General features: G+C 47.1%; 3 protein-coding genes and 1 non-coding gene across 5 annotated transcripts; 2 read left to right on the top strand and 2 right to left on the bottom strand.

The window, feature by feature from the left end:
- The first annotated feature begins 8,811 nt into the window (after positions 1–8,811).
- On the top strand, positions 8,812–32,373 carry Ppp2ca (protein phosphatase 2 catalytic subunit alpha). Its single transcript, XM_041665890.1, has 7 exons — positions 8,812–9,181; positions 22,169–22,378; positions 26,814–26,987; positions 27,482–27,571; positions 27,989–28,150; positions 29,507–29,625; positions 30,915–32,373. The coding sequence occupies exons 1-7, from the start codon at positions 9,080–9,082 to the stop codon at positions 30,985–30,987; spliced, it is 930 nt and encodes a 309-aa protein (XP_041521824.1). The 5' UTR covers positions 8,812–9,079; the 3' UTR covers positions 30,988–32,373.
- An 11,427-nt stretch (positions 32,374–43,800) lies between these two features.
- On the bottom strand, positions 43,801–43,907 carry LOC121457233. The gene has a single exon (XR_005975725.1). It is a non-coding gene; the product is annotated as a U6 spliceosomal RNA (small nuclear RNA).
- A 4,830-nt stretch (positions 43,908–48,737) lies between these two features.
- Positions 48,738–62,226, top strand: Skp1 (S-phase kinase associated protein 1). Its single transcript, XM_041664274.1, has 6 exons — positions 48,738–48,888; positions 52,624–52,720; positions 56,774–56,847; positions 58,706–58,849; positions 60,150–60,290; positions 61,493–62,226. Exons 2-6 carry the CDS (start codon positions 52,624–52,626, stop codon positions 61,526–61,528), a joined length of 492 nt encoding a protein of 163 aa, XP_041520208.1. The 5' UTR covers positions 48,738–48,888; the 3' UTR covers positions 61,529–62,226.
- On the bottom strand, positions 60,348–97,107 carry Tcf7 (transcription factor 7). Of its 2 annotated transcripts, none has more exons than XM_041664272.1 (10): positions 96,676–97,107; positions 96,460–96,526; positions 95,888–96,012; positions 76,643–76,754; positions 75,678–75,768; positions 72,860–72,979; positions 72,067–72,229; positions 71,851–71,958; positions 71,311–71,359; positions 60,348–60,513 (listed from the first exon to the last, which is right to left on the bottom strand). In XM_041664272.1, exons 1-10 carry the CDS (start codon positions 96,925–96,927, stop codon positions 60,371–60,373), a joined length of 1,230 nt encoding a protein of 409 aa, XP_041520206.1. In that variant the 5' UTR covers positions 96,928–97,107; the 3' UTR covers positions 60,348–60,370. The 2 variants fall into 2 exon arrangements, with proteins under 2 accessions (XP_041520206.1, XP_041520207.1); XM_041664273.1 differs by lacking the exon at positions 60,348–60,513 and adding an exon at positions 66,876–69,068 and having other exon boundaries at positions 96,676–97,105.
- Positions 97,108–129,753: the final 32,646 nt, after the last annotated feature.

Below are 129,753 nucleotides of genomic sequence, written 5' to 3'. Positions count from 1 at the left end.
GACACTAACTGGGTACCAAGTGTTCAAATCCATGAGCCTATGTGGGACATTTCTCATTTAGGCCACCCCAGTGGTGAGCTGGGAAGCAGAGAAGGTTGGAAGAAGAGTCTGGGTTAGCATCTTCAAAGGCCTATCTCTAGAAAGTTACTTCTACCAGTGGGACCCACCTCTTAAAGGTTCCACCACCTGCCAAAACAACACCCCAGCCAGAAAAGAAGTACTTAAAACAAGAGCCTGTGAGGGGCATTTTGAATTCAAGCCATGAATTATGAATTATGACTTTGAATTTTCCTCCCTTTCCCTCTATCTTCCTGTCACCTTTTACTCATTGTATCCCTACGCCTATCATGGTGACACACACCTGCAGTCCCAGAATTCAGGAGGCTGACAGAATCACAAGTTTTGAGTCTAACCTAGGCTACAGAGCAAGTCAGAGGCTACTTTGGGCAATATAGTCAGGCATTGTCTCGGAATGAAATTGGCCGATTATTGGAACTGAGAGCTATAGAGGTTTTGGAATCTTAGTCTTCTAGAATCTCTGGAGCTAGGAACCAAATCCCTTTTTGGAAAGCAGGTACTTGAGAGAATCATAATTGTAAAGGATAAGGTCCTTTTTACAGAAAGAAAGAAAAGTAGATCAAAAAGAAAATGCCAGCTTGTAGAACACTATAAGCAGACTAACCCAGAAATGTGTATCTAAGACTGGGGAAATGTGAGTCACACATGCTGGTTGAGTCAGTGACAGTAGCCAGGTTGTAGCATTGTATTATAACACTGCAAGATGCCGGTGCTGGGCAACGGTAATCTCTCCAGATTATATTTTACAGCTGCATATAAATCTAAAATTTCTCAGGCTGGAGAGATAACTCAGCAGTTAAGAGCACTGGCTGCTCTTCCAGAGGACCCTGGTCCAGTTCCCAAACATACATAGCAGCTCACAACTGTCAGTAACTCCAGTTCCAAGGGATCTGACACCCTCACACAGACATACATGCAGGCAAAACACCAATGAACATAAATCATTAAAATTTATCAATAGCTGGGTGGCGGTAGTGCATGCCTTTAATCCCAGCACTCGGGAGGCCGATGCAGGTGGATCTCTGTGAGTTTGAGCCTGGTCTAAAAGAGTTAGTTCAAGGATTGGCTCCAAAACTACTTAGAAACCCTGTCTCAAAAAACAAAAAAAATTATTAATAAAAAATGTCTATTAAACAACAACAAGCCAGGCAGTGGTGGGGCACTCCTTTAATCCCAGCACTTGGGAGGAAGGGGCAAGTGGATCTCTGTGAGTTCAAGGCCAACCTGGTATACAGAGCTTGTTTCAGGACATCCAGAGATACACAGAAACCCTGTCTCAAACAAACAACAAAATTCTCAGTCCTTAATTCGTGGATAAATGTAGAGATACTGTTTGTTTGAGACAAGGTTTCTCTGTGTAGCCCTTGCTGTCCTGGAACTAGCTCTGTAGACCAGGCTGACCTCAAACTCACAGAGATTCACCTGCCTCTGCTTCCCAAATGCTGGGATTAAAAGTGTGTGACACCACCACCCCACAGGACTGAGAATTTAAATGTATATAGTCTCCACATTGTTAGACAGAGAAACTGGCTTGAAAGGATGAGAGTGAAGTCAGTTAGATTGATGGGAACAGACAGGAGATGATCCCAATTATCTTTTCCCTATAGAAGAGCTGGCTCTCCTGAGAAAGGGAGTGCTGTCTGTGACACGCTGTTTTGGTGTAGGAGGTCCTTCTGTCTATGTGTTGCTTTTATTGGTTGATGAATAAAGAACTGGCTTGGCCTATAGCATGGGAGAAGGAAGGCAGGGTTAGAGAGAAGCCATGGAGCCGTGGGAGATAGAAGCTAGGAACATTACCCAGTAAGCCACTGCCACATGGCAATACTCAGATTAATAGAAATGGGTTAAATTAATATGTAAGAGTTAGCCAATAAGAAACTAAAGCTAATGGGCCAAGCAGTGATTTAATTAATACAGTATCTGTGTGGGTTATTTTGGGGCTGAGCAGCCAGGAATGAAACTAGTGGCTTCTTCCAACATTGTTTTTTGTTATTTGTTGGTGTTTTTTTGTTGTTGTTTTTGTTTTTTTGTTTTGTTTTTTGTTTTTCCAAGACAGGGTTTTTCTGTGTAGCTTTGGTGCCTGTCTTGGAACTTGCTCTGTAGACCAGGCTGGCTTCAAACTCAGTTGTTAACTTGTTTAAAGGCAAGACAATTAAACACTTCAGAGTAATTTCCCTACCCTGGGAAACAGCAGTATCAAGCAAAGACAATTCATTTTATTTTATTTCGTTTTTGACAATTCATTTTAAAAGTTAACTAATTTTTCTCTTCTCATTCCTTCCTGGGCTGCTGGTATTCAGGGATGGTCTCATTTGCAAGCAAGGTGACTTAGAAGTTTTAGCCCAGAGATGAGCAGCAGTGATTAACAAATGCTGGCTCTTTGCTAGACATGGTGGTGCACATGATTAATTCTAGCACTTGGGAGGCAGAAGCAGGTGAGTCTCTGAGTTTGAGGCCAGCTTGATCTACAGAACAAGTTCCAGGGAAGCCAGGACTACACAGAGAAACCAAGCTTCACAAAAACAAATAAACGGCTGGGTGGTGGTGGCCTGTTATCACAGTACTTGGGAGGCAGGCAGGTCTCAGTGAGTTCAAGGTCAGCCTGGTCCACAGAGTGAGTTCCAGAACAGTCAGAACTGTTACACAGAGAAACCCTGTCTCAAAAAACAAACAAACAAAAACTAAATAAAAACAGAAAACAGCTGGGCGGTGGTGGAGCACGCCTTTAATCCCAGCACTTGGGAGGCAGAGGCAGGCGCATCTCTGTGAGTTCGAGACCAGCCTGGTCTACAAGAGCTAGTTCCAGGACAGGCTCCAAAACCACAGAGAAACCCTGTCTCGAAAAACCAAAAAAAAAAAAAAAAAAAAAAAAAAAAAAACAAACAAACAAAAAAAAACAGAAAACAAATGCTGTCTCTTCTTGGTGTTAGTGATTGACGGAGGCACATAATCTTTTGTCTGTTATCCCCCAAAGATGAGGCAAGTGATCAGCTTGCTTCCTCTGAGAAATGACCTTCAGCTTAGAGACACCAAGTCACTTTCTTCTGCATTCATTATCTGTTCCTTCTTTTGTTTGGGGACTCAACTCCATTGTCATCCCCCAGAATCAGAATTTAGCGGTGAACACAAAAAGACTAGGGAGGTGATTCAATGGGCACTTGGCCATTGAGCCTGATGTCCCCAATTGCACCACAGGGATTCCCACAGTGGAACGAGAGAACCAACTCCTGCAAGTGGCCCTCTCACTCACACGCAAACAATTTAAATTTTAAAAATGAATGCATAGCTCGGGAGGCAGAGGCAGGCGGATCTCTGTGAGTTCGAGACCAGCCTGGTCTACAGAGCTAGTTCCAGGACAGGCTCCAAAGCCACAGAGAAACCCTGTCTCGAAAAACAAAAAAAAAAAGTCAAAAATGAATGCATAGTAATAAAAGTAATAAAACCATCTTGCTTGCTGGTTCCTCTGTCACCTTAGAGAGCAAACATTCCCAAGAAGAGAGACAGGAGAGCTCTGTGGACCTATGAATCATAGAGCATTTGCCTGGCATGGGAGAGGCACTGGGTTTGATGTCCAGCGCGACAGAAGGGAAGAAAAAAGCAAGAGGGGGAGTGGAGGGGAGGAAAGAAATGAGGAGAAAAGAAAACACAAAAGATGAGGAAGAGAGACCTAAAGTCATCAGAGAGTTTCATCCAGACACAGGGAGCATCCTAAAGCAAAGGCTAAGAGTAGGAACGCATGGGAAAGAACAGCTTGGGCTCAGGGGCAGAGGGGAGGGATGATAAGAAGCCCAAGATGTGAGGACAGAGCCTGCGAGAGGAAAGGCAGGAGAAAAGGCAAGTTGGAATCCTCTCTCTCTGGTTTTTCAAGACAGTGTTTTTCTGTGTAGCCCTGGCTGTCCTGAAACTTGCATTTTAGAATAGGCTGTCCTCAAACTCATATAGATCTGCCTGCCTCTGGCTCCTGAGTGCTGGGACTAAAGGCATAGGCCACCACTGTGGGCAACAAGTTGGAATCTTGGGATGCCTGGTGAGGAGGCAAATGAGAAGGCCACAACAGATCTGGTGTTCCTTCCCATAAAGAAGGGGGTACGTGCTGGGCGGTGGTGGCGCATGCCTTTAATCCCAGCACTCAGGAGGCAGAGGCAGGCGGATCTCTGGGAGTTCGAGGCCAGCCTGGTCTACAAGAGCTAGTTCTGGGACGGGCACCAAAGCTACAGAGAAACCCTGTCTCGAAAAACAAAACAAAAAACAAAAAAAGAAGAAGAAGAAGAAGAAGGGGGTACATGACATCCTCAGGTGCAGTGGAATCTTTAGCTGGCCTCCTGGCTATGAAGTTTTATTTCTTCCTCTGCATTTTACTTTTCGTCTGTTATATTTGCACATCCTCAGCACACATGAGCTCAGAGGACAACCTTCAGGAAGTCAGTGCTCTTCTTTCACCGTGTGGTTCCCAGGATCAAGGTCAGGTCTTCAGACTGGTGGCAAGTGCCTTAGCCACTGAGCCATCTCTGGGGCCCCTAGCTGTGAGTTCTTCCAACCTATGACTCTCCGAGGATATGCTCTGTCTACTCGGATGTCCTGGATGTTTTCTTTTCATGGTCACAGAGGTAATATATACAGAAGAATCAAGTAAGCACAGGCTTATAAAGAAGAGAAAGTCCCACTCCACTACTACCACCTCCTGTGTAGTTTGCTGAAGTTTCTCAGAAGCATGTATTTGTAACAGATTATTCATGAAGCTGTGCCATACAAATGACTGTTGTTTCTGTTTGCTTGCTTAGAGTCAGGGTCTCACTGTGCAGCCCAGGTTGGCCTCAAGCACACAATCCCACTGCCTTGGCTTCCTTCGTGCTTTGTGTCCAGGTGTGCCCCACCACACCCAGAGAAACCTACTGGTTTACAAGGTACTTTTACACTGTAACAGTCAGCTGTGTCAACAGACATACGACAGTACCCCTGGGAACTGCAGGGCTGGGGCAGTGTTTGTGAGGCTTGTCCTGCTTTCTGCATGGTGAACTTTGCCTTTCTTTCTCCGTGCTGTTTCCCACTGTAACTGAGAACTGCCTGGACGTCATGGGCATCAGGCAGGGATGTGATCCTGTCTTTAGTCAAGTGACAGGAGTTGGGAGGAAGGTCATTAGTGTGTCTGTGACAAAGTTCCTGGCCACCAAACTTTGACCACATCTATAAAACTCCATCTAGGTGAAATGGCATCTTTTTTTTTTTTCTGAAGACTACAAAAAGGAAGAGATAGACATCACCGGTTGCCTTGGTTGTGTGGGATGCAGAAAGCTGGTGGGTAGGCAGGCCCAGTCAGCCAGAGCATCGTAGGCCTTCTTCCCTGAGCAGGGCCAGGAAGATGTTGGCTGGGGCTCCTGCGGCACCGGAGACGTAGGTGCTAAGAGCATATTCTCCTTTTTAGGTCAGGTGCTCTTTTTAGACGCACAATTTGGAGCTAAGAGGAACATGAGCCTGACAAAATATTAATTCTTGGATTTATTTCTAAGTAACTGTCTCTATCCAGCAGGTCTGATGACGAGGGAAGGGAGGGGGTGCTCTTTTGTTCTATTCCTACCTTCTTGCGTGAATATCCTCTCCCATCTCCACTTGCTGCTATGATTTGATTATATGTGGTGTTTTTTATATACCTGAGGGACTCTAATGGGCAATGGGCATTTTTTAAATTGGACCTATAATAAAAATTATATAAAACATTATTGGCTATGCATTCCATGCTGCTCAGTGGTATACCTTTATAATCTCATTTAATGACACTGGTTGTGGAGGCAGAGGCAGGCAGAGCTCTGTGAGTTCGAGGCCATCCTGGTCTACACAGTTAGATCCTGTTGAAAGCAAACAAGAAAAAGAGAAAAGACTGAAGGAAGGGAGGGAGGAAAAAGAGAGGGAGGGTCTGCAAAACAGGGATTTGAACCCAGTCCCATTGACCCTAGAGCTGTTCCTTACATGTTCCTTAGAGCTTTCTGTGTCAGATGTGTTAAGTCGGGGAAGGACCACCAACAAAATAAACTTTAGTTGGAGAGAATGCTGGTGAAGTACATCTCATTCCTTCTTCATGTTTAATGTCAGCTTAATATCTTCACAAAGAGTGCCTATTATAAAACTATTTGCTCAAGGTTATCCGCCTCCTGCCCCGCCCCCATCATCAGATGATTGTTATTTATAGCTGTGTTTAAACATCCTGGGCAACACAGAGTCACTGCACACTGGATTCATCAGCTAAGCCACGATTCTCAAAGATTAATGATTTGTTTTTGTTTTGTCCAGAAGGTAAAAGGATAATTCTTTTTCCTTTTAAATTATCTTTTGGCTTTAAGACAGGGTCTTACGCTGCAATCCCACTTGCCTTGGACTCATTGTGTAACCCAGGCAAGGTCCTTGAGATGGAGGAAATCCTCCTGCCTCATCCTCCTTAGTGCCGATATTATAGGCAGGTGATATCACTCCAGGCTGTTTTAAAAATTCATCAGTTCTCAGATTGAGTCATTTGGGTCACATTAGTTGAAACCAGATTAATCAAACCTAACTTTCAGACCCTTTGATTACTTTGAGGCTCTACAGAGTACGAAAGCATTCTTCATTTCTGCTGAGAGAATGGCAGCCTGGTTAGCATAGTTCTGTATTGTTTATGATCTGGTCTACCTTATCCCACTGCCTGAATGCTAATGAGAGCTTCCTAGAAGTCATTCCTCAAAAAGTTAAGTCACAGCATCTAATTATTTGGCTGGCAAGATGTTCTAAGTACATATAATTATATCTTCCCTCCATTTTGTGAGGGTGGTGAGCCAAGTAACCTGCATCAAGAGAAAATAAACAACATATTAATGCTACTAGCAAGGAGTGCCTAGCTAGAACCCTCATTATATAACCTTAGCATATATAGTGGGCATTTAGTACATCTCAGTCTGCCAAACTAACATCATCACGGTCTTTGCAGGTGAAAAAACTGTAGGATAAGGGATGCATGCTGGTCCTCTTGTGTACATCAGGAGCTGTATGAATCTGGCTAAGACCTTGTCAGTATGACGTTCTCAAGCCTGACCACTGACCTTGGAGAAATCCCTTCCATTTCCATTTTGTGTCCCTGCTTGCTTCCTACTTTTTGAGACAGGACCAGCTCTCACCTGGGTCCAAGACGATGGCAAAGAATAAGAGAAGGCAGCACCAGTGACTGTGGCTTTCTAACCACAGGCACTGGACAGTCATTCCTCTATTATACCACAGTCTTAACTCTTAGACTTGTCTATAAATTGGGGTTCTTCACTGCAAAGCAAACCAGAATCAGAATTAAGTTGGCATGACCTTTTCCCACTCTGGAAGAACAGTGTGTAAGAAGGCTTCTGGAAGAGTAGATCTCAGATACTTTTTTCTTGCACACTAGAGGGAGGTACCCAGGGAATGCAGAATTGGTTAAGCCAGTCCTCCTGGCCAAGCAGGTTGTCCTTGATACAGGAGGATTTTCAGCCCTGCCATTTGTAGATGGGGCCACTGAGGCCCTCTCTTAACTCGTAGGTCAGGGGGATGCCCTAGGAGCTGCGTCTTGCCTGCCAAGTGTCAGGCTTGACTGCTCCCCACAATAGAGCTTAGAAGATCAACCCTTGCCTTGTCCTTCATGGTTAACCATCCTTTGGCTTCTATACCTCTCAAACTCTGGGGAGAGCAATGTATAACTTCAGCCCATTCCATCCATTTCCTGCGGTATTGTTGGGGAAATTCAAGCTCCAGTAGGGCAGCAGCCGCCCTTGTTTGTCCACATGACCCCTCTGTCCTCTAGGCCTGGGATCTGGTAAATAGTTGGCGCTCTGTGGAGCCAAGTATCCTTGTAAATGCAGGGACAGTGCAATGTGAAAAAGTTTCGCAAACCCCAAAGAGATTCAATAACCAGGTCAAGGGCCGAGTATCAGCTTCCTTTACTGTAGCTACTTTTACTGGCGCCAGACCCAGCCAGGACCCATATGTTCACGTTCTACCGGCTTGTCCTCTAGAAAGGAGGTCAGGATCATTTCCAGTGGGCACAGGACTTGGAGAAAAGTGCACACCGGAGCTGTGGAAGGCCACAGGAGAGGAAGCTAGCTAGGCTCGGGACAAGGCTAGAATCGAAGGCCTGACCTCGGGCCCGCCCGCCGTCGCGCTGTGACAGGTGTCTGCTGGGGGTGTCAGGTGAGCGAGTGACACACCCCAAGCAGGTACATCTTCCTCCGCCTACGAATGACCTAATTACAGCAGCCTGCAACGCCCGGAGGTGGGGGAAGGTCACTCCAGGCAGTCTGCCTCTAGGAGCTAGTTCTTGTCCTCAAAGACGTGGGACTCCCGTGCGGTTCCCAGAGCTTCTGGCGTACGCGCCTTAGGGTTGTGACTGTTTCAGTGATCAGGCTGCCAGGGCCAAGACCTTATCTGAGCGGTGTTACCCGACGGCCTTCCCCCAAGACCAGGGCACAGACACAGCCCTCGCCTTCCCGGACTGCTCAAGCGCCGAGTACGCGCAGGCGTCTTTCGGAGCCTGGGACTCCCGGATTAACCGGGTTCGCCGCTTCGAGCACTGCGCTTGCTCCAACCCCGTTCCCCCCCCCCCCCCCCCCCCCCCCGCCGCCCTCCCCGCGAGGACCACGCCCCGAAATCGAAGGCACTTCCTCCGGCATCCAGCTCCGCTGCGCCTGCGCCGGGCCCCACGGTACGCCGCTTTAGGTCCGGGCCCCGCTCCGACGCCCTCCCCGCGGCCCCCGACGCCGGCGTGACGTCACCACGCCGGGCGGCCGCCATTACAGAAAGCCTGGTCCCGAGCTAGGGCGAGCGGAGGAGGAGGCACCGCGGCCGGCGGCCCAGTACTGCGGAGCGAAGCTAGCGGGCCGACGCCAGCGCCTAGCAGCCGCCAGGGGCCGCAGGAAGCACCCCGGGGAGCGGCGGCGGCGTGTGCGTGTGGCCCGGGTGCGGGCGGCGGCGCGGGAGCAGCGCGGAGCGGCAGCCGGTTCGGGCGGGCGTCATCATGGACGAGAAGTTGTTCACCAAGGAGCTGGACCAGTGGATCGAGCAGCTGAACGAGTGCAAGCAGCTCTCCGAGTCCCAGGTCAAGAGCCTCTGCGAGAAGGTGAGCGGGGGTAGGCCCCAGGTGCGGCTCCAGGAGGCCGCGGGGACGGTGCAACATGGCGGCACGGAGGCCAGGCCCCCCGAACCTCGCACACCGGCGCCCGGCGCTGCCCGCGGGGACTCGCGAGCGACCCGGCGCCCCCCGCCTCCCGCGCGCTGATTGGATGGCGCCGCCGCCGCGGCCTAAGATGGCGCCGTGCGCCGGGCTCCGGGCTTCCAAGCCTCCCGGCCCTGCCCGACGCCGAAGAACAGGGCGGCCGGGACCCTGCGTGGTCCGGCCAGGGACTGGCTCTGCTTTGGGCCTGGGAGCGGGACCTGGAGCTGCGGCGAGGTGGAGAAGAGGCTTTGCGCTTGCAGCCGGGCTTGCTTTGCTTCTTGGAGCTGGCGATGCCCACTGGGTCCCCCACAGGCGGGCTCTGAGGCCAGTCAGTGCCCAGCGCCTGTGTGGAAAGGTCATCGCGTTCTGGTCGGCTTCCTCTACGCCCTGTTTAAAGTGCGTTTAACGATTCCCAAACAAAAATAAAAGCCGCTAGCCCGATTTCTACGAAGGTCATAGTGGTAGTTACAAGGGAGGAGTATAAAGTTTTCATAGTTGGAAGAAATGGAGGATTTGGTGAGTCATACTATACGGAGAGCTTCGGGATTGGAAATCCAGTGGCATTTTAACTTATGATGTATATGCTGACTCAAATTGGATAGTGTGAGATCCTCTGTTTAACGTACTTGGCATGGTGCCATTTGTGTTTAGCATGAGCAACACAGACTGGAAGAGAACCAAATGTTGTGTCCTCTCTTGGTTGAAAGTTTCTTTCTTGTGTTTTGTGGCTACAAGTAGTGGTAGTGATCCCCGAGTTGACCGCCTGTGTTTCAGGCAGGGTGCTGAGTCGACACAGTCAAGTGGTGACTACGCATTGTATCTCAGGTTAGCTCGTTCCATTGGTTTTCCCCAAGAGTTGGGAGAGCAGGCTGCTAAGCTTTCGGTCGTGTGGTATTTTTCAAGTCTTATTAATGCAGTTTTCTAGTATAAAATGTTCATCTCCACTCTATTTTGTGTTCGCTTTTCACGGTTACTTTAACATTTAATTTTAGTGCAAAAATAAGGATTATGTTAGTAATTTGTGTCAGGAAGAATTTTTGGAGCACTGTATGCTCCTTTGTGGTTTGATGTAAAAAGGAGGTTTTTGCGTTTGATGAATATTTTCTGACTACACAGTTTTTCAGAAACTGCTGAGAATAATTGGGGCTTAAGACAGACGTGGGTTTATTTACCTCGGCTCTGTACAAAGAACGCTTCCTTCCCTCCCAGGTAACCCTGGCTGCCCTGGTACTGGTTATGTAGCCAGGGTAGCTTTGAACTTGTGGCAGTCCTTGTGTCTCAGCTTCCCAAGTGCTGGGAATGTTTTCTTTTCTTTTTTTTTTTTTTTTTTTTGAGACAGGGTATCTCCGTTGCTTTTGGTTCCTGTCCTGGAACTAACTCTGTAGACCAGGCTGGTCTTGAACTCACAGAGATCCGCCTACCTCTGCCTCCCGAGTGCTGGGATTAAAGGCGTGCGCCACCACCGCCCGGCTGCAAGTGCTGGGATTGGTTACATGTGTGTGCTACACCAATCCAATATTTTGATTTTTGTTTCTCTCAAATCAAACGAGGTGGTATTTTTAAGGTTTTGAAAATAAGTTTGTTTTTCGAGACAGGGTTTATTTGTGTACCCCTTAGCTGTCCTGGAACTCTAGATCAGGCTGGTCTTGAACGCACAGAGATCCACCTGCCTCGGCACCACCACTTCCGGGCTAGAAATAAACCTTTTAAAATTTACTTGTTGTACTCAAAAAATAAAACAAACAAACAAATCTAATATATTGCCAGGTCCTGGTTTCTGGTTGCTGACTCTGAACATTTTGAGTCAGTTAAATGGCAGTCATTTGTATAGAAAGAAAGACCACTCATTAGGCTGGAACACCACTACTTCTTGTTTCCCAACTAAATGGTTGTAACTGGTTTTCAGAAGTCCAGTTACTATAAAATAGTTAAAACATGTTCTGAGGTCACTTCTGATCTGATGGGATTGTGTCCTAAACTAGCACTTGTGTTTCTGAGTATCCAAGATTGCATGCTATTAGGAAGAGAATCGGAAGACAATGAGGAATAAATTATACATATCCTCAAGAAACTTTAATTTAGTTGGAAAGACTAGGATGGTAATATCAACTTGACAGTGGATCTCAACCTTCTTAATGCTACAACCCTTAAATGGAATTGTTCCTCATGTGTGACCCCCAACCATAAAATCATTTTTGTTGCTACTTCATAATTGTAATTTTGCTAGTTATGAATCGTATTTTGTAAATGTCCGCTATGCAGGACCCCTGTGAAAGGATCCTCAGCTCACAGGTCGAGAACCGCTGCTCTAGAGTCTGGGGAATTGTCTAGATCAGGTTGGCCTATGAACATGGTTTAGGAGACCTTCATTATGTTAGATGAGAAGACACACCGACTGTAGGTGGCACCATTCCCAGGTTGGGGGAGGGGAGGGGTCCTCAATTGTATAAGCATAGAGGAAGCTCCCTATGGGAGAGGTCTCCAGTGATCTAGGTTTGACCCCTTAGGACCTACATGGTAAAACACCTTACTCTTCTGACCTGTACAAACAAATAAATGTAATATTAAAAGTGTGAGGATGTATTCATTGCTCCTTTTCTTTTTATGTGATGTGAGTACCTCCCCTCAAGCTCCTGCCACTGTGACATCCCTGCTGTGATGGACTGGAATTGAACCAAAATAACCTGTTTTCAAGCCAGGCATGGTGGTGTGTCCCTTTAATCCCAGCACTCAGGAGGATCCCCGGTCTACAGAGTGAGTTCAAGGACAGCAAGGGCTACACAGAGAAACCCTGTCTTAGGAAGGAAAAACAAAACTTTCTCCCCAAAGTTGTGTTTCTCGGGGTGTCTTTTTAGCAGCAACAAGAAACTAAAGAAAGTATGGACTGAGTGGGTTTGCTTTGGAGAGCCTGTTAAAGATAGTAGGTAGAGAGGTGGGGTGGGTGAGGGCTGCAGCTTAATGGATCCAGTGTGTTTTTCACATCTTCGTGAAGCTCAGATGTGAGGCTAGCTGGCTTAGATTTTTTTCTCAACATGTGCAGATTTTAGGGTTTTAATGTATGTGTGTCTTACGTATGCAAATGTGTGTGGAGGTGCCCACGGAGGCTAGAGAGGTGTTGGATCCCTGGAGTCTGGTTATTTGATCCACTGGACTTGGGTGCTGGGAGCCCAGCTTCAGTCCCCTACAAGAGCAGCATGGACTCTTTTTTTTTTTAATATTTATTTATTTATTATGTATACAATGTTCTGTCTGTGTGTATGTCTGCAGGCCAGAAGAGGGCACCAGACCTCATTACAGATGGCTGTGAGCCATCATGTGGTTCCTGGGAACTGAACTCAGGACCTTTGGAAGAGCAGGCAATGCTCTTAACCACTGAGCCATCTCTCCAGCCCCCGCAGCATGGACTCTTAACTCTTAACCATTGAGTTCTCTCAGTAGTCTAAAGTTTTAATTTTAGAGCCACATAAAAATAATTATTGCCAGGTAGTGGTAGTAGCGTGCCTTTAATCCCAGCACTCAGGAGCAGAGGCAAGCCTCCTACAGAGCCAGTTCCAGGACAACTAGGGCTACACAAAGAAACCCTGTCTCGAAACACCTAAAATTAATAATAATACTTGAGTGAAGTGGTGGTGGCACGTGCTTTTAAAATCCCAGTACTCAGGAGGCAGAAGCAAGTTGATCTCTTTGCCTTTGAGGCCATCTTGGCCTACAGAGCTAGCTCCAAGAAAGCCAATGACTATACACAGAGAAACCCTGTCTTGACAAACCAACAGCAAAAAAAAAAAAAAAAAAAAAAAAACAAACTTGATTGGTGGTGCATACCTTTAATCCCAGCACTGGGGAAGCAGAGGCCAGCCAGAATTACAGGGTGGAACCTTATCTCCAAAAAGGTGGGGGTGGAGGGGCTAAAATGAAAATGATAGTTCTTGAACCTATTTCAAAGTTTCCTTGAAGCTGAGCGGTGGTGGCGCTCGCCTTTAATCCTAGCACTGGGGAGGCAGAGGCAGGTGGATCTCTGGGAGTTCAAGGCCAGCCTGGTCTGCAAGAGCTAGTTCCAGGACAGGCACCAAAGCTACAGAGAAACCCTGTCTCGAAAAACAAAAAAAAAAAAAAAAGTTTCCTTGAAATAGATACTTTTGATGAATGTTGTTGCCTAACTTGCTTGATTTGGATTGTATTTCAACTTTTGTAATGATGTAAATCTCCTAAACAATACTATGATGTTTTAGACTGGGAGATGCATGTCATGGTATACCTTGTACAAGTCCTAGTAAAACAGAACAGGTAATGTTTTATTGCCGATTCTATCTCTATGTGAAAACTACGTTTGCTTTTGTTGTGTTTGCCTTCTAAATATTACTTGTTCATTTATTTTGTTTCATTTGCAAGACAACTGTTCCTGTGCCTAGACCAACCTCAGACTCAACATCTTCTCGCTTTGGTCTCCCAAATGTTAGGATTGCAGATGTGTAGTGTAGATACAAGTGCCACCATATCCAGCTTTAACAGCAAATTTGAAAATAAGCTACATTTTCTGTCAGTTTAGTCATGCTTGTTAAAGAACTACACCCATCAAAAACAGCTATTGATGATCTCATAAGAAGGAATGATAGCCTCAAAGTCCTTCCCCCTTTTGTGAAGGTAAAGCTAAACCCCAGTGGTCACTCCAATTAACCAGTTTGAGAACTCTCTTCTGTTACCTTGTCACAATAGCAGTGTTGCTTCAAAGCAGAAAGGATCCAGATGTGTATCATAACAGTGGGGAGCATGATTTTTTTAAATATTTATTTATTATGTATACAATATTATGTCTGTGTGTATGCCTGCAGGCCAGAAGAGGGCACCAGACCCCACCACAGATGGTTGTGAGCCACCATGTGGTTGCTGGGAATTGAATTCAGGACCTTTGGAAGAGCTGGCAATGCTCTTAATCTCTGAGCCATCTTTCCAGCCCCCGGGAGCATGATTGTTATGTTGCTGACTCATTAAAAAGAAAGATGGGCTTCACGTTCCTACCCAAGCTAAGCATACTGTGTGTTGAAGTACATATATGTACCTTGCTGTTTGAAGGAGTTTGGTATTTGGGGTGAGCATATACAGTTTCATTTTAGGCAAAGTTCCATCAACAGATTAAAAAAAGTAAATACTATCTACTTGTTGTGTGTGGTCATGCATGCCTGTAATCCTAGCACTCTGAAAGCTGATGCAGGAGGATGGCCAAGAGCCAGAGGCAGGTAGACTTAGGTGAGTTTGAGGACAACCTAGACTACATAGTGCGCTCTAGGTCAGCCAGGACTGTACAGTGAGGCCCTGCCGCAAAGATGAATAAGCCCAGCACTTGGGAAACAGGCAAGCGGATCTCTGAGTTTGAGGCTAGCCAGAGCTATATTAGAAAGATTCTGTCCCAAATAAATAAGTAAATAAAGTATCAGTTTGCTTTTGGACTAACTACAATAAAAATGGCCTTTTATTATATGATTTAAGCAGTGTCTTGGGGTCGGATGCCAGTTTTGGCTTTGTGCTTTCAAGACTTCCAAATACGTAAAGAATTGGTGTTTTTAGTTTCTTCCCCCAAAGGAGTTCTTGACCTAGGCATGCGGTTGTCTATTTCTTTGCAAGTATTATAGATGTAATAGTCTTATGGTGTCATTTAGTTTAACATTTGCTGCATGGGTGTGGAAAAGGGAAACTGCTTCTTACTAATTTATTTGCTAAGCTGAACTTTTTTAAACCTATATTACCGTTTTTTTCTTTAAGATTTATGTGTGTCAGTGCTTTGCCTGTTTATATGTATGTGCACCGTGTGCGTGCCTGGTGCTCTTGGAGGTCCGAATTATGGGTAGTTGTAAGCCATCAAGTGGGTTCTGGGAATGAAACCAGGTCCTTTGCAAGAGCAGCAGGTGTTCTAAACTGCTGAGCCATCTCCCCGGTCCCCCAAGATTAAATTCCTTGATGAAGTACTATATTTCTAGGTTTTATTTAAAAGGCTGTTTGGCTGTCTCCATAGCAGTAGTATTAAGTAGTAGTATTAAGAAGGAACAGGTGGGAGAGGCTTGTTGGAATGTTTTTCTTTCACTTTGGTGTGGTCACTGTTGTTGTAGATAGAAAGCAGAGGCTCTATCTGGAAGGTTGAGAGGCTGGTGAGGGTAGCTGGGGTAGGTTGTCTGGGTTGCGACTTCTAATGCCAGGATTCCTATCTTGCTTCCAGACCCTTGTTGAGGTGTTAATAATGAAGGTGCATGTAAATTGGGCCATCCTGAATTGTGGACTCAGTGATTCCATAAATTGAAGGCATTGTGTTCTTTCTGCTGCAGAGCTCCATTCCTCAGATAGTGTTGTCCCACCTCTCTTCGAAACAGCAATTCTTCCATTTGCTTGTGGCTAACTTCATTTGTCCCTCAGATAAGATTGGTAAGATGAAAACAAAGGGTCATTACTTTGTCAAGTAGTATAAATCTCTCGAGGAGAGACTTAAGTTGTAAAATGTTCTATAAAGGTAGATGGCCTCTGTGGCAGTTGGCACTCAGAATGCTCTTCTTTTCATCTGCAAAGCCTCGGCACACCTGTGAGCGTTGTTCCATGTGCTCCCTGCACAGCTTGGGTTAACCGAATGAGAAGGTGTAGTTATACTCACATGCTGATTCCTCAGTCCTCCCTGTCCTCTGCCGAAGGCCCAGAATCTGTGTTCAAATACCAATTATAAAGGTGAATCTCACGTAGTATCAACAGTGATGGGCCCTGGAAACCAGGCCTGGTAGTGGAGAGAGTCCCAGATATTCAGAGGTTGAGGCAGGAGGATTTTTTTTTTAATATTTATTTATTTATTATGTATACAATATTCTGTCTGTGTGTATGTCTGCTGGCCAGAATAGGGCACCAGATCTCATTACAGATGGTTGTGAGCCACCATGTGGTTGCTGGGAATTGAACTCAGGACCTTTGGAAGAGCAGGCAATGCTCTTAACCGCTGAGCCATCTCTCCAGCCCCGAGGCAGGAGGATTTTATGCTCAAAAACAACCACTTAGTTTTGAGACCCTGTCTGAAAGTAAATGAAGAGAAAGCTTGAGATGTAGCTGAGCCACACAGCATCTGTCTGGCAAGCGCAAAGCCCATCCACAGAAAGAGGCTTTTATTCCCACCCTGTAGGAATAACTGGGACAGATTTCGTTGTAACCAGTATTTTCCCTTTTTCATTGTAAGTCAAGTTTGTCATAGTTAACTAACTGAAGTATCGTTTTTTAGTGTGGAGAAAATAAACACTGAATTTTGAGTTGTCTTTTTTTCTTTTTCTTTTTTTTTTTTTTTTAATTTTCGAGACAGGGTTTCTCCGTTGCTTTTGGTTCCTGTCCTGGAACTAGCTCTTGTAGACCAGGCTGGCCTCCAGCTCACAGAGATCCGCCTGCCTCTGCCTCCCGAGTGCTGGGATTAAAGGCGTGTGCCACCACTGCCCGACTTTGAGTTGTCTTCTAAGGGTGCTAAAGGGACCAGCACTTTGCTTCTACTGTGGCTATTTCCAATTTTTTTCTTTAAATGTTAAAAAAAAAATCATCTTTGAAAAAGCCCTTTCATTCCTGAGCTATATCTGAGCTGACCTGGGTTTAGGAGAGGGGAATATTTTATTGGTGGTGTCATTGTTCTAAATAGCTTTCTTTCTTCATAGGAGTAGGGTTGGCTTAAGAGGGAGAACTCTCTAATTGCCAGTTTAAGGGTGAGAGGTGACTGTTGAACATTCTGGGATTAGCTGCTTCATTTTTTTCACAGTACAGTGGCTTTACCTATTTATAAATTGGGGTTGCATATTGAGTGGATGAACACAGCAGAGGGCATGTTTCTGAGTCTTCTTTATTTGTGACTGCATGACCAGCTAGTTGCTTGCTCCTCCATTCTCTCTCCCTCCTGCTTCAGTCTTAAGTGTAAATAATATTTCTGAGTACATATTTTTGTTTTCAGGTTACTGTTTATCTCACAGATGATAATTCTTGTATTGCGGCTGAGCAAAAGGCTGCAAACTTTGGTTGTAGGGGTAAGGGCAAGTGTGGAGTTGAGTTCCCAACGACTGCACACTTGGCTGTGTTGTTGATAGGCTTGTGCTTCTGCCTTGCATTCTGTTGACCAGTCCTTATTAGGCCTTCACTGCTCAACTTTGTCTTGATGGTGTATCTCTGCACAGATTTAGTTTGATTTTTTTTTTCTTCTCTAATAGCAAAATTTTAGCTGGGCAGTGGTGGTGCATGCCTTCGAGGCCAGCCTGGTCTACGGAATAAATAAGATGGTTGATGGTTAGTGTCTCCTTCCAGAGACTACTCAGAGCAGAATTTGTGAAATATGGGATTGTTTCTATAGTAAAGCATCATTATCATCCAGTGGACTGCATCACATTTCCCTCATTAAAGACCTTAAGATTCTACTTTTGCTGGACAGTGGTGGCGCGCACCTTTAATCCCAGCACTTGGTAGGCAGAGGCAGGTGGATCTTTATATGAGTTTGAGGCCAGCCTATAGAGTGAGTTCCAGGACAGCCAGGAATACACCAAGATCCCCTGTCTCAAAAAACAACAACAAAAAAATTCTACTCTTGACCTATTTACAGGAATTGCTTGGAGTACTTTCTTGTTTAATTTTTTTTATTTCTTGTATGGGGGCATTAGAAGGTGGTCTTACTGTATGGTCCAGCCTGTGCTAGAATTCAAGATCTTGCTGCTTGTGCCTCCTGAATGCTAGATTTACAGACATATTTCCCCCACATCCTCCCAAGAGTATATTATTGTTTTGAAGGAAAACACTATAAACATGCACCTTTAAGAAAACAGCTCTAGGAGCTGAAAAGATGATGGCTCAGTGGTTAAGACCATTGACTGCTCTTCCAGAGGACCCTGGTTCAATTCCCAGCATCCACATGGCAGCTCACAGCTGTCTGTACTTCAGTTCTTGGGGCGCTGGCACCCTCACACAGGTGCATGAAGGCAAAACATAAAATGCACATTAATTTTTTTTAAAAAAAAAAAAAGAAATCTTAAAAACCTTTTTCTAAAAAGTGCCTCTGATTCTAACATAGTAAGCTAAGGGCTCAGGATCTCTAAGTTAGAGGCCCTCCCCAGCTAAGTGATATATAAATACTTAGTCTCAAGAAAAGGAGCAGAGGCCAACCTAAGCCATAAAATGAAGTCAAGGCCTGCATGCAGTGTTAGGGAAGCCCAGTGTCAAGTGGTGGCGCTGTAGATAAGTGGCAGAGACCTTGGCTAAGAAGGAAAGAGGCTTCTACTTTCATCATGATTTATATTAAATAGAACAAAATGAGCAGTAGATGACTGAGCCAGTTTTGGAAACAAGGAGTTTGTTTTGTTTTGGCACCCATGAAGTATCATAATTCTTGTTGTGTGATTCAGTGGTTGTTTTTTGTTTGTTTGTTTTTGAAACAGGGTTACTCTGTATAGTCAGTCCTGGCTATCCTGGAACTCAGATCCACCTGCGTCTTCCTGCTAGGATTAAAGGCCTGCGCCCTCAGCCTGGTTTGAGACCATCTTAGTATGTTGTCTAGGCCTTGAACTTTCTGGAACAGTGTCACGAATTTAAGTAAACTAGTAGCCAAGGACAACCTTTTAACTCCCCATCCTCCTGCCTCTACTTCCGAAATGCCAGGCATTTGCAACCACTTACAGCTTCTACCTTTTTTTTTTTTTAAATGGTGGGGAAAACAATGTTTAAACTTGGCCAGCTGAACTCCACAGAGATCATAGTCTACCCACCTGGGCATCAGCGCATGATCAGGAGGCAACTGAACCTAACCTTCCCCCAGTGGGACCATGTGGGGTTTTGCCTCCTTGGGGTCTTTTGAGTTTGGTGCTTATTTGGGCCTTGACATCTCCAGTGAGTACAAGTATGTTGTCTGTCTTCTGGTGTTTTTGGTTGATTCTGTGCTTAAAAGGAGTTTGGTGATTGTCTACTGGACAAGCCTGCTTCTATGGGGGCATTCTGAGGGTTTGACAACCTGTAAAACTGGCTTCTTGGTCTGCTGGAAGTTAGGGGAAGGTGAGTGACAGACATGGTCATGGACGTCTCAGCACTGCCTTTTTGGTTTTCAAAGCCATGGATTTGACTTTAGATATGGCAGGAATAACTTCTGTGATTTCTGTGTCATTTTGATGAGTAGCTTGATACATAAGTGGATAAAAGGATTTTTGACATGGTTGGGGTCTTATGCTTCTAAGTCAGTGGTTCTCAGCCTATGAGTTGAAATTCCTTTGTGGGGGAGGGTCTCATATCAGTTATCCTGCATATCAAATACATTGCAGTTGATAACAGTAGCAAAATTATAGTTATAAAGTAGCAATGAAATGATTTTATGGTTGGGGGTTATAGCATGAAGAATTGTGTTAGAGGGTTACGGCATTAGTAGTTGAGAGCCCCTGTTCTACTAAAGTGTTTAACTTAAATGGATGGGTGACTTTTTCTACAGTGTAAGTTAACTGACATGACAATACTATGTATCTCTAAGGAAGTGATGAGTAAATAATTGAGACCTTTCTTCCTTCCTAACTTCTTTTGTGTGTAGTTTTTTGAGACAGGGTTTCTGTGTTAACAGCTCTGGCTGTCATGGAACTTGCTTTGTAGACCCTTGATCCCAAATTTACAAAGACCCAGCTGCCACCGCCACTGCCTAACTGGAATTTTCTTACTGTCTTCCTTGAACAATTCTGCCATGGATGAGTTAAAAAACCTAGTTCACATAATCCTGCTTTCATTTCATCTTATTTGATATGTTGGTTGGAATAGCCCATATTTAAACATGGTGACACATGCCTCTAATCTAATCCCAGCACTCAGGGGGCAGAGACAGGTGGATCTCTGTGGGTTCCAGGACAGCCAAGGCTATAGGGTGAAGCCCTGTCTAGGGACAGGTGGGGTGGAGAAGAAAGAGTCTGTCTGTAGGTCTCTTACATCAGGCTAGGGATGAAATTGTGAGATGCCCGAGTCCAAACATACTGAGTGTTGGTAGTGTGCTAATGACCCCCCAAAGATTGCATTCTTCCCCGAATTTCCACATTGTTTAGATTGCATTTTAACTTCCACATTTCCTGATCATAAGATCTTGTTTAATAGAAGAGCCCCATTTCTTTTTTAAACTGAAAATATTCTTCTAAACTTGGTGAGTGTCTGGAAATAGGCTCCCCAAGCCTTTGGAGAATAGAAAATAGTGATTCTTGAACATGGTTCGTTGTACTTGGGACAGCATTGGTAGGTGTGGGAAGGAAAATAAATGTTACTGACTTGGATTCTATTTTCCAAAGATTGCAACCAAATTTGGGGAAGAAAGAAGAGATCCATGTTTCAAATGTGTAGCCTTAAATTGTGGTAATGTTGGTTGTCACCAGTTGGTTCATTAGCAACATTGTTCTCTATTTGTGTGTTGGGGGAGGATTCTTTTGAGAGAGAGGATAGACACTTGTAATTGTCTAGACTGACATTGAACTAGTGGCAAGCCTCCTGCGTTGGCCCTGAATGCTGGGATTGCTGGGTAGCAAAATTTCAGTATGGGCATTTGATCATGTGTCTTAATTTAAAGTGGTCTCCCCTTCCTCGTGATACTTGGGATAGTCTACTTTGTTCATTTAGTGTTTTCTTTTCCCCCTTGCTTGCTTACAGCCTTTCTCTTCTCCTTTGCCATGGAAATGACCTATTTCGTACACCTATGTCCAGTGCCTAGGACAAGGCAGAGTCATTCAGATGGTTTAGCAGATAATTGTCTTCCGGTATACACATTTTTAGCATATGTGGATATCTGGCTGAATGATGGCTTCTTTTTTAAACTTTATTTATTTATTATGTATACAATATTCTAAGTCTGTATGTCTGCAGGCCAGAAGAGGGCACCAGACCTCGTTACAGATGGTTGTGAGCCACCATGTGGTTGCCAGGAATTGAACTCAGGACCTTTGGAAGAGCAGGCAATGCTCTTAACCACTGAGCCATCTCTCCAGCCCTGATGATGGCTTCTAAAAGCAGCCTAAAAAGCATGTATGCTATATTGAGTGTTCTAACTGTAAAACAAGAACTTTATTGTTATAAAAAAAATAGAATGAAATGAAAGAAAAATTTAAATCTCTTAAGACCAAGAAATCTCAGCCTGAGGAGACAACATTAAGTGCTCTTTTTTCTTCTTCTTCCAAATTTACATATTTGCCTGCATGTATGTCTGTCCCACTTCCATACAGGGCCCTCAGAGGCCAGAAGAGGTTTGGATTACCTGGAACTGGAGTTACAAATAGGTACAAGCTACAATTGAACTTGAATCCTCTGAAAGAGCAGCCAGTGCTCTTAACTGCTGAGTCATCTCTCCAGCCCACCTTCTGGTCGTTTTCATCTTGTGTGGGTGCTACTAATGTCTTCAGTCTCTAATGAGATGGAAATTTGGTAGCCTTTACAAATTGAGAGTGATGATTGAATATCAACTTGGTACATATTCTCTAAACATCTCCCACAAGGTAGCCAAAGGAAAAACTAACCATATCTTGTCTTTTAAATATAGCCAATGGGCTAGTAAGGTGACTTAAGTCTCTCCAGTAAACCTGAGGACATTGATTTAATAACTAGGACACACATGGGTGAAATGAGAACTTGGACATAAAATAGATTTGGGGGTGAGAGGTCAAGACAGGGTTTCTCTATATAACAGTCTTTGCTGACCTACTGAGTGCTGGGATTTAAGGTGTGCGCCTCCACCAACCGGTACAAAAAATGCAAATTTTTAAATTAACAATTTTAATGTCTATCTTGGGTTGCAAATGCCTGTGGTTTCATATTTGCCAGGTTCGCCCTTTACGTTAATATAAACAAAGCATCTTTTTTGATGTCATTTAATGCTGAATGTATTGCTTTACTTTTTCTTTGTAGGCTAAAGAAATCCTGACAAAGGAATCCAACGTGCAAGAGGTTCGATGTCCAGTCACTGTGTGTGGAGATGTACACGGGCAATTTCATGACCTCATGGAACTTTTTAGAATTGGTGGTAAATCACCAGATACAAATTACTTGTTTATGGGAGACTATGTGGACAGAGGATATTACTCAGTTGAAACAGTTACACTGCTTGTAGCTCTTAAGGTAATTTTACTTTTTCTGTTTGGACCTTTTGAACTGGGTGAAAGCCCTCTGGAATGTTCTTTTCCTACCATGATTTGTTCTCTTCATCTGAATGTTAAATTTTAGAACAAACTTCCATGCCTAATTAGGAATGCAAAGAATGTGAGTGTCAAACTTAATCATCCTGTCTGCATTAGGGCCAGAAGGTGGTTCAGAACACGGTGCCATGGGATACCTTGGGGTCTTTTGTTTGTTTGTTTGTTTTTAGACAGAATCTCACTATACAGCTCTAACTGTTATGGAACTCACTATGTAGACCAGGCTGGCCTCAAACCCAAAGAGTTTGTAGCCTGCCCGTCTCCAAGTGCTGTGACTGGCAAACTAATCAAGTACAAGTTTTAGTTTAGTACATTGACAATGGAAATAATATGACTGCATTAAGTATTCGGAGAGTTTGAACATCTATGTTGGATTATTTACATCATTTGACAGTCCTGTGAAAATGTGAAGGAAGAATTGAGAGAAAAAGATCAGGTTATTAAGTGAAGATTTTTTTGTCTTTAATATTAGAGCGGGCTGAAGAGACGGCTCAGAGGTTAAGAGCATTGCCTGTTCTTCCAAAGGTCCTGAGTTCAATTCCCAGCAACCACATGGTGGCTCACAACCATCTATAATGAGGTCTGGTGCCCTCTTCTGGCCTGCAGGCATACACACAGACAGAATATTGTATACATAATAAAAATAATAAATATTAAAAAAAATTAGAAAAGAGATTTGATCTTAGTGTACAAGACTGAGCAAATACCTAAACAATAGTTTATTCCCCTGTCTCGAAAATCAAAAAAAAGTTTATTCCCTTGGAGTAATAACAATTAAACATGAGAAATGAAGGCAGTAATGTCAGCTCTGGTGAGGCTCAGGTAAAAGCCTTAAGAGTTGAGGTTAGCCTGGTTTGTATAATAAGACCTTTTCTTTTTTTAAAAAAAAAAAGAAATAATAATAATTAAAAGAAGCAAATTGGGCTGGGAGAGATGGCTTAGAGGGTAAGAGTACTGACTGCTCTTCCAGAAGTTCCAAGTTTAGTTCCCAGCAACCACATGGTAGCTCACAACCATCTGTAATGAGACCTGGTGCCTTCCTTGCCAGCAGTCCATTGTATGCTTAATAAATAAATAAATCTTTTAAAAAAATATAAGAAGAGAAGCAAATTTTAGAGTCCTTGTCATTTGTAGCTCTGAAATGTAGAGGTGAAGAATCAACGCTGAAACACATTGGCATTGATTTAGAGTCGAATGCTGCCTCTGCCTTAGGAAGCTGTTTGATTTTACCTTACAGGGGGAAAGTTTACCGCTCTTCCTAGGCAACAGACTCACTTTTTTATTGCAGAATATTCTGAACAAGAAATTTGCTGTCATCAATTTTTCTAACGTAGAGAAGTGGTCAGAGTTAGAGCTGATGATGAGCATTTACAGTGCTGAGAATACTGAGCGTTTAGAGTAGACGGTGGGCACTTTGTACAGTGACTATAGATAAGAAGCTGGTAGCCCAGGTTCATGTGAAAGGGCTGGGCTGCTTTTAAGAATCCATGTACCACTGGGCCTGATTGACACTACTTTAATCCCAGTACTACTATGGAGGCCAAGGCAAACTGAACTCTGAGTTCAAGGGTAGCCTTGTCTAACACATAAAGTGCCCACCAGCAAAGGTTCCATCCCTGTCTCAAAAAACAACAGCAAGAAAATTTATATACTAAAGACTAGACTGCATTGTGTATTCCTAAATGTCATAGGCACAAATCTTAATTCCCTGAACCTCAGAGTGTGGCTGCACTTGGTGCTAGCCCTTTACATGAATAGTTAAATAAAACGAGATTATATGGGTAGTTCTATAAAAGGAGATTAGGAGGCTAAGGAGATAGCGCAGTTGGAAGACCTGAGTTCAATTCCCAAAGCCCATTTTTTAAAGTGCCAAGCATGGAGACATTCCAACCCTGAAGAAGTAGAGACAAAAGAGTCCCTGAGGCTCACTGGCCAGCTAGCCTAACTGAGCTCCCGGACAATGAGATGCTGTCTCCAAGGGGGCAGATGACCATTTGTAAGGATAACGCGTGAGCTTGTCCTCTGCCTCCAGGTGTATATGAACAAAGGGAAGAAGATGAGAAAACTGCTGTCTAAATCAAGAGACGACTTTAAGAGACCCCAGCTCTACTGACACCTTGAGGAAGGGTACCTCTGTAGTGTATGGACTCACTGTTAAACTCACGACACTATGGGGAAAGCGGCCCTTTTTCAAATGCATCAGAACAGATTGTTGGCCTAAATGAATAGCAGAGGCTATAAATTTAAGAAGAAAAAAAAGTCTGCTCTTGATTAGGCTCTGATTTCTCAGCTGTGTTCATAGAACGATAATCCAGGGCTGGGGATGCAGCCAAGTTTCTCGAGTGCTTGGTTAGCATGCAGAAAGCCCTGCATTTGACCCCCAGCACAGTATTATAAGTGTGATAATATATGCGTGTAATTCTAGCAATTAGGAAATGGAGGCAGGAGGAGCAGTTCAAAGATGCTGCAAATAAGAAGCATTTGTTCAAATTATTACTTTCTTGGTGCTTCTGGTTGAACTCAGCCTCCCGCATGCTAGCACAGGTTCACCCCTGAGCTATAGCCTCGCTTCAAATTTAAAACATTTTTACAGTTATTTGTTAATTTTATTTAACTGTGTGACGTACATACATGCCATCAAGCAAGTATGGAAGTCAGTTCTTTCACCTTATGGGTCCTAGAAAGCAAATTGATAGGTAAGAGATGAAATGTAGCCATGACTTGTTTTGTGGCATAACTAATCAGGGCCAGTGAGATGGCTGAGTAAAGACAGTTTCCACGGAACCTAATGTCTTGAATTTGATAATTAGAACCCACATGGGCAGAATAAAATGACATATACACATGCACTTACAAAAATGAATGTAATTTTAAAATTAGGCTTGATGGCAGACTCCTTTACTCTCAGCCATTGCACCAGCCCACACTAGGCCTATTAATAATAAGAAGGGGTTTGTGGGGGTTGTTTGGGTTTTTATTTTACAGGTGACAGGGTATCCAACCAAGACTGCCCTGCAGGCATCTTAGTGTTGGGATTATAAACTTATACGGCCATGTCAAGACAGATTTCTTTCTTTCTGTTAGTTTTGTTGTTTTATTTTTGTTTTTTGAAGCAGAGTTTCTCCGTACCCGTCTGGCTGTCTTGGAACTTGCTTTGTAGCTCAGGCTGACAAAGTCACAGATCCACCTGCCTCCTGAGGGTCTGGATTACAGATGTGCGTCAACATCACCCAGCTAAGACAGATTTCTTGAGACAGGATCATACTATAGCATGATCCTGTCTCAAGAAATCTGTCTGCATGGATGCCTAACCTTAGATAGATAATCTAATTTTAAATGGGCAAAGTACCTGAACAGCTACTTCAGCCTAGAAGATAGATGGTCAGTAAGGACATGGATAGTTAACATTGTAAGTAATTAGGAAAATCTACACTGAAGTCACATATACCAACTAATTCGTGTCTTTTACTAATACAGTGACTACAGTAAATATCATAGATGAATATGTCAGGAAATTAGACACCTCGTCCATTCCTGTCAAGAATGTAAAATGATCCGGCCACTTTGAAGAATTCTGATGAAGTTGGATATAAAGCAGTAATACACTACACTGTAGGAATATGTTCAAGAAATAGAAAGCATGCGAGCAAATGAGCTCAGTAGCTAATAGATGGGAAGACCCGAGCAAGTGCGGAAACCATGGCACATGGCCACCCTGTGAAGATGTGCGTCCCCATCCACGCTGCAGCTTGGTGACTCCAGGGTGGTTCTCCAAGGCATATGCATCACAAGAGGCTGCATTCCGTCGTTTTTTCACTTAATTTAAATGTCTAGAAAAGGCATTCTCAAAAGACGGAAGTACATCAGTGGTTGTCAGGAGCTGGGGAAGGATTGCAGATAGGCATGAGATCTTTGTAAGGAATGCAAAGCTCTAAAATTTGGTGTTGTGATTGTTGCCTAACTGTAAATTTAGTAAAGGTCATAGAAAAACCTTTCACACAAGATGGTATAGGGAGTGTGGTTTTAATTGAAGTGATTTTGATATACTTTTTTTTTTTTAATGTTTATGATCACCAAATGTGGTGGTGCACACTTTTAATCCCAGCACTTGGGAGACAGAGGCAGGCTGATCTCTGAGTTTGAGGCCAACCTGGTCTACAGAGTGAGTTCCAGAGAAGCCCTGTCTCAAAACAAACAAACAAAAAGTTTATAATGTATGGTTTCAGTTCATTGAAATGTAGAAATTTTTTTTTCCTTCAAAATTGGAACTGTGGATTTCCCTATAGAAAATTTTATGAAATGTCAGTTGGTTTGTTTTGTTTTGGGAAAGAGCTAGCTGTCTGTCTGTTTCACTGTAGGTTCGTTACCGTGAGCGTATCACCATACTCCGAGGGAATCATGAGAGCAGACAGATCACACAGGTTTATGGTTTCTACGATGAGTGTTTAAGGAAATATGGAAATGCAAACGTTTGGAAATACTTCACAGACCTTTTTGACTACCTTCCTCTCACTGCCTTGGTGGATGGGCAGGTGCGTGTGCCTTAAACTCGCTGCTGCTTCCCTTTTTTCCAGTTACTGCTTTCTTAGTGTTGAAGTTTTTCCTTGGTATCAGGTACTGAACTGTACAAAATGGGACTGTGGGGGTGGAAAGTATAACCCATTCAGCTTTGGGTGCTGTTTGTAGAGGAGTCTAGGAGACATAAAAGAGGTGTTTGCTAGTAGATGTGTACTTACAAACTTGGGCGAAACTTCTGAGTGTGAAGGTAACTACCAGTAGGGTAAGGTTAGAGAGACTCCTTGTTGAAGGAGCCTCAGCCATGACAATTGGTAAAGAAGAAGACTGGATACTCAGTGCTTGGGGCTTGGGCAGAACAATGGCCAACTCTTGAGAGTCAAGCCTCATTGAAATGGAGAGGGCCTAAAAACTGATGTGACCAAATGGTGGAAGTTCCTGCCTGAACTGTGCCCCCAAATAGTTTAATTTCTCTCTAGGTATAGTTACCATTTGTAATCCATCTTTTTAGATCTTCTGTCTACATGGTGGTCTGTCACCGTCCATAGACACACTGGATCACATCCGAGCACTTGATCGCCTACAAGAAGTTCCTCATGAGGTATGACTTCTCTTTGATAAATCTCAGAAACCATAGGAAAGGGGAAAATGGTTTAACTGTAGCTTAATTCATTGTGTGTCAACTCAGATTGTAAGTGAAGTGACACATGAGCCTTCTTAGTATTTCTCAGAAGAAATGTAGAAGCCTCTGGTGTTGCTCTTAGCCCATGCTGCCTAACAGTGAAAGTGCACTGGTGTACCTATAGGATGATCTACTGATGGAGCGCACCTGTTGCTCTGCACTGGGCCTTGTTAGAAGCGCTTCTCATTTCAGAGAGAGCTTAACTGCAAAGGTCATGCCTCGCTAGCAGACACCACTCAAAAGTGATTTGCACTTGGAGTGTGGCTTCTGTTGAATTATCAAATCAAGAATTTCCACTTTGTAAGAGTCAACTTATAACTTGTACCTGCTTTTTAGGGTCCAATGTGTGACTTACTGTGGTCAGATCCAGACGACCGTGGTGGCTGGGGGATATCTCCTCGAGGAGCTGGTTATACCTTTGGCCAAGATATTTCTGAGACATTTAATCATGCCAATGGCCTCACGTTGGTGTCCAGAGCTCACCAGCTGGTAATGGAGGTATGTTCTTTTCTTTGAAAAAGTTAGTTTGTCAGACTAACTTTTTAATGACAGTCCTTTATTCCCATAGAGTCTACCACTGGAGCTGAATCCTTTTCCCTAGGTGTGCAGTCAAATGAAAGTCAGGTTTATGATGATAGTGGTGTATATATTTAATGGATCGTCAGGTTTTGTTCGTTTGTTTCTAGTTTGGTTTTTTTTAAAGGCAGGGTTTCTCTGTAGCTTTGGAGCCTGTCCTGGTACTTGATCTGCTTGCTCTGTGTAGCCCAGGCTGGCCTCGAACTCAAAGAGATCCATCTGCCTCCCGAATACTGGGACTAAAGGTGTGCACCACCACTACCTGGCGGATCTTCAGATTCTTAATTACTTGGAGGGACTTGGGATCTAATGGTGAGAGGATTCAGATGTAGAGATAGAGAAGGGTATAATAAAGTGCAATTGTGTTTGTTTATACATATTCAGTATGTCTGTGTGTAGGAAAGGGAAGGAACTTCAAAGCATTGATATAGTCCTTTGGGTGCCTGGACTGTAGGTGATGGGAAAGAAGTCTCCTAGTGGGTTCTTTTTTTTTTTTTTAATATCTATTTATTTATTATGTATACAATATTCTTCTGCAGGCCAGAAGAGGGCACAAGACCTCATTACAGATGGTTGTGAGCCACTATGTGGTTGCTGGGAATTGAACTCAGGACCTTTGGAAGAGCAGGCAATGCTCTTAACCGCTGAGCCATCTCTCCAGCCCCTCTAGGGTTCTTAAAACATGGGCTACCACAATTTCTTCACTAAAGTGTTGTCAGGACTAATCCTGAGACAAGTATGGCTGCACACGCCTGCACCCTTGTTAGTTAGACTGAAGCAGGATTGCCTTGTGATCCAGACCAGCCTGGGCTGCACAGTGAGGCCCTGTCTCAAATAAGTTCATTTTAAAATTATGTTTAAGGTCATATAAATGAAAGATTTATAGAAACGTACTATATAAGAAGCAGATTAATATTTGGTGATGGATATTATTTTAAATGGCTTTGTTTGCTTGTTTAATTTATTTATTTGGTTTCTTGGAATATGATCTCTCTGATACATAGTTGTAGCTGTCCTAGAACTCACTATGTTGATCAGGCTGGCCTCAAATTCACAGATCCACCGGCCTCTGCCTCCTGGGATTAAAAGTATATGCCACCATGTTTGGCTGGCTTTAAATGCTAAAAACAAACTATATTTTCATTTTAGCCATAACAAATATATTCGTGTACATTTTACAGGTTTTTTAATAATACAAAAAATTAACCATTTTTGAGAGGAACTGTCATTTTTCTGTCTTATAGTTTTTTGTTTTTTTTTTCCCTGCCTCTTTTACAGGGATATAACTGGTGCCATGACCGGAATGTAGTAACAATTTTCAGTGCTCCAAACTATTGCTATCGTTGCGGTAACCAAGCTGCAATCATGGAACTTGATGACACTCTTAAGTATTCTTTGTAAGTATCTGCCTGAGCTAGAGCTGCTTGTTCTCCAGCTCTTGTTAAACCATATTACAGGTTGATTTTACGTTTTCATGGGAATGAACCTACACGTAACAGAAATTAGTTTCTCTTATTTGGAACCCAGACTGAATTGATTTATTAGGTCTTCAATTTCTTGTTGTTGTTGTTGTTAACAGGGTCTTACTATATAGCTCTGTTTTCACTGGAACTCACACTGTATAGACCAGACTAGCCTTGAGCTCATAGGGAACCACCTGCCTCTGGCTCCCGAGTGCTGGTCCTAAAGGCCGTTGCCATTAAGTTTAGTGGTCTTCAATTTCTAAACCCATGTTTTTATTATGGATCAGATCAGTGTGTTAGACACTTAAATGATCTTATTAGAAGGGGCCCCATTATATGAAAATGTAGTGTCTAGGACTGGAGTACAGTTAGAACATAGGTTCAAAGCTCTAATCTTAGTACTTGAGAGACTGAGGCAGGAGGTTTAGGAGGTTAAGGACATCCTTGACTACTTTTTCTGTTGCTCTAACCAAAACCAATTTGGGATTAGGGGGAACAGTTGTTCAGGCTACAGTTCTAAGTTCTAGTCCACCATTGAAGGGAAGTTGAAGGCAAGAACACAACACAGCTACTCAAATAACATTCACGGTCAAGAGCATAGAGCTAGGTGTAGTGCCATATACCTTAATTCCAACAGAGGCAGGAGAATCTCTGTGGATTTGAGGCCAACCTAGTTTATATAGAGTTTCAGAGCCAGCACTGTATTAAGAAACCTTGACTCAAACAAAACAAAAAAGTAGAGATAAATGTGTGGGTCCTTACTTGGGCTCAGTTAGCTCTGTCTAGAGAATGGTAATGGCCACAGTGGGCTTGGTGTTCCTACATCTGTCATCAAGACAGTCTTCCACAAACATGCCCACAGCCCAACCTAATTCAGACAAGTCCTCAGTTAAACTGTCCCCAGGTGATGACTCTTGTGTTAGGTTGACAGCTAAAACTGACTATGCACACTCCCCTACCCCCTAAAAATAAACTAACAACTTGAACTGGGGTCCAAAGTTGGGTTCATTTTTTTTATGTTTATAACCCAAGCTGGTCTAGAACTGTGATTCCCTTGCCTCAGTTTCCCAAGTGCTGGTGTTACAGCGGTGCCCAACTTTGAACCCGTTAAAATGTGCTGAAATTGGTTAAGAAATAAACCTTAACATTTGAAAAATGGACGGTTTAATAAATACATGGTGTATTCTTAGAATAGAAACAGTGAACCTTATTTTGTTTTTCAGCTTGCAGTTTGATCCAGCACCTCGTAGAGGCGAGCCACATGTCACTCGTCGTACCCCAGACTACTTCCTGTAATGGAAATTTAAACTTGTACAGTATTGCCATGAACCGTATATTGACCTAATGGAAATGGGAAGAGCAACAGTAACTTCAAAGTGTCAGAAAATAGTTAACATTCAAAAAACTTGTTTTCACACGGACCAAAAGATGTGCCATATAAAAATACAAAGCCTCTTGTCATCAACAGCCGTGACCACTTTAGAATGAACCAGTTCATTGCATGCTGACGCGACATTGTTGGTCAAGAATCCAGTTTCTGGCATAGCGCTATTTGTAGTTACTTTTGCTTTCTTGAGAGACTGCAGAAATAGGATGTAAACATTAACACCCGTGAGTCCAGTTGACTTCCACTTAGCTGTAGCTTACTCCGCATGACTGTAGATGAGGATAGCAAACAATCATTGGAGCTTAATGAACATTTTTAAATAAGTACCAAGGCCTCCCCTCTTGTTTCTTTTCAGGGATACCATTTAATTTAATTGTATGATTTGTCTGCACTCGGTTTATTCCCTTCTCCAATCTCAGCCCCACGTTGTTCTTTGTTATTGTCAGAAACCCTGGTGAGTTGTTTTGGATAGAACTGTTTCCCCTCCTGTAAGATGACGTCACTGCACAGTCACCGCAGTGTTTTCATAATAAACTTGAGAACGGAGAAAGTCAGCTTTGGATTGTATCAGTGGGCACGACTGGTGCTGTTTATTACACAAGATAAATCAATTGATTTCGGAATTTGTAGAATTCCAGGTAAAGAAAAATAAAGATCAAGGCCACTGTGTAACCTCTCTGGCAACTCCTTGGCGTTCTTCAGAAGAACTTGGGGACTTGTTTGTCTGACATTGCAGTTTGTCTTGTTGCTGGCCTGCGCTTGTGAAAGGAATCTGCTGCTTCAGTAGGACTTGATTGTTAACCATAGAACTCAAGAGTTTGTTTTTAGGATTTTACTTAAAATGGCATGTTTTCAGGTAGAACTTAACAAACTAAATGATGTGTCTAATAGTGTAGTTTCTGGTTATAAATATATTGCTATGTATATTTCATGACTCTTTAAAATGATTGACAGAATGGTAAGTTCTTAACAAACATTTGTACATTTCTTGTCAAGTCGTGATCTTAGAGTTAAATTTGTCTCAGATAAGCTGTTAGAGCCTTAGCCTGTGTTAAGTTCCTTAAGCGGTAAATCAGTGAAGCCAAGTAGGAGCCAACTTTTGGGTTAGGGTTTGTGTTTTGTCCCAGACCTGAGAGTGGTACCTGAGTGCTGTGATCAGCAGGTTTTCCCTTATATTCTTTGACTTGGCATAGAAAACGAAGAGTTCTTCTGCGGGGACTGAATATTTGGGCAGACATCAGGATGCGTAATCATTGCTGTGTGAGTGTGGTAAATAAATGCTTCCTTGCTTTGTACTGTGTTGAATTTGGAACCAACAGTGAAGTTACAACACTGCCCTGCATAAACAAATCGGTTTATGAGTTAATTGTCCAAATCAAAAGGCCCTTGGTTTTTCTAGGTTATCTTTTCTGAGAAAAAACACATTCTCCAGCTTGTTATTTTTGCTAGTTTGTCTTTTCTTCCTGGCCAAACAAATAACATCTATGTACAGTACTTTATTAAAAAAGAAAGAAAGAAGACGAGGTTGGGGTGTGGGGCAAGCAGGGGGACAGGGTCTTACGGTGTGACCATGAGTGACTTGTAACTTGTTGTATAGACCAAGCTGTCCTGGAACTCATGGGTGATCCTGCCTCCACATGTCACGATGCCCAACTTACGTACTTCTGATCTGACAATAAAGTGGCATGAACACCAAGTGGCTTCTGAGGAACCTGACAGTGATAGATGGGCTCTAATGGAGTCGGGGTCCTGTTGTTGACAAGTGTCGGCTACATATAAATTCTCAGAATGGGGCTTGTGGCAAAGATGGGTTGATTTCCAAATCATTGTGAGTTGGAGCAAATTACTAGGCTTCCCATCTAAACTTTAAAGATGTTAATACTTTAATCTGACTGTAAAATTAATAAAATGTGTGAGCTTCATCATTTTTTCTAAAAATCTAATTAGAGTTGGATGGAAATTAAGAGAATTTCTTAATGGGTACTATAATGAAATTGCCATAATTTTTTAAGCTTCTCGATTAAGAGCAAAAAAATTGTCAAAATGAGAGTTAGAAAGGAGTTTGGAGAGCTGCTTAGCGGTTAATCAATTCTCCACTGTCTGTAACTTTATTTTTTTTTAAGGTTTATTTAATTATGTGTGCAATATCCTGCTTACAGGCCAGAAGAGGGCACCAGATCTCATTACAGGCGGTTGTGAGCCACCATGTGGTTGCTGGGAATTGAACTCAGGACCTCTGGAAGAACAGTCAATGCTCTTAACCGCTGAGCCATCTCTCCAGCCCCCCTGTCTGTAACTTTAGCTTCAGGATCTCGTTTCTCCCTTATGGCCTCCACATCAGGCACACACATGGTGTACATACCTGCAGGCAAAACGCTTAACGTACATAAAATAAAACAAGTTTTTTTTTTTTAAGAAGTATTATGGCTACAGCTATAGTGTGTTGGTAATGCGGTTGCCTAGCATGTACTGTGTCCTGGGTTCCGGCTCCAAAAGTCATGTATGATGGCACACATCTGACCCCTTTTGGAGGCAGATGATGAATCTCTACTTAAGAATCTGAGTACTCCGGACAGAAGTTTGTTTACCTCAGTGCTGGTGAGACAATAAAGGCATGCACTTAACACCAAACCTGAAGGCTGAAACTCCACTCTGTGGCACCCACATGGTGGAAGGAAAGAACCTACTCCTGCAAGTTGTCCTCTGACCTCTGTACACAAAAAGCAGTGATGTGTATACCCACATACACAGATGTTTAAAAAAAAATGGGTGCTAGAGAGACGGATCCATGGTTAAGAGCTAGCCGGTGCTGTTCTTGAAGAGGACCCATACCCCCATCTGAAGCTTCATGGTTGCCCCTAACTCCAGCTCTAGGGGATCCAGTGCCTCTAATCACTGTGGACATCAGCATTCATATGCACATACATACATACACACACATAATTTTTAAGGTAAATGCATTTTTTTAAAATATTTATTTATTATGTATACAATATTCTGTTTGCGTGTATGTCTCCAGGCCAGAAGAGGGCACCAGACCTCATTACAGATGGTTGTGAGCCACCATGTGGTTGCTGGGAATTGAACTCAGGACCTTTGGAAGAGCAGGCAATGCTCTTAACCACTGAGCCATCTCTCCAGCCCCGGTAAATGCATTTTTTAATTAAAAAGTTTGAAATTGAATTTATAAATCTCATTGTTGGGTTTGAATATTTTAAGAAATATGCATATTTTTATTTAAAACATAAAAACTATCCTATTAAAAGGGTACCAGGTTAAGTATGCCTCAAGCAGGTTTTGTTTTGTTTTTTTTTTTTTTGGTCCTAGCTGTTACAATGCATTGTAGAGTGGATAGTGATGTGGTTGTCACCCTGTGTAGTAGGGCCTCAGAGCCTCTTGATACCATTTAAACATTGGGAGACATTTTATTTCTCTTCTGACCCATGCAAAAGGCCTTCCCTTTTCTTGGCTGACATTTGTTTCCATTTATCAGTGTGATGCCCACAGACACCAGAAGATGGCACCAGATCCCCTAGGGCTTCAGAGATTTGACCTCTGGAGCAGCGGCAAGTGCTCTTAGCCTCTGAGCCATCTTTTCATCCCCTCCTGGCTACATAGTAAATACTTGTTGTTGTAGTCGATTCTGCTCTTTTTCAGAATGACCTGGCTTCATTGGAAACAATAGTTATTTCTGTGGATTTCAATCTTGATGTCCATAGAGATTTTAAATTATTTGGAGGAGAGCTTGGGCATAAGTGTGTCTAGGGTTAAGAACCTTGACTCGGCCTGGCGTGGTACACATAATATCAGCAATTGGAAGGCAGAGACAGGTGAATCACTGAGTTCCAGGCCAACCAGGGCTACATAGTGAAACAATCTTGTTTTGTTTTGATATTTCTGTTTTGATTTTTTGTTTTAGAGACAAACGGTGTAGCTCTTGCTGTCTTGAAACTATAGACCAGGCTGGCCTTGAATTTACAGAGATCCACTTGCTTCTGCTTTCCAAGTGCTGGAATTAAAGGTGTATATTACCATGCCTAACATGAACCTGTCTTAAAAATAAAGAGCGTTGCTTGTTTCTGAACTACACCTGGGTTTTGTGGTGGTGGTATCTTTTGGGGTAGCAATGACTTTACTAATGTGTTCCTAGAAACAGCCAATAGTTTGATAATAGGCTTAGTTTTGAAATGGATTCTGTCCTTTTGACTTAAACCTGTTTTTTATTAACCTTAATCTCATTAGTTCTTTGACTATTTTTAGCTTTTATAAACTAATATTTGGGTTTTTTTTCCACAGTTGTGCCTATGTTAAAAATAATCTCGTCAACCAGGCATGGTAACGCACGCCTTTAATCTCCGCACTCGGGAGGCAGAGGCAGGCGGATCTCTGATTTCAATTCCAGCCTGGTCTACAAGACAAGTTCTAGGACAGCCAGGGCTGTTAAAAGAGAAGCCTTGTGTTGAAAAATACTAAAATAACCATTGTCAAGGTTATACATGTATTTGGGCATGACTAGTGATGGCCATGCCTCTTGTCAGACTGTTAGAACTGTAAGGATATTGTTTGATTGTGACATTTTAATACATGTGTGGACTTTGATGGCCCTCCATTCTCATTTCCATTCTTTACCTTGATCGTGTAGATTCCTTCCAGTAATATGACTTGTTATTTTTGTTTGTTTTTGTTTTGAGACAGGGTCTTACATAACCCTGGCTAACTTGGGACTCATCCACCTGCCTCTGCTTCCTCGGATACTGGGATTAAACACGTGGACCGTCACACTTGGCCTGATACGGCCATTTTAACAATAGTCTTCTGATAGTGTCTTATGTTGTGTATTGCATGGTTATGTTATAGAATCTTCCTCCTTGGTTAGGTTTGTTGCTAGGTTTTTTTTTTTAGATTTGTGAATGAGATTTAATAGGTTATTACTATATAAAAATACTGTTTTTTTTTTAATAAAAAGATTTTATCACTAACGTGTAAGATATATTTTTGAGTATGGGCATGCCATAGTGTGCATGTGTTGGTCAGAGGACTGATTAAGTCAGTCAGTTCGTGTGATCTGAGGTGGATCTCAGGCTTACCTGTCTTGCTGGTCCCATGCTACTGGTTTTTAGATGTTAGTTTTGTAATTCTGCTACTTGACTGAATTTATTAGGTCTAAAAGTTCCTAGAGACTTCAGGGTCTTTTTAAATATAGGACCATATGCTCTATAAATAGGAAAAATACATATGCATATATGTTTAAATGGTCTCACTGTCCAATCCTGCTGACCTGCCCGACTTGGAATTTGCTGTGAAAATGAGGCTGTCTCTGCCTGCCTAGTGCTGGGATGATATAAGGTGCGCTTTCCCATGCTGGGGTCTGATTGCAGATGACCTTGAACCTGACCTGACCTTGTCTTGGGCTCCCAGGTGCTACTAGAATTACAAGTCTTTGGTTTCTGTATTACTTTTACTGATTTAAAACAAATCATAATGAGCCCTCTTTGCATTCCTGGGATTAAACCATCTTGATGCTTAATTACCTTTTTAATATTGTTAAATTGAGTCTGCAAGTATTTTGAGAATTTTTATGTTGAAGATATTGGTCTATAGTTTTCTTTTTTTGGTCATGTCCTTTGGTGAGTTTAGAACCAACCAGCGTGATTCTCATAGAATAGTGTTGCAGACAAGTCTCAGTATATTGTGGGATAGTTTGAAGAAGTTACCCTCCAGTGTCTGTTACTTCATGCTCAGCACTTCTATGCATGTTCTGCCATTGTGTGTGCAAATGCACCATATGCATGCCTGGTGCCCACAGAGGCTGGAAAGAAACATGGGGTCTTCTGAGAACTGAACTTACTGTGAGTAGCCATTTGGGTGGTGTGAATTCACTCAGTAGACTAGACTGGCCTTGAACTCAGATACCAGCCTGTCTGCACCACCTCTGCCTGGGATTTGTTCTTTGTTTTATGTGTCTGAGATCTAGCATGATCTCTTTGTCGTCCTCTCTTTTCTTACTGTCTGTAAGCTTTCTCACCAACCTTACCTTCAAACCTCAAAGTCTGGCTACCTGATCTAGTCTAGTCAGCTTCCTCTCTGTTTAATTCTGCTTTATTTTTGAGACACGTCTCAGTGTAGCCCAGGTTGGCCCCTGTATTCGTTCTAACACTGCCTCTCAAGTGCCTCAATGTTTTTTGATACACTTCTCCAGGATTCCTTATCCTGAATTTCATCTAACTAAATGTCTGGAGTAGAGCCCTTCACTCCTGGGTGATTGTTGTGTGCTGCAGTGGTGCTTCTCTGTAGAGACCCCAGGTTGATACTGGTAGAATAGGCAGAGAGGTTTAGACAGTGATGTCTGTGGGCTTGCTCTTGAGATTCCCTCTGATCTTTTAAGAACATTCGGTGTGAGGGGGTATGGAGGCAGATAGGTGGAGCCTAGTCTAAATGTTCTCCCTGCTGTTGCTGTAGGATCTTGAGCCCCACCCCTTTCCCACTTCCTAGATATTCTCACTTGAATCCAGTTGTTGGTTTGGGGTTTTATGTCCCTTGGTCTTTAAAATAAAATACTTGGCGTCAGAGTGGAGAAGTGCCTTTGTTTTATGTAATCGTGAACAAATAAATACCCAAGGAGAGAGTTATTCTGACCCAGTCTCAGGGATACAGTCTGCCATGGTGGGAAAGGAAAGTGGTTAGGACTACCTTATTGGTGGCAGCAGGAGTAAGAGATGTCATACGGCAGCAGACAGGAAGCAGAGATGCCTCAGAGGCCTGCCCCTGTGACTCAGTCTGCCAGGCAGGTCTCACAACCTCCCAGGACACCACCAGTTGGGACCAGCTATTGAGACTCGGGCTAGCGGGGAACAGAGATCTGTCCCTCTTGGGTGAATAGTATGTGAAGGTGAGTGGCGGAGCTGCTACCTAGCCTACCAAAAGTGCATGGACACAGATGACGACCAAAGCGAGCAGACAGTGAAAAACGCCCACCATGATAATCACCGACCACACAGAAATGAGCAGAAATAGGTTGGCCAAAGAGCTGCAGATGAAGGTAGGAAATGCAAAGCAAAAAACAGAATATTGAAGAGTGGAGTGGAAACTAAGTTCAAACAGGCAGGAAAGGGGGTGTGACCACAATGGATTATGGAAGTAATTCTCAGAAGAACAAAAATACTCTAGGCTCTGTGTTCAGGTGGCACTCTATGGTGCCTGGCCAGATACCCTTCTGTGCTGTACTCAATAAACTTATAAACATACATACACCACCTCCTGATACTCTGTGTGTCATTGCCCCTACTGTGGTGGGCAAAGAAAGATGACCACTCCTGCCAATCTTCTCTTGACAATCCTTGTCTTCTGGCCGCTGGGGAATATTACCCCATTATTGTCATTATTTGATCAGTGTGAGTGGTGGGACCAGGGCTGGCTGGAATACTTTATGGTATCCCTTTATGAAGTTCCCTCGGTTGGAATCCAATGATCCTCAGTTGCCCTCAAACGCCTGGAAGAGGGGGATAAAGGACCTAGGGTGCCAGGTAAGGCCTTGTGCTTTCCACCACCCACCACTGTAGATGGGTTTTAAATAACCTGTTTGGGTGGATAGGTTTGTGCACAGGAGTGCAGTGACCACAGAGGCCAGAAATGGGTATTGTATCTGCTGCAGCTGGAATTAAAGTGGATCGTGAGCAACCATGTGAGTGGTCCTCTGCAAGAGCAGCAAGCGCTCTTAACCACCAAGCCACTTCTCCAGCCTCACCTCCAGTTTTCTGTGCCTGAATGGACTGCAGGGTGGCTCCTCTACCCTTTTGCAGCAAGCTTGAATGAACCTCACAATCCTCAGCACACCGCGCTTCGGCACCAAGGAACAACCATCTCCGCGGCACAGCTCCACCTTAGCCGCAGACTGCTGATGCTGGCCGCATCTGTGCTCCTTTCCCCCACTCTCCCTCTCCCTGGCTCGGGGGCTCTGTGGGCTCTGCACTGGTGCTTTTCTTGCCCTTCCCGAAGACAGCCAGAGTCTCTGGGAGTCTCTTCTCCAGCACAGTCGTGAATGCGTGTTTCTCCGTCACCAACCTCAGTAAGTAGCTGTTCTCAGTCTCCACTCTGAGCTGCCAGAGCTGGGAGGTGACTGTGAAGCCTCATCTGTATTCTCCCCAGCCGTCTTCAGACTCACTATGGGCCAGAGGGAGGCTTTGAACTCCCAATCCTTCCTCCGTCTCCAACAAATGGGGATCATGGTGCACACCACTAAAACTGGCCTCTCTTACATGTATATTGATATGTAGATAGATAACGTTTGTAGTGTGTGTGTTACCAGTTTCACTATGTAGCCCTGGCTGGCCTGGAGACTGGTATGTAGTACGAGCTTGCCTTCAACTTAGAGATCTGCTCCTGCCTCCCACTCCCAGTTGCTGGAATTAAAAGCATGCACCACCACAACAGGCCTTTTTCTTCTCTCTCTCTCTCTCTCTCTCTCTCTTCTTTTTTCTTTTTGGCAGGGACTGATGTGTTCCTGAATGCTAGAAGACAGCGTTGGGTCCCCTTGGAGCTGAAGGTGCAGGTTGTGAGCCTCCAGGTACTGGTTCTGAGAAATGAACTCCAGAGGGACTAAGCAAGAGCAGTCATCACTCTTAACCACTGAGCTAACTCCAGCCCCTCTCATAAGTTTCCCTAAAATAGAATCTTAAGGATTGTCTCGTAGGTCTCTTGAGTTTCCAAGTTCATCTGGGGTCATGGGGGCAGGAAGTGCGCAGAGCACTAGGCTAGAAATCAGAAGCCAGCCCTTAAAAGACAGGGCTGGGGGCGTGTGAATTTTCCAAAATGAGGTTATTTGCTTAAGCCACCTGGGAACACTGGGACATTTCTGTCTTCAGGCCGAGCGCCAGATGGCCCTGCACCATTTGCTGCTTCAGAAGCGAAGCCTAAGTGACTTGCAGCTTCTGCCAATGTGTCAGTTTGATGCTGCGGTCCTGAAGGCACAGCTCACGTCAGGACTCCATGCCGGAGGAGGAAGAGTCCCCGAAGCGGGCTGAGTAGGAAGAGCGGTGCCACATGTTTAGTCCGGAAATGGCAGCTAAGAGTGAAGACTGCACAGCTCTGAGCTTCCCGTGTGCCAGACATTTTGTGCGGCATGCTTCAGTTGAGGTGTCTCCGCTGAGTTGAGAACAGAGGGGCCCGCTGCTAGGGAAGCCTGGATTCCCTGGAGACACCTGCTAAGGGTTCTGGAAACTGATCTTAGGTCCTCTACAAGAGCAGCCAGTGCTCATAACCGCTGAGCCATCTCTCCAGCCCCTATCTTAGTTTTAATTTGTGTATTTTGCGTGCATACACATAATGCATGTGTATACTGCATGGGTGCAGGTGCCTGAGGAATCCAGAAAAGGCGTCAGATTCCCTGTTACCGGAGTTGCTGACACTTGTGAGTTACCATGTGGGCACAGGGAATCGAATCTGCGTCCTCTGGAATAACAGCCAGGACTTTTAACCACTGAGCCATCACTGCTGTTACCCAAGGCTCTGCAATCCTGTCTGAAGAGAAGGCTGAAAAGCATCCCAGGTTGTAGCCTCAGGCGAGCTTCTCTCTGAGCTCCCGAGCTAGAGACCAACCGTCCACTCGATGTGCCTCATCTGGCTAGCGTCTCAAAATGAGTTCCTGGGGCTGGTGCGCTGGTTCACTGGATAAAGGTGCTTGCTGCCATGCCTGATAACTTGAGTTCGATCCCCCAAATCTATGACGTAGAAAGCAAGAACTGATCCCTACCAGTCTGACCTTCGCCCCTCCTCAAATAAGTAAGTAAACAAATAAATAGAGTTCCTTACCTCCTACCCAAACCTTTGGCATTTCCTTTTCCTTTACACGGCTTCCCTTGACATTGTCTTACTCCTCCACAGCAGTCCAGTGGCAGGACTTTTTTGTTTGTTTTGTTTTTCGAGACAAAGTTTCTCTGTAGCTTTGGAGCCTGCCTTCGAACTCGCTCTGTAGGCCAGGCTGGCCTCGAACTCAAAGACATCCACCTGCCTCTGCCTCGTAGTGCTGGGATTAAAGGTGTGCACCACCACCACCCCCCAGCATCAGCAGGACTTCTAAAGCCATTTTATCCTCATCATTCACCAGCCCTAGCTCAAGCCTCCTAAAAAAGCCCACCTGCTCCTGCTGCCCCGTCTATTGCTAACTTGTTTGGGGACACTGGCCCCTGTACTGGAGGACAGAACCACGCTGGTTATTTGGCCCCTGCCGGTCAGACAGGGCTCCTGGACAAGACTTCTGGGTTCTAGATAGGGGGTGAAGGGGGCTCTTCTGGGACAGCCAAGTGGCCTTCTGGCACCACCTGCTGGGCAGACCAGTGAGTGCTGGTGGTTCTAGGGCATTAGCTAGGATAAGGTTCAGCCTTCTGTGAGCACTTGGAGACACCCAACGGTACCAGAAAATTCTTTGCTCTGGGGCAGGGTGGAGCAGGCTAAAGGCCATTCTCTTCAGAGAAGCTCTGGGCTGCCTGTGGTGAGACAGCCACACCCAGGTTCACTTTCTCTTCACTTTACTGATTCTTTATTGATTTTCTTTATTGATGGGTTTCACATCATGCATCCAGACCATATCTCATCTCCCCGTCCGTTCCTATCTGCCCTCTGCCATTGCAGCCTTCCCCCAAAAACAAAACAAAATTCAAAAGACAAACAAAACAACCAAACTAACACACACGCGTCTTGGCGTGAAAGCTGGAGTGGGACAGTCACACAGTGTCACCTTTAGTCCAGACGTCTCGTTAGTGTTCATTGAAATGAGTTTTCTGGTTTGCCATCTCTGCCTTCTGCTACACCCTCGATCCTGGGACTCCTCTTGGCTAGCCTGTTGTTGTCCTGTGTCTTGGAGGTTTGGTCCTATAGGTCCAGGCCCTTCACGTGCTCCTGCAGTTCATAGATGAGGTCGATATTGGGGTAGGCCAACTCATAGCCCTGGTTCTGCGGCTGGATGGTAGATGGGTTGGTCAGTCTGCCAGCTTCCCTCAACACCAACAGGGCAAGTTCTCCAGCATTGCCCTGGCTAGCTCACCCACTGCAGCAGACCGTAAGGAGCAGGTCAGTTCTGTTCTCACACCCTTGGGACTGGCTCGCCAGCACCCACACCGCCAGGACCAGCTCTACTTCTTTGCTCGGGCGAGGTGCGGGCCAGCTCTCCTGCCACCACATGGCAGATGACAAGAACAGGATCAGCTCTCTTGCTCTCATACCCTTGGGGTCGCCCACCTGCAGCCCCAAAAACAGGGTCTATTCTCCCGTGTGCCGCAGCTGGTGCGGGGCAGGACCAGCTTTCCCACTCTCGCAATCTCAGGGTCATCTTGCCCTCTTGCTGCTGGTGGCAAGTCAGGGGATGGGGCAGGGCTCTCTCCCTTACCCACGCCACCATATGGCAGATAAGACGTGGGGCCAGATCTCTCATATACCTGCGCCCCCATCAACAGGGTCAGCTTTATTGTGTTGCCCAGGTAAGGTGCAGGGTCACTCTCCTGAGTGCTACAACTCAAGAGGGCTCTCCCACTTTTGTGACCATGGGACCAGTTTTCCCGCCCACAACCTGGTCTACAAGAGCTAGTTTGCTAGTTCCAGGTCAGGATCCAAAACTACAGAGAAACCCTGTCTCGGAAAACTAAAAGAAAGAAAAGAAGAAGAAGAAGAAGAAGAAGAAGAAGAAGAAGAAGAAGAAGAAGAAGAAGAAAACAACAACAACGTGGGTCATCAGGAGCGTCCCTCCAAGAAGGAATGTTTTGTCTTTGAGAAAATTGGTGCACAACAACTGCTTAGCTTAGGTGCTGTTCTAGAACACACCAAGCCTCTACATACAGTCTGCCTTATGAGTAGATGCCTAAGAAAGGGAACATGACCTGAGTTATGAGCTGTATCATTTGGTTGATTTATTGGTTGGTTGACTGATCTAAGACAGAGTCTCAATTCATCTCAGGGCGGCCTCCAACTTGCTGAGAGTGGCCTTGAACTTCTGGTCCTTCTGCCTTTCCCTCGCAAGTGCTGGGAAGGATATGCACCACCGTTTCTAGCTTGTATAGTGTGAGAGAATGAGCTCCAGGGCTCGGTGTCTGTGGACAAACCCTCTACCAGCTGAGCTGCATCCCTAACCCCAAAGTCCCAGTGTGGCTTTTGTTGTAGTGCTTGTTGTTCTAAGTATTTGTGTGGGTGCGTGTGTGTGTCTTAGTTAGGATTACTATTGCTGTGATGAAACACCATGACCAAAAGCAACTTGGGAAGGAAAGGGTTTATTTTGCTTACAATTTCAAATAGCACTTCATTATTAAAAGCAGTGAGGGCAGGAACCAGAGGCAGGAGCACGCAGAGGCCATGGAGGAGTGCTGTTTATGTGTTTGCTCATAGATGCCGACCTCTACACACACCAGCAGGTTCAGTGCTGAGTTTTCCCCTTCCAGCCCCCAACCACAGCCTTCCCGGTTACAGCTGAGCCCTTTGCTGACATTCATCTCTGGTTGCTTCCCATAGCTAAAAATGTGACCGGACAACCCAGGGTTGGTCCTCCCGTGCTAGCACTGCACACGCTGTGTGGTGCATTTGATTTGGGGGCTCTGGGTCCCCCGGATTTTCCTTTCTTCTTTTCTTTTCGACCACTCGTAAGTGGTCCCCACTGTAAGAGATCAGAGTGGCTCCTAGCCTCTCTGGCTTCTGAGTCACCTGGACTGGAGACAGTCAGGTTTTTTTTTTTTTTTTTTTTTTTAAATATGGAACGCTTCACGAATTTGCGTGTCATCCTTGCGCAAGGGCCATGCTAATCTTCTCTGTATCGTTCCAATTTTAGTATATGTGCTGCCGAAGCGAGCACGACAGTCAGGTTTTAACACCCCACCCGTAGAGAGAGGACACTCTTCTATAGGCCCTGTGGTGTTTTTTGTGGGTTTTGACGTTTTCAGCTATGGTATTAACCCTCAAACTATGCTCCACTGGTGTCCCACCGGCTCCGCTTTTCCTCAAACTGTTTATGACACTGCTGCCAACAAGATTGGTTGGATCCATGAGGCAGCTGTTTTCAATTCCAGCCTTTGTTCCTGCCATGGCTTATGGTGAGGTAGCTCCGCAAGAGTGGATCATCATTCTGTTTAAAACCCCCGCAGTTAAAAAATTATGGCTTTACCATACAACATGTGACCACTGCCATTTTAACGGAGGTCAGGTGACTTCACTGCCATCTTAACTGAGAGCCAGATCAGGTGACCAAGTTCCACCATCTTTACTGAGGTATTTCCTGCCTGTTCCCCAGTGCTGACTCTGTTACATGTGTGTTTTGTGCAGTGGCATGCCTTTTTTTAAAAACTTACCTTTGTCCTCTGTTTTGCCAATACCTAAAGCAGGTGTAAGAGACACCAGACTGGACTGGAGAGATGTGTCAGAGGTTAAAAGCACTGACTGCTCTTCCAGCGGTCCTGAGTTCAATTCCCAGCAACCACATGGTGACTCACAGCCATCTGCAATGAGATCTGGTGTCCTCTTCTGGCCTGCAGCATACATGCAGGTAAAATACTGTATAAATAATTAATAAATAAATCTTTAAAAAAAGAGAGAGATATCAGACATTTCCATACGACAAACACCAGACAAACAAAGAGACCAGCTATGCCAGGATGTGACCAGCACCCAGCTTCTTCAGATTCCTCCCCCAAGACGATACTCACAAATAAGCAGGAAGCAATCTTGAGAATTGCCATTCCAATTCCTTTAACCTGTTGTGCCTAACCTCCCACCTTTTTATTATAAAAAAGAGATGGGAATGTAATCTGTCCTATTCCTTTAAGAGACAAGCCCTGCCCACTCCCTCCCTGCCCCATCCATTGCAGAGGCAGGCAGATCTTCCTTCTGCTTCCAGTCTGAGCTCTGTCCTTTCTGTCTCTCTCCCAAAGAGGTAGCTGCTGCCGTGGCTCCTCTCCTCCCTGCCCCATCTCTGGTTCTCCTTCTCTCTCTCTCTGCCTCTGCTTTTCTACCTTCTTCCCTTTTCCCCTTTTCTTTCCATAACCCACTAAATAAATATCCAACCTCACTCTGCATGGCATGTCTATCTTTCTTGGTCTCTCACCAGCAACACAGCCGGGACCTGTAGCATTTCACTTTTATCATGACTGCTGCAAAAGCAGCAATCTCTCTCTCTCTCTCTCTCTCTCTCTCTCTCTCTCTCTCTCTGTGTGTGTGTGTGTGTGTGTGTGTGTGGTTTTTTCGAGAAAGGTTTTCTCTATGTAACAGTTCTGTCCTGGCATATGCTTTGTAGACCAGGCTGGCCTTGAACTCACATAGATCTGTCTGCCTCAGCCTCCCGAGTGCTGGGATTGCAGGTGTGTGCCACCACCACCCAGCACAGCAATGGTGCTTTTAAGTGCTGGCGTCTCTTCAGCTCCCAAATCCCTTTTTAACCCCACTGAGAAGGCTGGTCCTCGCAGGAATCTTTCTGTGGACACTTGACAGCAGTGGGGACTCACTAAAGCAGATCCTCTCCAGAAAAAATGTACCCAAAACAACTGCATTTTCCCACGTGCCCTACCTGACTCCCAGGTTCTTATTTTGCCTAGAGGCTGCATCTAGGTATATGTCAAGACTCGTTTGTAGCCCTGGAGGGGTGGGGCTGAGTTCTGTGCTGCACGTTGGAGCCACAGCTCTGCTTTTCAGTTTGCTACGGAGAAAGTACCTCCTCTTTGGTTTGGTTTCCTTCCTCTCTAACGAAAGGTTTCTTGTTATTTTCAAGGCAGAGTCTTCGTTGTTCTAAAACGCATTATGTAATCCAGACTTGGCCCCAAACTCCCGCTTCTCCTGCCTCTCCTCCTGAGTGCTAGGGTCCATGTGTGCATCATCAGGCCTGGCCAACAAGGGGTTTTGGTTACATGTATACTGAGAGGATGAAGGATGACACTGCAACTTCCTCAAGGCCAGCTTTGGAACACACACGCGTGTGCCTGTGGGGACACACACACACACACACACAAACCGCATGTGTGCACACATACACACACAGGGACTCTGTGGAGCCAGTCCTTTCTGATCTAAACTGACAATAACTAATAAATTGGGTGAAGATGCATCCTTTGAGCCTATACCCTGCAACCCTGCAGCCATCTGGCTCGAGTGGAGGTTTCCAGGGAAGCTAGGGTTGATTCAAAAAGTGTGGCACTGATTCAATCTTTTCTAATAAATACTGCTGGCTCCTTCCTGGCAATGTCTTATCACTGAGGCCCTACCACAGAAGTTTATCCACTTACCCTCAGCTTCTGAAGCACCGTGGATAAGTTTAAAAGGCAGATAAGCCTGCTCCCAGGTTAGATTACTTACACTGAAAACAGACCCGGCTGCCTCTCCTTACACTGGGCCAATTAATTATTTTCTTATTCACTTAAAAACATTTTTCCGGGGTTGGGGATTTAGCTCAGTGGTAGAGCGCTTGCCTAGCAAGCACAAGGTCCTGGGTTCGGTCCTCAGCTTCATAAAAAAAAAAAAAGTAAAAAACATTTTTCCTATTCAGGTTCTTGTTATGTGGCCCTGGCTGTCCTAAAATTATGTAGACTCTCACTAAGTGTAGGGGACAACCTTGAACTTTTGATCCTCCTGCCTCCAGTCCTGAGTGCTGGGATTACAGGAATGTGCCATCATGCCCAGTTTATGGGAGTGTGGGGAATGAAACCCAGGGCTTTGTGCATTCCGGGCAAGCACATCATCCACTGAACTACGTCCCTGGACCCAGAAGACAGATTTTTCAGTAGACCCAATAGTGGGAGAGCTGAAGAGCTGTGTCTAATTCATGAGAGAGGAAAATTAATATGTGATACATTCCTGTGAATCCATAGCCAAATAGTAGAAAAATATAAAAATCACCCAACTTTTGCCCTAGCTGCTTAGTTCCATTTCTTTCAGGCAAACTATTTCTTGTGTGTATTTTGTGAATTAATTTGCATCTTTAATAGTCTAGGTACGGCAAGGATTGAACCCAGTGCCTGGGAATGGTAAGCTTCAGCACCAAAATCTCCATTTTCTTCTCTAAGCATTTCTTGGTAATTCTAATATCAGAGGCTCTCATCCACCCAGAAAAACAAATACCTATTTGGTGCCAAGCCCTGTACTGAGTTCTTAGGCTAACTTTATGACCTGGCAATGCCTAGTACTGCTGAAGATGCCCACTGTGTGGAGGAAAGGCTCTCCAGTGGGCCTTGCCCCGGAGGCCCAAAGATAGGAGCTGTGAAGGGCAGGCAGTTGTGCAGAGGAAAAGCCTGAGAACTGTGGCCGTCATCTTCTGTCATCAGCTGTGGCACCTGGCAGACACTGGATACCATAGCCCGCAGACAAAGACCTGGTAATTCAAGCCATTGCTTGGCCTCTCTGCCGAGTCTTGTTCTAGAGAGAACTGTAGTCTCTGGTTTCTTTAGAAGGCCCTGTGTGGAAGCGTCTTTTGTCTTTGTGGTGTCTGGAATACCATCACGTGCTCGCTGGCTAGGTGAGCCAGGCGCCTTGGTGGGGACAGCGAGGCTCCCTAGACACGGCAGGGCAGGGCAGGGCAGGCAATTGCACAGTTCCTGACTGGGGTGAGGCCAGATGGGTGCTTTCAGGCCTCTGCCTTTACTTCAAAGCTGTTTCATCCTAGCGACCTTATCACAGCCATCTCTGAGCGGCCCGTACAGCACAGTCCGTTCAAGCAGGGCTTGGCTGTCCTGGTTCTCTGCTGGATCCCCAGCGCTGGCCTCCTCCCAGCCCCCGCCATCGCAGGGCCGAGTGCTTGGTTACCCAAAGGATGTGCCCTCACTGCTATGTCGATGTTTTCTTGGAGCTTCACTGTAACAATGGCTATTTGGGGTCCGGAAGCCTCTTCAGGGGTCGAGGGTAGGGAATAAAGGTTAAAAATACCCAACAAGGTCACTCAGGAGGCTGGCAGATTTCTTTGAGTTCAAATCCAGCCTGGTCTACATAGTGAGACCGATTTCAAAACAAAACAGAATGAGTTATCAGGTCTGTGATCCCAGAGCAGGAGGTGGAGGAGAGCTGAGTTTTAGACCAATCTGGTCTACATAGACAACTTGTGGCAACTCTGTGCTACAAGGGACCCTGTCTCAAAGGATAAAAAAAACAAAGAAAATAAAACTTTTAAAGTCAAACAAACAGGGTGTACTAAGTCAGGAGGATCCCAAGATCTTAGGCCTGAAGTGACACCTTGTCTCAACACGCCATAAGATTTCTTTAAAAATTCAACATCAGTGGAGTAAAGTTCAAGTCCCGAATCCCCTGGGCAAACACAAGCTCGTTTCTTTGTGTTATTAGGAGGGAAACGACGGTCTGGCTCAGGTGAACCCTCTAAGTGGAACACACACCACCACCCCCACAACCGGTTTTGCGGTTTGTTGTTTCCAGGCTTTTCAGGACTGGGGTCTTTCACGCAGTTTAAGACAGCCCCTGCCTGAAAGACCCTTCGGGTCGCGTTGGTTCCCCAGCCGGTGCCGGCGTCCGCAGTGAAGGAGAGCAGGGCGCTCTTGAGGGCAGAGGAGTAAGGTGAAAGCGCTCTCCCGCCTAGCCGCCCCTCCGTCCGGTGCCCCTCAGCATCCCTTCCGTAGACCTCGTCGGCGCTCAGGGTCTGCCGCGCCGCACACCGCCTGCCGCCAGGCGATCTCCACGGCCAGCCCGGCCGGCTGTGTGACGTCACGAGCCCGGGGTCCTCGGCGCCCGCTTCCCGCTCCTATAAAGGCTGACGCCGCGCGGCGTTGCTGGAGTGGCCTTGTCCTCCTCGTATCTTCTCTGTTATCGGTGACCGGCGCCTCGGGCCCGCGGTCTTGAGACCGAGCACCGTGAGTAGCCGCCCGCGAGCCGGGCCGGGACGTGGTCCCTGAAGGGCGGGCGTGGTTGGAGCCCCGAGGTGGCTGTGGCCTGCACGAGGCGGCGGCGGCGCCTCGGCCTGGCGTAGCCTGAGGCGCCGTGGGGCCCGTTGCGGACCCTGGACCGCCGAGAGCGCGAGTCGACCGGGGCAGGGCCGCGCGGCCTCTCGGCGCTCGCCCGAGGAGTCGTAGCCGAGCCCTGTGAAGAGCCTGCTCCTCTGAGGGCGGCGCCGGTCGGACCCGAACGTGGCTGCAAGGCCCAGGCTTCGGCCCGGGCCTGCCTCAGCGACAGGCTTGCTGCCCCGCGCTCCAGGGCGGGTGGCGGCGGGGCTGGGGGGGGGGGGGGGTCCCTGGCCGCCCCATGTGGTGGGGGTCGTTGCTAGTCGGCTCGATTTGGGGCTCCCTCTCTTCCTCTCGTATCTGGCGCTCCTAGCTCCCTATGGGTCTTGCCTGTTGTACCGCCGAAGCTGCAGGTCCAGACGGGCTAGTTCTTTGCCTTGCTTTGTCGCGTCCTGCCGTCTCTGAACTCACTACTGTCCTAGCCGACCCCGTCGTCTGAGGTGTGTGACTTTAGGAGCCCTTGACCCTAAAACAGGAGGCGCCTGGGTTTTTTAAGGGCTAGCCTGACACCTGCCCCTTGGTTCACTTTTAATGGAGTCCGCTGGTTCGGGTTGGGGACTGGTCGTTTTTCTTCAAAATGTCACAGTAGAATGTGTCTGTGCCATAGAACAGTGCAGTCCCTTCCATCCTGCAGACTAGTAAGGTGTCAGAATTTCGAGTCACTTAAAACAGGTGTTTGTTTTTGTTTAAAGTTTAGGTTTAGTAGAATTTTCTAGGTGGTTTAATTTCCAAATCCAGGAGCTCAAAGTACTGAAGGGTTGTTTTTTTTTTTTGAAAGCATGTCAAATCGAAATCTCATACATTATTACTTAAAAATTTTGCACTTAATTCCAACACAGCACCGAAAGTTAATTCTAGGATTACAGAGTGCATTGAATTACAGATTAACCGATTGCTTCCCTGTCATTTAATAAGATCCTGGCTCCCGTACAAGCAACCTAATACCTGAATTCGACTATGACTAAGCACATCTTTATTTATTGTGGATTATTTCAAGGAAATATGAAATGATGTTACTTTTAAAGTAATTCTGTCAACTACGTAGACTTGTTCTGGAGTGTGCATTCCAGTGCTGGGTACTAGGAAAGAACATGTTTTGCTATTAAAAACTAGCCTCCCTTTATTGTTAACTTTACTGTTGCCTTATCATAGGGGAGGTGTGCTGCTCTGGGCTTCTCTGTTCTGCATTATTGGCAAGCACTAAGTACCATGGAGCCATTAGAAAAAATATAACTTCATACATAAAAAAATTAAGCAAACTAAAACTAACATAAAACTAACATGAATTGAATTTGAGGGAAAGTCAAAAGCAAACAAAACTAAAACTAAAAGCTCTAAGCCTGTAATTGTAATTTCTTATCTTCAGATCTCTCCCTCATTCTTCCAAAAGAGGAGGATGTTCCTGAGTTGAAAAGTGAAATCTGAGTTTCTCCAAGCAGGGATGAGTGAGAGCTGGGTATCTCAGTGAATGATTGGAGAATGGGATTTAGCGCCCCCACCCCATCCCCCGCTTGTTTGCTTGAGGGATGGGGACAAGTGTTGTGAAAGCTGAATGAATATTTTAAGAGATTGGAGTCTTAAGTGTTTGACTCTGAAAGGGGTGCAATAATTACTTTATATGCCAAACCCTATATTTTGTGAAAATTCACATTGTTTCTTAATACAGCCCAGATCAGAAAGCTTCAGCGGTAACTTGAGTTAATAGATAGTAATAACACTGAAGAATTGTGTTTACCTCACAATCACAGACCTTAAAGAGTTGCCTGTGAGTTAGGTGTGGTGCATACCTTTAGTCTCTGTAGTGGAGGCAGAAACAGGTGGGAGTTTAGGACAGAAGAACCCTGTCTCAAAAAACAACCAAAAAAAAAAAAAAGCTGCCTGTGAGTTTAAAGAGGTCTTGAATTAATCCTCCTCTTTTGGAAGAATGAGGGAGAGATCTGAAGATAAGAAATTACAATTACAGGCTTAGAGCTTTTAGTTTTAGTTTTGTTTGCTTTTGACTTTCCCTCAAATTCAATTCATGTTAGTTTTATGTTAGTTTTAGTTTGCTTAATTTTTTTATGTATGAAGTTATATTTTTTCTAATGGCTCATATTTTATCTGAATTGAGTTTTTGGCTGTTGAGTTCAGTTTTTGAGACAGGGTCTCATGAAACCCACGCCAGCCTCATACTTCTTTCTATGTGATCCTCCTCCTTGCCTAAAGGCCGGGATTATGATATGTGCTTATATGCACTGGCTCATCTTTTGGCCAGGTGGAGAGGACAGTGTTAGGTGGTGGTTACACTACTGAGCTGTAACCTCTGCCTCTTTGGTATTTTATTTTGAGTTCCCACAGCCTGGCTTGAACTTTGTTTGTAATCCGGGCAGCCCTTGAATTTATGATCCCCCTGGCCTCAGCCTTCCAAAACTTGGGTATTATGGGACTGATTTCTCTAATCCTGGCTGTTGTGGAACTCACTCTTATAGATCAGGCTGGCCTTGAACTCAGAGACCCTCCTGTCTCTTCCTCCCTAGTGCTGAGATTAAAGACACTTTTAATTTTTTGAGACAGGTTCTCATCTAGCCCAGACTGGACTTGAACTTGACTCTGTACCTTGCTTCTCAAGTACTGAGTTTATAGGCATATGCTCCCATGACTTAAATGCATTTTCTTGTTTTTGCTTTGTTCTTTTGAGACAAAGTCTCTCTGTGTAGCTCTGGCTACATTTAGACCTGACTGGCTTTGTACTCACAGAAAGTACAAAGACCTGTCTGCCTCTGCCTCTTGACTTAGAAAGGCATGTGCCACCATACTTGACTTAAAATACATTTTTGAAACAGATTTTTTTATTGTAGGGATTTAGTCAGAGTATCTCAAACTTGGACACCTGAACAGTAAGTAGGTAATGAAAAATTAAAAAGGACTCTTCTAAATTTAAGCTCCTTGTGGGCTTTAGAGATCGTATTGACATCTGCTTATATATGTCTTTTATTTTCATGTGTGTACTCTTCTGTTTGTTTATCTAAGTGTGCATACTCTATTCTACTCTTTGGAGTAGTTGTTTTTCACTAGTAGGGTTTCACTGTAAGAAATTTACTTTTATTTGATAGCTTTGTTTATTTTGGACTGACGTCACTCGATCCAAAGGTGGTTGCTGTGGCAGTTAATTTTTCATATTGAATGATTACTCAGTGGGGAGCATACAGGAGGAACGTGGAAAGCATATATCTTAAAAATTGTGAGGGGTTAGCAAATGGCTCAGCTGCCAAGCCTGATGACCTCAGCTTGATCCCTGGAATCCACATAGGGGAAAGAGCGAACTACCTCCTGCAAGTTCTGACCTCCACATGTGTGCTGAGATATATGCACACCCACACATATTCTAAAGTAAATGGCAAATAGAGATAGCTCTTAATACCAGTTGTAAATTCAGAACTGCCTTTAAGTGGACCTGTAAGGCTGTTTAAAAGAGCTGTACTTGGGAGATTTTTGTTTTGTTTGTGAAGAACTTAGAACTGTACAATAGCTCTTAAGTTACTGCTTCCTGACAGACTAGTTGATGAAACATCTTATAGAATTAATAATTATTCAATGTACTTTCTTTAGATGCCTTCGATAAAGTTGCAGAGTTCTGATGGAGAGATATTTGAAGTTGATGTAGAAATTGCCAAACAATCTGTGACTATCAAGACCATGCTGGAAGGTAACTTTATGAAATCTTGATGGCGGGGGGGGGGGGGGGGGGGGGACATGTAACTTAGGATGGTGGCATGTAACCTCCAAGTATTAGGTTTACTTGAGCCAGCCTGTTACAAGCTTGAGAGTGAGAAGGGTGGTTTCCTTTCTGCATTGTATGAATAATGAAACCATAAACTATTAAAGTGGTTTTTTTTGGGATTTTATCCCCTTTTTTAAGATTGCTAGGCATGGTGGCTCACACCTTTAATTCCAGCACTTAGCAGAGGCAGGGGGATATATGAGTTTCAGGCCAGCTAAGACTATATAGTGTGACCCACAAACACACAAAAAAATTATTGTGTGTGTAGGCATGCCATGTTATGCCAGATAATGTATTTCAGGAGTCAGTTTTCTTTCAGCTCCGCTACTCCACCTTGTTGGGGTTTGTTGTGTTTTTGCTTTTTGTCTGAAGAGAGGGTCTGTATAACCCTGACTGTCCTAGAACTCCCTGTAGACCAGGTTGGCCTTGAATTCAGGGATATCTACCTGTCTTTGCTTCCCATGTGCTGAAATTAAAGGTGTACACTATTCTACCTGGCTATATTGTTTTTTAAGGTTTTATTGTGAATTATGTGTGTGTTTAGATATATGCACGTGCTTGCAAGTGCCAGAGGCATTGGATTTGTCTGGAGCTGGAGTATATGGGTGCTTGTGAGCTGCCCAGTATGGTGCCAGGAACTGAAGTGGGTCTGCTGCAGTACATACTCTTGACCACTAGGCCATCTTTCCAGTCCCTACCTCCCACTCTATTTTGAGGCTGGGTCTCTCATTTCTGCCTCTGCAGTACACAAAGAATGTTGAGATTACATATATAAACAAGCCTTCACATCCAGTCGTCGTCCGTTTGTCCATGTCCTCTCCCCCCCTCCCCCCAAAGACAGGGCTTCTCTGTGTAACAGTTCTGGCTGTCCTGGAACTACTTTGTAGACCAGGCTGGCCTCGAACTACCTGTAACTGCTATACCAGGCCATCTAGCACCCTCTCTGACCGTTAGACACCAGATATGCAAGTGGTGCACATGCAGACAAACACCCATCCACATAAAACAACAACAACAAAAAAATCCAGTTTTTTGTTTGTTTCTGTTTTTTGAGACAGGGTTTTTCTATGTAACATCTCTGGCTATCCTGGAACTTGCTTTGTAGACTAGACTGGCCTCAAACTCACAGATCTCTGCCTGACTCTGTCTCCCAAGTGCTGAGATTAAAGGTGTGAGCTACCACTACCCAGCCAAATTACAGTTTTTAGTAGCTGTTTGTCTAGGTGGGATAGGATTGTAATACCATAACTGGTGAAGATGTAAATGAATTTGAGAGGATTAGAGATAAAAATGACTTTGAACTAGAATTGTTTTGGGAGATTCCTTCAAGGGAAGATGGAACATTTCTAGGTGACTGGAATGCTTGCTGGGTTGTATAACTAATAGAGGTAGGTGTTTTTCTTCTCCTTACAGTACAGGGGCCTGAACCCAAGGCTTTGTGCACAATTAGACAAGTTCACCTGAGGTAGAGAACTCGTAATACTGATTGCACGGAGAATGTCTTCTTTGTGAGTGACTTTTTAAAATAAAAACTGAACATATTCTCTTTGGTAGTTGGTACATGTCATGTGGCACCTGAAGAACAATATTCTGGTAACAAACATTGTAGGTCCTTTCTTTTTTGTTTTTTTCAAAACAGGGTTTCTCTGTTTAAAAGTCCTAGCTGTCCTGGAACTTGCTCTGTAGACCATGCTGGCCTCGAACTCACTGAGATCCACCTGCTTCTGCCTCCTAAGTACTGGGATTAAAGGCGTGCACTGCCACCACCACCACCGGGCATGATCCTTTCTATTAAGTGTGTAAACCCCTTGATATGTCCTGTAGTCATGGTTTATCAAGTTACCTGCTGATTGAGGGAGTATGGAATGGTCCCAATACAGAGAAAGTGATTCAGGTGTCTTACAAAGGTAGGTGAATAACCGACAGCAAACTTGCTTCCTGAATACTTGTTTTGGCAATGGAAGCATTCACTTCATCTTAGCGGTTGTTTGATGTGCTCATCTGTCCTATCCTGCTTCAGAGAAGCATTTGCCAATTTTAAGAGCTTTAGTTGTCTAGAAACTTGTACAGACAGCTTTGCTCTCAGAAGTAAGTAGACTGATAGATAGCAGTAGTTAAAGGAGTCTTTTCCTCTGTATTTGTGGGCTCAAAGCAGCATGGTTTCATAGGAAGTACCTGCAGCTTATAGGATTCTAGCCTCCTGAGGTCTGGAGTTCTTTGGATTTGGCTTCTTACTGATTTTGTTTTGTATATACAGTGTTTCTGGTTGGTTCCATGTGACTTAAGAACAAAATGAAACTCTTAAACTCAGGGTAATTAGAAGTGAAAATCTTGATAGGTATACGTTTGGATTGACTTATTTGTCTAAGATAATGGTATCACATACCATTATCTGACAGGTACCGACCAGAAGTCCCTGAAACTAAATAGCTTAAAGGAATGTATTTTGCTACTTTCATATAAAGTCTTAAAAACACTGCTAAATACTAGAGAAGCATTATTAGTACTTAAGCCTTCTTCTAAATATCTTTGTATTTAAATAAAGGTAATATTTTATGTTGTCTGCATTATCAGTATATGTTACATAAAAAAAGATTTTACCGTGTAGATTCTCTTAACAGTGTTGGGGGGTTATATATGAACTTGAGGCTTTTTGTTTTGTTTATGTCTTTATTTTCTCTAAGGCAGGAAGGGGTGAAAGACAAGTATTGGAGTTACTGGGAGAGAGATGACCTGCTCTTTACCACTCCATTGAAACTTGTTATAAAGGACCTTAGTGAGTGCCTTGTGCTCAAGTGCAGTGTCTGTTTTGGTTCTCATCTAGATTTGCAGTACCTACGGGTTGACCTAAGTGTTTTGCCTGCATGTATTTATATACACCCTGTGCATGCAGTCCCTCCAGAGGCCAGGAGAAAACATCAGATTCTTCTTGAACTGGAGTTACAGACTGTTGTGTAAATTGATGGAGAGAGGAAACCCTGTAACGTTTATTGCAGTTGTGTAGTGGCTGAGGACTTGGCAAAGACTCTTAGGCCAAGGATATCCCCCAAAAGGATATCCCCCAAAAGTACTTCAAATATAAGAAACAAGCAAATAAAAAAAAAATTGGGTCATATTTAAAAAAAAGAGAGAGAATGGGATTCAGCTTTTCAAGATGTTCCTTAGTTATTCATACTTCATTAAATCACTGACAGGTGTGTGCCCCATGCCCATCCATACTAGATAGTTTTAGGTCTACTTGGCACAAGCTGCAGTAAAATTGAGGAAATGCTTCCACCAGATTGACCTGTGAGTGTGTGTATGGGGGTGGGGGGAGTGTTTCTGATTAATGATTGTTGTGGGTGGGACCCATTGTGGATTTGTCTCACCCCTAGGTGGTGGTCCTGAGTTGTAAAAAAAAGCTGGCTGAACCAGCACTTGGGAGGCAGAGGCAGGTGGATTTCTGTTGAGTTCGAGCCAGCCTGGTCTATAGAACAAGTTCCAGGACACACAGGGAAACTCCATCTTGAAAAAAAATAAAAAAGGAAAGAAAAAAAAGCAAAACAAAACAAAAGCTGGGGCTGGGGAGATGGCTCAGTGGTTAAGAGCACTGGTTGCTCTTCCAGAGGACCCGGGTTCAATTCCCAGTACCCACATGGCAGCTCACAACTGTCTCTAACAGTCTCTGACACCCTCACACAGACATAAATGTAGGCAAAACACCAATATACATGAGAATAAATAAATTATTTTTTAAAAAAAAAGATAAAAAAAAAAACAAAAGCTGGCTGAGCAAGGCAGAGGAGCAAGCCAGTGGCTTCTGCTTCAGTTCCTGCCTCCAGATTCCTGCCTACTTTTTGACGGGCTGTTACCTAGAAGTATAAGATGAAATAAATTCTCTCCAACTTGCTTTTGGTGTTTTATCACACTAGAAGTCCTGACTAAGTATGTTGTTATGGAGTTGGGAAATAATGGCTTCTCTCTTGCTGGTTTTCTTAGATTTGGGAATGGATGATGAGGGAGATGATGATCCTGTTCCTTTACCAAATGTTAATGCAGCAATTCTAAAAAAGGTAAGTAGTTATTTTTTGTTTTTGTTTTTCTTGTTTTGGTGTTGGGTATTGAATTTAGGGTCTCAAACATGTTCTGATACTGAGCTACACACCCAGCGCAGGTAAGTTTTGTTTTGCTTTGTTTTTCAAAACAGGGTTTCTCAGTAGCTATGAAGCCAGTCCTGGAACTAGCTCTGTAGACCAGGCTGGCTTCGAACTCACAGAGATCTGTCTGCCTCTGCCTCCCAAGTGCTGGAATTAAAGGCATGCGCCACCACTGCCCGGCTTGGTTTGATTTTTTAAGATGGGGTCTTGGTTGATAGCTCAGGCTGGCCTTCAACTTGGAAGCAATCCTGCTGTCTTGTGGGTGCTAGAATTGCAGGCATGTGCCACCATACCTTTAATGAACTTAACTTTTAGTCTTTCCATTGTTTCTTTGTGTAAATGAATAAATTTGTTTTTGTTTGTGTATGGTATGTGTACACATGTGTTTTGAATGTCTACCTGAAGCCAGAGGAGCACATCAGATTTCCTGATATATGACTCTTATCTCCTGAATCTAGAGCTAGAGTGGTAACAAACAAGCTTCCCTCCCCATCCCACATACCACAAGCTCTAGGGATTGCAAGTGCATGTTGTCTCAACTTTTTTATATAGATGCTAAGGATTCAAAATTGGGTCCTTAATGCTTGTTCAGCAAACACTCAAGACAGGGTTTCTCTGTAGCTTTGGAGCCTGTCCCAGAACTAGCTTTTATAGACCAGGTTGGCCTCAAACTCACAGAGCTCCACTTGTCTCTGCCTCCCGAGTGCTGGGATTAAATGCGTGTGCTCAGCTTCAGCAAGCACTCTAGGGCTGAACTGTCTCCCCAGCCCTGCATTTTATTTTATATATGTATATGTATATAGGTGTCATGCCTTCCTTTGTGTGCCTGGTGCCTGAGGAGGCCAGAAGAGGGTATCAAACCTCCTGGAACTAGAGTTACAGGTGGTTGGGTTATCATGTGAGTGCTGGGAATTGAGCCCATGTCCTGTGGAATAGCAGCAAGATGCTCTTAACTACTGAGTACTCTCTCCAGCCTCTCTGATTTTTATTTATATATGCGTACAAGTGTTTTGTTAAGTGTGCCGTCTGCATTCAGTTGTCTGCAGAGGCTAGAAGCCAGAAAATACAGGCAGTTGTGAGCTTCCCATTGAGTGCTGGGTACTGAACTTAGGTCTTCTGTAAGAATAGCAAATGCTCTTAATCTCGGAGTCATCTCTCCAGCCTCTTGGTTTGTGGGGAGTTTATTGTTTTATGTTTTTGAGACAAGCCTTGCTATCTCAGGCTGGCCTGGAACTCAGACTCCTACTTTTTTTTTTCCAACTGTTTATTAGGTTATAAGTATGCCTCAAAACACATGGCCCCTCTACCATTTTTTTGTTTGTTTTTAACAGAATCAGGTGTAATGGTATGAATGATTTGGTTACATCTAATAAGATCTTTCATCCTTAAAAGTTAAAAAGATTATTTAAGCTTCATTTTTTTCTTTCGAGCTTGACTGTCAGAGGATGTGGGGTGGGTAGTGGGAGGATCAGGAGTACAAGGTAATTGGCGCAACTAACAAGTTTAGGGCCAGCAAGATAACTTAATGGGTAATGCCTCTTCCTGCCAAGCTTGACGGTCTGAGTTTGGTCTGTGAATCCACATGGTGGAAGTAAAGGCTCAGTTGTCCAACCTTGTGTGTGTGTTTGCAATAAGCAAACTTTGTTTTTAAAAGTTGACTCTAACTTTTTGTTAGATCACCCTTTAGCTAGTTCTTATCCCAGTGTAGGATTGATGCTCCCAGCATTAAACTGAAAGTCTTGTAACAGATTGTCAGAAGAATTTGTTGTTGTAGGTCATTCAGTGGTGCACCCATCACAAGGATGACCCTCCTCCTCCTGAGGATGATGAGAACAAAGAAAAGCGGACAGATGATATTCCTGTTTGGGACCAAGAATTCCTGAAAGTTGACCAAGGAACACTTTTCGAACTTATTCTGGTATGTTACTGGTATATAATAAGGTAGTTCTGTTGCAGAGCCTTTACCCCTTAAGGGTTAAATTTGCTAGGTGCATTGATCCTCAACTGTGGATAGTCTCTGGATTCACGCAATGTTACATATTAGTAGTTACATTAAATTTAAACGGTCCAAGCACTTTTGAGAGGTAGAAATTTCAGGTCAGATAAGTAAAACTCTTGCTGTGTCAAACTCACTTTAAGTAAACAGGCACAATTAGAATTAAAGATGAAAAAGAGTATGCTAACACAATTCAAAAGAAAGCTAGAATGGTTATATTTTGGAGCTAAAGAGGGCTGTTTCATAATGATAAGGGGATTGATTCGTTAAGAGTATATAGTTATAAACACCTACCTAGAAGCAGATCTTCAAAAAGTGGAAAAAGTAAAACACAAAGGTCAAGACACAGTTGTTCAGTCATAGAAATTTCGTTACTATTTCTCAGTAATTATGATAAGTGGACAGAAAACCAGTTCAGAAACACTGTTGAACAACTTGTCTTAATTGGCATGTAGGCTCTTACATTTAATAACAGCCATATAAATTCTGGTCAAGATAGACCAAGTTGTGGACCATAAAAAGCTCAGATTTAAAAGTATTCAAGTAATACAAAGTATCTTATCTGACCTCAGTGATAGAAACATAAAAAATGTCTAAAGCTGGGTATGGTGGTGCATACCTTTAATCCCAGACAGAATACAGAAGGTAGAGGCAGATTGAGCTCTGAGTTTGAGGTCAGCCTGGTCTACATAGCAAGTTTTAGGACATTTAGGGATATATAGTGAGACCTTGTCTCAAAATAAAATCTGGAAAAAAAATTACAAATATTTGAAAATTCAGAATTTCCTAGTTATTTATAAGCTAAAGAATAATTTTTTTAAAGATTTATTTATTTATTAAGCATACAATGCTGGCAAGGAAGGCACCAGGTCTCATTACAGATGGTTGTGAGCCACCGTGTGGTCGCTGGGAATTGAACTCGGGACCTCCAGAAGAACAGCCAGTGCTCTTACCCTCTGAGCCATCTCTCCAGCCCCTAAAGAATAATTTTTAATTAGTATTCTTAACTGAATTGAGATAAAACAATTAAAATCTGGGATAAATGTAAAGCAGTATATAAGAGGAAAATTAGTGAAAGATGAAGTTAATTAAAAGTAATTAGTATTAAAGGGCAGAGAATTTCATAGAGTTCATTAAAAGATGTATCATTTTAAACTCAATGTAGATTGTTAATCACGCAAATGTTCAGTACACATGACTAAAAACCATCTGTCATTTACAGGCTGCAAACTACTTAGACATCAAAGGTTTGCTTGATGTCACATGCAAGACTGTGGCCAATATGATTAAGGGGAAAACTCCTGAGGAGATTCGTAAAACCTTCAATATCAAAAATGACTTTACTGAAGAGGAAGAGGCCCAGGTATTTTTGATAACATTTTAAAAGGACACTGAACCTCAGTAACATGAAAGAAAAAAGGATGCCTATCATGAAGTCTTGGGCTAGGGATAGGGCTGGGGCTTATTGGTGCACTTACCTAGGATGCCTTTTAAATGCCTTGATAGCAACCAGGTGTGAAGGCACATGCCTTTGCTCTCAGCACTTGGAAGAATGAGGCAGGCTGTGAGTTTCAGGACATCCAGGGCTGAGAAAACAAAACCCAGTAACAAAAAAAGTCTTGATACAGAGGGATAATAATGTATACCTCTTCTTATTACTTCTGGTCTGTCTCTGAATCTGAGTACTTAGAGGATACTGTTCTTCTGAAGACTTTTTTTTTATTCATGTGTGTGAGCGTGGTGGCCAGAAGAGGGCACTGAATCCCCTGGAGTTAGAGTCACAGGTGGTTGTGGGGCAGGAACTAAATGAAAACAGCATTCTTAACCTCTGAGTCATGTCCAGCCTCTTGAACGATTTAATTTTTTTTTTAATATTTATTTATTTATTATGTATCCAATATTCTGTCTGTGTGTATGTCTGCAGGCCAGAAGAGGGCACCAGACCTCATTACAGATGGTTGTGAGCCACCATGTGGTTGCTGGGAATTGAACTCAGGACCTTTGGAAGAGCAGGCAATGCTCTTAACCTCTGAGCCATCTCTCCAGCCCGAACGATTTAATTTTTGTGTGTATTTTATGTATATGAATGCTCTGTCTTCATACAGACGAGAAGAAGGAATCTAATCCCATTACAGATGGTTGTGAGCCACCATGTGGGTATTGAAGATTAAAGTTAGCATCTCTGGAAAAGCAGTCAAGTTCTCTTAACTGCTGAGCCATCTCAAGAAAAATGGATTTGGGGTTCTTCATTACCAGATTATAGATTTTTTTTACCTAGGACGTTTGTACAGGCTATAAATGTTGGCTTTAGAAAGTGGAGCCTGATAATACAAGATTGGATGAGTTTAGTGTGCTTGCCAGTTTAGAGAGTGGGACTACAGCTCCTAGTTGTGTTTGCTGTTTGACAGTGGGAATCATCAAGTCTACTCTTAATTAGCCTGGTATTTTCCCAGCTTTCCACCTGCCCTTCTCACATCACAGAGACTACTGATGATGGTACAGTATAGGCAGTGCTTAGCCATCTCAGAAAACCACTCAAGGTACTTCCTTGTCTGTCTCTTCTAGGTACGCAAAGAGAACCAGTGGTGTGAAGAGAAGTGAAGTGCTGTGCCTGACACTGTAACACTAGAAGGGTTGCTCCAAATGCTAGTTGCACTGCTCTGTTTATAATTGTTAATATTAGAACAGTAGACAAACGCAGTCTCGTCCTCACTGCATGTGTAGTTCCAGTACAGATCTGACCTATGGCTGAGTTTCTTCTATGAGCTAAAGTTCTTTTGTTTTTGTTTTTTTCAGTATTCTGAATAAAACTGAACTTTTGGGTTCTCTGTGGAAAGTGGCATTTTGGGCTTTCCCTCTTTCTGTAAAGTGATTTCTGCCTAGTTCATTGTCCAGTTAACTTCAGTGAGCCTTTGAAAGTTGGCATTGTAAATAAAACAACTTATGAGAAGTATTCTGAAATAGAATTAATAAAACATGATCTTTGTTCATGAGTTGGAAACTGGAACAAGGGAACTTGAAGTCAATGTTGCAAGTGGGGTTGTTAAGATGTGTTCCAGCCTCTTTGCTGCTGGTAAGCTTGTATACAGCTGGGCTCTCTTAATTGGATCTGAGGACTTGTTTTGTCTTATCCGCCTCTCCTTTAATTTTTAATCTCAGCTTTGAATATGTTGCCTAGAGATTTAGTTTACTACCCATTTTGGTTTGGGAGGAAGGCTGTACCTCGACATTTCTTAGCTTTTCAAGGGGCTGTAACTAGACATTTGTTAGCTTTTCAATTAAAAATGACACTTACTTCATGTGGTATGTCATCTTTTTATCATCATTGTTCCTACATGGGGAAAGACACTACTTGCATGTAAAAAGTAATTTAATCTTTAGCATTAAAGTGTATGGCAAAACTCAGAAAACACACATCCTGAAGTGCAAGATGCTTTTTAATAAAAAGTAATGCAATAGGTAGTAAACAGTTGCTTTTGTGAATGTAAATGTGTCTTCACTTAAATGAACTAAGTTTAGTCATTTTTAGTTGACGAGAATCTTAGGTGGTTTGTCTTTCACTGGAGGCTGTTAAAATTTATGCGATTACTTGAAACCAATGCTTAGTCCTTTTTTCTTTTTACATTAAAATATTTTAATGACATTTTAATTTTATGTGTGTACATGCATGCTTGGTGTATGCACCGTGGCACACTTGTGTTGGTCAAAGAATGACTTTGAGAGTCTCTCCTGCCACCTGTGTGGCTCAAGTTGTCACTCACACTAGGTAGGAGGCACCTTTATTTACTGAGCCATCTTGTTGGCTTGTGCCACCCCCCTTTTATGCATTGCTTAGTTCCTAAGACATAACTGTTCAACCATTATTTCTAGCTTCCCTTTTATGGTACTTTGTTGTACAACCTTTTTTGAACCTAGGGCCTTGTTCATGCTAAGTGCTCTGCATCTGAGCTATCTTCTCATTTTTTTATTATTTATTTGTTTGTTTGTTTGTTTCGAGACAGGAGGGTTTCTCTGTGGTTTTGGAGCCTGTCCTGGAACTAGCTCTTGTAGACCAGGCTGGTCTCGAACTCAGAGATCCACCTGCCTCTGCCTCCCGAGTGCTGGGATTAAAGGCGTGCGCCACCACCGCCCGGCTCTTCTCATTTTTTTAAAAAAAGATTTATTTATTATGTATACAACATTCCTTTCATGTATGCTTGCATGCCAGAAGAGGGCACCAGAGCTCATTATAGATGGCTGTGAGCCACCATGTGGTTACTGGGAATTGAAGTCAGGACCCCTGGAAGAGCAGCCAGTGCTCTTAACCTCTGAGCCATTTCTCCAGCCCCTTCTACACAGAGAAAGCTGTGCGAATGTTATAATCCTGTTTCAGACTGGTTCTGTCTTCTTTAGTGTAAGATACTCTTTGATTTGAATTTGAAACCTTTGTTAAATATAAAAATATAGCTGGGCAGTAGTGATAAAAGGCAGAGGTGGATCTCTGAGTTCGAGGCCAGCCTGGTCTACATAGTAAGTTCCAGGATAGCAAAGACTACACGCAGAAACCCTGCCTTGAAAAAATAAAAATAAATAAAAATATATTGTCTGAGTAGATGAAAGCAGTTGCTGCCAAGCTGGTTGACCTGAGTTTGATCCCCAAGAAGTCAAAAGATGGAGAAAACCAATTCCTGTACTGCCACTTGCACACAGGGCGTGCGCGCACACACACACACACACACACACACTCTTAAAACTATCTGTGAAAATAAAGCAGCCCAAAAAGTTTAAGATATTTATTATCTGGAATTCTTTTAGAAACAGCATTGTTCTCTGTGATTAATCTTTTTTTTAATATATTTATTTATTTATTATGTATACAATATTCTGTCTGTATGCCTGCAGCCCAGAAGAAGGCACCAGACCCCATTACAGATGGCTGTGAGCCACCATGTGGTTGCTGGGAATTGAACTCAGGACCTTTGGAAGAGCAGGCAATGCTCTTAACCTCTGAGCCATCTCTCCAGCCCCTCTGTGATTAATCTTAAGAAATATGCCTCACCCTATTGTGTTGGTTCAGTGAGGAAGGTAACAACATTCAGTGTTGCCAGAAGTGTCTCACTTGCCAGTTATTACTGTAGTAAGCACATTTACCCAGCAGTCCTGCTTGTGCCAGGAAAAGCCCAAGTCTTCACTAAAGCTCTAGGATTGCTGATATATACCATGTTTATAAAGCAGGTATCAGCTACTAGGAAAAAGAGCTTGTCTATGAGCCTTTTTTGAGGCAAGAGGGACAAATGCCAGGTCTTGATGTGTGGCCCAAGCTGATCTCTCAATTCATGGACATAGTAGTCTTACCCTAGCATCTCCAGTGACTGGAATGGGGGTGGTTTACATCATCTGACTTCATTCTTTGTTGCTTTGTGAATTAGTAAACCCAGGAATTGTGAGGGCAGGAGTAAGGACATTATCTGTATTCCAAAGATGGAGCGGGCAGAGAAAATGAGTTTGTGTTCTCTCCTTGACTTTTTGAAAACTATAACCTAAAAAGTCTTTCTTGCTTGCTGTCTTAGATATGAGTCTCAGTATATATTGGCTTGTATTAGACTTCCTATCTACCAAGGAGCTGAGCTCTTAACTGCCCAAAAGTCTCAGTATGATTTCTACTCTTTTTTTTTTTTGTTTTGTTTTGTTTCTCTGTGTAGCCAGCCCCGACTGTCCTGGAACTTGCTCAGTAGACTCTGCTGAACTCAGATCCTGCCTGCCTCTACCTTCTGAGTGCTAGGATTAAAGGTGTGCACCACCACTGCCTGGCTTTTCCTCCCTTTTTCTAACACCAGCCTGAAGTGGCACTTGACGCTGGAGTCTTGCCTCCACTGCTTTGAGCCTGCATGGCCCTGAACAAGTTAAAAAGGTTATCTGTGATTTTGGCCTTTCCCTCTCTTTTTTTTTTTTAATTAATGATAGTTGATCCAGAATTTGGAGCAGTACTGTTCCATGCATTCCTGTATAAGAAGTGAAAAAAATCCCACAAAGTACACAGAATGATAACAAAGGGAAGCTCATGGCTTTGGTATTTGAACCCAGGGGTTTTGTGTATGTCAGGTGAGTCCTCTACCTAATGGAGCTACATACAGCCCCAAACCAGGAACCAAGAACATCTGCCTCCCAAGTGCTGGGATTAAAGATAAATGCTTGTTATTTTAATAGCAAAGAGGAAGGTGTTGGCAGATTGGTTACTGCCAGGTAGAACTCAGGTAGATGCCAGATGTCATCCTATCTGCCTCTCCCTCATGTATCCAAGGTAGACTCCAACTCAGTGTGTATCACTGTTTTCTGTGTTCACCACCCAAGTACTGGATTACAGGACTGGAACCCCTGGGGAACATCAGGAAAGCTCTGAAGAGACTCAAGAAAAGTAAGATAGCCTTTCTAACTACAGGGAAAATCCAGCTCAGCTTTATGTAATTAATTTGACATCTTAGTTGAATTCTTTGACACATTGGCTTGACAAGTAGGATTTGATACGGCTTTGCAGTTCTTGTCCCTTCTGTTTTCCTTGGAACAGATGCAGGAGAACAGAACGTGAAGTGCCGTCCCGTTTCTCTTTATTTAGGCTAGGCCTTTCTATCACTCTTCATTGTTCCCTGGACAGAGACAGGCAGTATTTCAGAGCCTACTTTCACAGCCAAAAGGAAGTTTAGATACAGGTGTAGCTCAGAGAGTTGTCACTGAGCTTGGAAAAGAGGAAAACTTGTGCCTTCAGACTGGCAGGTACAGGAAGGCCCTGGTAGCATGCTGGGCTCTACTCTCAATGTGTCCACTCAACAAAGGATAGGAAACAGCTGCAGCAGAGGGAGCAGTTAAGAATGGATTGCAGGGCGGCCTCGGTGGTGGTGGTGCATGCTTTTAATCCCAGCACTCAGGAGGCAGACGCAGACGGATCTCTGAGTTCGAGGCCAGACTGGTCTACAAGAGCTAGTTCCAGAATATCCAGGACTGTTCCACAGAGAAACCCTGTCTACGGGGAAGTCTTAAGTATGCCAGTTGTCATGGAATGGGTCAGAAAGATTAGGGGGATATCCTGTTCTCTAATGTCTCTGAAAATTGGGTTGGTTCTTGGCTGGCCATGTGAAGTTGAATTAGGTTTGCATTCTCAAGTCCTTAAGACCTCCTCAGGTCTCAGGAATGTAGTGTTGTGATTTGGGAGGATTCAGATTTTGTTTGGAGTCTGTTTTCCTAAATAGTTGTTCTGATCCTAACAAAGTTGCCAATGTGTCCTGCTGCCACACATACCAGCCCTGCACCCTACAAAGAATGTATTGTTCGTGTATCCAGTGTACTCTAAAGGACACACCAGATCAAATAAAAAAAAAAAAAATCCCAACTTGTACCTGGTGAGGATGTAGTTTGTCGGCCCACCCCCACCCCGCACCCGGGTGGGGGTGGGGGGGGAATGACTGGGCCTACAGCCAGAGCAGAATTCTTTAAAGTGGGACAGATGTCTAAAGATTGTCTGGTCATTTTTAGTATCCTCCCCAAAAGAGGTGAAAGTCCAGGACTGCAGTTTCTAGTGGTCTACATACTTTGGGGTGTAAATCCAAATGACGTTCCGTGAACTGAAAGCTGCAATTCAGGATAATGGTCTGGTGGCTGTCCTTGAAAACTTTTTATCTAATGGTTGACCTGAGGTGGTGTTGATACCATTTACATTCATGATAGAGCTCTAGAAGTTAGCAGCACAGTATAACATGGTAGGACTTGGATGTTTATTCAGACTTCAGAGGTTTCTATAAAACTGGGAGAAAATGCTTGAAAGTGCCTTAACAGGCAGTCCTTGTAAGCAGTCTGTGTATAGGGAGCTGGAGAGATAGCTCTGTGGTTAAGAACATATTGGCTGCTCTTGCAGATGTCCTGAATTCAATTCCCAGCAACCACATGGTACACTATAACTATCTATAGTGAGAACTGATGCCCTCTTCTGGCATTAAGACATACATGCAGATAAAACATTCATACGTAAAAATAAGTATTTTTAAAAAGTCAGTGGATTGCTTATTTCCCTTGAAATCAGAATGGGGTATCATTTCTCTCTGTCCTTAGAGGAAAACAGATTCAGAATACGTTTCAGGTTGGACTTTCCAGTGTCTGCATGGCAACTCATTGGGTGCAGAGGTACTGGGGAATAGGCTGGCCTGCCTTGATTGTAATGTCAAAGGATTAAGAGTAGAGCTTGTAAAGTGAGATTAGCTGTGGTGATCAGGACCAAGCCCCTGTAGGAAATGCTGAGAGTGATTTTTGGTTTTTGCAGCTTGGCAGTCTTGGGATCTTTGTACACACAGGGAATACACTCCATGTTTGGTGACAGCTAAGAAGAAAAGGAGCATTAGGAAGGCACTGTTAATTGAATCAGCTTATTAGTCAGGCTTTGAAAAACAAACCCAGTAAAAAGTATCTTTATTCTCTTGCTTAAAAAAGTTTTTCTATGATAATGCGTTAATACAAAAATATTTTGGATACTACATCAGGTTTTTTTCTCCTTTTTGAGACAAGGTCTCTCTATACAACCCTGGCTGTCCTGGAACTCAGAGAGATCCACCTGCCTTTACCTCCCAAGTATTGGGATTAGAGGTGTGACCCACCACATTCCAGCAATCTTTTCAACACTGTGACACACTACACTAGAAACATGATCTTTGGATTGAGAAACCAGTGGTTAAAGTAGGAACTAAGGCACTTTTTTTTTTTTTAAAGGTGTGTAGAATATATTGGTAGCCCCTTTTCTTTGGATTCAGGCTATATACAGTGAAAAGAATTTTAAAAAAAGTTAAACAAAAAAACTTGTTTTTCAAGGCTCAGGGTTAAGTTTGGCTCAAAAAGGGTTTCTAGAATGTGGCAAAGAACCATGCCCACCACAAGAGGTTTTATGGACTCCTTGCTTTAGTTGTAACATCTCTTCCTTCCTGCAGCCCCACAGAGAAACTGAAGCTGGCCAGTTCTAAATGCTGAAAGATGGGCTCTGCCGGTTGGGGGATTTGGGATTTGCTCTCCCACAGCTGCCCAGGAGCTGTGACTCAGCTGACATAGATGAGCCTGGAAATGGCACTGGGAAGGGTGCGCACTGGAGTTAAGCCAACTTCAATTTATTGACTATAGTTTCTAAGGCTGGTGAGTTTCTCAGGAAAGATTTCCAAGTCATTCTAATTAAAGCTGAGTACTGTACTGTCCACCAGTAGGTAGGGTTGGTATTATTTTGTTGCCTAGGCTGAAAGACCTTAAACCTAACCTATCCCATTTCCTCCTCTTGCAAGCTCCTGGGAAGACAGTAAGAAGCTTCCTCTGACCCAGCTTATGAACAGCAGCTGTTCTTTGTAAACAGAGCTTCTCTGCTCCTTAAGAGAGAAGCGTTATTTAGACTTTTGTGGCTGGTGACCAACCACAAAATCATCTTGTGTGATAAAGCAGGTATTCTTGGTCCAAGAAGTATTGGCATGGAGAAGGTGTGGCAGAGGACAGGCATTTGTAGAGAAGGCAGCTGAACTCCGCCAGTCCAGCTCATCTGACCTGCAGCAAAAAAAACCAAACCAAACCAAAAAACTGTAGGGGCATCCAGCTAGCAAGGCATGACAAAAAGAAAAGGTATGGCTACCATAGGTACCAGGATGCCCTTCGGGAGACGATACAGCTGCACAGATGTGATCCCTACCACGTGACTTGATGGCCTCCAGTTCTGGGAGTAGTTTAAGCAGCCTTTGAAATCTTCAGCACTTAGAGAGGACCCCTAACCAGTTCCGTGATCTGGTCTTGTTGTTGCCTCCTCTTGAGTTAGGGGTGGGCCCCTGGAGCAAGCCAGGTGTTCTGTGTGTGCTAGGCTGCCTGCCTCTGAGGTTCCTGTTGCTGTACTTGTGTATTCTGGAGGGTGCTGTGGAGGGTCTTTGGGGACTCAGGAGCTGGAAGAGTGACAGCTGCAGAGTGACCTGAGAATGTTGGTGCTGGCTCCACTGGGCTAGCAAGCAGTTCTGTGGGGAAGTAGGGCAGCAGAAGATAAGAGGGTGAGTCCTGGGGAGCTGGGGACCTGGGACAGCCTAGAGCACTGTCATCGGAAGGAACGGGGCTGGGGCAGCGGCCTTCTCCGGGTAAGTACCGAATGCATTTCTTTTTCCTCCTAGGAATAGTGAAGAGAGTTATCTGTAAACAGAGGGTGAATCCATAGTCACACACCACAACTAGAAAATGGCTGTCCTTGAACTGGCCTGGCTAACCACTTTGTCCTTTCTCTCCAAGGCCCAGAAACTATGTCCATTCCTTCAGCCCCACCTGGCCCAGACCGAGGATGAGTGCAATTATGTAGAACAGCCACAAGGTGGCAAGTGGAACCTTTTGTGGGTAGGCCTCCTATTTTCCAGGAGAACTATCTTTATTTGGGTCCTTGAGCTTCTGTTCCATTTATACTTGCAGGGATTAGGAGTCAAGGGACTGTGATGCTTGTGACAATCTTGGTTCTCACAGCCAGGCTAGTGGAAGAAGTGCATGGTGACTGTTGCCTATTTACAACTGTAGCTCTCTGGACAGTTTGCGGTTTGCTCTGGCTTGCCTCTACCTTCTGAGTGCTAGGGTTACAGGTGTATACCAATCCCTAGTCATAGTTTGTCTTGAACAGCACAAATGGATGGTATAGGACCTCTTCTAGGGATGGAGTCTCCATTGTGAGCATGTACACACATACAGACACACATGCCACATTTCTTTTCTCTTTGCCCTATGATATCTCTCTTCCACTAGCCTCTGTAACCTTTTTAGTGTTAACAGGTACAAGATGGCAAGTTGCACACAGCTTCCTGGTGATCAGACTATTTCCAGAAGTCTCTGATACCATCACCTTGCTTTTCTTAGACAGGGATTTCATTTTAAGGAAATGAGGGAGTCTGTGGACCTTAATCACTCTGAGGCTAAGAGTAGAGGCTCAGGCCACCTAAGTGTGACAGATTTGTTTTCTGAGGACCTGGTAAACCTGGCTAGTACCCAAGCCACCCACTTGCATATGCCTTTCTTTCCTTAGAATGCTGTCTTTCCCTCTCTGCTCGTTCCACCTTGACTAGTTATCTCCACTGTCTGTGTTCAGTGGTCAGACATATTCTTAGGAGGCGGTTTCCTTCTCTACAGGGCTTGCTAGGGGACTGAGGGACCAAAGGAGGGGCTGCAGACCCGGAAGAACATGTGCATTAAGGGAAGCAGCTTGAAGCAAAGGGAGAATGATGGTGGGGACAAACCCACCTGCACGGACCACACCAATCCGTCTGCTGGTTGAGGCCAAAGCGAGCACGACATTTCTTAGGCGAGCCAGGGTCTGCTCACAGCCATGCCAGAGGGGCAGAACAGGGCAGAGGGCGAGCAGGCAGGCAGCAGGGCAGAACAGGGCCCAGAAAGAAGAGGTAACATCAGTGTTAGCCAGTCACAGACACCCCATAGCCCCCACAGGCAGAATGGACCTTTCCATGGCACAGCTGGCCCCAGGGGAAGCCTTAGGACCCAGAGCAAAGTATGAGAAAAGGCAGTTACCCAGTTGGGCAAGAGTCAGTGGGAAGAATGGAGTGTGGAGGAAGTCCTCATGCTACTTTCCCTTGACTGATCCTTCTAGCATGGCTTCTGCATTTCCTATCCTGGGGCTGTCTGTTCCTTTCCCCTAACTACCTGCATGTTTTAACAGAGTTTTTCCTCACTGTCATCAATATCCCATCTCCCTCTGGTCCATATTCCTAATAAGACTAAAGGTATAGCATATTTATACAAAATATTCCACACTTACAGATGGAAAGAAGGACCTGTTCCTATCTTGAGACACAGGACGAGAGGACTTTTTCCTGTCCTATCCCAATCCTAGGCTCCAGCTTTCCTGTTTGGGGCAACACAGCTGAGAATGTTATAGACTGTCATCTAAATCAGAGTTGGGGACAAGAATGAGGCATGCAGCAGGATGGCTTATCTGGGCTTTCTGCGGCACTTTCCACTGCCAGGAGAAATGGGAACTAGTGATGGAGAAATCACCAGGTACCTGTTAGCAGGCTCTGTGACTAATATTGGGTCCTGGCTGACATTTTTGCTATAGACATGGAACCATATAATCAGTTCATTAGCTTCTCTGGTGAAACCTAGCTGTGAGCAGGGCTGGCAAAGGTGGCATAGGGTTGTATCACTATGGAGTTGGCTTCTGGTGGTCTGTTCCTAGTTAAAACTGTTACTTGCATGGAATTAGACTTCAGAGATGCAGATTTGTTTGCAGAGAGCTCAGGCCCTGAAGGTTCCTGGCTGAGTGTTCCACCCCACCCTCTGGGCCAGAGGAGGCTGCTCTTACAATAGGAACGTGGAGAGAGGCACCTCTATTACTACTGAAGCAAGCAAGGCCTCACCTGTGGTGGATTCTTGATGCTTTTCCCTTGACCGCCTCTTCTTCTTTCCCTGTAGGAACAAGAGAGATGGTTGGTTCTAGGAGGTGGACATTGGGATATCTGCAGCCTATTGCCTTTGAGATTCCAGGTCAATAGGTCTCTCCTATATTGGGGCTCCTCTTCCTTAGCTGTAGTTCTTGCAAGGCTACTGCAGATAGGGTACATTTAGGAGTCTTTCCCTCGCTCAAACTGATCTCCCCTATGAGTACAGGAGGGATTTCTAGGCCCTTTCTTTCCCCTTCTCACATGGCCAAACCAGATACTAGGCAGCAGTCATACAAATGAAATGTATTCTGGAGTGGAGAACTGCCTTTAGAGTCGCTTCAGCTTTCTCTCCTCTTCTGAATAGCCAAGGGAGGTCTTGGGCTCTCTCTCTGTGAGTTACTTTGCCTGTACCATCAAGACAAAAAAATATTCCCCTTCCCACGTTGAGGTTGTTGCCTTGGGTATGGTATCTCAAAGGTGTCCCCCGCTCCCTGTGGTGTAGTGCTGGCCACTCACGTAGTTATCCCGCGCTGACCAGCCTGGATATAGCTGCATGTGCAGCTGCCTTTCCTTGCGAGCCAGTTCATAGTACTTGGCCTGCTCTTCTCGAGATAGTGCATGCCACTGCAACAAGGAAGCGGGTGGACGGGATGCACCAGAGAGTTAGGAAGCTGTACCAGGATGAAAGGGACTGGGGGCAATCCCTGCCAGCCCACTTGCCCATGGCCTCACCCTGCGACCCAGGATCTGGTTGATGGCAGCGCTTTCCTTGAGTGTACACTCTGCAATGACCTTGGCTCTCATCTCCTTCATGTAAAGCATGAAAGCATTGAGGGGTTTTTTGATGGTTGGCTTCTTAGCCTCCTTCTCTGCCTTGGGTTCTGCTTGTGTTTTCCTGGGGTGCACAATCAAATTACATTACTTGGAAAGAAAGTAACCCTACCCCCACCCCTGCCCTGGCAGTGACCATTACCTAATGTCACCAATTTCCCCTCTGCTTCTTTTGGTTTTTTGAGACAAGGTTTCTCTGTGTAGCCCTGACCATCCTGAAACTCTCTATGTAGACCAAGCTGGCATTGAACCCAGAGATCTGCCTCCTAAATGCTGGCATTAAAGGTGTGTGCCACCACTACCTAGCTCCACCACTCTTTTTGTAGCGGTTTCTAAGTAGAATCTTCTAACTGCCCCACATTAGTGAGCAGAGAATGTAACTGTTCCTTTCAAGAATACCACAGCCAAGTGGGGAAAACACAGACTCACCCCTCCCTTCTTGGCTCAAACAAAAGTTTTGTTCCTTATCCCTTCCCCACCTACTCTTGCTTTTGAAGATTACGAAGCACAGCGATGGTCAGTGCCAGAGCCATAGGACAGCTTGGCAGGGCCCTACAGGCAGTCCTTTAAGATGCCAGGAAGAAGACCTTGAACCTGGTAGGAGGCTTGTACATCCTGGCTGACCAAACCACTCTGCTCACCTGCCCGGCTCACACCTTCTTGTCCCCTCCTCCCAGCCTATGTTTTAACTCACAGGCTTCGGTCATATGGCTGCAGCTCCTGCTTCCCTGAGGAGGGTACAATGGCCGGATGAGGGATGGCTGCTGGGTGTCCAGGTACACCAGATCCCAGCATCAAGGACGGGTGGGTGAACCTGGAGGTAGGAGGAAAGGCAACACTAAACCAGAAATTTGGGCTAGACTTTGAACACGTATGGAGGTCCCTACACAGAGGACACAATTGACAGATACCTTATACTCACTGGCCTGGACACAAGGTACACAGATATGTATGCGCGGACACTGCAGAAGACCCACATATGTGCTATTCAGGTGGTTATCAATCCTGTCCCTGTCCACATGCTCAGGAGCCTGTGGGCCTTTCTGCTGTCCCACTGTGCTCCTCCAGGCTCCTCTCCACACAATAGACAGACTTTTTAAAGGACTGCTGCTAGCCCACTCCAGCTCAAGTCTCCCTGACACCAGAATAAACCTCAAGCTGCTGCTTGGGGCTTTTAAAATCCTACCTAAGCACCCCTAACTGCATCTCTCATTCCATCTTCCTGATCTCCTTTTCCCAGCCATTGCCCCATTTCCCAGCCAGCTCCAGCCTCCCTGTCCACCTTTCTTAGGAATTGCCTTCCCATAAGCCTCTGACCCATCATGCTTGGTTGGGGTCTTCTTGGGGCTTGTCTTCAGTTCAGCTGGCCTGTTCAGCTTTTGGTGCTGAATCTTTACATCTTACCATGGGCTGCTGAATGCCTTGCCACAGCATGCCTGACAGTGGGTCTGTCACTAGAGAATGAGCTAAATGAAGGGGCATATGTACACCCACCTCCCCCCAACACACACACACCTCTTTCCTCTTGTGTGGAGACTATTCTCTCCTTTGCTGCTTACCAGATGTAAGAACCCTGAGCAGGCAGGCTCTGAAGGACAGAGGCTAGGGACACAACCTCCAGGGTACTGCCTTGGCTTGGGGAGAGCTCACAGGATACCCCAGCAGGCTGAGCAATAGAGCTGAGTTAACCACATATGCACTGCTGTCCTGGCTGCTCTGGGATGCTCTGTTCAGTGTGGCTTGAACTAAGACTTCTAGTTGTATTTTCAGGTACAGAGCAGCATGGGACTCAAAGGTTACAGACAGACAGATGGACAGACAACTAACACAGGGTAAGCACTGGCCTGAACATAGCCCTGTGTGGGCACTGAAGCCTGGGCAACAGGAAGCAGGAGCCTGGCTGCAGGGATAGGGGACTCACCTGGGATAGGGGGCGCCAGGGGCTGCAGTGGGGGCAGGGAAGTGCTGTCTATATCCGCAGGAAGGGGACAAGGGGTAGAGAGGAGGGCTGGGCCTGTGGTTGGGAGAGACAGCTGTTAGCCGTCTGACTGCTAGCCAGACATGGGGAAGGACTTCTGTACCTTGTGTGGTAGGACTCATACAGTGCTGCATGCATCCGCCAGCCTTCCAGAAGCTGGTATCTGCCCTCTCTACAGACTGTCTGAATTGCTCTTCTGTCCCAATCTGCTCACTTCAACTCGTTATGTTTATTTTTTTTTAACATGTATGATTGTTTTGCCTACATGTATGTCTGTGCACCACATGTATGCCTGGTGCTCTAGGAAGTCTGAAGATGAGACTGGGTCCTCTGGAAGAGTAGCCAGTGCTCTTAACTGTTTAGCCATCTCTTCAGCCGCTTCAACTCAAAAGCCTAGGAGTCCCAAGGTGAGTGAGGTGCCTCTCTGGGCTCCTTTAGTCCCAAGTCAAGACAGTGTTAAGAGTGCCCCATAACTGTTGGCTTCTTGCCTGGTGTCCACTAAACAGACTTTGTTCTGAAAGGCAGGGATCTAAGGTCACAGTCAGCTTCAGCAGTGTTTCTCTGGCACTCAGATTCCTTCCCAGCACACACAGGACCCAGTGCAGAGGGTGAAATTGTCCCAAGTCTCACCTGGCAGCAGCTAAGATCATAGAGCTTTCTTTCCCTGGGCCTATACCCTTCTCCAGAGGCTCAGCTGGTGAATATCCTCAGACTTCCTGGTCTTTGGAGCTTCAGGCCTAGGGGACTTAGGAGCTGTCCAGGGAGTTGCCTGTTCAGAGCACTGGCCTGGTACCATCAGGCTGAGTACTGAGCCCCATCTTGGTCCTGGGGGTAATCATGGGGTAGAATGGAACTTTGTGCAAACAATCTGGAAATATTTGGAGGAGTGCTGATCACGGATGATGGGCAAGTACAACAGGGCCAGTAGGCCCAGGCTGAAGGTCTGGCCTTTCCTGCTACTGATTAGAGAACTGTTCATGTCACACTGCTAATGAGTAAAAGGCAGGCCAAGGGGCCCTTTGAGACCCAATTCCAGCTGAGAACAGACTGGTCCACAGTCGGGCCTGGTCTAGCCTTAGCAGACTTTCCCAGTAGGCTGGTCAGAAGTGTGGCTCAAGCAAACACCAGAGACCAGAAGGACCCTGTTCCTCATATTGCCCTTTCTGCCTGGTGTCTACAGCAGTAGCACCGAGGCCACCAGGAAGCTACCTGTCTGCTCACCACGCTGCTGAGAGGCAGTAGCCTCTCCTCGTGGGGCTTTATACATTCCTTGTACATGTCCAACTTTTCTATCTCACCTTCTGAAGAATTTAGTTGGAGGGTTGAGACCAGCAGCAGCTTTCCTAGCTCCCTAGAGGAAGTATGTCAAGCTACCTGTGGGGGATGCTCACAGTCATAAGAATTGCTAGCTCAGAGCCAGATTAGGCTAAAACTGCTGGCTACAGAGCTGGCAGCTCAGGTCTCGATAAGATGGGTAAAGGAAGAGCATGGAGAGGGCAGACACAGTGCCCCCTTTTCTCTGGGCCACACTTACCAGCTCACAGTGTGGGGGAGCTGTCCCATGCTGCCTGAGGTCAGAGAGTAAAATCCAGAGAGATCAGGGGTCTGCAGTGGCCTGTGAACTCCTGTAGGGGAAAAGGGCTCAGTAAGCAGTCCACCCTCATGTGGGAAGTTAGGACATTCAGCAGTTACTGTACCTTGGAGCTTCTACAGGGGCTTCTAAGAACCCACTTCCTTTTGCCAGAGGCCCAGATATCAGCTGGTTTGTTTAAAACTGTCTTGGGGTAATAACAAGGACTTTCTGACAAAGCAAAAGGGACCAAGGACAGAGGTGCTTAGTGACTTGCCTTAGGACACTGGCTGGACAGAGGCGGAGCTTGGAGTCACTCAGGAATGAGGTCTGACCTCACCAATTCCTGAGGCACTGTCTTTGGAGCCTTTGCTTAGGACTATGGCCTGGCTCTTTGAGTAGAAGGCAGCCCTTAGCCTAGAGGAACCTGGCCTGAAGAGCAAGGGCTCCACCCAGCCCCAGGTTGAGTCAGCAGGTTTCCCACAGCTGACAATGGTGGATTTCAGAATGACTTTGGCTGAGGCTGAGGTGAATCAGCCATCACAACCACCACTTTCTATTTTCTCACTGGGGGAGAAAGGGCTCAAGCTTTTCAGCTGCAGCAATGCATTCAGTCCCTTTCTAACTTTTTTTAAAATTCCCTTCTAAGGCAGAATCTTGTTTTTGTAGCCCAGGCTTGTCTGGAATTCATTGTGTGGCCCAGGCTGACCTCAAACTTTCAATCCCCTGCCTCTGCTTTCCAAACTACTTGGATTATAGGTGTGGTGTGTACCACTACACCTGGTTCCTTTCTGTCATTTTCTTTGGGCCCTGGGTTTGCAAAGTCCCAGCATCTACTGTTATAAAATGTGGGCCAGCCTATGGGACCTCAGAAGCCAGGTGGGCTACAAGTTCCCACCTCAATAGACTTCTCCCACTCCATCCCATACCTTGCTTCTGGTTGATGTCCGCAGGTGCAGGGTTGGGGTGTGGACTGCTGAAATGTTCGTAGAGTGGAGAAAGTTGGGGGACGCCATGTGGGGGCTGGCCAGCCTTGTTATGCTGAAAAATGACCAGGAATCTGATAAACATGGAGTGTTCTGGGACGGGGGACACAGAGTGTGGGGGCATGCGAAACTTCAGTGAGCTCCATGGTCAGCCTGGCAGTCAACATCACAAGCTTATGGGAGGAAGGCAGTCTACACACCTGGGTCCTGTGGCACTGCTTTCCTGTGTCTCAGTCCTGGAGACTGTCTATGCAGTCCCACTTCCTAGTGAGCCTCTTCTGGGACTTCTAGGACACTCTGTTTCTTCTCTCAAGAAGTCCTTCCTGGCCTCCCGGTCCCAGAAATCCCCCCCTTAACCCAGATTCTATGAAATCCATGGCTGTCTTCCGGCCTTTTCCTCCGACAGCCCCCATACTATCTACCTTACTTCTTTTTTTTTTTTTTTCTTCTTCAAGACAGGGTTTCTCTGTATGTAGCTTTTTTGGTGCCTGTCCTGGAACTAGCTCTTGTAGACCAGGCTGGCCTTGAACTCACAGAGATCTGCCTGCCTCTGCCTCCCGAGTGCTGGGATTAAAGGTGTGTGCCACCACCGCCCGGCCCACCTCACTTCTAACTGCATGTGTTGGCACAGGGTAGGGACCTTCTTTAGCCCCTAACTTGGGTGAGGTCAGGTGGTACCTGGCTCCCCCCAGGGACGGCCTGTGTATACACACACACACACATACACACACACAGTTTCCTTAGTTGCAGGACTTTTCAGTCAAATGGTTCTGCCAAGAGAAGACTCAGCAGACTGAAGGAGTGTACTCTGCCCAGCCACAGGGAGTCGCTGCCAGGCCTAGTGTCTTCAGTGTATGCCCTTCAGACGGTGCACTGGGACATCTACAACCGAGGCTCTGCTTCCACCCAGATAATTGGTCTGTGGGAGTGCTGCTGGCTGACAGCACGCAGGAACGACTGCTCACCATGACACAAAATGAAGAACCAAGACATGGGGAGAGCAGGTAAAGCCCGCTGTGAGCACTTCATTTCAGAACAACCCTTAGTTCTTGTGTGTCCCTCCTGCAAGTGAATGAGGCCTGGCACAGGTCCCTTGCTTGTTACTTAGTTACTGCAGCTCTAGGGAAAAGCCAGAGGGAAGGCTGGGTATGAGCCCCATGTAGCCGGGGCATGAGGTGTCTAACTAGACACAGCTCCAGTACATCTCTACACAAGTCCTGGTCTGCCATCTTTCCCTGCGTTCCTGCTACACCTTCCCTCAAGTCTTGGACTCCCTAGGCTTCCCTCTGTCTTAGACAAGAGCTGATGGTGGAAGCTAAGTATACTGAAGCTCCCCTTTAATCCCAGAACTCTAGAGGCCAAGGCAAGTGGATGAGTTCAAGGCCAGCCATAGCCAGAGCTATACAGTGTGTCCATTAAGGGAGGAGAGGAGTGATCTGGGGTGGCTGTTAAATGTGAGGACATGTTAGGCACAGTGTGCCACATGCCGGGCACTGTGTATAAGTTTGTAAGTGCCTTAACTCTAGGCCTAAAGTGTCCCCAACTCTATACTCATGCAAGTGCTCTCTACTGAGCTACACCCTCAACCCTCGAATCAGAACCTGACTCTGCCTGCACGCTGTGGACGTCCTCGGTTACTAGAAGCCCCGGTCCTCCATTAACTGATGACTCAGAACAGACAACCTTGTAGTCGTTCTTGACACTGACCCTATGGCCAATCTCAGGTTCTAATGTTCAACCTTCAAAATCTAGACCCTAACCACTTCCTGCCTCCTTCCCAACAGTCTAAGCCATTGCTTCTCACCTGGACCACTATGCTCTCTGCCCCTTTGCCAGGCTCCAGCTGACGCAGATCACGTCAATCTTCCTGGTGAGAGCTGTGTGAGAACAGCACTGCCTTCCACTGTGTCTGCGTGCAGTGCCAGGAGTCCCCCAGCACCCTACCCAGGGTTAAGGTCTGAGGATACCATGGTGTGGAGGAAGTTTGGAAGCTCTAGGCTTGCTGACCATTTCCTGATCCTGTCACTCCAGGATCCTGAACTGGGCTTCTCCCCTCCTAAACAGGAATGATAATCAGTCCTGCCCACCTCATAAAAAAAAAAAAAATCTTGCTGAGTGCTGAGGCCCTTTACAATAGGAAGCTTCCTGACAATCTTTGAAGCCTTTTTTATCCTCATGGATTGCAAGACAGGGCCAGCCAGCCAACAGCCTAGTGGCCACCCCACTCCTTTGGGAGTATTAAACCCTGGCTTAAGGCTCTGCACTATTCACTGCCTAAGGCCCAGCTGTGCTTCCTCAACCCCAGGTTGCAGTGCAGCTTGGGCTGGGCCTAAGAAACCTCAGAGATCCAGCTCATCACCCTACAATGCCTGCTTGCTGTGCGTGTGTGCGCGTGCACGTGCGCGTGCGTGTGTACAAGGCAGTGAGGCTAGGGTTGTGGGTCCTGGGAGTGGTGGGCCTGTCCTGTCTACTAGTTTCCTGGTATTTGGGGTAAACCTTCATTAATTAGAAGCCTGCAGCCAAACCATAGAAACACTGGGTGGCAGAGTAGGGGCAAAGAAACCACCAGCCGCTAGAGGCACCGAAGACCAGGGCTCTAGGAAAGGTACCACGGGCCTGGCCATTCCTTCTCAAGTTTGTGCAGTCTGCCTCTTCACCCAACTCCTCAGACCCTTCCATGCCTGATGCTGCTAGCCAGGGGAACTGTCTGGCACAAGGCTCCCTGCCCCCTTCAGCTAGGAGAACGTCCCGCTCCAGGGCTTCAGCACAAGGCTTTCTCAGCGCCAGACTTCCCAGACGACAGGGTGGGGTCACCCAGGGCTTGGCATGTGCATGGGAAGTTCAGGGACTCGAGCTCCACCTCCCTCTTCTGCTTGAGGGTGACTGTCCCTAGCCTCCTATGGAAGGAGGCAGGTTGGGCTGACTGTCCCCACCAGGCACTGAGTACCTCAACAGCACAATCCCCTTATCTCCTTAGGGAAAGAGCACAGCAAGTGTCAGAGCACAGTGGGACATAAACACACAGCACGAGTCAGGGACTCAACTGCACTCAGGTATCCCCCACATCAGGCACCCACCTCCCTACTCCTTGCCTTTGCCGAGTGCTGGCACTGTGTCCACCAGCTTGGTCTAGGACTCGGGCCCCAGGGGTGCCTCAGCTATTCCTGCCAGGAGTTATCTAGCCTGTAGCCTACCTGGTGACTAGCTCCCCCCCAACAGAGGTGGTCCTTCCTGCTGCTGGAATGTTCTTGGTGTTCAAAGACTCCCTACACCCACCCTCAGCAGTCCCATCTGGGAAGTCCCTAACTCTAGTGCCCTAGCCTGGATACCTCTTCAGGGCAACACAGCACAAGGCAGAAATGGGGGACCCCTGAGCTCTCTGCTCAAGAGTTGAGCTTGGGCCTAGCTAGGCTGCCTCTGGCCCCCCACTTCCTGCAGGTTCAGGTAAAAAATAAACACAGTCGGCATTTTCCCTGCAGACCGCAGCGGTCTGTTCACAAGGCTGTGAGCTCGCTGAGAGCCCCGTCACCGCCAGCAGAGAAACTCCCTCGCCTCTGACGGTTGACTCTAAAAACCCCCAAGTGATTAAGCCCCACAACACTTTCCCAGCGAAGAAAGTTGCCGTTTCCTCTGGCCCCAAGCTCGATGGGTGTGGAAGAACAGGTCCTCTCCAGAAAGCCCTGTGGCAGAGTCTGAGCCAAAAGACGCATCCCTGAACATCCAGGACCCATGAGCTTGAACAAATATCAGGATGTGTCCCCGAGCTCCTAGCATGTGCCAGGTCAAAGAATGTCTGAGGCTGGGAAGAGCACCGGCTACTGATCCAGTGCAGGCCACGGAGCAGGCACAGCTCCGAGGAGAGGGCACAGCTCCGAGCACCAGACACCTCCTTGAACAGACCTACCATTTGCAGGCACGGTGACTATCACCATTGGCAGGTAAGGAAAGCAAAGCACAAGGTCACACCTAGACTCAGCTGCCAGCTGCTGCAGCGCAAAGACCTGTGATTAGTATGGCTAGAACAGGAGGCTGGAGTGCAAAGGAGCTTATATCACTCTTTTCCTTCGGCTGGACTAGCTTACACTTTGCTGAGTCCAGGCTCCCCTGACTCTAAAAATAATTGTCAAAAACATATCTGATGGAGAAAGCCAGCACACGCCCCTGAGGCCCTAGCCATGTCTCCCTGTCCTACCTAGACGCCCAGCTCTGTCTCAATGACTGTTCCCGCTCTCACGAGACTCCATACTTCCTCTGCTCCTTGCCATGCTGGCTCCTTCACAGACTGAGGTCACCTCTAACCTGGCTCTGCCAGCTTAGCAAGCAACTTCCTGGGCATCCTAGAGAGCTCGTCTCTGTAAGCTTTGCACTCAGGCTATTCCCTGAGGACCTGCCTGGAACAAAGACCTGGTGAGTTCTTGGTGCCCCAAATTTCTGCACATCCCACCCACACTTGTCAGTGTAGCTAGGACTCCAAGTCCCTCAGGGCAAGACGCTGCCTCCAGCTCATCCTGCAGAGCTGGAAAGTGGCCCCCAGGTACCACCTGTGGAAGGGGAGGCAGACTCACTGCCTTAGGCGCTGTGCTTCAGGGCAGACGCTAGCACAACGGTGGGCTACTGCCATGGCGCTCACTGTGTTTGCCAACAGCACAGCAGCGGAACTGAGGAGTATAAGCATAGGAGGCACCCATCTCAGGCAGGCACTGAAGTGGGGCTCTATGAGCAGAGGATGTCATGCACAGCACACAGCCTGCTGGGCCCCTTCAAGGATTCGTAGAGTCGCCAAGGATGCCAGATAGTCACACCCCTCTGAACTTTCCTTTCCTCACTCTGCACCAGCCACACAAGACGAGTGCTCTTGCCGCTACCTCATATAAGAGAGGCTGCCTCTGGGAGGCCTTTCCCACCCTCCTTATGTGGCTGCTTCCCTGCCGTGTCCTCACCTGCCTTCTCTCCTCCCTGTGTTCTGGGATTATGCCTTTAGTTTTTGGCATTGGGCTGAAGCTGGTATCCAGGCTGGTTCTCTAGAAGCGGTACAGCTAGGCCCGCATTCAAAGAGGAGACCTGCAGCACTGGGGAAGCCTGGGGCTGGATGTAGGATTACAGCAGCGTACAGGAACTGGGCCACTTGAGGGTCAGGGATTGTCTGGCATCTGAGCCCCCTTGCTTTCCTCCTATCTCTGCACGCCTCTGTCCATCTGAAGAACTCTGGGAATGAGAATGACCAGAAAGTCAAAATTAGACCTGCCACTGGCTCATAGGTGTTTTTGCTCTAATTAGAAAAGGTACACCCAGGGCTGGAGGGGTGGTTCAATGGTTAAGAGCACTGGCTGCTCTTCCAGAGGACCCAGGTTCAATTCCCAGCACCCACATGATAGCTCACAACTATCTGCAACTCCAGTTTTCTAGGGAATCTAACACCCTCACACAGACAATGCACCTAAAGTACAAATAAATTATAGAAAGAAAGAAAGAAAGAAAGAAAGAAAGAAAGAAAAAAGGGGTACACCCGAGCCTCTGTCTTGGGGAACACTGTGCAGGCTGGCTTCCCTAAACAATCCAGGGGTGGCCACTGAAAAAGTCCCCTCCAATTCTCACTTCTTGTCTTCACATTGTCAGACACAGGTGACCAGTTCCTCATGTGGAGCACAATAGGATACCATCCAGCCCCAAGGGCATGTGTGCTTGGCAGTCTGATTGGGGTGCTCCCTGGTGCCAGAGCCCATGAGGATGAACTTCCCAGGATGAAGGTTCCACAGACCCTCTTCTGCAGACACACTACAGACTGGCTTTTGGAAGGAACCGATTAGGAGAGCCCTTGCTCCTTCGGCCCCAACTCCCCAGGACAGAGTGCTCTCCAGGGAACAACCACTTATAGCTCTCACAAATGCCCTATGCCAGATGCCTACCACAGAACCAGGGCAATGGCCTTAGGGCCAGCAGAGCTGCAAGGGCCTGGGGATGGCTGGGCCACACCCTAGACCAGGAAGGGTTTTAGATCCACCTACCAGCAACAAGGCTGTTACCATGGTCACAGAGTCATGCCAAGCGCATGTGGCTAGTCCACTAGCCTCCAGGCCCTGACATCAGATAACAGGACTCGCCTCACAGGAGGTGAGGACCAGAGTCCCTGCATGCAGTCTTGGCAAACCACAGTTTTTTCCACCCAGCCCAGCCCAGAGGCACCACCAGAGTGAGTGGCCTTGCCCACGGCCTCTCTCGTGGTTTCTATTCATTTGTCTGCTTGTGTTTTCCTTCCTCCTCTCTGAGGTAAACGCCCCTCAGGACAGGATGTTTTTAGGGGAAAATAGAAGCTTCCGGGAGCTGCTGCAGCTGAGCTGCTAGCTAACACTACGAACACCCTGTCTGTGGATTCTGCAAGCAGCCTAGGGCTGGGCATGCTCCAAGTGCAGGCAGTCACCCTGCTCCTCCTAAGTGTCCAACGTCAAGCCTACCGTGGATGTGGCCTCAACCCTGGCTGGGCTTAGCAAAAGGGAGAGGGAGGCACTGAAGCATTTTAGAAGCTTTGTGCCTCTGGGGGCATAGATGAAGACTTTGTAGAGATGGGAGGCCAAGAACAGCAAAGCAAGGGCAGACTTAGAGCTGGTGGTCCCTGCCAGTCCAGTAGTGGCCTCCTCAGCGCCCAGCAGGCTACCGAGTTCCATCTTTTTTTTTTTTAATATTTATTTATTTATTATGTATACAATATTCTGACTGTGTGCATGTCTTCAGGCCGGAAGAGGGCACCAGACCTCTTTACAGATGGTTGTGAGCCACCATGTGGTTGCCGGGAATTGAACTCAGGACCTTTGGAAGAGCAGGCAATGCTCTTAACCACTGAGCCATCTCTCCAGCCCCCCGAGTTCCATCTTATGCCAGACTCCTACCAGTTTCCCAGGCACTGTGCTGTGCACGAAGACGTCTACAGATGAGGACAGTGCAGCACAGCACAGGCCAGGGAGCCACTCAAGTGTCACAGCAAGCAGTGACCAGTCCTCTACCACCCGGCCAGACCTCGTGGGCAGCACTTAAGTTGGCAGTTCCCTGCCAGGGAAATCTGGGTGGGCTGGTTGGTTGAGAAAAGGTCTCAACTCTAGCTCAGGCTGGCCTGGGAGATCCCAGAGAAGCTCTAAAAGGTGACGCTGAGGAAGAGAAGAAACTTAGAGACCTCATCCTCAGGCAGCCTGCGCTTTTGCCCCAATTCGATCCATGAAAGCAGCACAGGGCTCTCCAAGACGCCTAGACTGCCTCAAGAAGACAGTTCTGCTTGGAGGCCATATCAGGATGCTCATTCAGGTCTGACCCTCCAAGCTACTTTGGGTTAAAGTCCAGGAACTCGATATAGACTCAGTCCAGCCATTCATCCACAAGGACACAGACAAGGCACAGAAAGAAGATGCTACAGTCTCCCTGCTTTAAAGTGCTCCCTATAACCTCTACAGCCAGTGTAAACCCTGAGAAGAAGCCCCTGAGGAGGCCGAGTTAGGGAGCTCATATAAAATCACAGTGTTCCTGCACAGGGCACAGAACACCAAACTCCCATGGGTGAGGTAAAAGCACCCAGTCGCCTGTACCATGCATGCTGCTGACAGAGCAACAAGGCATTGTGAAGGAGCAGGGTTCAAATTCTTCCTCCAACACCTGCACTCTTGGGGTCCACATTTCCCAGTCTATAAAATGCCCATGAGAGGGTGGAATGTGCCGAGGCCTAGTGTGTTCTTATTTGTGTTTGCTAATATTCTTTTTGTATTAAGATCAAAAGGAAGAAAAAAGACAAAAGCAAGTCCTGTCCCTAGACAAAGGCTTTTCAGGAAAGCCAGCTTCATGCCAAGTTGGGACTGCAGGCCCTCCATGTCCTTTGGACCACTGCCTGGTCACCAGCAGACCAGGCTTCTGAGCTCCTCTCTGGCCTGCAGTGATCATAAGGGACAGTCCAAAAATGCTGTCCTCAGAATGCTGCCATAAGGTTGGCAGGAGGCTCTGACTCCCAAGAAGCTTGTCGCTAGGTGTCATACCTAGGCCTTGGGGTGCTGTCAACTGCACAGCCCAGCTATTCCTAGACATCCCTGAAAGGGTTACCTTGGCCTGGGAAGCCTAGCAGCAGGCTTTGAGCTAAGTGAGGACCAAGCTGGCAAGGAAAACTCCACAGTGGACCATTTCTTCTGCCACACACCAAACCTGGCTCAACTTTATGGATCATTTACAGACTGTTCTCGTGGGACAGTTTCTTTGAAGAGGAAAAGTCCTGGAATCTTGTCTCCCAACCAAGATATGCAGCCCTCTTCACCCTGCGAGGACTGACCTTGCCAGGTGTCCAAGGGGAGGGCCAGCCCGACCCAGGCCCAGAGCTAGGAGGGGCAGGGAGAGCCCAAGTCTCTTCTTGGGGCCAGAGGAAAGCCACACAGCTCCATGGCCTGTACCCTTCCCGTCTCTCATATTCTAGAAGAAATGAAGACAAGCAGCAAAGAGCATGTACAGCAGGGTAAGACCACATCCAAATCTGACCAAGTCTTCTATGAGCCCCAGCTCCCCCGAGGAACTGTGTATGTCTGTTCATGTATATGTGCCCGTGTTCATGTAGGAACATGTGCATAAATGTGCACGTGTATATGGCAGTCAGAGGCCAAAGATTTCCTCATTTTCTATTTTCTGAGACAGGGTCTCTCGTGAAGGCCCGAGCTCACCAGTTAGGCTGGCTGGCTAGAAAGCTCCAGGGTCAGCGTTGGCCTGTACCCTGGCACTGGGGTTGCAAATGTACACTACCGCCAGCTTTTCATGGGTGCCGGGAGCTGAAACTCGGGTCTTTCTGCTTATATAACAGCCATGCTACCAAAAGAGCCTCCCTCCTCACCCCCTCAACTCCCAACCCCGAAGGTCTGTCTGCTCCTAGGATTATAGGCGTCTACCACTACACCCAGTTTATTCGGTGCTGGGAACTGAACCTAAGGAGGGCTTCCCGTGGGCCAGGCAAGTACTTGGCACTACACTGTTTCAGTTCTAGCACAAAAGAAGCTATCCTGCCATACACGAGATGTTTAACTGTTCTTTGTGCCCCTAGTGAGTGCCAACTCGAGAGGGACACTGAGAATCTAGGAGTGAAAGGGGCAGATGCAGCCTGGACCCTCTAACCTTTCCAGCTGCTCCTGATTGAAGCTGCCATCCCTGCAGGTCTCACTTCACAGAGCAACCAACCTCTTGCCTTGGATCTCCCTTTGTTTGTTCCCTATACCCCCAGCCCACAGGGCTGCCCACCACAGCAAGGCAGCTCCTGGGGCCGCACACTGCTTCAAAGCCCACCATCACACTCTGGGGTGGCTGCCACAATCGGCACACCCCAAGTGTCCAGCCATGCCTGGCAAAGACCTCACTGCTCCCCACAGGCTGCCTCTAAGCATCAGGCCCACCCACCCTCTGCCTGCCTGGCCACCAGGCGGCCACAGAGCCATCTGATCTGAGTGAAACTTCAAACTTAATGACTTTCATGCTGGTTATTTAAAACGCAATGTAATTTTCTTAAACACCCTATTATTTCCTTTGATAGCTACAAAGCTCCCCCAATCCCATAAGCATGTTTATTTTTAGAGAAAAGAGTGGTTTGCAGTTGGTCAGAGACCATAGAGAGAGGAACCCACAGAAAGCAGGGCAAGGAGTCAGTGCTAGCAGCTGGGAGGCCCTCCTGCTGCTGGCTTTCCACACCACCCATCATCAGACAGGCCCACCCTTCCCTTCCCAGCACCTCAGCCAGTGACCCTTCTAGCCCACACTTGACAGCGGCCAGGTCAATGTTAGGCTGGCCTTGGTGCCCTTGATGGTTCCACTTGCTGCTCACGAGCCTCCCACAGGATTCCAGGCAAGGACAGGCCTAGGGAAGGGTCCGTAACACACCCTCCAGCAGCTTTTCTCCTGTTCCAGACAGTCTGCCCCTGGTAAGGCCTCGGGCCTGAAGCCTTGGCCAGCAGAGTAAGAGACGCGTCTAGATACAGCAGCCTCAGGCACTGGCTGCCCACATTGGGTGGGTGGGTGGGTTATGTGCAGTCCTGCCATTCGGGGCTCCTGGGTAAGGGAGGTGGCATGGAGGAGGGTTTGTGTGCAGAGGTCAGCTGAGCCCCACCAGTGCGGGGCGTCCTCAGGGAGCAGCTATTTTTAGGTCTGAAGCTTTCATGTGGCTGAATGATGGGAGTTTACAAAGCATCAGTAATGCGTTTCAGATGGCGGCCCAGCAGGCCAGGAGGCCGGGCCCCTGACACCAGAGACAAGTCAGAGTTACTCAGCGGCTCCATCCTGGGTTCCCATCACCTGTCCTACCTAAGGCCCACCTCATCAAGCCTTTCTAGTTTCTCTCTCTGAACCTCAAGAATCCTGCTGGGGCCAGGATTCCCACCCATTGAGGACACTGAGACCCAGAGAAGCCAACAGGCCACCACCACCAACCCCTGCCCCAAGGAAAACCAGCTTGAGGGAGTGCTTTCCCATCACTGACCCAGGCCTGCTCAGATTTAATGGGGTAGCACTGACCATGCACATCCTGAGCCCACACCCATTGTTCCCCTGGGGCCCAGACCTGCCCACCCAGGCCTGGAGTCTCTGCTATACACACGTCATCTGGAAGCAGACAGTGTGGGGCCCAGACAGCTCTCCTGGCCTTGAAGAGGGAGGTGGCTGTTTTAATGGGGGGTGAGGGGTTGTGGAGGAAGCGTATTTACTTGACAGCGTCTGCTTCCTCTGATCTCCAGGGAGTTCTGGATGTGGAGTTGGGGCCTCGAGGGAAGGCTGTGTCACCCGGTTGGCTCTGGCTCTAAGGCAGAATCTGGGTGCAGTCCAGGGAGGCAGTCTCCATGGGTGGGACAGGCCACAAAGGCAGCCTCCTGGCAGCTCAGACCCAAACTCACACCCTTCCCAACTCTGCTGAGGCAAGAGAGAGGCATCCTCCATCCTGAGGGGCTGCTCCAGAAGCCCTGTGTACCAAGCGGACCTGCGGCAGTAGCTAGTTACATAACCTCTGGCGAGAGCACACCCTACTGAGCGCTGTAGGGTGATACCAGCCTGTAATCTCAGTTACCCAGGGGGCTGAAACCAGAGGAACTCAAGAGCTGCAAGTGCTCCGGAGTGGGTACAAGGCCAGCTTAGGAAGCGTAGTGAGACCTTATCTCAAGAAGTACAAGCGGTGGGCTGGAGCGATGCCTCAGAGGTTAAGAGCATTGACTGCTCTTCCAGAGGTCAGGAGTTCAATTCCCAGCACACAGATGGTGGCTCACAACCATCTGTAATGAGATCTGGTACCCTCTTCTAGTGTACAGGCATACATGCAGGCAGAACACTGTATACATAATAAATAATAAACCTTAAAAGAAACAAATTTAAAAACAAAAAGTACAAGTGGTTATGGTAGCTCACAACTATTGACTCCAGGATGGCAGAGGGAGGAGGATTACAAATTCCATGCCAGCCTGGGCTACATAGCCAGTTCCAAGTTAACCAGGGGGACACCGAATGGGTGAGAGAGAAGAGGGGTACCTGGGGATATAGCTCAGTGGTAGAGGGATTTTGTTGAAATCCTCAATACCACCAAAAACAAACAAGAGAACCCTAATAAAACAGGTGACGAGCCCACCAAGGCTAAGAAAACTTTCCCAGTCTGAGGCCAACCACCCAAGCCATGCTTATCTGGTTTTTTGTTTTGTTTTGTTTTTTTGAGACTGGGTCTACAGCCTAGGCTGGCCTTGAACTCAGGAATGAACCCCAGGGCTTTGTGGGTGATAGGTAGGCACTCTACTAACCAAGCTCCAGCCACATCTTTTCAGAGTCTGTGTTTTTGTTTTTAGGTGGTTTGTTGTTGTGGGTTTTTGGTTGTTTTTTGAGACAGGGTCTCTCTATTTAGTCCCAGCTGCCCTGGAACTTGCTATGTAGACTAGGGTGGCCTCGAACTAACAGAGAGAGAGATCCACCTGCCTCTACTTCCCGAGTGCTGGGACTAAAGGTGGGCACCACTAGAGTCAGTGTGTGAGGGGAAGCTACAAACTGCCTGAAAGAGGCAGCAGAAAATGTTCTGATTCTAGGGACCTCCTTTTTAAAACATTTTAATTCATTTTATGTATCAACTATATTTCCCCCTCCCCTCCTCTCTCTTTCCCCCACCCTCACCCTACTCCCCATCCACTCCTCAGAAAGGATAAGGCCTCCCATGGGGAGTCAACAAAGCCTGGCACTTTTAGTTGAGGCAGGACCAAGACACTTCCCCTGCATCAAGGCTAAGCAAGGCATCCCACCATATGGAACAGGCTCCAAAAAGCCAGCTCATGCCCCAGGAAAAGATTCTGGTCCCACTGCCAGGGGTCCAGGGACCTCCTTAAATCCCTGGTGTCTTGCTAGATGAATCCTTGGTTAGAGGCTCTCCTCCACCTTGACTGGATAGCTAATGGGCTGCAGGACAGAGCGCCCACCTTGGAGGCTCTCTGGCCTTACACCAGCCAATACCCTTGGGTCTCCCTAGCCCAGAGCTCACCCCTCCCACGGTCTGCTCACATTCCTCCAATCACCCTGCCACTCCCAGTGTCCACCCTGCCCCAGCTGCCAGCTCTGCCTGCCACGGTCCTCCGCCTCCATATCCAACCCAAACCATCTGTGGTGGGTACCGCCCTGCCCTGCCAAAGCTGCCAGCCCACTGCATGTGCCCACCGGCCCTCCCTGGTCTGGAACCAGTGAGGCCTGGGTCCCAAGGTCACATGCAGGACCCTTACCGGCAGCCTTCCCCAGCCTGGCCTCACACTCCTCAAGGACCCTGGGATTGGGTCTGTCCAGGTGACAGGAAATGAACCCATCTAGGCCTCTCTCTGCTCTGCTCCACCCAGCGTGCCCTCCCACTCTCTGCCGCAGAGGCTTCTCTCAGGAAGCCTCACCAGCTGCCCCCACAGCCTTTCACTCCTGTGCCTTCTATCCAGCAGAGCAGAACCTCAGCTGAGCCAGGACTCTCGGGCAGCAGCTCTTTGTCTCGCCAAGGATTGAGCTCTGTGGGCAGTGGTAACCTCCCATCCATGTGGCTCAGAACTAGAGTGTGGACCCAAGTTCTAGCAGGGACTGCTACTAGGGGATGCTGGCTGCCTAGGGAACCCCAGACCAGCCTGAGGTATAGGAGGCAACAGCTGCCACGGCTCAGTCCCAGGCCTCCAGTGTAGCTCCCACTCAACTGTGGACTTCCCAGGCTGGGGAGTGGCATATCCACCGGGAAGAGAGGCTGCATGAGCGTGCTCCTGAGAACCTGAGCACGGTACAGCTGGGGGTGGTGATGCTCCTGCGACCCGACAGAACACCTGCTTCCTCCAACAGAGCTTTGTTTGTACACAGTGGCAGGAAACACCAGTCACAAGGTGTGAGGGGGTGTGTCTCCATGGCTCTGGGACCACAGCAGTCTGAGGAGGTTCAGAGGGACTGTGGCTTACCTGCCCCCGCTCTTGGCCCACCATGACCTGATCTAACCTCAGTTATAGGACTTCAAACTGGCACCCCTAGCACTCAACCTCGCTGCTTTCGGGGGCAGAGGAGAGCTGTGGGTTCTATCGAGTGCACCCTCCACCCCACCCGCCTGTGACTACACCCCAACCCACAGCTCAGAGCAACCACAGAACCAGGCAGAGCTGGGGCAGAACACTGGATCCTACTGGTCCCAGCAACCACCCTATCAGGGCTTGCTGATGGCCTCAGCCTGAGGATATAGTCCATCTGCCCCAGTGAGCCAGCTCACCCCACCCTCCCAGGGGACTCCAGAAGCAGCCCTGCAGCTGTAGCAGGGCAGGGATCTGTATGGCATGGCATGTTTTCTGACCCTGACAACAGCAACAAGGTGTGAGCCACCCTCAGAGATTCCCAGCTTGGGGACAGAGAGAGGCAGCAAACAGTCCAAACACTACACCAATCCTTCACAGCCCCCCAGGCTTCAAAGAAATGCAGTTTCTGGGAACTTCAAGTCCCACTGCCCACCCACTGAGTGCAAAGCAATGAAGACAAAATGTCCCTTCAGTCCAGGGGTGCTCAGGCTTTGTGCCAGCTGGGGAGCAGTCACAAACCTACAGCAAGTGACCTGGGCTCCACTACTTTCTGGTCCCAGAATTGGTCTGGATATTGTGCTTTAAGAACATCATCCAAACAGATGCTGAGGTAAAGAACTGGAAGCCATATGGGCACTGCCTGGGGCTACACTTCCACAGAGCCCTCCAAACCGGGAGCCTCTGTGTGCAGGGCCAGGAAAAGGCCTGCGAATGGCTCAGCAGCCAAAGACGGGAAATCTCGGCTCCCTTTTCCTTACAAACCTGATTTCCTCACATTCTGACTGAGGGCTTTGTATGAACTAAACCTTTGTGGTGGTGTGCGGGGAGGGGGGTGGGAGGCTTTCAGGAATGGCACATCCCATCCAATAACCCGTAAGGCTGGGCAGGTGCCACATAGGAGCCTGAGTCCTATACCTTCAGGGTTCAGACCTCTCTAGTCTGAAGAGGAAGCATGGTCCTTTAGATGGGAAGCTATGTGAAGGCCCGTGAACCACTCCTGGGCCCAGGAGAGCCACTGTCAACCACAGTCAATGCCTGCCCCCAAATGCCCTGGCACCTGTCTGGTGAAGCTGTAAATCTTCGCTCTGCTTCTAGAAGGGTGCTTGCTAGTCCACTTTCAGATGGGAAAACAGGTGACATCAACAGACGGATACAGCAAGTGCCCTGGAAAGCAGTGCCCACTGCTTTGGTCTGAGGAGCTGCCAGGTAGCCAAGGCCCTGAACCCGACTAGTCAGAGGCTCCTGGAGGAGACGGCTGAAGTAAGCCCTGAATGAGGCACGAGAAGGTAGTACCCGCGCGAAGAGCTGGAGAAGAGACAGCGAGCTGGGGGCACAAGTGCGAAAGTTGGAGGTAAGGGGGGTCTCTAGGCATGGGCCCCACAAGGACATGGGGCTGGCTACTGTGGGGGGGGGTGATGGGGAGCCTCGGCACTCAGGCTGCAGTGGTGTAGACTTTCCTCCGCAAGCAGTGGAAGCCCTAGGAGGTTCAAGGAGACAAGAGATGGGAGCTGACCCAGGTTCCTAAGGAACCCTTTCACTGCTATGTGGTTACTGGTTAAGATATGGGTCAGGGATGGATGGGGAGGCAAGGGGACCCTGGAGGAGGCATCTGCTGCCATCGGGAAGAAGTAACAGGGTGGATACTGGGTGGGTGGCCTGACAAAGTAAAGAATAGGGAGGTCTGAGATGTATCTGGAGACGCATCCCTGGGCCACACAGCTGTCTGGAGGGAGGCCCCAGTGCACGCTGGGCCCTTTCCTGTCGTCTTCTGTTGGATAAGCAGTGGCTTACAAGGCTGCTCACTGGAATCCTCACAGCCATAGCCGGGCCTTCTGAAATAGCTGGGCATTCCCGGGGACAATCCTGTTTATGGTCATGTGGCATCCTGGCGCCACCGCCCACCTAACTCCCCCTAACAAGCTTCACTGTGACCTAGACTGGTACCCAGTCACCACTAAGGCTTGCAGCAAACCCCTCTGTGGAGAAGGCTGATGGCACTTCTCCTCACCCAGCTCTGACAGGGAGGACACAAGCTGGCAGTACCTCCTCCCTCCTTGGCTCCCAGGAGTCCTGCTTAACCTCTCACTCCTGCTCCGCCAAGGGTTCACCGTAGCCTGGACCTCAACCCCGGAACACAGCGGAGCCCAGGGACCCAAGGAGGAGTCCTGTGTCTCCCAAACCCTCCAGAGGAACACATACATAAGTAACCAGAGAGCTGCAGGGAGATGAGGGACAGGGAACTGTGGCCTCTGCCATGGACAAAACCCTCAGCCTTAAAAAACAAGATGTAACTCACATACTGTAAAACTTACCACTTTAAAGCAACCAGTTCTGTGGCTTTAGTAGCTATGGAGGCCTGTGCAGCCGTCATCATGATCTCACTCTGTCGTCTTTATCTCCCCCAAAGAAACCCCACAGCCACTAGCAGTCACCCCCCACCCCATCCTCAACTGCCTGCAACCCCTGGCAACCACTAAGCTCTCCTGCCTAACTGTTCTGGATTTTGCCATTCCAGGTCATAGCCTCCAACAAGAGCCCATTGGAAAGGCCAAAGATTCATGTTGCCTCTGCCCTGTTTGGATGGCACCATCATACAAAGCCATTTGCCTGAGTTTCCCTAAGGCATGACACCTTACTCAGCCCAGCACCTACCCCCAGAGCCCAGTCTAGCACATCGGCTTGCTCCTTGCTCTCCTTACCCCCCAATTCTGTTCTGAGTCTCAAATCAGAGGACACAAGATAAAAACCAAGCCAAAGCCTGTTGCCAAGCCCGACACAGCTTCGGTTTGATCCCTGGGACCCACATGAAAGGAGAAAACAACTCTCCCAAGTTCTCTGACTCCGACACACATGCACCAGCATGAGTGAGTACACACACACACATACATGCATGTAGAAACAGACAAAAACCCCATAATCCCCGGCTATTGGTCTAGACTGCTAACTGCCTGCGAGCCGACAGGAGATGCCCACCAGCACCGGTTGAGGAGTCAACCTAGAGAAGGTGTAAAAGAAGCCAAAACACCAAAAAAGCTATTTGGGCAGGGGGTGAGGGTCTGCGTTCCATAGCAGCTGGCTCACTGCTCTGAGCCAGGCTCAAGCTGGCCTGTTTAGAAGCCTCCGATGTGGTAGCCACGAGGACAGAGAAGGTCCCTGGAGCAGGCTTTCCCCGATACCCAGGGAGGCCTACTCATTGGTCTTGGGCATCTCAATATAACCACTGATCTCCTGCATGCCCTCAGGAAAGGCTGGGCGGAGAGAGAGAAGGCCCTTGTGCATGGCCAGTCGGCAGGCTTGAGCAGCTTACCAGCTGTCTTCCTACAAAGGAGTGTGGGAAAGGATAAGCTTTAGCAAAAGACTCCCTGCCCCGGGGCCCCTGCAAGGCACTCCTTACCTGCTAAGAGAATGACGGCGACTTTCCCAGCACCACACAAGTGAGCCTTGAAGTCAGGTGACAAACGTGCTCCCAAACCATGGGATGACCAACTCTGCTTTGTAAAACCAAACTCTACTTGAAACACCCACACAGTTCTTCAGGGGTTGCAAGCTACTTTTACTTTTTCCTAACTTTTATTTGCTGTGTTCTATCGGGTTTGCTTCAGAGACTCTTGCAGGGCCAGGGAGACGGCTTAGCACCTAAAAACACTTGTGTAGGCCTGATGATCTGAGTCCCGGCCTTAGAACCCATGTCAAAGTGTAGAGAACAGACTTCACGGAGTTAGCCCGAGAGTGCATGTCCTCGGATACATTACACACACACGCACACACGCACACACACCAAAAGATAGTCTCTCTACACGCATGCACCTCTATCGCCCTAACCCAACATCCCTCCATCACAAGCCCCTGCTTTTCTGTCTTTCTAGTCCTGCTCAGCAGCTGATGCCATGGCCAAGAAAATCAGTACCAGAGCCTGTCCTCCCCTTCCCATGTTACCAGGAGGCAGTGGTGAAGACAGTGGCTGAGAAGGAAGGCAGGGGTGGGGGGCGGACGGACAGGGACACACAGCTGTCCGTCTGCTGCAGCTTGAGAAGGACTCCAAAGCAAAATCCATACATCCCTAAGTCAGGTAGTGCTACTGGTCCTGACAGTGGGAACCCACGGGTCTGCTCGTGGGCTTCTCTGCATTCACCCTCCACCCTTAGGCTGAACAGTCCCCTCCGCCTATTGCTGGCAGCTCGAGGCATCTCCTGTCTCTGGCTCAATCTATGAGTGAACCCCCAAATCACACTGCCCTCTCCCTGTGTTGCTGGGCAGTCCCAAACACCGACCCTGCCAGGCAAGTCCTGGGGGCGCTGCCTTTTGTCTAGTCATGGTTACCACACAGTGAGCCTAGTCCCAGCCCAAATGCTTGCCAGTGATTTCAAACTGGTAGGTTATATCAACTGGCCCCCAGATCAATGGCTTTACAGCCATTAGGGGATTTTACAAGGTTATCTTTGTTAAACATTGCCTGCGCAAGGAGCTAGTCACTAGAGCAAGTGGCAGAGACGGCGGCCAGTCACCTCTTCACACACAAGAGAAGCGCCTCATATACCCCAAGTCACCCCAGAGCAGAAAGGCAGGCCACACACCCGACCCGCACAGCTTACAGGTAAAGAATGGGAATCCATGTCCAGATTTCCCTCTAAGTGGTCCAGACTCCCCTACCCCACCCTCCTAGCAGGGAATCTTAGCCAAAGCTTGTTCCTGGAGAATAGCCTCCATCTATCTTCTCACTGCCCACTAGCTTCAGTAGGAAGCTGCTCTCAGAACCACCATTCTTAGTTTCCTGTCTTCTGCATGGATCCTGCCACTTGCCAGCAGAGCCTCTAGCCTAGAGCCCCAACCCGCACTGGGCTACGGCTACACCCAACAGACCTCCATGTTTCCCGTACCCCTAATCCCCAACTCAGGACAGTCTAGAATCCTACTAGGAACTTCTTCTCACAAGTGGTGTTTTGCTGCTACCCAGCTCAGAAGCAGCTCCTCACACTCCTACCTGCAGCAAAGGGCCAGCGGTCTGGCACATGATGAGCACAAACACATCACAAAGCCTGACATTAATGCATGCAGCTGACCCCCAACCAACACCCCTGATTTGTAGCATATCTATCAAACCCTTCCTGGTGTGTGTGAGGCCAGGCCAGCCTGCTCAAAACACATTCTGCGTGGCAAGGATCCCCAGCAAGGGCTTTTATGTATTGCCAGTGAGGACACGGTGGAAAGTTAAAGGTAGCTCCTGAGGCACTAGTAGGAACCGGAAAAGATGAGGTCTTCTACCCATGCTTCTTACCAGAGCTCCCTTGCTTCTCTGGAGATAGCGAAACCACAAAGCTCCTGTTCAGAGCATGCACATCACGCTAGGGAAGCAAACCGGCTCAGCTCAAAACAGTTTTCAGAAAGACCCCGACCCCCGGCCCAGCAAGGTCCAACAAAGGCACCTGCATGGGCAAGCTGGAAGGGCAAAAGCCAACAGTAGGTGAGAAGCGCGGAGCCCAGGCACTCCAGAGTTCTCCTTTTGGGTCAGACTCCACGGAGTGTGAACTGGAAAAGGGCATCTAGGAATTCTCAGTCTGGGCAGAAGTCCCTTTTTTTTTATCCAAGCTTCATCTGCATAGGCAAGAAAGTAGCCAGTCCATTACCGGGCCTGACTGCTGGGGTCACTTACCAGCGGGGGTTGAGCCTGGGGGTGCTGCCCTGCTCCGGAGGCCGGTGGGTAGTGCATGAGCAGATTGAAGGCAGAGTAGACAGTCTCTTTGTACATGCCGCTGGCACACTCCGGGGCCTTCAGGCCTGGAAAAACCACAGCTGGGTCAGACACCAGCCCAGCCAGCTGCTCCTAAGGACTGAAAGCTGTCTGATCAAGAGAAAAACAAAAAAACTGCCAAGGGGTCCCCTTCAAGTTTGTGACTTGATAGGGAACGGGGACCAACAAACGGGTGAAAATATCCGCAATGCCAAGTTTGGGGGAAAGACCCAGAGTCCAGGCCTCCACTTAGAGGCCGGGACTTGACTCTTCACCCCACCCTCCCGTCTGGGAACCTTAGCCAAGGCTGGCTCCTCAAGGCGAAGGATTAGTCAGTCACCTGGGCTAGAGGGGAGGCGGGGATGGCGGGGGTCTGTTTACTCCTATAAAGGTCAGGGCACCGGAAGTGACTCTAGCTCAGCGGCGCCCGGGAAACCCGCCCCCCACTCCCCCACCCAGGGTTCTAGCGCCTTCCCGAGCCGCGCAGAGCTCACCGTCCTCTAGGGACTCTGCAAGTTTGTCCGGGAAAAGTCTCTGCGAAGTGTGCTCTCGTCCCAGGGCCTGCAGAGCGAAGCAGAGGGGTCGTGAGGGGCGGAGGAGACACGAGGGGGTCCGGGGATGGGACCCACGAGGGCCGCGGGCGCGGGGGGCGGGTCCGCTCGATCCCAACCCAGGACGAGGCCCTCCGGGGAGGAGCGGGCCGGGCTCACCTCGGGGGCTCCCTCGGCCTCTCCGTGCACCCGGACGCCGGGACCCGGGACCCCGGCGCCTGCGGCCGCGCCCTCGGACTCATTCACCAGTGAGGACTTGAGCTCGGCCAGGTCCCTCTCGGGGCCCGCGGCGCTGTCGCGGCTCTTGTCGTCCTGTTCCTCGCCTTCGTCTTGGAAGGCCAATAGCTCGTCGGGCGCGCCGAGGTCGTCGCCAGCACCCGCACCGCCCCCGCCCGAGTCCAGCTGCGGCATGGTGCGTTGCGCCCGCCGGGGCGCCGGGTGCGGGGCGCGGGGCGCGGGGCGCGGAGGCGGCGAGCCCAGGGTGCGGAGCTCCGAGCCCGGAGCGCGGCGGGCGGAGCGCGCGCTGACTCCGCCTGAGCGGCCAGTGGGCGCGGGGCACAGCGGCTTCGGGAGCTGGCGGGTCGGAACATCAAAGGCGCCGCGGGCAGAGAGCCGGGGGCGGGACGGGCGCCGGGGCGGGGCCGAGGTGGGAGGGGCTAACGCGCCAGGCCCCGCCTCTCCTCTCCCTGGAGAGACTGGGACAGGCCTACTGGGCATAGTCTTAAAGGGCTCGCTCTCCTCGAGCTATTCCCAGCCTGAAGTCCGTCGCGAAACCGTAGGACTTCGCTTCCTTACCTACCAGACAGCCACAACTTGCGCCCAAGTTTCTCCTCCCGCTGCGAAGAATGCGGCTCCTTAGACCCGTGGGATGTGTAGGTGGCTTGGAACCATGGTGTGAACGGCATGCTGTGCCTGATCTGGAGGCTTCCTAGGTGTCTGGGCTGGTGCAGGATGGACCCAGACACACACACACCCCTCTGCCCTAGGGCTTCTCCGGTCTGCTGAGAATGGACCCAAATGCACACACACATACACGCACACACACACCTGCCTCTTTTACCATCCCTGAGCCGACCGAGGATTTTATTCCAGACCTTCCGCCAACATTGGCACAAGCATTCGCACCTCACGTTTATTGAGCGCCGGTTACATGTGCAAGTCAAACACTGAAAATCTATGACATGGCGGCTCCGAGACTCAGAGGACGAGGAAGGGACCGTAACCACTCACGCCGGCTCTCCAGCCACTCACCAACCCGCTAAGACTTTCCCAACTAAGTTCGACGCCTAGAACCTGCTGCCTAGGAACTGAGACTTCCGGTGGCCACGTGGGCCACGCGATTCGGTCATGGGCTCTTTGGGCAGCAGCTCAATCCGGGAAGTGGCATCCCAGAACCCATTGACCCTGAGGCTAATTAGGGCCGCGTCTTCAGAAGCATCTCCTTGGCACCCAGGGCCGTGTCCACGCGAACCTCCAGGACACGGGTGGCCTTGAGCGGCCACTGCTTCTGCAAGACACTAGGCCCTTTGGAAAGCGAAGCAGTAAACTGGAGGCGCACACACCTCCGCCCCAAGCACGTTTCGGTGTTGGAGTCAGTGTGGACCCTTCTACCTCTGGCGAGAGCAGTTGGAACAGAGGGCAATTTGTGGAGGAGGACACTAACCGCCTCTCCGGCTCCGGGCCCCACAGGACCCCTGGCAGCGGCGCAAAGGCGGCCGGAAGACAGCCGCACCGCCCCTCCCGGTCCAGGCCCAGCCTGCCTGGCCAAGGATCAAAGAGACAGAGCCTTGCTTCTCAGCGCTCAGATCCTATCAGCGCCCTGCCAGCGGGACTTCTGGGTCCTCCAGATCCCGGCCGGGATGCCCATTTTACCCCCTCCCCAGAGCTGGGGAGCTTGGCCATTAGTGCTCAGCTTGGCAATCGAGATGCGGTGCAGACCCCGCCCTTGGCGCCTCTCGAGCCATCTTCCCGCAGGTGCCAGCTTGCTGCTGACTTAGACCCCATCCTCTCTAGATTGGGGGCAGGGCAGGGGCTCCAACGGAAAGCTACAGGAGAGGAAAGGTCCCAGGGCGAGGCTTCTTTGACCTCAGCTCCGAGGGCTGGTTTTGGGGTGTGCACCTCTATAAGAAAGTTGCACAGAAATTGAGATCATCTTAAGCCACGGCACTGTGGGTTCTCCTGTGTTTATGGGAGACTCCAGTTCTGGCCAAAGTTGCTTCCATGCTACTTGGCAGACCCTGACGTCCCAACTGACACAGGCCATTAAGGGTCGAATTTCTCTCTATCCACTAAGAAAAGTCAGGGAAGAGGAGGTGTGATTCCCACGCCCCTCTCAGAGTAATTTTTTTTTTCCAGTTTGGTGTTGCCCTTTTATCAAAGAGCAAGGCCGTTCTCTTTATTGGCTCAGGAGCCTATTCTCAGCCGGCAGTGAAAGGGAATTTTTTTATATACCCTTATTTGGCAAAAGAAAATATACTTTTCTTGATTTGTTCACTCTCTCACCCTCAAGTGTCTTTGGATGACTTTATGGAGCTGTGAAAGCCCCCAGGCCTGGGAACCATTGCCTTGGGGGATCCTGGCTCCCAGCTCCACCCCATCGGGATGAGCAGTGAGGGGGTGGCCGAGAAGGGAGACTAGGAGTGTGAGGAGGGGGAGGGCAGGGGCAGAAGGGTTGAGTCTCCGCCTCCACATCCACACTGAGCTCAGTCGAAAGGCTTGCTGAAGAGCCGCTGCTGTGCCCTCACACAAGATGGTGGGAGGGGTGCAGGCGCAGTGGGATCAAGAGACCTGGAGCAGTTAGCATGGTTTCGGGGTGGGTGAGGTGAGGGCGGTGAAATTTATCTGGGTGTGGAAAGCTAAATAAATAAATAAATAAATAAATAAGCAGGTATCTCCCAGCAGGAGCCCCTTGCCCAGACAGCACTGATTCCCTGATCATCACCTGACAGATGACTTCATATCCTAGGTGATTGCACCAGCATCCGCAGGAGCTTCACACAGATCACCTCATTTAATCATCACCGGACCCTGTGACATGGCGACAATTGTCCCCATTTTCCTAAGGAGGAAACTAAAGCTCAGAGAGGTTGTGTGAGTCACCCAAGGTGTCACAGCTTCAAAACGAGGGGTGCCGAGCTGAGCTTCCAGCTCCCACCTGTCGGACCCCAGAACCCATGCCTAACTAACTGCCTACCACACTTAGATCCCGGTTGGATCTCAGAGGAACTTTCTTTGCCCCTCAAGACAGGGTTTCTCTGTATAGTCCTGGCTGTCCTGGAACATCTTTTGCGGACCAGGTTGGCCTCGAACGCACAGAAATCTGCCTGCCTCTGCCTCTGCCTCCCGAGTGCTGGGAAAGAACGTCTGCTTTGTTGAGTGGCACTGGCACACAAGATGCTGAGGAGCCTGCTATTGCTAATAGAAAGGCCTGATTTTGAGGGGATTCTTACTTCAGGGAAGGGCTAGAGGGCTAGGGATGTGGCTCAGCTGGTAGGATGTTTCTCCAGCATGTGTGAAGCACTGGGCTTGATCTCACATAAACTGAAGGTGGTGGCTCATGTCTCTGGTTCTAAGACTCAGCAGGTATATGCAGAGGCATCGGAAGCTCATGGCCATTCTGGACCCTATGTCAAAGAGATGAGGGGATCTCTCAGAATGATGCATCTCGGTGGCCAAGTCCTTTGGTGGAGACTCTCCTGGAAGTTCCCACAGGGTTGGAGGACGGGACTAACACTGGGAGAGATTCAAGCCACGGGGTGGTTATTGTGTTACGAGCGGCAGGGCTGCGTCCCTGGCATGCGGCCGCCCGCATGGCTAGCTTTACCCGAAATAATTACACGGAAACTGTATTCTTTTAAACACTGCCTGACCCATTAGTTTCAGTTTCTTATTGGCTAGCTTTTACATATTGATCTAACCCATTTCTATTAATCTGTGTAGCCCACGAGCTGGCTTACCAGGAAAGATCTTAACCTGCGTCTGTCTGGAGTGGGAGAATCATGGCGACTCCCTGACTCAGCTTCTTTCTCCCAGCCTTCCGTTCTGTTTACTCCGCCTACCTAAGGGTTGGCCTATCAAATGGGTCTAGGCAGTTTCTTTATTAATAAGAAATCACTCCCACATCATTTCCCCTTTTTCTGTTTAAACAAAAAAGAAAGGCTTTAACTTTAACATAGTAAAATTACATATAGCAAAACAGTTATCAAGCAAGAATTACAGTTACAATATTTATATCTATTTTATCTTTTATCATAACTAAGGAAAACTATAACTATCTATTCATTCTTCAACTCCATCAAAGACTCCAGAAGGATATAATACTACCTAAGTAAACAAGAAATAAGAAAACTCTAGAAATGACAGAGACATCTTGCTGCCTGGACAGTCACCCCAAGTTCTTTTGTATGATTGGGGCATCCATCTTCAGCCTTCAGGCCCATAGTATCCAGCAGACATTTCCATCAAACAGGAAATTCCAAAGACAGTTCAGTCACTATCTGCTGTGTCCTGCAGAATGTCTCGCAGACTCTTTCATGAGTCATGAACCCCAAAAGACCGTCTTGCCTTTAGGCAAGTTCAGCAGTCCTCTCTCTGCGGGTTCTCTGTGTCCATTTTATGCAACAGTCCAGGCAAGAGCAGTTTCTTGCCCAAATGGCTATCCAACTCCATCAGGATCCTCTTCGATGCCCATCTTCCTCTCGAGGTAGATTGATGCCACCAGGAGCAGATATGTCTCATTGTCATGAAAAGTCCTAAGTTATTAAAACATTAAATGCCATATTCTGCAGTCTTTGAGAGAGATGAAGAATGCCTATCTGAAATATATCTCTATATATCTAGAAAATCTAAGTAACATGACTACAAACTTGACTATTATTTTTGATTATCCATCAACAACCTATATTTCCTAATTATACATTACATTTTAAAAATGAACTACACAATCACAATACCTTAATCAAGATCAGAAATACATATACATATAACAAAATTGACCTTAAAATCCATACCAATGCAAATTATTCATACCTATATCATTTCCCCCTTTAAATGTAAAAGAACATTTATAAACAATATTTTGGGAACATGGGCGCAGTTTTTTCTCTCTGAACTGCTTCCTGCTGAATGGGGGCGCTGTTAATCAGATCATTTAGGGTGTAACCTGTGTGCCAGGTTTATCTCAGTTGCCAGTTGAGTGAAGTAATTTTTTGAGGGTGTTCACAGGAACTTTTCGGGAGGTCGTGGTCTATCATACCATATCGGGATAGATGCAATCCACAGGGTCTGGTCCTCTGTGAAAACAAAAGAAGACCCTTTCCAAAGCATCATATCCTTAGACCCAAATTTTGAAATCGTAATACCCTTATATCCATTCTGGTTTAGCTTGGCAGCCCATGTAATGAAATGTCTCTCTGTACTTAGCTCCTTTACAGTCAAAAATTTTAAAGAAAACACAATGTACATAATCCAGACTCTCTGTGAATTTTCCATTTTTACGTGGCTTATTTTTCTTTATTTCTTTTAATCTCTTAACTATCTGTACTCTGTCTCTTTAAAGACTTTACCCTTTTTTTTAAGACATTTGCTTTATTCTCTATATTCTTATTTTTCTCTCTCTCAAGCCTATGTACATTTATCCAACGCTGTGATCCACTGAGGTCTGTTATGTCTGAATCTGTTTTATTGTGAATCTGTAATATTTTTACTATCCAGGAGCATTTCTTAAAATGTTAAGCACTTCTTAAAAACTTAAGTTGCACCATGTACAGGTAATACGGTACCACCTGTGTCCTGCCCAGTCTAAACCTTAACTGTGCTGTTATTACGGTAATTACGGTAGTTCCTGCCAACCAGCACAGTTCAGCAAGGAGCAGCCGCTCCTGCCTCAGATCCATTTGGTGCCCCTGAGCTGTGCACAGTTCCAGGCACACAGCAAGTCCTCATTGGAGCCGCACTCAGCAGTTTAATTTTGAGACTGAGCATGCAGCACAGAAACTTTTTATCCAAGTTACAACCAAATCTGACACGCAGAGCACTGCGCAGTCTGAAAACACGTCTCTTCCACCATGTTCTTCCGCCTGCCTAAGCCTGATTCTGCCATCTGCCCAGGTGCAGGCGGGGAGCGCTGAGAGCACTCTCCTTCCGATCCCAAGCGGGAACACAAACATCCAGTCCCATAAAATCCATTGAAATGCTTTAAAGCCAGAGTTTGCACTGGCGGCACAGTCCCAAGAAGCCGCACTTTAAAATGACACAGCTTTTTTTTTCTGTTGCTGTTGCCGAATCAGGAAATCTCTCTACAGCACGCCACCAAGAAACAGGAAAAATCTGTGTTAAAGTCTCTCTCCCTTATTTTTAAGCCTTCTCAGGTTTTTAAGTGGATTTAGTCCATCACGTCGGGCGCCATTCTGTTGTGTTACAGAGCGGCGGGCTGTGTCCCGCCACCCGGCTAGCTTTACCAGAAATAATGGCTAGCTCAGTCGGTAGAGCATGAGACTCTTAATCTCAGGGTCGTGGGTTCGAGCCCCACGTTGGGCGCCATTCTATTGTGTTACGAGCGGCAGGGCTGCGTCCCTGGCATGCGGCCGCCCGCATGGCTAGCTTTACCCAAAATAATTATACAGAAACTGTATTCTTTTAAACACTGCCTGACCCATTATTTTCAGTTTCATATTGGCTAGCTCTTACATATTGATCTAACCCATTTCTATTAATCTGTGTAGCCCACGAGCTGGCTTACCAGGAATGATCTTAACCTGCGTCTGTCTGGAGTGGGAGAATCATGGCGACTCCCTGACTCAGCTTCTTTCTCCCAGCCTTCCGTTCTGTTTACTCCGCCTACCTAAGGGTTGGCCTATCAAATGGGTCTAGGCAGTTTCTTTATTAATAAGAAATCACTCCCACATCAGGTGGTGACTGGAAAAGGGACTTCATCTTGATGCAAATGAACCAGGTGAGCTTGCTGGGCCTCAGAGGCTGGAGTCAAAGGACCCCTTCAGGCTCGGCAGCTGGAGAAAGGAAGTTCCAGAGTTTGTGCCCCATGGGACACATCACTGGCCTTCTCAGAGCCTCAGCACCCCCGTGGGTGGAATCGGTGTTGATCTGGGCCTGTCTCTCCCTCATGCTAGCATGCGGCTGGGTGAATCACTGTCTCCTAATAAAGAGCTCCGCACAAAGCCTGGCACATTCCAAGGCTCTAATAAATGGGTGCTCGTGAGCTCGATATTTTTCGGAAGTTGTTAGGCTAATTGGCTCTTCATGTAATGCCATGTAAATCATCTGACTGTTCTCATGGCCTGAGCCCACTTAATCATAGCTAAGGCTGAAAATACACATTTCCTCTCCTTTCCTTTCAAGTTCCTTTGACATGAAAGGCCCTCATGAACTCTCTGACCTTTTCTAACAGGGGGATCCTTGAAATGTGGCATTTCCAGAAAATGGCTCAAAGGAGCCCCAGATGGATTGAGTAAATTACAGCAGGGAGAGAGACTCAGGAGCAAGCAGAGAGCAGCCCTCTTCCTGCCTGCCAGCCCACTTGCCATCCTGTTGGGACTTGCCAGGAGCTGCCTGCAGGGTAGTTGCAGGCTCCTGGAAAGACCGTCCCCATGGGCGAACTCTCTAGGCAGAGCTGAACATAGTTCCTGGGGCAGGCAGACTCAGGTCTGTTCCTAGAAACTCTGGAAGTTGCGTGTCTGTGTGTCTGTGTAAGGGGGGATGTGATGTAAGGATATGTGTGTGTGTTTGTGTGTGTGTAAGGGGGATTTTTTTTCTTTCATATAGAAGGATGAGGGCTGGGATGTAACTCGGTTGGTAGAGTGCTTGCCAATCAGGCCTCAAGCTCTGGATTTAGTCCACAGCACCACATAAGCTGAGGATTCCTGGTCAGCCATTCTAGTTCAATTGGTGAGCTCCAGGCCAATGAGATATCCTGTATTTAAGGAGGCTGATGGCTCCTGAGAATGACCTCTGAGGTTGTCCTCTGGTCTACACTCACACAAACACACACAAACACACACACGTGCACATGGCACACACGTGCGCACACACGTGTTTTTTAAAATATGAGAGCTGGTTAAAAGCATTGGCTGTGCTGGGCAGTGGTTGTGGTTGTGTATACCTTTAATCCTAGCACTTAAGAGGCAGAGGCAGACAGATCTCTGACTTCGAGGCCAGCCCACTCTACAGAGCGAGTTCCAGGAGAGCCAGGGCTACACAGAGAAACCCTGTCTCGAAAAACAAAATCAAATCAACAAACACAAAAAAAAGGACTGTCTGCTATTTTAGAGGATCCCACTTTGGTTCTCAATAGCTCACAACTATCTGTAACTCCAATTTCAGGATAACTGACACCCTCTCGTGGCCTCTGTAGGCACCAACATGAGCATGGTACAAACATACATGCAGGCAAAACACCCATACATATATAAGTGCTAAGTTGTATGTGGGTTTTTATGTTTAGGTCCTTTGAATCATCTCTGACTAAATAGCTAGTTAGAGATTGGCTAGGAATACATGAGATCTTGTCTCAAAATAAATAAATAAACAACAACAATAATAATAATAACAATACAGTTATAAGGAAAAAAGCTGGCTTGCTAGACCATGCTATAAGCCCTGCACTTGGGAGGTTGAGGCAGGAAGATGGCTAGTTCAGGACCAGGATGAGCTACATAGTGAGTCCAAGTCCAGGGTAGGAAACCTAGCAAGACCCTCTCTTTAAAAAACTCAAAAAGCAGATGGGATGGTTGGAGGTACAGCTGAATGAGAGAGCGCTTGTCCAGCATGACTGTGGCGAGGCCTTGGGTCCTGCCCAATATAGAAGGGGAGGAGAGGAGATAGTGGTGGTTTTATGCAATACCAAGAACTATTATAAAAATATAAACTGCAACCAGGCAGTGGTTGTGCACGTATTTAATCCCAGCACTCAGGAGGCAGAGGCAGGTGGATCTCTGTGAGTTTGAGGCCAGCCTGGTCTATAAGAGCTAGTTCTAGGACAGGCCCCAAAGCTACAGAGAAACCCTGTCTTGAAAAATAAAATCAAAACAAAGCAAAAACCAACCAAACAAAAAAACTGCATAATGGCTGGGCATGGTGGTACATGACTTTAATTCCAGCACTCAGGAGGTAGACAGGGTAGATCTCTGTGAGTTTGAGGCCAGTTTAGGCTTAGTCTACATAGCAAGTCCCTGGCCAGCCAGGGATATACAGTGAGACCCTGTTAAAAAACAAACAAACGGGCTGATGAGAACCCAAGGACAATGGCACGGGGTTTTGAACCTACGTAATGTGCTGGCTTTGTGGGAGCCTAGCCAGTTTGGATGTTCACCTTCCTAGAAATGGACGGAGGGGGGAGGACCTAGGACTTACCACAGGACAGGGAAATCTGACTGCTCTTTGGGCTGGAGAGGGAGGGGGAGAAGGGTGGGAGGAGGGGGAGAAGGGTGGGAGGAGGGGGAGGGAAATGGGAGGATGGGAGGAGGAGGAAATTTTTTTTTTCTTTTCTCAATAAAAAAAAGTTAAAAAATAAATAAATAAATAAATAAATACCAAAAAAAAAATAAAAATAAAAAAATAAAAAACAAACAAACAAAAACCCTAAATAATAAAACTCTTTTAGCTATGTAATTTGTCCTGATGAAATCCAAAAGAACTGTGCCTAAAATGGGGGATTAAGAAATCTGTTCCACAGGTTCAGCAGGCCTGTAGCACTATTTCCCTCAGGCCAAATCCTGTACTGGATTCCTAATAAATGGGCCTGGAATTTACTCGCCAGAAGGAATGGGCTGGGTCAGAGACAGCAAGGTAAGCCTGGAGTATTTGCTGTGTGTCCTGGCCACCCAGGATCCCCAATCTACCAGGGACTTGTTGAGCAAATCCAAGTAATTCCTTTGTGTTCTCTGGGCCTAAAATCACCCAGAAACTGCAGGTACCCCTTCCATGGTTTCAGGGATCCAAATGAGGGGTTCACAGCTATGAATCCACAGCTGAAAGTCAAGGAGCATTATAAGGTGTGCCAAGCCCCTGCCTGGATGTGGGAGCTGCCTACAACTTCAAGAGAGATGTACTCTCATATTGACACTGGTTTGGGCTGCCCAGGCCTCCTGAAGTAGGCATGCCTCACGAAGCAAGAGGGATCATTAGATATTTGTCAGTCTGTCTGTCTGTCTGGTATGGATGGTACTCTCCTATCTAACCCACACTGGGACTATAGGCGTGAACTGCCATTCCGGCTTACGGTTTTTATTCTTTTTCTATCTTTTGTCTAGGTACCCGAGAATGGCCTTCGGCTCCCACTCTTTCTGAATACTGGGGTTACAGACCCAAACTCCCCCATTTATGTGGTGCTGGGGGTGAACCCGGGACTTCACGCTGGCTGGGCAAGCACTCTTGGATTTCCACCAGTCCCAGCTAGGGTTTCCGTTGCTGTGATGAAGCGCCGTGATCGAAGCTAGTTGGGGAGGAAAGGGTTTATTTCCATTGTTGTGGGAATTTGGGACAGAACTCAAGCAGGGCTGGATCCTAGAGACAGGAGCTGAGGAAGGGGCTTGCTCATTATGGCTTGCTCAGCCTGATTTGTTAATAGAACTCAAAGATCGCCAGCCCTGGGATGGCCCCACCCACAATGGGCTGGATCGTTCTCCCATCAATCACTAATTACAGCCAGATCTTATGGAGGCATATTCTCAACAAAGGCTCCCTCCTTCAGAGAAATCTAGCTTGTGTCAAGTTGTTATAAAGCTAGCCAGCCCACCACCCTAGATCACTATTCTTACAGTATTTTTTTTATCAGGAGGAGAGCCATGTCATGAGGCCATAGGACAATTTTTCCATCACTTGATTGTCTACTTCCACTTTGTTTTTGAGGTAGAATTTGTCATTTCTGGTGTTGTACTGTATACCAGGATGGTTAGCCTGGGAGTTTGATTGGTTTTGGGGGAGGGGGAGGGCAGAGGGAGTTGGTTCAAAGCAGTGATTCTCTGTGCAACAGTCATGGCTGTCCTGGAACTCACTCTGTAGACCAGGCTGGCTTCAAACTCACAGAGATCTGCCTGTCTCTGCCTCCGGAGGGCTGGGATTAAAGGCAGACGCCACCACTGCCTGGCTGTAGCTTTTGATTTGTTCTCCTGTCTCTGCTTCATCACAGGAGTGCTGGGATTAAAAATGTGTGCCAAACATTTGTCTTTTTCACATGTGTTCCAAGGATTTAAACTCAGGTCACCAAGCATGCAGGATAAGCACTTCTACCCACTGCACCATCTCAATGGCTTCTGTGGTTAGTTAGTTTGCTTATTTTGCTTATTATTGTTTGTTTATTTGTTTTGTGTGAGCAGTGTGCTAGTATTCGCATGTGGAGACCTGTGCACAGACTGCATAAGTCAGTTCTTTCCTTCTACCATGTGGGGTCTAGGAATTTAGCTCATTGTTATTGTTATTAGTAGTAGTAGTAGTGTATGGGTGTGTGTTTGTACTATGACACATAGAGGTCAGAGGACAACTCTGTGGAGCTGGTTCTCTTCCTTTACATGTTTGGGGTCTCTAGGGTTGAATCCCAATCACAGGCATAGGGAGTAAGCATCTTTACTGGCTGGGCCATCTCACTGGCTCCAGTGGACCTTCCATCTGAGTCTTTTCTGAGTGTAAATAGACCCATAGATAACGTTGTGACTAATAAACACTTTCCACCAGAGGACGCGGCTGTTGTACAAAGGCCCAGCATGGTTTCCATGGGATACTGTGGTAGCATTTCAGTTTGTTAGTTGGTATCGCTACGGTGTCTGAGAGGTCTTTGTGCTTGATGGTCTTTCCCTGTTCCACCTTTGCAGGTCTACAAGGGTCCTTTTTCCCTTCGGGGCTCCCATTGGCTTCCACGCTGCAGAAACTCAAGCCATCCCAGGCTCTTGCTTTGATCCCTGAGTCTTCTGTCCTCCGGTTGCTGTGACTTTGCCTCTTAGGGATCAAGAGCTGGATTCCGACCTGGCATATTGGCGCAGGTCTGTGAGTCCAGGTGCAGAAGAGTCTAAAGCCAGAAGGTCTTGAGTTTAAGGTCAACCTGGGTTATATGGGAAGTCCAGGACAGTCATAGACTACAGAGCAAGCCCCTGCCTCAAAAGAGAAAGGAAAACTAAAGGGTTTAAGATGTAGCTCGGTTGCTGGGGTGAGTTTTTTTGGATGTAGAAAGCCCTGGGTCTGTTCCCCAGCATTAAATAAACTGGGCACAGTGGTGCATGTCTATGTCTATCACATTATTATTTGGGAGGTGGAGACAGGAAGATCAGGAGTTCAAGGACATCCTTGACCACATAGTTTGAGGTCAGCCTGGAGTTATATGAAACCCTGTCCCAAAAAGAAAAAAAAAAGTTGGAGTGATGTCTCAGTAGTTTAGAGCACTTGTTACTCTGGCAGAGGTGCCTTGAGTTTTATTCCCGGCATCCAGATCAGTTAGATTACAACTGCCTGTAACTCCAGCTCATGGAGGTTCAGTGATCTCTTCTGGCCTCCCCAGGCACTCACATATACGCACACCATATATATTTATGGTGCTGCGTGCCTCTAATCCCAGCACTTGGGAGGCTGAGGTGATGTGAGAGGGCCTTCTGTTTTGTGTTGATTTCATTGGTTAATAAAGAAACTGCCTTGGCTATTTGATAGGCCAGCCCTTAGGTGGGTGGAGTAGACAGAACGCTGGGAGGAAGAGGGAAGTGAGGCAATCACCATGCCTCTCCTCTCTGGGTCAGAGATGCCATGGAGCCAGCCACCAGGTCAGACATGCTGAATCTTTCCCAGTAAACCAGCACTTCGTGGTGCTACACAGATTATTAGAAATGGGTTAAGCAAGATGTGATAATTAGCCAATAAGAGGCTGAAACTAATAGGCCAGGCAGTGTTTAAATGAATACAATTTGTGTGTTGTTATTTCGGGGCATAAGCTAGCCAGGCGCCTGGGAGCCAGGCGGCAGGAATGCAGCCCGCTGTTCCTTCTACACGGAGGCAGGCAGATCTCTGTGAGTTTGAGGCCAGCCTGATTTATAGAGTAAGTTCCAGGACAGCCAGGAATGTTTCACAGAGAAACCCTGTCTCGAAAAAAAACAAAACAACAAAAACAAAAACCAAGCAAACCTCAAAACGAGCTACTCAAAACTAGTTCCATCAGAACTCTGACTTGTGTGCATTGTGGGCAAGGCCTTCTGGAACCTTCTTAAGTGAGGATAAAGAATGTCTGTTGGAGTTGAGAAATGGGGTGAGTTCATACTGGAGACATGTTCGGAGTACCTGGTTCAGGGCAGGTGCATCCATAAGCAGTGGTCATTAGCAGCTCCCAGCCAGCTGGGCTAAGCTGGGGTGAGCCCCTAGTGGTGATTACTGGGCACCGACTGGGCTAGTAGCTGCAGGACCGTGATCCGTGGGGTGGAGAGTGGGACCAGGGTGAAAAGGTAGGAAACCTGCTTTCTGCTGCCAGCAGAAGTATCCAGAACATTCTGCCTGCTGGAAGCCTCCTCCAGCTGAGAGTCCAGTCTCCTGATGTCTGCAGGCTGGAGGAGCACTGGCCCTGAGGGTACAGACGGGCCTAATGGGAGGAAATTACTCGAGAGATTTCATCTGGGCCTGAGGAAGCATACCAACCAGTCAGAGCTGGTGGACCATGGCAGCCCGGCTTAGCTGAGTTCTCGGTTCGCAGAGACGTGGGAACAGAAGCAGGTCTTTACAGGCACACAAACTGCCAAGGTCTCTTGACACCACAAGTCCTCCCAAGGATGAGGGAAGTCCCCTCCATTTTCCAGGTAGCTCTGCTCTGCGTTGGTTCCATGAGCCTGGACAGGCATCTGCCCAGATGTAGGGTAACTGGCTCCAAATGGGGACTGGGGCTACCGGGGGAGGGGGGAGCATCCTACAATAGATCCATCTCAATGATATTTAACCGACAATGGCATCTTTGGGAGAGAGACAGTTTGGTCCATTATGGAGTTGGAGTCTGCAAACTTGGTGCCCCGGTACCCTTCTACCCTACTAGAGTCAGGAAGAGCAAAGATTGTGGGGTAAAGTCTCTCTTGATCGACTTCGGTTTGTTCTAAAGCCAGGGATGGGAAGGTGATAGATGAGAAACGGAAGAAGAGAACCAGGGTCTCAACTTTGGCTTTGCCATCGACTTGGGAAAGGCACCCTGGGCTTGTGGATGTTGTGGTCACACTTCCTGTCTCTTACAAGAGTTCTTGTGGGATTAGAGGAGTTATCACAGCCGGTGAGATGGCTCCTGAGTAAGGTGCTTGCTATGCAAGCCTGTTGATCTGAGTTCGATTCCCAGAGCCCACAGAAAGGAAGGAGAGAAACAATGTCATAAATCTGTTCTTGTGGCATGAGTGCTACCCCCCAAAACAACAACAGCAAGGACAGAGGAAAACAACAACAATAGCAAAGAGCTAATGGGTTGGTTTAGCAGGTAGAGGTGCCTGCCATTAAGCTTAACAACCTGAATTTGATCCCCAGGACCCACATGGTTGACAAAGAGAAATGACCCTCCCATGTGGGTCTTTACATAGGCACTCTAAAAATAAAGTAATAAAAAAATGAATAAGTAAATTTTTTTTTGAATTTTTGTTTATTTTTTGTTTGCTTGTTTGTTTTTCGGTTTCTCTGTGTAGACCTGGCCATCCTGGAACTCACTCTGTAGACCAGACTGTCCTGCAACTCAGAGATCCATTTGCCTCTGCCTCCCGAGTGCTGGGATTACAGGGTGCACCGCCACTGCCCGGCCTGCCAATAAAATTTTAAAAGAGTTATTGTTTTTAACATAGTCCCATATTAATTAAAGAGATAAAAAAAATAATTGGACAGCTCAGTTCCTACCCAGGCGTATACAAGGGGCCTTACACCAATTATCCTGTTCAGTCGCCACAGCAGCCCAAAGGTGGGAGGGTCATTATTAGAGAAATTGAATCCAGGAAGATCAACAATCACGTGCCTTGCTCAAGGTCAGGCAGTGAGGGAAAGCACTGAGACCTAAAACCCTAGTGGGCTCTGCTCTGAGGTTGGCAGCTTCTCAAAGGAGTGGCGGTGTCCCCAAAAATGGATGACAATATACCAGCCAGCTCCTTGGGCTGGAGAGCTTGCTGATTGAAGACCAGATTATAAGTTGTAGTTCTTCTGAACTACAATTCTCCCCCATGAGGGCCAGGAAGTAGGGAGTTTCTGGGCTGGGCAGTCCCAGGTCAGAGCAGAGGTTGGTTGTATGTCCCTGGGAGGTAGGTGATCCTGCAGAGGGAACTGGGCCACTATAAACCATCTGGGGGGACAGGGCCCGAGAGCTGGAAACCCTGGTCCCCTACTTAGCACCAAGCTGGGGCTGCTCCTATTGTTCTGAACGCCTTCACTAGCAGGGAATGGATGACACCAGACACAGGCCCGGCCCTCCTCAGTTCGCCGGTGCCTTCCTGGCTGTTATCTCCTGCTCACTGCAACCCCACGAGCTCTCAGTCCATTTCACAGGCAAGGAAACTGTTGCTCAGGAAAAGGAAGTGAGTCACCCAAGGTCACACAGCTCAACCCTGGTCTTCGACCTCCAAGTTGATTCTAGCTCTGCAACCCAAAGCCGTCCAGCTCCCTTTTCTAATGTGGGAATGCTAGGAGGCAACAAGAACCCCCAAATCAAGGCTCCCGACTCTCCTTCAACACGCAGCTCTTTCTCCAGATGTTCTGAGGCGAGTCATAGATCAGTCCCCTGAGTGCCAAAGCCACAGCCCCTAGGTTTTCTAATGGCATAGCGTGTCTCGGGGTCCCATGGCTACTTATTCACCAGACAAGCTTCTCCCAGACACAAGGACTGGACAGGTCCTTCCCAGTTCTCACAAGGGATGTAGGTTGGACAGGTCCAAGCCATTGTCCCCAAAAGTGGCCAACCAAGTGGAACAGGGTGGTGGCTGGGTCCTCAGAACGCCACCAGCTCTCACGGTGAAGTGCCTCCTTTACCTGGGGTCACTGGTGGCCTCTGCTGACACTGCGGTTTTCCTCAGCGTCACTGCGCTGAGCTTTAGTTCCCTGCTCTGTTATTAGCGACAGAGGAAATTTCCCTCAGGGTCAAGCTTGTCTTTTTATGGCTTTGGAGTCTCTGTCCTCTCCCTGACTCTTCTTATTTGTTCTTATGGAGCAGAGGTAGTAGGACCTGGTTTAAAAGTAACCCCCATTTGTACCCCTGTCTTCCTATCCTTGATCCCAGCTGAGCTGAGGGAACCCCACAATATCCCCAGCTCTAAGGACAGCCTCTGGAGAAAATGCTTTTGTGAGCTAGGGGGTTACTGTTTTGAGCTAGGGTCTCATGTAGCCCAGGCTAGCTAGGAACTCACTTATTTAGCTGAGGGTGACCTTGATCCTCCTGCTTCTGTTCCCCAAGCACTGGGGTGATATTATTCTGTTTGTGTGGCCCTGGAGAGCAAACCCAGGGTTCCGTGCAGGCCAGGCAAGTGCTCTATCTACCAGCTGAGCCCCAGCCCGAGGACTCTTTCTTCCTGCTCTAAGCTCTCCAGAGAGTGACCCGCTCGCTCTCCAGAGTGACCCGCTCACTCTCCTCACTCCAAGTTTCTGCCCACCTCAGGTGCTCCCACTACTCCGGAAGTGTCTGGTACTGAAGTCTGTCGACTACAGACAGCCCTTTGCTCTTTGGATGCATGGCAGAGAAGAAATGAGAGATGGGCCCCTCTCTAACTCCTGATTCATTGTGGTACTGGTTCTGTGGCTGAAACTCCCCCTTCAGAACTCCACAGACCCTCAGGCTAGAGTTGGGTCTTGACTGTTAGTTTGGATTCAGAAAAGCCAAGGCCCAGGTTGCATGTGGGAAGCTCTCCGTCCTGACCTTGACAGTTAAACTTTGGGAAGGCAGAACCAGGAGTAAGGAACCCCTAGAGATTAGTCCCAACTCCTGCCTCTGTCTTGGAGCCAGAGAAATGCTGCCTGCTCTTTGCTGGGCCCTGTGCTGGAGCCCCCGAAGTGGAGTGTGTGTGTATGTGTGTGTATGTGTGTGCGTGTGTGTGCACACGCCAGTTTCAAGGCATCTTTCCCAGTCTTGCCTTTACAAAGCAGTGTCTGGCATGTGTGTCAAATGACTCCTTCCTGGGTGAGAGGCTGCTCCCCTGTTGTTGGCTTTGCGGAAGAGATGCAGGCCTGCAGGGGAAAGCCCTCAGCCCCTTCAGCTGCTGAGAATCTTGCGTGAGACCGACCCACAGAGCCTCTGCGTTCCCCACAAGACCTTTCCTTTACACCCTCAGAAAGTCCCGAAGTTGCCCCAGGCCCAACTCAGGCTGGTTGAGAACTCAGTGGAAGGGTTAACAGGACCTGCTTGTCACTACGGCTGCTCAGATACACAGGACAGGAAGCTAGAGGGTGGCACTGGATGCTAGAGGGTGGCGTGAGAGATGCCAAGCAGATCTCATGGGGGGGGGTTGCGAACATCCAGGACCAGTGTGATCAGGGAGAGTCTGGAGGGCAGGGCAGCATTGGAAGTGAGGTGGGGCAGGGAGTGAGGGATGGTGTGGAATGGCGGCCACTCCTAACCTCTGTCCCTGAACACTGAAGAAAGCCTGCGGAACTCAAGAGAGGCTTGGAAACGACAGCAGGTCCTGTGGACATGAGGGGAAATTGAGGCAGTCAGTGAGAGGTCTCCTGCCTCATCGCCCATGAGTGTAGGTACCATCGTAAGACAGGTTCTTGCTCTAGCCCCGACTGACCTGGAACTCACTGGGTCATCCAGGTTGACCTCAAACTTGTGACCATACTTCTGCCTCAGCTTCCCCGAAATGCCGGGATTGCAGATATGAGCTACTATGCCCTAGCTCTAAGAAAGTCTTGAATAGAAAACAAGCAAGCCCCAAGTATCATTTCATGAAAAAGCATGATTGCTTTTGAAACAAAAACCTAAACGATTTAATGTCATTATTGTTTAAAAATGCATGAAACCGAGTGATGGTTCAGAGGGTAAAGGCAGGCACTTGCCACCAAGCCTGACAAACTCAACATGGTAGAGAAAAGAACTGACTCTTGCCGGGCGATGGTGACGCATGCCTGGAATCCCAGCACTCGGGAGGCAGAGGCAGGCGGATCTCTGTGAGTTCGAGACCAGCCTGGTCTATAAGAGATAGTACCAGGGCAGGCCCCAAAGCCACAGAGAAACCCTATCTCGAAAAACAAACAAAAAAAACCTCCCCCAAACAAAACAAAACAAAAAAACCCTGACTCTTGCAACTTGTCCTCTGAACGCCAAGCATGATTTTAAAAATATTTATTAATTTATGTGTGCGCGTGCTTACATGTGTATCTGTGTACCACACGCAAGCCAAAGCTGGTAGAGGCTAGGTCATTAGGTCCGCTGGAATTGGAAATACAGACACTTGTGAGCCACTATGTGGTTGCTGGGAATTGAACCCGGGCCCTCTGAAAGGGCAGCCAGGCTCTTTGCTGCTGAGCCATCTCTCTGGGTGACACAAATGCTTTTTTCTTAATGCACACACTGGAAGGTTGATGCACACTTGTAATCCCGGCACTGATGGAGGAGGAGGGTCAGAGCTTCAAAGTCATCCCTGCTACCTAGGGAGTCTGAGACCCATCCGGGATACAAGACACTCAAAAAAACTCACGGGTGGGGCTGGAGAGAAGGCTCAGCAGTTAAGAACACCTCCTGTTCCTCAGAGATCGAGAGTCCACATTGCCAGAGAGGGTGGCTCACAACCACCTGTAACTCCTGCTCTAGGGGACCCGATGTCCACTCCTGTCCTCCACAGGTGCCTGAACATGGGTGGCACCCATACATACATAAAAAAAAATAAATGTCGGTGGAACTCAATCAAATCTTCAACTGTGGGTAGAGTGGGGCTGAGGCCCGTGAGTTACCAAGCAATCCACTCATTCACTGCCCTGGCCTAGCCTTACCAGGGGCCCATTCAACAGCCCCTTGTCTCTGCAAAGGGAGGCTGAGATTCAGTGGTCTGCTGAGAGCAGCGAGGCTGTGCGCAGGCGCCCCCTGGCGGTTGTCTCTGGAAGAGGCCTAACTCTGGCCTGGAGTAGTCAGGAGCAAATTCTGCTCTTTGTATGCTGTATCCCTCAAAAGAGAACCCATTCCCTTTCCCTTCCCAACAGTGGTTACCTCTGCACTCTGAGGAACTCTGTCTCACCCAGGCCATCAGGGGCTGTGGCAGTGTGTTCACAGGGTCCAACAGACGTGACAGGCTCTGTCAGGGCTCCGGCAGCTTCTCAACTGTCCCCAAGTTTCCTGCACTAACCTCATCTTCAGTGTTGATGACTGAGCTATGACACAAGCTGGCAAGGACCCCAGGGAGGGGTGGTACCAGGTGCCTCTGAGAGTAGCTTTGGCTCAGCTTCTCGGGATGGTAAGGTAATAATGCCACCCTTGGCACTAACAGTTTACTCCAACTTATTGAACACCGACAACCTGTGACATCCAGTGAAATCTCTGTGCAGCTCTCAGGAAGGGACTCTGATTCTGGTGTTTAGAGATAGGGTCTCACGTAGCCGAGGCTGGCCTCAAATTCACAGCGTACCTAAGGATAGCCTTGACTTCCTGATCTTTCTGCCTACGCTAACCAAGTGCTGGGATTGCCAGGTGGGTGCCACTACCTCTGGCTAGGTCATTTCACACTTAATCCATGAAATATAAATCCCTAAATATTTTATTTTGTTTTTACTTTTTTGGAACAGGGACTTGTCTAAACCGTGCTGGCTTTGATCTGGCAGTGTACCTGAGAATGACCTTGAACTTCTGACTTTCCTACCTCCACCTCTTGAGTGCTGGTCTCACAGCCATGTTGCCTGGTTTAAGAATATAGATATTTTCTTGGGCCATCGAGATGGCTCAACTGATAAAGGTGCTTGGTGCCAAACTTGATGACTTGGCTTTGGTCCCTAGTGGAGGGAGAGAACCAACTTCTGTCAGTTGTCCTTTGGTTCTACACACGTGTGCGTGTGACACACACACACACACACACACACAAATAATGTAATAATTTTTGTTTTTGCATGATCATAGAACCATGACCACATTCTTCAAAATCAAGAATTTCCTATTCTTAGCTGGACGGTGGTGGCACATGCCTTTAATCCCAGGACTCGGGAGGCAGAGGCAGGTGAATTTTTGTGAGTTCGAGGCCAGCCTGGTCTGCAAGAGCGAGTTCTAGGACAGGCTCCAAAGTTACAGAGAAACCCTGTCTCGAAAATCCAACAAAACAAAACAAACAAACAAAAAGAATTTCCCATGCTTAAGGCAGGAGGTGCCGGTCACTTTCACGTCAGCAGACTTGAAGGACACAGATTATCACATCCATGATTAGACAGCTTCTAAATTTTGGAGATGGAATTTGGAACCCAGGGAGTCTGGTTTGGGAGCCCATCCCTGGGCCTCAGTTTCCCACTCTGGAGGTGCTTCACTACCTCCCAGAGCAAAGGATGATGCACCACGTTACTCTTGCTTCCAGTAACACGGTAATAGCCACGAAACCCGGCAAACAGACGGCAGAGTTAGCAGAACATGTGCGTAACCGAAAAGAAACGCGGCAGCAAGGCAAACCAAGGTGTGCTGAGCCCGCCACTGCGCGGTAGACTTCTTATCTCATTTAGGCTTCACCTCAATCTTGGGTGTGTAATTAACAGGTGAGGGAGCTAAGGGGCTCAGAGGGAGGAAGTGCTCAGGGTTGCAATGAGGACTGGGAAAAGTAGTCTTGGAAGCCAGACTGTTGCTGTTGGGGGTAGAGCTGAGGAGATGGCAGGAAACTCAAGGGTGTGCCAGGAGCTGACAACAGTCTTTGCCAGGGCTTTGGGTGCAGTCTGCCACCCTGGGGTGCATGCTTTCTTCAGGAATTATTGCTTGCAGGCTGGAGAAGCCAGCTCTGGTGGTCTGGGCAAGCTAGGACTTCATTGGAAACATATGGCATGGCTCATGGGATGGATTAGGCGGAGGAAGCTAGGCTGAGAAAAACAGGAGTGTGGCACAGTCCCCGGGGCCTGAAGTCAGCAGTTTGTCCTCTCGGACCCTGTCCTTGGCTCTTTGCTTGGGTGCACCTTCTGAGACTCAAAGGGGCAGGTCTGGGGTGGCAGGGCCACACAGTGCCTGCCCATCACAGAAGACAGGAGGTAGGTGCTGTCTTGGAAGGTTCTAGAGTGAGTGATGGGCCCTGGCCAGGGTGTTTTAGTGGAGTGAAGTAGCTTGAGTTGGAGGGGGTTCCCCCCACTTTCCTCCCCCCTCCCCCCGACTCAGCCAGCTCTGGTTTTCACACTGTAATTTTGCTCTGGTCCTCGGGTGTGAGTCACACGTGAAAGTATCTTGTTTTGCTCTGCCTCCGAGTTGACTGCTGTCACCCTCACCGCAGCCGCCACCTCCAGGCAGGAGGCTGGGTCCCAGGCTGCACAGAGCCTGGTTCTAGAGAAAGGGCAAGGCACGCTGTCTGCCACTGGGTGCTGTGCAAGCTCCAGGGGGGATTTTCCAGTTTTTGTGCCACAAGCAAATCAAATGCAAACGATGGGTGGAGAGAGGGTCCCTAAAGGACTTGGGAGAGCAAGGTGCAGCTCTGGCTGGGGTGGCCTTCTGTCCTCTCACAGTCCCAGAAGGTGCCCAACATAGCTCAGTCCCTAGGAGAGAGGGCCCTGGCCGCTTCTTCCCTCTCCTGGAGACTTGCTCTGGCACTCCTGGGCTTGGCACCCTTAGTGTACCCTGAGGGCCCCCGTGCAAAGACTAGGTGAACAAACAAAAGAAATGGGGAAAGGTGTATGATCAAAGTTCATTATGTGCATTTGTGAAATTGTCAAAAAATAATTAATAATTTAAAAAGCGTCTCAGCTGGCTTTGTTGTGGTGCGCAAACTCGAAAGACAAGGAAAATTATGAGACCATGGGAAAGAAAGGAGCTCTGTCCCTTGCTGTCTGGTTGAAGGACCTTGTTAGCTAAGAATCCCAGCAGAGGCAGGTAGATCACTCTGAGCTCCAGGCCAGTCAAGCCTACACAGTTTGACCTTGGTTCTTTAAAAAAAATGTTTTTGCCAGGTGGTGGTGGCAGCACACACCTTTAATCCCAGCACTCGACAGAGGCAGGCAGGTCTCTGTGAGTTTGAGGCCAGCCCGGTCTACAGAGCAAGTTCCAGGACAGCCAGGGCTACCAAAGAAACCCTGTCTCAAATAATATTAATAATGATAATAATGCTTTGCCCCAAGACAACAACATGGCTCAGGACCTTCTCTCTCCCCGGCTGTCAGACTGCATTCTCCAGGACTCTCTCCAGAAATACCCTTTACAGTAAGATGTGACAGAACCCCTTGTGTGAAGCCCTAGCGGCTCCTGCTTTTATTTTATCAGATTTTAATCCCACCCAGGCATCTCCAGAGCCACCTGTACTCTCACGTATCAGAAACAAAGAGAACTGAGAGAAAAAAAAAGTTTCTTAGCAATTGTTCAAGATGTAACATGAAAATCCACCCAAATGGCACAGGTGACTAATGCCAAGATACTTCACTGTGACTCCCCCTAGGAGAAGTGCACATGGCACTTGGGGTGTCTTCTCTCCCCCCCATCCCTCTTTATTTTATTTTATTATTTATTATGTATACAATGTTCTGTCTGTGTGCAGGCCTGAAGAGGGCACCAGACCTCATTACAGATGGTTGTGAGCCACCATGTGGTTGCTGGGAATTGAACTCAAGACCTCTGGAAGAGCAAGCAATGCTCTTAACCGCTGAGCCATCTCTCCAGCTCCCTCCCTCTTTATTTTAATCAATTTCCATCCTCATTCTGGCTCTTTCTGAAATTCTTTTCTGTGTTGAAGCCAACCATAGCTGGCTTTACCTGAGTCAGGTCTGTAGATGGTCAAGAGAAGTCCCGGCTGACTGCTGCGGGTGATGGCATCGAGCCTTGCTGCCAGCCCTGCCAGCCCTGCTGCCGCTGCCGATGGTAGTGTGTGCTTGTGGTCTTATGGCAGAGACCAGCTCTGAAGTCCTGGTGTGTGTGTGTGCATGTGCACACGCGTGTGTGTGCCTACATGTGTATTTCTGCACCGCTTTCATGCAGTGCCCTTAAAGGCAAGAAGGTGTCAGAATCCCTGGACCTGGAGTTATAGGTGGTAGTGAGCTGCCTGATGTTGTAGGGTGCTGGGAATTGAACCCAGGGTCTCTACAAGGGCAGCCAATGCTCTTAACCCATGAGCCATCTCTCCAGCCCCTAAAAAATTTTCTTTATTCCATTCATTCATTCATTCATTCAGTGGTGTGTGTGTGTGTGTGTGTGTGTGTGTGTGTATGTGTGTGTAGGTCACAGCACAACTTTTGGATGTCGATTCTCTCCTTCCATCATGCGGGATCTGGGGATTGAACTCAGATCGTCAGGCTTGGTGGCAGGTGCTTTTGCCCACTGAGCCGTCTCACTGGCTTGAGAGGAGATATTCTGAAGAGAGACACCTGTGGCCGGGTGTGGGGCACACACCTGCAATCCTGGTATTTGGAAAGTCGAGGAAGGAGGGCTGAGAGTTCAAAATTATCTTTGGCTATAACTGTGAGTTTAAGATCAGCCTGGGTTCCAGGAAACCCTGTTGAGAGAGGAGAGGGAAGGAAAGGGAGAGAGGGAAGAGGAGATAGAGAGAGATGAGGAGAAAGAGGAAGAGAGAAATGTGTCACTTCCTCCCTCTGGCTGTCAGAATGTTGAAGCAATGGGCCCCAGAGAATTGAAATTTCTCCAGAAGTCCCAGTCTGGTGGAAGGGAAAGGCCAGTGCCAGCTAGTGAAGGGCTTGCCTTGCAGGGCGGAATTTCACAGTTCGATTACTGTGGGCTATTTAGTTCCTGGCCTTTTTTAAAAAATCTTTTCCGTAAAACTGTAACTCTGCTGTAGGAAAGACAAAGAAAAACTGGAGGCTTTTTCTCCTCACCTGAGTCAAACTGCGACTCAATCCATTTTTCTTTACCAATTCCTAGTCATGTGACATTCTAGTGGGGGGACAGGAGTACAGCTTTAAATGCCTGGGGATGGTCTCAGCTTTCAGGAAGTGGAGCCCAGGAGTGGGGACCAGTCCACAGGCGGTGATAGGATATCTCCATCCCCCCCCTCATCAAAGGAAGCAGTCAGGCATGCTGGTTCATGCCTGTAATCTAAGCACTCAGGGAGGCTAAGGTAGGAGGATTGCCATGAATCCCAGGCCAGCCTGGGCTACAGAGGGAGATGTCTCAATAAACAAAGTAGGGGCTAGACAGCTGGCTCAGGGCACTTGCTGCTCTTGCAGAGGATCTGCAAGTGTGGCTCCCGGTACCCATATCTGTTGGCTCACAGCTGCCTGTAACTCCGGCCTCAGGAGGTCTAAAGTCCTCTTTCGGCCTCTATGCACCTGCATGCATGTATACATATTTTCACACGGATACACATGCGTACACATAGTTAGGAATAAACCTTAAAAGGACGGGCAATGAGCTGTCCCAGCAGGTAAAGACACTTGCCATCAAGCCCGAGGACCTAAGTTTGATCTCTGGGTCCTACCCACGCGTGGAAAGACAGAGCCGAGGCTCTCAGGTTGTCTTCTGAACTCCACGTGAGCACTGTGGCACTGTAGTGAAAACACGTGTACATGTAATAAATGAAAAGAAAGACAAAAGTGACCTTTGCAAATCCTGGCGCAGGGGAGAGGCAGGAGGATTGCTGCAAGTTTGAGGCCTACATGATCTACATATTTGGTGCAGGAGAATTGTCTGTATTCTGTCAATCATATTTTAAATAAATGCTGATTGGCCAGGCAGGAAATATAGGCGGGAAAACCAGACAGGAAGTAGAAATGATGTAATGAGAACAGGAGAATTCTGGGAAGGAGGAAGTTGATTCCTCCCACACCTGCCCAGACCACCAAAGCAGCAGGATGTGATCTGCTCCACTGAAAAAAGGTACTGAGCCACATGGCTAACACAGATCAGAAAAATGGGTTAATCAAGATGTGAGAGTTAGCCAGTGAAAAGCTAGAGCTAATGGGCCAATCAGCCTTATAATTTATGAAGACCTATGTGTGATTTTCTTTGGGGCTAAACAGCTGTGGGGTACCGGGCGGGACAGAAACCACAACAAACAAGCAGGCCCCGCTCACGTTACACATATTGAGAAGGTCCAGGTCAGACAGGGCTATAGAGTAAGACTTTGTCTCAAAAAGACAAAACCAAACCAAACTGGGTACGGTAATATAGGCAGAGGTGGGAGGATCAGAAGTTCAAGGTTGTCCTCGGCTACAAAGTTAGTTCAGCCTGGCTACAAGAGAGACTGTCATAAAACAAAACCTAATAGCAAAACAAACAACATCCCTTGAGTCCGTCTCTCTCGGCAGTGTGCACAGGGGAATGGATTGAACCTGGGCAAGTGCAAGACCTGGGGTGAGGCAGACAAGGACAGAATACACATACACCCTCACCTGACAATGCACCAGGTAACCTGCTAGCACTCTAGGCCGGAATGCACACTCCTCTCTGAATAGCGGATCTTTCTTCTCTCCTTAAAGATCATCAAGCCAGGTGGTAGTGGGACACGATTTCAATTCCAGCACTTGGGAGGCAGAGGCAGGTGTATCTCTATGAGTTCGAGGCTATCCTCATCTACAGAGCAAGTTCCAGGCTATGCAGAGAAACCCTGTCTCAAAAAACTGAAAACAAACAAACAAACAAAAAAAACCCAACCAATCGACCAAGAAACAAATAAAAAGTAATCAAACTCAAATTCTATTCACTCATACTCCACTTACGCCTGGATAAGAAGATAGGGGCCCAACCAGCCTAGGCTGGTTTTGAGTGTGTGCACAATCACACAGATGGTGCACAAGGCGAACTCTTAGAGAGACCCCCATTTACCCTCTTAAACATGCGCATAGCTGGGTGTGCATGTGATTACAATCAGATTATTAGCTGGGCATGGGCGGTGTACCTTTAGTCCCTACACTCAGGAAGCAGAGACATGTGGATCTCTGTGAGTTCTACATAGTGAGTTCCAAAATGGCCAGGGCTATTTTGTAATAATACAAAACAGAATACAGAATACATAAGAAGGATAAAGAGAAGGAGAAGGGGGAGAAAAAGGAAGGAAGGGAGAAAAGAAAGAAAGAGGAATCAAAAAATAAAATAATAAAATCAGATGCGTTATGGAAGGTAATGCACAGTAGAGAAATGGTTACTTAATCTGTCAATCAAAACAGAGCCCCACCCTAACTACACAAAGGTCCTCTTTAGAACCCCAAACAATAATCAAACCTGAGTATCCTTACTCTTGTGACTTGCTGTCAGGCTTTTAAAAAACTATTGATGGGGGGCATTGGAAAGAGGTCTTAGCAGTTAAGAGTACTTGCTACTCTTTTAGAGGACACAGGTTTGGTTCCCAGCACCCACACAGCAGCTCACAAACATCTATAACTCTAGTTCCAGAGGATCTGACGGGCTTCTCTGGCCTCCATGGGCACCAGGCACTCAGTGACATACATACATGCATACAAAACACTCATGGTATAAGAAAAAATAATCTTAAAAACATTTATTTTTATTTTTACTTATGTGCGTGTGTATGTGTGTGTCTATGTGGGAGTTTCTGCACATGAATTCAGGTGCCTGAGAGGGGCTAGAGGAGGGCATTGCATCCTTTGGGACTGGAGATATGGGTTGTAATGAGCTGCCATGATGTAGGTACTGGGAACTGAGCTTGTATCTCCTGCAAGAGCTGTATTTTTAACCATTGAGACATCCTTCCAGCCCCAATCTCAGCATTGTGTTTCTGATCTTTACTAGTGATTTTCTTTGAATCAAGCTTCCTTGCTACCTTTTTTTCCTTGTTGTTGTTGGTTTGTTATGTTTTGCTTTTTGAGACAGGGTTTCTCTGTGTAGCCTGGCTATCCTGGAACTTGTCCTGTAGATCAGGCTGGCCTCAAACTCACAGAAATCTACCTGCCTCTGCCTCCTGAGTGCTGGGATCAAAGGTGTGCACCACCAAAGCCCGGCTGTTTCCTTGCTACTTTTATTAACCTGTGTGAACCTTTACTTCAGTTCCCAAGCTAAGAACCTGGGAACACTCAGTCAAGTCCCTAGCCACAAGTAACAGATAACTTTCCTCCTTCTAAGTAGTCTCCTTCCCTGGCCTGAGGTGTCCACAGACTTCCGGGAAGAGGTAACTGTAGCACAAATAATAAATAATAAACAAGTAATAAAAACAGCTACTGTTCTGTTTTTCTTTTTTTTAATATTTATTTATTTATTATGTATACAGTATACAATATTCTGTCTGTGTGTATGTCTGCAGACCATAAGAGGGCACCAGACCTCATTACAGATGGTTGTGAGCCACCATGTGGTTGCTGGGAATTGAACTCATGACCTTTGGAAGAGCAGGCAATGCTCTTAACCACTGAGCCATCTCTCCAGCCCCTGTTCTGTTTTTCTGAACTTCGGGTTGAACCCCAATACCTGTCTCTGAGTTTTTATTAATGGCGCTATAGGTAACTTCCAGACATCTGTACCTAGCTGTCAGCAGAAAACACACGCTCATTCTTCCGTCATCTGAGGATTCATTTAGTGGGTCCCAGAGCCGGGCAGGCCCTGGTCAAGTCTCTGATGCTGTGATAGGGAAAGCCTTTCCGCAGGACCCACCCTCAGTGAGTTGCTGCAGAGCTGAGTCTCGGGCTAATGAACTTTGCTGGGGTCTTTTGCTCATGAATGTTTTCCATTCGGACCTTTAATTAGAGACGTTATTTAGTGAGGACTTTCTCTTTCATTGTGAATTTATTTCCAAATCAAGGTCTGAGGTTAACTAATGGTTCTATTTGTTAATCAATTCAGTCTGGGTTTCCCAGAGAAAACAAGATGCCATTATCAAAATATTGGGTATGGGGTAGGGATGTTTGAGACCTTGGGGCCTTCAGCAATCAGTGAAGAACCCTGATGGTCTCGGGTCAGGACTCACAGGTGTTGATGGCATCTTGTTGCTTAGCTACCTGTTTGGGGAGGCAGTGAGGCTGGAGCTGCTGGGGGACATGTAAACACAGTCAGTCAAGAAGCTTCTCTGGTGAGCTGAGGGCCTGGAAACCTACAGTTTACCAAGAAGGGGCTGCAAGCCTTGAGGAGGCTTCGAGATGCCTGTGGGGGTGCCCAGGACAGTCTATCTGGAGGTGTGGGGTGTCCAGCAGTTTATCTGGAGGTGTGGGGTGGAGAAGGGACAGCCGTCAGGCCACAGAACAGGCCAAACAGCTCTGGGAATCCCTGTCTCTGTTAGAATGAGACTTGAGATTTTTGTCAGGGTGTCTCAGTCTTGGCATTGTGAGCCGTTGGGACCAGATGACTGTCATATTGGTGGGGATGGGGATAAGGGTGGGTGGGTGTCTACTGAGGTAAGGATGAGTAAGCACATATATACATGCATGCAGAGGTGAAAGGTCAACCTTGAGTGCAGCTCCTCGGGTGCCGTCCCAACTCACCTTTTCAGGTGGTGTTGACAACAACACTTTTATTTTACTTAGTCATTTTTGACATTTTGAGACAGGGTCTCAGTGAGCAACTCCAGTGGGCCTCTGCCTCCTAAGTGCTGGGGCGAAAGGGGTGCGCCACCATGCCTGGCCTTGACAGTTTTCAACAGGATTATAATGTGTTCTGCTCACACTAACCCTTCCACCCTCTTATCCCAGTCCCCCAACTGAGACCTCCCACCGCTATCATGTCTGCTTGTCTGTATGTTTGGCTGAGACAGGGTCTCACTATGTAGCCCTGGCTGTCCTGGAACTCTCTATGTAGACCAGGCTGGCCTCAATCTGCCTGCTCCTGCCTTTGCCTCTGGAGTGCGGGGATTAAAGACATGTGCCATCATGCCCAGAGGTTTTTGTGTTGTGATTCACTGAATTTAACCTGGGATGCCTTTGAGAGATGGGTGTGAAGTTATTCACTGGTAATGACTCCTGATGCCACCAGCAGCCATCAGAGGGCCAGGAGCTAGGTCCCATACCCCTCTTTGCCATATATTATTAATATATAATATATTAATATATAATTATAATATATTAATATATATTCACCATATTGTTTGTTTTGTTTGTTTTTTGAGACAGGGTTTCTCTGTGTAACAGTTTTGTCTGTCTACAAAGTGATTTGTAGATTTGTAGACCAGGCTGGCCTTGAACCACATTATACTTTTTTTTTTTTTTTTGATTTTTGGTTTTTTTTTTTTTTTTTTTTTTTGGTTTTTCGAGACAGGGTTTCTCTGTAGCTTTGGTGCCCGTCCCGGAACTAGCTCTTGTAGACCAGGCTGGCCTCGAACTCCCAGAGATCTGCCTGCCTCTGCCTCCCGAGTGCTGGGCACCTTATATGTTTTTTTTAAAAGATTTCTTTTTATTTGTCTTTCTGTGTGCATGTGTACCTGAGTTGGGATGCAGTCAGAGTGGCTGCAGGCAGTTGTGAGCCACTATGTGGGTGCTGGGAACCAAACCCAGGCCTTCTGGAAAAACAGCAAGCGCTCTTTACCACTGAGCCATCTCTCTGCCCCTCCCCCATTTTATTTTTATAAATATTTACGTATTTATTATTATTGGGGGGCATGTGCCATAGGCTATGAGGTCAGAGACAACTTTGTGGAGCTAGAGATATCTTTCTACCTTAGTGTGGGTTCTGGGGATTGAACTCAGGTCACCAGGTTTTGTGGCAAATGCCCTTTCTGCTGAGCCGTCTCACCAGCCCACTGCCCTGTTTTAATGGTGCTATAGCATTCCATGTACACATGAGCCGTGTTTAAACGAGCTGTCCCTCTTTGGAATGTCATCCAGGTGTTTCTGAGACTGTAGCAGTAATCCATTGCTGGGTCATTCACACACAGGAAGGCTATCTATGGCTAATCCCTACCTGTGGAGATGCCCAGTCTGTCTATGTCTAATCCCTACCTGTGGAGATGCCCGTCTATCTCTGTCTAATCCCTACCTGTGGAGATGCCCGTCTATCTCTGTCTAATCCCTACCTGTAGAGATACCCAGTGAGACAGGAAGAGCACTTGACCTGCCATTGTGATAAGGACGCTGGCCCCATAAGGGCGCTCCCAGCTCAGCACTGTGTGTGGTTCACCACAGCCCTACTAATGTAACCAAATGGGATGATGCCTTCTGATAGCAGCGAGGCATTGCACTGTATTTGCATTCTGCTCTACCAGAGGACTGAAAGCCCACTTTCAATTCTTCATCTCTCGGCTCTCTGTGACTTTCATCTGTTTTCCTTTGGATTATTAGGCTCCTGAGATTTTAGGAGTGACATGCCTGGTCTGAGTATGGGCTTATGTGCCTGCAATCCCAGACTTGGGAGGGAGGCCAGTGGTTAAAGGCCAGCCTGGCCTACATGAGACCTAGTTTCAAAAACAAACACCGCTCCCCACTAGAACCATAAAAACAAGGGGCTGGGAGGTGGGGCAGTGGGTGAAGTTGTTGCTGGACCAACACAGGGACCCGAGTACAGATGAGCCAGGTGTTTCTGACACTGTAGCAGTAATCTACTGCTGGGTGCTTTCACACACAGCGAGTCTATCTCTGTCTAATCCCTACTTGTGGAGATGCCCAGTCAAACAGGAAGAGCACTTGGCCATGCATGGTTGTGCACCTTTGTATGTGTAGCTAAATGAACTGAATTTTAGTTTGTGGCGGGTGGCTGCTGGTTTGGGTTCTGAAGCTCTGGAGTTTTGAGCCTCATCCCCCTTACCCAGCAATCTGGGCTCCTGGGGAATGGGAAGTGATCAGAGCGTGGGGTATAGTAGCACCTTGCCCCAGACTCCAGGGAATCCCAGTCCCTTTGTTGTTGTTACCAAGACTTTACTTATTGTGTGTTTTATTATTGCTTTTTATTTATAATAATTTTTATTTTTTGAAATTATAGTTACATCATTTTCACCATTCCCTTTCCTTCCTCCAACTCCTCCCATCCACCTCGCCTTACCCACTCTCAAATTCATTGTCTCTTCTTCTTTAATTGTTTAATTGTTGTTACACACACACACACACACACACACACACACACACACACACCTCTGAAGGGGACCCTGCAGGTGTCACAGCAGGCAGGGAGGTGAAGGACGAAGAGGTAAGAATGAAAACTCAGTTCAGATGGACTTCATCAACCTGGATCAAGGCACTGGGGAGTCTGAGCCCAGGCAGTCTGTAGCAGGCTTTCTTTTAGGCCACCAACCAGCTCCCAAATCATGACATGGAGACTTCTTATTAGTTATGAGTGCTCAGCCTTATCTTAGCTCTTATTTTAATCTGTTTTCTTTATCTATGTTTTACCTCGGGGCTTTTTGCCTTTCTTTCCTTTTTTCCTTCCTTCCTTCCTTCCTTCCTTTCTTTCTTTTTTTCTTTTTATCTTACTTTCTCCTGTCTTCACGTCTGGTTTCCGACACCAGGCATGTATGTCCCTTTCTCCTTCTCTTCGTCTTGCCTTCTCTATTTATACTCTCTGCTCACCATCCCTGCCTATCCCTCTCCTATTAGCTTTTGACTGTTCAGCTTTTTATTAGACCAATCAGGTGCCTTAGGCAGGCAAGGTGAAACAGCAACACATCTTTTCATAATTAAACAAATGTGGCATAAATAAATGGAACACATCTTTATATCCTTAACCAAGGCAGCAGAAACAAATGTAACACACGCAGTTAAAGTAATAGTCCACAACATAAACAAATGGAACACATCTTTGCCTAGTTAAAATAATATTCCACAACTGTGGTCCACTGTCAGTGTACTTAAAAAAACAGTGCAATTCGGAGAAAAGTTTCCAGGCAACAAACATCCCGATTCCAGGTACACAATAAAGCTTCAAGTGCGACTACAATGAAACTCCTTTGCAAAGTGCATGTGACCCTGTGGTTGGGTTCTTCAGCTACAAGGCCTAGAATCTAGTGTGGTCTTCGATTGCGACAGCATCAGAGTGGTAAAGTACAAGTGACATCTCCCTAAGGATGGATTCTATTAACTGGGAGCTATAGACAATGGTCTAGGGAGGGAAGAATCTGGGATAAACATTCTGGGTGAGGTCTGCCTCTACAGACAGCCAAAAGGTCACTATGTCAGGAACTCCCGCTCCCAGCCTTCTGGGTGGAGATTAGAAAATTCCTTGAGGAGAGGCCCCTGTATGTTTAACAAAGTCTTTCTCTGTCCCACCAGGCAACTCCTTATTAATAATAAGCTACTTCTTAATTACTAATTAATTAACTAATTAATTAATTTTGAAACCTTGGTCAATAGCTTAGGCTTCTTTTTAACTAGCTCTATAACTTAAATTAATCCATTTCTACTAATCTGTGTGCTACCACGTGGTTCATGGCTTGCTACCCCATCTACATACCATGCCTCCTCTCTACCCCCTCTCGGTTTTTGCTTTTCTTCCCAGTGTCCTCTCTGCCCTCAAAAGGCCTAGCTATTGGCCATTCACCGTTTTATTAGATCAATCAGAGTGACACTTCTTCACAGTGTACAAAGAGATTATTCCACAACACCCAAGTGCTTACTTGTGGGCTCAAGGACCTTTGTGCCCCTATCACTGGTCAGTCTGTATAATGTCACTTATATGTATATGAGTTGATCACTTGATTTGGATCCCCAACTGGGGGTTGGGGAGGCTTTTCCCTGGGGAAGACCATTTCTCCTGTTCTCAGTGTTCCCCAGTTGGCTATAGTTCCTTGCCTAAGGTTGATGCCCCATGAGATTTCCCCATTCCAGGTTAGCCCATCTGTTTGTGTCATTGTTCAGGTCATTAGGCAGCCATGCTGATGAGACTTCATGGGTGTCGCCTCTGACATTTCTAGGAGATACAACCCCACAGAAAGCTTCCTGCTCCTCTGCCTCTTACAATCCCTCCTCCCCCTCCTCCACAATGATCCCTGAGCCTTGGGTGCAGGAGTTGTGTTATGGATGAATCTGTTGGGACTGAGGCCACACAATCTCCTGTTCTCTGCATTTTGATGATAGGTTGTAGTCTTCCTTCCTTTCTTTCTTTCTTTCTTTCTTCCTTTCTTTTTTTTGAGACGGGTTTTCTCTGTAGCTTTGGAGCCTGTCCTGGAACTAGCTCTTGTAGACCAGGCTGGCCTCAAACTCACAGAGATCCACCTGCTTCCCAAGTGCTGGAATTAAAGGTGTGCGCCACCACTACCCAGTGGGTTGTAGTTTTCTGTAATGGTCTCTGTCTGTTGTAAAGAGAAGTTTCTCTGATGATAGGTAAAAACTACACTCATCTGTGGGTATAAG

Source organism: Microtus oregoni, unplaced genomic scaffold, assembly GCF_018167655.1.
Source record: "Microtus oregoni isolate MIOR12 unplaced genomic scaffold, Mior012 000015F_ref0000493, whole genome shotgun sequence".
NCBI classification, from domain to species: Eukaryota; Metazoa; Chordata; class Mammalia; order Rodentia; family Cricetidae; genus Microtus; species Microtus oregoni.
This window is presented reverse-complemented; position numbering and strand designations above follow the sequence as displayed.

Excerpts from the sequence above, each read along its gene's own strand:
- Skp1 (XM_041664274.1), top strand. The coding sequence starts at position 52,624 with ATGCCTTCGATAAAGTTGCAGAGTTCTGATGGAGAGATATTTGAAGTT. Across the intron at positions 52,721-56,773 it reads TATCAAGACCATGCTGGAAG|ATTTGGGAATGGATGATGAG; the intron begins GTAACTTTATGA and ends TGGTTTTCTTAG. Across the intron at positions 58,850-60,149 it reads CACTTTTCGAACTTATTCTG|GCTGCAAACTACTTAGACAT; the intron begins GTATGTTACTGG and ends TGTCATTTACAG.
- Tcf7 (XM_041664272.1), bottom strand. The coding sequence starts at position 96,927 with ATGCCGCAGCTGGACTCGGGCGGGGGCGGTGCGGGTGCTGGCGACGAC. Across the intron at positions 96,013-96,459 it reads TGCAGAGTCCCTAGAGGACG|GCCTGAAGGCCCCGGAGTGT; the intron begins GTGAGCTCTGCG and ends TGGTTTTTCCAG. Across the intron at positions 71,360-71,850 it reads GGTCAGCGCGGGATAACTAC|GGAAAGAAGAAGAGGCGGTC; the intron begins GTGAGTGGCCAG and ends TTGTTCCTACAG.
- Ppp2ca (XM_041665890.1), top strand. The coding sequence starts at position 9,080 with ATGGACGAGAAGTTGTTCACCAAGGAGCTGGACCAGTGGATCGAGCAG. Across the intron at positions 27,572-27,988 it reads TACAAGAAGTTCCTCATGAG|GGTCCAATGTGTGACTTACT; the intron begins GTATGACTTCTC and ends CCTGCTTTTTAG. Across the intron at positions 29,626-30,914 it reads GACACTCTTAAGTATTCTTT|CTTGCAGTTTGATCCAGCAC; the intron begins GTAAGTATCTGC and ends TTTGTTTTTCAG.